Source organism: Ammospiza caudacuta, chromosome 9 (genome assembly GCF_027887145.1).
Source record: "Ammospiza caudacuta isolate bAmmCau1 chromosome 9, bAmmCau1.pri, whole genome shotgun sequence".
NCBI lineage: Eukaryota > Metazoa > Chordata > Aves > Passeriformes > Passerellidae > Ammospiza > Ammospiza caudacuta.
This window is the reverse complement of record NC_080601.1, coordinates 23,869,050-24,013,228: the sequence shown is the minus strand read 5'-3', so window position 1 is coordinate 24,013,228 and position 144,179 is coordinate 23,869,050. Positions and strand designations below refer to the sequence as shown.

Below are 144,179 nucleotides of genomic sequence, written 5' to 3'. Positions count from 1 at the left end.
TAATAAAGGCCAGTGACATTACATCCTTCAAAAGCCTGAGTAGTTTTAACAAATTGTAATAGGAACACTAAATCAATTCAATTCAATTTATTTAAACAAGATGAAAACCCTGAGGAGACCTTCATGCATTCATTCAAACGACAACCTCCAATGTTAGGACCTAAAAATAAGCAGTAGAAAAAAACCCACACCCAAAACCAACAACAAATGAAAGTAGTTTAAAAATATCTTCAGATGTGTTTTATGTCCATTGTGGTATATCTAGGACTTTATAAAAATGATAAGTCAAATGCAGGACACTGAATATCAGTAAGCTGCTAGTTAAATAAATTATAATTAGGACCATATCTCAGAAACTTGCAGTCTTACTTACATGCAAGCATGCAAGCATCTTTCTATAAATGAGTCTATGAGTTAATGTACAGTAACACAGGTAAAATCCTCATATCAGCATTATCAGTTCCGTCTATTCATGAGTCCTTGTGGAAATCAGAAAGGTAAAAACAAAATAAATCAAACAGAAATGGGACATATTGTTTGAATCTTAAGTAAAATGACAAAGGTTACACTGCATACATTATCACTGAAATGAATCTGCAGCAATGAAAAACAGGAAAGTAATCCTGAATGTCTTTCATATGAACATCATCTCTTACTAACAGAGAGAAATAATCATGCCTTACTCAAAAGTAATTGATAAAGTAATTCAATAAATGCATTAAAAGCTAAAAAATTCTGTCTATAAAAACAAGTAAGCAAAAATCCCTAAGCCCTTAAAACACCCCCAACATGTAAATAACATATTTTACAAAACATACTTCAGAATTCTAATTCCAGATGAAATAGGAACAACTTGCTTAAATCCGTTTTTTAGGCAATCAATTGCACAAGGTTCAAAATACATTTTACTTCAACTGGAAGCTGTGTGACAGATGGTCCACTCATGCAGATTGCAAAGTCATCTGCATAAAAACAACTCAGGAACCTACAAGGGATCACAAGGGCCACTAATGTTTCTGAAGAGAGAAGAGTATCACAACACACAAAACCCTCTGGGGCACCTTGTTAATTATTACAGGGTCACATTTCTGTGTAATATTTTGTTCTTTGCTCTGGAGCTAATTTACATTCAGTTTGGTGTATGGTTCTGAAAGCCCAAGGCCAAAAGAGAAATTAGATTAAAACTTGTGAAGGATGATTTGAGAGTTGTCATTAGTGGAAATTAGTTTGCCATAATTGGTGGATAACTAGAGACCAAGAGCTAGTTCCAATCAAGAAACAGCAGATCATGTGAACCTGAGGGCTAAGTTCCAGCCTACAAAAAAAGGAAAAAAAAATCCCATTCATTTTGAAGGCAGTTGTGCCATTCATTCCTAGCCTAATTTTGGTTTGTGGATTAAAATATGAAATTTAAATCATATTACATTATTCAAATCTTTAATTTTAGGTCATGTGTTCTATGCTTTCAGTCCACTTTTTTTTTTCTTTTAATTTAAAACACGTGGCAGTTTGATCACCTGGAGAATGGCTGGAGTTTTCCACTTTGAGAACAGGCAGTATCTGTTAATATCCTAATGACAAGGGGATGAGAGGGAAAAACAAGATTCAAAGGTACTCCAAACATTCTTTGGGAGCGTCAGAGCTCTGTTGCTGATTTCACATTGTATTGTAACCATTGAAAACAGTGCTCCTGTGCAAATAATGTGCATTCTCATACCTTCAAACTACCATACAGAAGTATATAGGACCTCCTATTTATGCTGTTTACTATAACAAAATAAAGAAAACATGTGCACAGGATGAAAGAAGGGAAATGTTTAGAATTTCAAGGAGGGACCTAAAAGGAAGAGGAAACTGACATTAAAAACAAATACCAACTGCATACTATCCTAGGAATGAGCAATAAAAGGCACTTTGCCCCTGTGCACAAGAGAACTGCATTTTTAGCACCCAGCTGGGACCTTCACTGAAGATTCTTTCTTTTCCAGCCTCATTGAGACAGGCAATAATTTTATTGTCAAAGTTCAGAGAAGCCACATCAATGTGGAATTTAATCATAATTTGCAAATAAAATCTTTCTGAATATCAGATATGAGGCCAAACCTTCCTTATTAAACTGAATTGAATGGATCCTCATCACTTACTTCACTAGGAGCAGTATCAGTCATGTAAATCTGTTTTACTTACACGTAACTTAATTTTTCATCCAATTAGGTCACACAGTCCAACATGTAAGACATGAAAAGATAGATGTGGTCCTCTTTTAACCCCCTTCTACTTACTCAATTTCCTGACTTTCAGCCCGGAATGATTTTTCAAAAACAAGGTTGCTGCACACCAGATACAATACTCAACAGAGGGTTATTCTTGATTTACAGCTGTCTTTCACTAAAACTCAGATCATTTAGCCTGCTTCTTTTATTCCCATATTGTCAAAATCAAACTGCACAAACCTGGATTTTTGTAAAATAGAAAACAGAGGACTTGAATTTAGTTGTTAAATGATGATCATCACTCATGCACTTCACTGATATTCACTGAGCTTTCTTTCTCAGTTATTATTTCTGGATTAGTGTCTGCAGATAGCACTGGACTAATAACCTAAGAAGAATCATTCATACAGTTCTGAATGCAAAAGAGGGACCTTGGAATATTTTTCTTTTCATACATAAGCTGAGTTAGAAGTGATATTGTGTCAAGTTGCTTTGAACCAGTTGAATGTGACCCCCTCTGTTGTCAAGATGACATTTGAATTGATGAAACTGCACTTTAAAGTGGAATGCGAGCCAAACTGGAAGGCTGTCAACTGAAAAGTATGGAGAATATTAGTTACTCATATTAAAGATTAAATTAACTCTAAGTAATAAAATGAGTTAGACTGTTCTTTTTACCATGATCAAGAAAAACATTTAAGAGTATGCCTATCTAGTCTATTATTGCACTTCAGAAAACACTATAAAAATAGAAAGAAAAAGGGAACAATTTATTCTTTACTGCTCTTCCCTGACAAAAATAAAGAGCTAATGCCTTTTAGAAGCAACTTATTCTGTGTGAGTTCTCCTGAATTTTGAGAGCCATTAATACCAGCTATTTCTTCATTTTTCTCAAAGGTTTTGGCAAAACCTGGAGTTCCTGCATAGTAATACCGTTTGCAGCTTATGGCTTGACAGATTAAGAGCTTTGAAAAAGGCCAAAGTTATCTTTTATGTTATTTATAATATTATTAGGTGTATTTTTAGCCAGGCAGTTTTTGCTTAGGTTTTTATTTCCTGCAGGATTAGAAGCAGAGACTAAAAGGTACCATGATGAGAACATTTAAAGGTCATTGCTAAACACAATCTACTGCATCTAAAGAAAGCCGTAACTCTCACGTTATGGATAATTTAAGAAGAACTAGTAAACTATAATCAAATACTTTCTCCCTTATTAATTCTTTTAAAAGTGAGTATCTGAACAGTTTCAAGAGTTACCAAGTGTACCCCCTGATAAATGTTTTAATCAGGAAGATGAATCCAGAAAATACAATGTGACACTTAAGTGTGGCCAAAGCCATAACTCCCCACACCTATATAAAGCAGTTTGTTTTTCATACTGGAGAAAGGAAAATAATTTGATCTCTCTTCTACTTTTTTAATAATATGCATTGTGCATGTGTTATGGAGGTGGAAAATAACAGGGTACTTGCTTGACAGAAGTTTCCAGTGAAAGACTGTATATGGTTTAGAAAGTGAGATGCTGTCTATATGAAAAAGTTATGCACAGATTTCCAGGTAATAATAGTAATCACTGTTCAAATATAAAGATGGCTGCTAAGAATGAAGAAATTCACAATTCTAATTGGTAGCTGGGGGCGAAAAAGAAGTGCTTTTAAAAGAGTTAACCCGCTTTTGAAATAATTTAGCTGTCCCTTAAGAAATTGCTGAAAAAGAAAGTTTGAAAAGCTTGTAGGTTTATTTATAAATCTCAGAATAAACTCAGGATGTGGCTGGCTTACACCGGAGAGACTTCATGTCTACAAATTATTGCTTTCTAAAATAGTAGCAAACATGAAGGGTTAAACAGAAGAAAAATTTTCTATTTAAATCCCTAAAACAGGGATCTAACCTAGATGGAAAATGTGGGCATTCCCTCTGGGCTCCTTCCATGCCTTTGGGATGCCAAGCCAATAACACCCCAAGACCAAATATGCCATATCCGCAGAGCTGGAGCACAGTACAAAAGCATATTCACACAGACCCAAATCTCAAAAAACCTCTCTTCTTCCCTCCCTTTGGTCCATGAACATAGGAAAGCCTATATTGCATAGCCTGTGACCTCCAAACCTGTGAGGATTATTGCCTGGTACCCATTAGTGTTACCTCAACATCATTCTGCTGTATTGGCTTACAAATTCATAAAACAGTTTGAGATTCAGTCTTTGCACAATACTTACTCTTACTAAGCAACTTTTCTGCCCTTGTGAATACTGAGGGAACCTCAGACATTAACACAGCCATTAGCTCCTTGCTGTAAATGAGGAGCAGCAAAGGAGCCCCAAGCAGTGAGGCGATTGTGCTCCAGGGCTCCTGCCCCCAGCCTGGCTCCCTGTCCCCAGCAGGCACAGCCAGACAGCCCCAAAGGAGCCTGGGGACAGCCAGGCCCTGCCCTTCCCCTGCAGCCCAGGCAGAGAGGCGAGGGCGAGCAGGGGATCCCTGCTCTGCCCTGCAGCACATCTGCCTGCGCCACCTCTGCACAGCCCAGCTGCTGCACAGCCACCTTTGGCGCTGGAGTCCTGCAGCAACTCTGCTGCAAACCCTCCTCTCCACACAGCTCCTCTATACCCAACAAAGCCTTTCTTTCCAATCTCCCTCTGTAAAGCACAGCTACATGAAATAACACTCCGTTCAACCTGGCCCAGAAGTAGGGTCCCCAAACACAGCAGCAAAAACAGTATTTCAGCTGAGAACAGGATGGATAGAGGACAGATCTCAAGAAATATCAGTAAGTATACAAGTAAATACACCCTCTCCTTAAGAAACTGAAAGAAAACAAAACGAAACTGGTTTGTTGAGATACAGTTAGGAAGCTCCATTTAAACAAAAAATTTACTGTACTATTTAACAAAGCAGTCATCTGCCAAATCTAATTAAGGATGTATTCAAAATGTAATACTAAAGAAGCACATCTGGCAATTTTTAAAGTCAACTGATATAACTTACAAATAGGATTTAAGATATGGCAAACATGTGAGATAGGGCAGATTAATTTTTTCACATCTAAAATTCTTGGAGTTATGTTTGAGATGTTTTTAAGTGTGACTGTTGACAGATGTGATCCAGGGGATGAAGTATAATTTTAAAAAAGCATGCAGAGCTCCTTCAACCATACTGGGGTTTTGCTGAAGTGCTTCAAACAATTTTTCATAGTTCCAAAAAGAGAGAAGTAGATAAATGACTATACTGATGACTCTGCAAAGAGAATCTGCTATTTACAAAGGTGTAGTACATTACCTTTGTGCTTCTCTCCAAAGGATGTCCATGAAATAATTATAACAGAGGTAGGTTTTATTGTTAAAATAATGCAGATGAACTTTTGTAGATATTGAAAGCTCAGTGTATTTCAACAAGGTCCAAATTTTTCCTCTCAGCTCATGATCACTATATGGTCTTAATATCTCTATAACCAGAGATGTGTAGCCCTTGAAAGTTGTGTCTCTTCTAAAAGTGAGAGATTGCAGGATCACCTTGCAGGACCGCCTTGCAACCTCATGTACCTTCAAGTCAACAAAAGAAATTACAGCAGGAGTGATAACATCTTTTCTATTCATGGCAATCATTCTCTATTTTCCTGCCTCTGCAGATCATCACATGCATTTTTCTGCTAGCACTAAAAGCATACTACAGCCATTCCTACAGACACCACACCCACTGTACACACAAAGTATGTGCAGCCCAGTGATTCCCAGCACCTCTTTTAATGATTGCATTAAGATCAAGCCACTCTCCCATGCCAAGTTCCAAACTGATTCCTGTCTTTGTCTGAAAGGCCAGGCAGGGATGTGGCCACATAAAGGCCACGCAAACTCTTACAGCTGAAGGTCTTTGCTCCTGACTGACATTTATCCCCACCAAACCATTATTGGCTCATACAGCAAAGGTCACTCATTGCTGATCTTTTCATTAATTTTACTGTCTTCTTCACTTTTTCTTTGCAGGAGAAATTTGTGACAGGTAAAGCATATAGAATTCTGGTCTCACTGAAAGTTTATCCAAACAGCACTAGATCTAGTCAAGACACAAAGGACATCTCCTGGAAGAACCTCTGCATCTTGCAGGAAAAGCTGATGGCTGTCCAAAAGATGCCAGAAACCATAACAAAGTATTAATCAATCAAAAAGGGGCCAGTGTGCTACTGGGCTTGTTTTATAAAAACAGAATAAAAATCAATTCAAAACTTAATCAGTTATTCTGTGTGCCATTTGAGTATTATAGATTGTGATAAAGGTAATTAAACCTACATTACATCCTAGTTTCAGGTAGATATCTATTTAGTTAGTTCTTTCTATTCTGTCTGCTTTAAAGGATTGTTGATATCCATTAAAATTTTGTAAAGAGGCTAATAATTTCTATTGCAAAGGAAGTGAGAAAAGCTTATAAGCAGTCTGAAATGTAGTGGGTGCTTTACACATTGCAGAGAAAGGGTTTCAATCCAGGTTGTTAAATTCACTAACAACCTGAATGTTTTAGTAGTTCACTGAATATTTTTCTTCAAGTTCATTGTACAAGCTCTGTCTGCACTTCCTTCTCTTCTGTGCTTAGTATAAATTTTTAATAGTTCCAGTAAAACATCCAGAATACAATTAGGCACCCTTCTGCTTCACCATCTAATCTGACAATTTTCAGAGCAGCTCTTAACCCAGGTACTACATTGGCATGCCTGAAGTTATACAGTGTGAACACACACTTCAGCATTTGCTTTTTGTGGTGTATATTGGAAGCAATGCTTTTAAATAAGCACACAGAATGTGCTATTTGTTCTCAGTTGCCTCCCTGTTAAAGAAAAAAAATATTAATGGGGTAAAAAAGCAGTGTGTAAGTCAGCCAAAATATACTATAAACATTCAAAGTTGCCACCCAACGACTGTCCAATACCTGTTCAACCCTACTGCTCCTGTTTCCTGAACAGACCTTCTACCAGACCACAGCCACTCACAAAATTACAATAAAACAATACTTAATCGAGAAAAAGGAGTACTTTTACAAGATTTATTACATACATAAATAAATTTTATTTGCCCAGTTACTCTGACTGGGCAATCAGTACCTGGAGGCAGTTCATGTTACCTGGGAAATAAAGTTATTTTGCAACTGAATTGTGCATTGCTTAATTTCACATGAAGTATGAAATAAATTTTTTATGATATTGGGAAGTAATTATTTAGTACCTGTGCAATGCGAAATGAAAAAATATCCCCAAACACCATACAATGGTATACATACATTTACAGGTGTAAAGTGTGTTTAAAATGTAGTAGCACACAGAATATAACAAAATATGAAGAGAAAAAAATTCAAATAAATCTGCCATACCAATCACATCTCTATTAAAACATACTTCTCACTGAGGATGTTGAAATTGTGAATTATTAAAAGCTACCCAAAACACATTCACCAAATGCACAGTATGACTGAGATGATTACTCAAAGTCAAAGCACAAAAAATCTTAGAAATAAATACATTCAGACACTACACTTGAAGAAACCAACCCTACCCACGTAGATTGCTGACATGAGTGAGCCATGCAACAACATTTTAAAGAATTAAAAATAGCATTAAATTGCTTTTATCCAAGCATGTTGTTAAAAATAATATTGAATGAAAGAGCAAAACACAGGAATATAAAATCTAGAAACAGATTAATTGGGACATTTGATGAATTACACATTGCTTTTAGCCACGTAAGACTCCTGCACCACCTCAAAACTGGTTTTCACCCAAGCAATCTGTGTCCAGGTCAAATAAAAGAGAAGACAGAAGTATCTGCTAAAGAAGGAAAGCACTATTCAAAAAAGAAACCACACACCACAAAAAACACTTTGACATTGTGGTGGAACAGGAAAGAAAACACTCAGTAAGCTCAGGAATATCTAATGTGACCATGAATAGAACAACAGGAAAAAAACAGATGCCAACTGTTCTGTCAAGCTTTGACTGTTTTTCTAGATTAGACAAGTAGGTATCTTAAAAACTGAATGAAAAATCAATAAATAAATAGTGAAAGCTCATGCAGTTCACATCCCTTTGCACGGGTCTTGTTTCTGTCAGGAAAATTCAGTGAAGTATCATTAACAGCATTATCTGAACAGTGTAAACAAGGAAAGGTGCTTCTTTATTAAAAAAAGAAAAAGACTTAGAAATTTGTTGTGGTGCTGGAGTATTCTTCTGATCTCCTGGGATCCCAAGCAGACCTCCAGAATTTTAGAATTGTCTGCACTAGATGAAACTATTTGCACAGCACATCAGGTAAATGCAGTGCTTTAAAACATCTTCTTAATATTTAAATGTACACTAGTGCCCTTTATCTCCTTGCCTTGAATAATTTTCCCATTTATAGATTATTTCCTGGATAGATTGAAATTAGGCATTTTTAAGATTATTTTTCTTACTTACTTCTCTGAAAATGTAGGACTTTCCAATACATAAAGTTACTGTCAGAGAAACTGACATACATCTTTATGAGCACAGGCTCATTCTCAAAAAATATCATGTTATCAATTCAAAAATTATTAAGAGTCAGGCACTTGGATTTAATTTGACTAACTACACCTTTAAATGTGTTTTTTGCTCCTTAATGTCTACTGAATTGCTGATTTAAGAAGCCTGGAAGGGAAATAACCTCACCAGGATTCAGCCCCATCTGCAGGTACTGGCTCTGAACTGGAAACCAATAATGTCAAGCTTTGCAGTAATGTAGGGTGGAAAATCACAAGAGAGAGGTATAATATTCTCCACCTTACAAACATCAAGGTTGTTAGAGCTATATAGAGTTCAGGTTTTCAGAAATAATACATGATTTTATGCTAGAGCAAAGAAGATAAACAGTTCATTATTTTAGAAGATACAGAATAACTTCAGGATATATTTCCTACATCCACCAGATGGGAAATACGTCACTTGTATTCTAATAATACTGGATTTATTTAGTATGTTTCTATTGTGATTTTGGTAACTCATATAACTATTTTAAAGTCATTTCACAGCAAATATTTTTAGCTTAGAATAATAATATTCTGCAAATATTTTTTAAATGTTTGGGTTTTGTTTGCTTGCTGGTGTTCTTATTTCTTGCAGTTTACAAGAAAAAGTTATTAGCTGTTAAAGAAATTACTACAGTTCCTTCTGAAAGGTACATGGCATATTATCCTCTTTCATCTTAGGTTATTGACCATTTATCTGCTCTTTAGTCCTCATATTTGTGCTTTGTTGAACTGAATTTAAGTGTAATTTAGTCATTTTGATTTCTGATTGGCACTGGTGGAGAAAATTATAGGTTTCAAAACATAAGGAGAACAGTTACCCACACAGTTCTCTGCAAATTACTGCAGGAAAGGCTGGTGTTTCTATTTGCCTACTTTTCATAAAAGCTTTGGGAAAAAACAACCTCCTAACAAAGATTTTTTGATGTTGTTGCATTTACACACATCTAATTACATAATTGCTTGGGGTTTCTAAATGAAATGCTAATTTAGTAGTGTAGAAATAATAAATGTATTAAGCCACAAGATGGTGAGAAGGAAATTTATAGAATTGTACAAATGTACCTAAATCCGTGCTTCAGCTGGAGAGAATTTGCAAAGATTGCTGCTGAGGAGCAGAATAAATTTTCCAAGATAGAAAGTTTGTTCTGTCTGAAAAAGTCATGGAATTATTGCCATTTTATGAAAGAAAGCACCGTAAGGTGATAGAGGAGCAGAAGCAGAGTGTGAAACACTATTTAGCTGAGACATTCATCCACACCTTCTCCAAGTTGCTGCACATTAATGACTCACAAATACAGGCTGGGAAATCAGAATCAATATGTTTCTTTACAATTAAAAATGAACATGACCGAGAAGTAAAATTAACATCAAAACATCCCCTTGCTAATTATAGGGTTCTTCTGATCTACATTTTCCTTTCTGGTTTTCCTTTAAGTTTCACTTTGGGTAAAACCAATGATGGAATAATAAGGTAATCACATCCTGAGAATAAAATAAAGTCTGACCGATGAAGTCAGCTCTGAGGTAAATGCTTCAAATCAACATCACCATGTGAGCTAACAGGTAACAGTAACCAGTGCAAAAAAAGAAAATGTTTTGAGTGGCTTATGAATCTTGAGGACAGAATGCAAGTTTTCTAAAGATTTATTTTAGAGTTGTTCTTGGCTAGTGCAACTTTACAAGACTGAGGATCAAAGCAATGCATGGAAAGTAGCAAATAAGTATAAAATAGATCATAGCAGTCTAACAATGGTGTGCAGTAATAGGTGTAGTGACTGCCTTACTGAAACTTGAGTTTCAAGTGTTCTCAGCTTCCAAGGGTTCAGTGTGGCAACTTGGCTCCTCTCTCTCCAGAACACATTATTTCTTCCTTTTCCAGTCCTTCACCTTTACTGGAATTGTCCATTTTCAAAAACTCAACTTTCCCATAAACTAAGGTGTTTTAAAATAAGGTGGTTTTCTTCTTTTAGATCAAGAATAGATCTTCCATTTCAGCATATCCTTTCCATAATACTTGTCAAATGCTCAGCCACTTAAGGCACTGTATCTGTCATCTAGTGCAAGAGACAGATGGTATGAAAATGAAAGCACAGTAGAGGTGAAGAGCCATAATAACACCAGTTAGCCATGGCATAGCATAGCAAGTAGTTGAATTTTAACATTTATTCGACTTCTAACCTCTGCTAAACCTGCTTCAGGAATTATAAATGGGGCTGTGTGTTGCACACCATCTCCTGTACAAGAAATCAAGGCTTTTCTGTGTGGTCCTTACTCCACCCTGATAGAAAACACACTCCCTATTATAATTGCATTTGGCAGAAAATAAATTACACCATGTAATTTCACCTATAAATGTAGTTTCTATAAGGCCTTTACTTTTTTTTCACCTTCTTTCCACCAAAATGTTTATGCTTATTTTGTATATATTACAATGCCCTTTGTTTTCTTCAAAAGCAGAAATTTGCTACTATGGCAACAGTACTTTCAGTCATAACCTGAAAAGAACAAATTTGCAATCAGGAATGAAAGTAAAAAAGCCCTCAAATGCAAAAGATTTTGCCCAGATTCCACTAGCAGTTTTTCCATAAACATTAGATTGTCAATTGCATTTTCCCAGCTTTTAGGTGCTGCACAGGTGGGTGTGCAGTTCTCAGACCAGTCTGCAGGGAGCTGTACAGGAGGAAGGCAGCCGGCTGAAGTGGACCACAGGTGACTCCCTTTACACTCAGAGTAAGACAGGCGCCTCTAAATCCATTTCACCTGAGAAGTAGGTGGGATAGTTATCCCTGGGATGCCTATCTCTGCCTCTGGTAAAGAAGCATTAAGTATGTGACTTCTAAAAAGCCACAGTAAGGCAATCCCAGCATCCCTCAGAACCCATCCTCAATAATCCCTGTCATTCACAAAGGATTTCTGGTGCTGTCAGAAATAACAAAGTTAAATATTTATTCTGATGTCTCAGTATGCACAGTAGGTTTCCCCCTCATATTTCTAGTTAATTCTCCCTAAACTATTTTTACGAAGCGTTCTTAAAGCAATTTTGTGTCTGCTTAGAGCCAGTGAATTGGAATGCCAAATAAAAACTTTTGTTATGTATATCACAATTTGTCTTACTCCAAAAGAATCAAAATCCACATTAAACAGATTATCTTCATGCATTCTTCTAGTGAGTGATTAACATACATTTTAGAGATTATTAAGCTGAGATCCATCAAGATTGACATTACAGAAGTATAGATTTCAATGAAATATAATTTTTCCCCTCAGTATTCACAATCCAATACATGACTTTTCATGATCATGGCCTCTTAAATTTCAAGAAAACAAACTGCAAGAAATTACATAAATAAGAATTAAAACAATGGTCCAACAGAAAACTTTCTGGCTAAAAAGATACAGCATATACCTGAGAATCTGAGGGTAAGTGAAGGAGACAGGGCAAGGTCATCTGAGTTTACATAAAGTAGAATCTGATTTTAAAGTACTCATCATTCTTACAAAGTAACAATGAATATAGGGCACTTCCTTGGTACACAAAAATAATTATATGTAAAGACTGAAAAGTGTTTTAAACCGGTGAGTTGGTACTTTACCTAGAAGAGACAACATGAAGTATGCTTAATAATGAAAAATTAGTATCAAATTGCTGTAGATTTAAAATAAAACAGAACCGTTAACACTTAATGAATTTTCTGAGTAACACTGGCATATGATGTCTATGATAATCCTTGTGTCAATTCATCTCTCTCTCTCAAGGACAGTCCTGGCAAAGACATTCTGTGTGTAAGAATAGGACACTGTGTGTCTGTGTGCTCAAACATATACATGCATATAGGGAGGAATAAGGCAGCAAACCACCTTTTGCCTCTAAACTCATGCCTTATAAATTGTAGAAATATTCACTTTCAGGGTATTGTTCTCCTTCTACACACTCTGTACTATATACATTTACTGGATAGTGGGAGAGTGAAAAAGTCATATTTAAACAAGTGCAAACAGAAAGGTTCAAAAATGAAATTAAATTGACCAAGTACTTTAGTGGAGTGAAAGGGTTAAAGTGGAAGTTTGCACGTAAGAATAAAACTGAAAATAGTGAATCCTTTGAAGCAGAAACCATTGCTTAGTGAAACTGCTATGAGACACTAAAGTAAACACAACAGAGAAAAGAGCTCACATACATCACTCAACTGAAATTAAGATCTGATACAGGTGAGGTATCCCATCAGTCAAACACTTAATACTAACCAAAATGTATGAAAATGTGGAAAATATTCAGACAAATAGTGAGGAGGAAACCTCATGGGAAAATACTGTGTCAGATACGATGGTATCTAGGTCCTATATAATTTTTAGACCCTTTGAAGACCAATGATGCACAATTATAACCATGTTTGGATTACAGACAGGGAATTGTTCAGAATCTTCCTCAGGACAGAACTGGAGAACCATGAAAAACAAGACTAAGTCAGCAGTAGTAAAAGTACTTGCTTAGCTTGAAGACCAACTACAAGAAAGTCCTACAGTTACTGTCTTTTTCTTTTCAACAAATGATGTCTTTTTCTCTTTCTTAAAGGCAGAAACTTTGGCTACAGCACAGCCAGGAGGGTAGGATATGAGAGGTTCATCCTTTGCAGTCCTGAGACTCCTCAGCCCAGACACCCAAGGGTAAGAATGACATCCTACTTCCTCAATTTTAATGATAAATCCCTGCTGCAAAATTTAAAAAAAAATACAAGTCCACAAAATGGGTGACCTGGCATTAAAACTTGACATTAAAACCTAGACTCATAGTTTATCTGTCAGAAAACTTCAGTCAGTAGCCAGAAGACTAGAGTTTATCCCCAGGTAGGTCATGAGTAATTTCAGAGCTTTTCTACCTCACATACACTCAGAATCAGAAAAAAACCCCAATACATCAGAGTTGCATAACTCTCATCCTAGATCAAGCAAATACAGACTGATTCTGTTTAATTTTTCTGACTTCTCTTGATATGAGTGAATGCACAGAAGGAATCAAAAAGGGTTAGGGAGGAGAGGTTTGGAGAACTGAGGTTTTACAGTCTGAAGAAGAAAAGTCTAAAGGAAAATACAGTTGTTGCCTTCCAATATGTTAAGGAGAGCTGCAGGTGGGAGTGAAAGCAACTCCCCTCAGAGATGCACAGTGTGCACTATCTATCTATCTATCTATCTATCTATCTATCTATCTATCTATCTATCTATCTATCTATCTATCTATCTACCTACCTACCTACCTATCTACCTACCTATCTACCTATCTATCTTTAAGCACTGTGAAGTTTCCAAGAAAACCTGTAGATACCCAGTTCCCGGAGATATTCTAAACTCAACCAGATCAGTGGTTGTGCAGTGCAACCTGACTTGTAATTTAGCCCTGCTTTGTTCTGGGGTGGGTCTAGGTGACCTTCAATGTATGTCACAACCCAAGTTTTTGCATAATTCTAAGTTAAAGCATTTACTACTACTATCATCAAGTGTGAAAATACCCTCTAGGTGCTGAAGGGGTGACAGCATAAAAAGAGTAATCTGACTGAAAAATGTATTTTGAATATTTCTGCAACTTCATCCATTCTTAAAACAAATACCTTACTCTGAACTGTGTAATTTGTGGAATCTCTATCTAGATGATGGACTGCATTTTAAATGCAGTCTCATGACTAATTAAGGGAGCACACTGTAGTTCTACTGGCTCCCAAGAGGGACAATATGATTTCTGGAAGCTTCCCAGTAGGGCAGTTTCTAAGGAGATGAGGACTGCTTCTACTAGGTATTTGTGTCAGTGAAGGCTTTAGATCAGTGGGTGATAGCATCATTTATAATATCTGAAAAATTCCAGCTAGCACTGATCAGATGCTTTTTATGTTTTCTTCCCTGCTGTTTTTGATATAGGCAGTGAAAGTACCAGTACTACATAAGAGGAAAAAAGAACTGTAAAGTGAAAAGAGATTATTAGCCACTAGCACACAGAGTGGAAAAATAAATGAGCTGACTATAGTCCTGGGAAATGAGGAAAATGTGGTGGCCTGAATAAAATTCTACAGTAAATCCAAGACAACACTTGCTACCATAAGCTTGTAGGCCAAGTTCAGCAGCTCAGTGGTCAGTAGAAATTTACTGCACAACTCTTGTAAGTACTCTTGGACCATTAGATGTATTAGTCATCAGGTGAACAAGGAGCAGTTTCAGTTTACTTCTGGAAGTAATATATAGTAAATATCAATAGAAGATGGAAAAGAAAAAAAAGGGAAAAATGAAGAACACTGGTGGAGATGCAAGACATGGATGAAGCCATTGTATAAAACAAATTAGCAAGAGCTCTTTTTTGAATTTTGGAGAGTTGAAAGAAATTCCAGATTTATGAAAAGGTTGAGACATCGTTAAACAGAGCACTCAGAGCTAAATACAAAATGTTACAAAATCCAGGCCTCTTTAAAAAAATAATAAAAATTGGGTCTGTCAGCTTTAGTGGGACATAAGGAGCTTCAGAGCCCCATTCACAAGCACAGGCAGCAAGGCCATTTGTCATGGCCCAACCAGCCACTGCATCAGAGCAAGCAATAAAGGCAATTCTCAAAGACAAGTGAGCTAGTGCTGCTGGATTACCAAACTATTTGTTAGGAAAATGAGTTATTAAAACTGTGCAGCATCCCTGCAAATCTCTGAAAAAGTTCAGTAAGGTGCTGACAATTTTCTACAATTCTGGCAAATTAAAGAAAAATCTGACTTAATAATAATTCATAACTATTTATGTTTTTTCCTCATGTTCTTGAGAACCATGGTCCAAATTTGTATTTATACACTTCTCTTAATTTATAAACTTGTATACAAAGCAGTAGAATTCTAATCATTGGGCTGAACCTTTCAGGAGCATACAACCCAAACAGGTTTTTAATATCTTACATTTTATTTATGCTTACAGAGATTTCAACTTTAAAGAGATTAGTAATAGGTTTAAAGAAGCATTTTCCCTCTATTTACAATTATAGCCAATAATTGTAAATTATTTAAATTTAGATGTAAATTTTTAATGTTGCAAATGTTTATTTGTGTATTTCAAAATTACTTGGAAGCAGCTCTCACATCTCATCACAACTCCCAATTACCTGCACAGAGGGGAAAGAAGTAACAAAATTCACTCCTTTCACTCCCCAGGCCATGCTACAAGAGCTGCAGAGTGAATAACAAAAGCAGAAGGCTGAGACCATGCAGAGAAAAGTGCAATGAAACGCGGCCAGTGAAAGAACAAGGATGGCTTATCTCATTGCAGAGGGAGTGGAGGTGTCCTGCCACTCCCCCAGGTGTCCCCAGGTGATGCTGTCTGTCTGTCTGTCTGTCCTGCTGCCATTGCCTTCCTGAGGCAGCAGTGGCTGGTGCTTGAGGAGCACAAGCAGACAAAGAACCTCATGGTCTCAGCTGGTTCACAGCTCAGAATTCTGCAAAGCAGGGTCTATCAGCTCCTGTCCTGAGCAGAGTCAGGCACTTAGACCAAAGTGCTACTACAGGCATCACAAGATAACAGGTCTAAAAACTTGATTTCCTTCAGAGAAGAGACCAGACCAGCCTGGAACCCCCACCACAGTAAGCAAAAGGCAACATGCACTGAAGCAATTATTCTAAGAAAATACCATTACTCTGGTTTTGGAGCCATCCACACATTGTGGCATTCAGAACAATCCTTAAAATTGGAATTACCATTGTATTTCAGACAACGTGATCATCTGACTCATCCTTCCTATTTACAAATAAGATTAAAGGTAGCAGTCACATTGTGGCCAGTAGGACTAAAAACTCCAGAATTACTCTACTGTTCACTCACTCTAATGATGTCAGCAAGTGATCTTTAGGAAATTTTGGCTACATCTTTGCCCCTTCTGTTTTTTCTCTGCTGTGGTAATATTTTGGGGTTTCGATTTTTAAAAAAAATCACATTTTTAAGGTTAATAATTTGGCTTTCTTCCCAATCTAAATATCTGGAATATAATACACTTGATTTTCTTAGCTTTTCCTTCTCAAAGCTGAATGTACATTTGGTACTTCAGACAGAAGGACAACACAGTTAAATAGGGATGCAAGTTCATTGTTTTCCCTACTATTATTTGAGGACATTCATTATAAAGGTATGTCACATTAATGAACAGTGTGGTTCACACCACCTGCAAAGAAACATTATCAGCAACAGCAGCCCTGCAGGTCTCAAAATTTCTTGTCACTTTGGAATGTAGAATCAAATTAGCAAAGCTGTGCTCAAAGGATGAGTTTCTGTAAGCTTTTAAACATCTCAGACAGAAATTCGATTAAGATTAATTCAAGCCAAGCAAGCAATTTTAGAGGCGTTGGAAGCAATTTCCTTTCACATCATGGTTGTGTGCAGCTGACATGAATGCCTGGAGAAAAATGTGCTAAGTTACCAGAAACAAGATCTTACTATGGAGCAGCAACTATGTATGTCCTTGTAAGTTTAGCTTTAAAATATTAATACTAAAGGTAACAAAAATTGTAAAGAAACACAAAATATTCTTCATAAATCATAAATAAATTTACTCTAGTGACAGGGCGTTTCAAATACCACAATCACATTTTCAAGCTGGTTTGTGTCATCAGCTTCTAAAGGTGAGACTCTTCAAAAGAATTTGCTGGATGAATAAGATTTAATCTTATGCCATTTTAGAAAAATGATAGCAGTGCTCATCAAATTATTAGTGCACTGGTAAAGCATTTTGAATCTAAATCCTTCACCACTTCCATTTATTTTACGATGTTGAAAAGGTTATCCTTCAAAAATTGTCAACCAATTCATATAAAAGATTTAATGTTTTAAGGATAGATAAAACGACAACATGTCATTATATTTTTGAAAGAAGATTGATTCTAACAATGGTAAAATTATCATTTTTCAGAAGATGGAAAAAGAATACATGGTTTTCACTTCAGTCTCAATTCAACATAGGCAGCCTAAAGCTGTGTAATTACTTCCAAGACGTGAAAAAAAATCAAGGAAAAAGAGATTGATTTTTTTTCCTATTAAAATAATCTTGTGAATTTAAACCTAGGAATGCTTTTTAGACATTTTCATTTTGTACACACACACCCATCTCTTTGGGTTTTGTTTGGTTTCGGGTTTTTTTCAATAGAGAGGCAGAGTTCCACATGTCTAACTTAAAGGTACTGACAAGTTGTTCCATTTTCTTAGTCACCATTCAAAGAGCTTTTACAAGTAGTGGGTGGAACAAATTAAAGGATGAATAATAAAAACCCAGCCTAACAGCCTGACAGTGATTCCTGTATAGACATTCCCATTCTTATGCAAAAGGGAACTTACTTTCAAGCAAAGATAAGTGACCATGAAAAGAAGAAATGTACTGTTAGGAAATAAATCTAGAAAACTGAAAGACTGGAATGAATAAAAAATATGTACAAGATTCTAAGAAAATGTCGAAACGCATACAAGTAGTCTACAAGTTGGTTTCCATCTCTCCTTGCATAAGGATTAGCAAACATGAAATAGAGAAATGTTTTCTTTCACCTTCATACTGAAAGAATTCTAACAGTGTTTTCTAAGAGGCTACACAGGCAGGTAATGCAAGCTAAGTACACACTTAAAGGACAAACTGGGTCTTAAAGATTATTTGCTCCCTTTTGCAATGGTTAAAGAATTTCAAAACCATTTCTTAGCAAACTCAACTTACCATATTTGCCACAAGCAAAGGTTTATTACTGAGAGATGATGTCTCCATTCTTAATCAAGAGATCACACTCAGCTTCTTCATAGAAGCATAGAATTATTAGGTCGGAAACGTTCTCTTAATCATGAATCCCACACTTGATTCACAGCTAACCCAACACTGTCAAGTCCAACATCCAACAACAAACCATTGCTCTAAGTTCCACACCTACATGTATAATTCCCTCCAGGGATGGTGACTCAACCACTTCCCTGGGCGTACCATTCAAATGTCAATCCTTTTGGTGAAAAAATATTTTCTAACATCCAATCTAAATTTCCTCTGGCACAACTTCGGTCGTTTCCTCTTGTCCTATCTCTGATTAATTGGAGAGAGACTGATTCCTACCTCACTACAACCTTCTTTCAGGTAGTTGTGGAGGACAATAAAATCTTCCCTGAGCCTCCTTCTTGCCAGGTTAAATACCCCCAACCCCTTCATCTGCTCCAGACCCTTCACCATCTTTGTTGTCTTTCATGAACTATGATTAGACAAAGGAGCTGTATTGAAATTTGTGAATGACTAATCATGCTGTAATCATAATTTCCCAAAGACTGTCAGTACTATCTAAAAATCAGCCCAGTGCTTTACAACTTAATTTTAGTGATAAATTACTGTATATTGTCTACAATCCTTTGTCAGCATTTAGGAAACCAAATGCATTTTGAATTACCAGAGTTAACAGACAAATGTTCAAATGGCAAGCCTCATTCTTGGTGACATGTGTAATTCAGATCCAACATTATTCCTGCAATTAATGCTTTTTTCAAGCATGGGCATGGAACAATTTAGTTTTCAAAACACAGAAATCGATTAGTTCAAATTAGGAGGTTTAAAATAAGAATAAGTGGATAAAATGAAATGGCTTTGTGCTATATTGTACTAAATTACTCAATGAGTCCTCCTGGCTTCCATGGCATAGGAAGATTGTAGACAAAATGACCCTGAGCAGAAAACAAACAGTGTTTAGGCAGAGCCTGGAACATCATAGATTTACACACACACAAAATCGAACAGCCTCCTTCTATCAGGAGAGAAAAATTGAGAAGATGAGAGTAACAAGCTTTGGATGTGAACACAGCTGAAACAAAGAGGACATGAGTTATTGATTAGCTTCAAAAACAAGTTTAGGCAGTGGCCAAAATGGGCAATGTTACATACTGGTGGTCAACAAATTTATGGGCACAAGGAAAGCAGAAACAGAGGGATTGAGTATCAGGAAAAATTCAGAGCTAAAAACTCAAATGAATCAATTTGTTGTTTGTATTCCCTTGAATACAAACATCCATCTTTATTTGATAAATGCTATTTGGTTGAACCCAATTTTCTTTCTAATTTATGGGGGTTCTGAACACTGATTCAATATCCTTCTCTTCCACAATGTTACATCTTCTTAAGCAGTGGTTACCAACTCTACCTGTTCCAGGCTCTTTCCTGTAAGTATTTTCTCCTTTCATTTCTACAGAACAAAGTAAAACAATTAGGAAAAATATAAGCAGGAACAGGGAATGGAAGTAAAACCATTAAGTACACAGTCTTAACTAATAAGAACAAGAATGAACTATATCCTCCCTCAAACACTTGGAGGTTGTGAACAGCTAACAATGAAATCCAACCATGAGAGAAATAGTATTCCTGAGGAAGCTCTGATAACTTCTTGTGGTAATACTGATCAATACCATGGAAAATACATTTGCATTATACTAAGGAGAACAAGCTAAGTGTAAAGGAAAGTAAGTAGAGGATTTCCTGGTTCCAAATTTCTATGTGTACTCTTTCCTAAATTCTCTACATTTCCTTGTGTGGAAGCTATTCCATCATTTTGGTCATCCTGCCTGTCTCCCCTCAGGACCTTTTCCAGGTCTACTGAATTGCTTTTGAAATAGGAGCAGAACAGTCACATCATTACCAAGGTAAAAAATGGATGTAGAGTGCACTTTTTGTTCTTTGCTTTGTTCCTGCTCCTCCATTGATCTGACATATTCATGGACCTTCTACAATCCCCAGTTGTCCGTGTAGTAACGGCCTGTTCAGAGGCCATTATTTTGAATGTGATATTCGGACTTTTCACTTTCTGGCATGATTTTACATTTATCTGGGTTGGATTTCATCATTTTGCTTTTCAGTCTTGTGTTTTGTTATAATATTCTGAAACTTCTTAATAGATAACCTTTTATCTTTAATACCATGAATAACCAGTAAACCAAAAAAGCCAACAAAATTTTTCATAAAGCAATTTGTGAACACTTCAGATTTGATGTAAACCAAAACCTTAAAAATTAATATTATTTTCTGGTTTTATTTTTCCAAGGCCTTCATATAGACTCAGTAGTGTGGAATAGCTGAAACTGTTGATTGAAACTTAGAGCGTCATCTATAAGAAAAATGGTCTGTGATATGTGGCAGAAATCTGTTTCTATTTGAAAACATGATGAGAAATCAACATAAACATCATTTTTCTAATCATACAAAATTGCCAGGTTGATTTTCAAGTCATTATCCCTGTAATCAGATAAAAAGTTTTCAACACCAAATTGTTTTCATTTGTGGTCCCTTGATCATAGCATGTCTAGACTATTCTAACAATACATTCTGTTTAGAATAAATGCTTGTACCATCTGCACTGTAAATTAATAGGAAAAAATGGTTTTAGAACGCTACCCTTCACAAGCTTCAACTGGCTGCATTCCTCCAAGAGCTCAGCTTTGCTATGAACACAAAGAAGAATTCCTCAGAAGTCACTTTACTTACTTACTCATTTGTATTTGAGGCACAGACTTTGCTCACCACTGAGGTAAGCAGTTTCTACTTTAATACGGGGAAAATATGCTCTCCAACATAAAATTATTCAGACAAAGTGCACAAAGATGATTGCTTCATAGATCTTGAACTTGAAAATAAAATCTCCCTATTGCTCATGTTCCTGAATACTTTTGTTAAACAATGCCACCAGTAGATTCTAATCCTAGCTTGGATGAAGAAAATATTTATTCAGTGGCCTGTGTATTTTTGGGTTTTTTGCAAAAAATTAGAAAAGAGATAGTAGGAAAAATTCTTGGAATGATCAGGTTTGTTTATAAACAATATTTGACATTGTCAGTGAATATATTACTAATTACAGAGAGGGGTGCAGGGGGAAGCAAAAACATCCCAAGAAAACCTGATTCCCGTTTTGCTCTTGTTTCAGAGGCAGGAATGAATGGCTGTTTAACACAAACTACTAAATTTAAGCGCTGTGTAAGCATAAACTTCTCAATCCATAGTAGCTTTCATTGTAGTAACTGTTCTGAGTGAATAATACAGACAAAAGCTATCATTGAGTACATGAACAAAAAAAATAAATGCACCTTGCATCTAAACATATAAAAAATCAGATATAAAATGTATTAAATTGTAAACATATGTTTAAATATAGTTTTAAGAAGTCAAGTATTTTTATATACATTGCAGACTTTCACTACCAACTACTTATCTCGGTTACAAGAATGAGATGGTGGTAGAGGTGGTAACTGATGATCAAGCAGCAAAGACCTAGACTGGCCTGAGGAGCAAACTTTGGAAACTGCTTCAAATACTTTTTTCCCTGTCTTTGGTCAGGCAGAAGGAGTTTTGGCTAACGTGCCATTTTTATCTCAGCCTCTTTCCTGGGTACTAATAGTCTCTTATCCCTAAAAAAATTAGAATTTTCCAGGTCTGTTTAGTAAAATGGACCTCCTCCTGTAGATGTGTTCTAGAAACCATACTTGTGTGGCCTTTCTGGTTGTGGCCAACCAAAAGATAACCCAGTCTTGCAGCAAATAAGCAGCTCCCTACCACATCAAAGTAGCAGAAACCCCAATGTATACATCAGAACTGCTCTTGTTTACTTTCTTCATAACAGTCTGTAAACACAGATAAATTAAAAAAGAAAATGTGTAGCTGAGAGAAATGTATTGTGAATTGCAGACATCATGAAACAGAAACATATAAGAATTCTGTTCTGCAGATCAAAGCTCACTCCTATCCTTTGTTCTTTACAAGTCAAAAATAAAAATCTAACATTCAGCTTTATTTTGAGCATAGCCTAAGACTAGGTAACAACTGATCTGTGCCATTAGAAATGATACCTCATGAAAGCAAGAGGTCCTCCAGCAGTTAGGATGCTCAAATATGATTCTGAATTCAAATATGTTTTAACCCATTAGGTATTAAGTTGATCAGAGACTGTGAAGTATTATAACAATTACATTGCAAATCTTACTGTTCTAACTTTTTTAGAAGAGCCATGGGATTATACAGAAAAAAAGTCAAGAATCATATTTTGCAGATAATTTAATATACTGTGGTACAGAATGATATACCATATGCAGAGTATCCAATGATGGGCAGAATATGAAATATTCTGTGCAGCTATGTTCTTATATGTAGAAACACAACCACAACTGTTTAGGATTATGCTGCTTATGTTAAACTTAGAATATGGAATACCAACAAAAATATGTTAGAGGCACACATGAAGCACTTACAAAAACTGTAATGTGTGAAAATCTCTAGCCACATACAAACCATAAATGTGTTACAGAAAATTGCAGCATTTGTCTTTCCAACTTTCATTATCAAAGCTGTGATTTTCTCAGCATGTTCACTGGCAAACTGCACTGCTTTGAAATTAATAAAGTCAGTAACACTCTGCTATCCCTGGTATTACAGGAAGAATACCAAAAATACTAACAGAGTAAATTCACACACATCCATCCATGAACAAGGGATTTCTGCCATTATATTTGCCCTTTCCAGGGAGAAGGCTTAATCTCTGGTACCCATGAACAATATAGAGTTTATATATGCAAATTTCAAAAAGCAAAATATCTCTAATAAAACATGTTTAGAAATGTTCCCATCTACCTCAGCTGACAGCAGACATATTTACAGATTTTTAATATGAAATATTTACCAGGAATATAGAATATGTCATGTGTTGAGAAAATGAATAGTCTTCACTGTACCACAAATCAATTTACAGCCACACATATAACTGCAAAGGAGATTTCTTATAACTATTTTTCACATAAAATATTTCCAAATATTGAGAGAACCTGCTGATATAATTTTTGTGTGCTTTTACTTTTAGAATAAAATTTCTGTTTATGAATAAGAACATTATTTGAGTTTTCAAAGTTACAGACAAATACATTATATTTATTATTGCCCAAGCATTTCAATAACAAGCATGCATAAATCATGCCATACAACTTCCAAAATGCAACAAGTCTCTCCTACCTTCTCTTGAAAGGAAGAATAGTGTGTGTCTGTCATATCAAACATTCTCTTTACAACAACAATGGATTTCTCTCCCCCCATAAAACAGTACTTCTATTAATAACAGGACATGCAAGTCACCCCAGTGCACTAATTAACTAATTCCTGCAGCCTCTGTAAAATCCAGCTTAATCTCCAAACAGGAAAGAGAGCTGGACTAAAAAATTTACAAGAAAATATGTAAAACATTTCCAGAAGTTGACAAAGTCCATTATTTGAGTGTTCTGTGCAAACTTGCCTATCTCATTTCCTTTAATCTGATAAATGAACTATAATGCTTCCAAATACAGTGTTCTAATTCTCAAATTAATTCTAATAGAACCATAATTTTAATTCTAATATCACATAGTGGATTAGAGAAAAGTGACTAAAGAAATCAATCCATTAGACCATAAATCTCCATTGAAACCTTTGGTGTATTTCTGTATAAACACCTACAGAAACAATTCCTGAAATATTTTATTGATTGCTTGAAACTAGAAGAACATTTTAGGCAAATGCATAGGAGTGGCTGAGTGAGCTCATGAAGAGTTTCTATAAAGAACTAAATTCACTCAGAGTTATAGAATTGGGAAGTTCTCCTCACCCACCTGACATGATCCCAGCCCTGTGATGTCTGGAAGCTTCCAGAGGAGTTAGTTTAGCCAAATAGCTGTAGTTTGTCACTGTTCCAGCTGCTTTCCCCTCATCTCCTAGGCCCAGAGCCTTGCAGAGGGTCAGCCCTTGCCCTTCAGTGGTGAGTGGAACATTTACCTCAACACTCAGACCATGGTCCTGGCCCCACTGAGCAGCTTCAGCCCGACACACCCCACCATGGTTTGACAGCTGTGACCTCCCATGCTGTGCAGACGTGCTCAAGCACGAATGAAAATGTCATTGCTACACCAACAAAAACCACCTTTAAAGTTACTGTTGTTCGTAAGCCTTCAAGCCGCCATAGTATTTGTGCTCTTTGTAAGAGCACAAAGCACTTTGCTGGCCCAGCTGAGCCCATGACTGCAATGATGTAATTGTAAACTGGTGAGTTAAATTGAAAACCTAAACATCCTCCCTTCTCTTTGATAAGCAAAATACAGAGAAAAGAATGAATTCTGCTAAGAATAAAGTGAAGTATATTCTACAACAAACAGAAATTTCAAATTATGTTTGGTAGAGTGACTCTTCCAGCCCCTAAACCAGAAAGATTTTCTAAATATTTCTAGAGTCTTAAACAGAGGAACAGATGAAAACAGAGTCCCTGTTTAAGTTGTGAAAGACAACCTTAAATTATCTTAATGCAGGAGTTCTTTTACAAAATATCATCCTTTGTGTTAAAAAGTCCTAATAAATACTAAGCAGTGTTCCTAATTACGCAGCATGTGCAAAAAAGCAGAATACACAAAAATATAACATTTCCAGCTTAAAATATTCCAAGTCTAAACATAAACTGAGTCTAAAATACCAATTTTGTTGAAAGCAGATTAATGAAATGCAATGAAGAATGTTATTATGCCCTCTTTGTTCTTTTTTGTGACAATTTTATTGATGTTTTATTCAATCTGCATTTATAAATAAGGGTTATGAATCTTTTAAATGGCAGCATTTGACTAATACTTTTACATTGTCATGATAAGAAATAGTTATTATTCTTTTTTATTAGAAGAATTACAATGTATTGCTCATTAGTATTAGAATTCTCCTTAAAAAGAAACCTTACAATAGAAATTAACCTGTGAAAATACAGAAAAGGACAATCTTCAAGACTGCACATCTACACAGACTTCTCTAAATCTAATGGCTTTTTTGGAAAAAAGAAACAATGGCTTAATATAATTGTAAGAAAAAGAACAAAATAATATCTAAATAAGTGCAGAAAAATCACCTTCTCCAAGCATCCTACCCACTCAAGCCAGAACATTTTTAAAATTTTGAAAGCAAGCAGATATTTTGGAGTCATGTTTCTGATCTAGAGGTTCATGAACTCAATTTGTCATAAAGAAAAATTTTAAAAAGCATAATGAAACAGGTGCTCTTACTAATGTATTTGTTTAATCTTTTAGACTCATAACAGTTGAATACTGCAGTTATTTATAGTTTTTTATTATTCCAATTTCTGCTGAAGTTATCTTCACTGTAGGAATTGCTGCACACCCAGGTTTGCAGATTTCTATACATCTTTTTCTCTCTGAATGTTTATGTGAACCTTCTTCCTTTAATTCAATTACAGACACTGCCAAAATGTGTCTACTTACATGCCAAAAATCAAAATATTCATCACATAGTTTCTATTCTACTCTAAAGCTTATTATTTTTCACACACCAAATTTCAACCAGTACTATGTGTGCCAGACCTGTCTGCAGAAGGCAGGAAAACAACTGTATGACTGAAACCATTTGCCAAAAAAAGGCCAACTACTGTAAGCTTGCCAAATTCATTGTTTTTGTGTAACCTGAATGCTTCAACAGAAGGCTGTGGGAAAATCTATAGCCAGTCTCAACTGTAAAAAGAAATCACCATCTATTTTGTAATTTGTCTCCTGCATGCAACTTGAACTACAAAAGAGTTGTTCTGCAATCATAACTATTCACTGTAAAAAACAATTTAATTTCCTTTCTATTTACATGGGAGCAAAATCAATCCTCTAAAAATTGTTCTCTTTACAGTATGACTCCACAGATCCCAACTCGAAAGGAGTCCAACTCCCCTCTTCAGGTAGTTGGTAAATATAATTTCTGTGAGAAAAGAATATTTCCTAGTTTCTTTTGTTCTTTCTAAACATTCAATGGTAATAGTCAGCTCTCCTGCAATGATTATGCTCTCCCATATCATCAGCATGAAACATGCTACAGAGCCCCTAGAACTAAAACTTTCATTTATTGAGCTTCAAATAGAAGAAAAAAATGACACTTCACCTAAAAGTGGAAAACTCCTTTCAGACTAGCTCTTGTAAAGGTTACAGCTAGGAAATCAGACACCTGAAACCCTAAGATTTTTCTCCATTCAATTCTCCACAATTACTCTAAATCAGTTTTTCAAATGAAACCTTGCCCAGAAAATAATACCTTTGTCAGTTCAAATTGGTATGACATGATTCCTCGTCAAATTTTCAGTAAAAATAACTGGGTTTGCAGCTTCTCTCTGCTGCCTCTACTTTAACAATGATTCATTTTTCCTTTCCAGCCATGGAAGAACTGTTCAAGATTTCCGTGTGGGTTTTGTTTTTTAATATAGTATGCTGCTTTATACTGAATTTTCTTTATCTGAACAGCAGTGATAACAACATCTACTCAAATGTTACTCACTTACTAGGAAGATTTCAAGGCAGTGAAGTTCTGCTGGCCATGGATGTTGCTGATTCTGCCACTCATGGTAAGGGGAGGAACTTCTGGCCTCTCCTGCGGGGAAATGTCATGACTCCCAATCTGGAGAACCAGCAACAGCTGGAAATAGTCATTATGGAGAAAGCAAGATGGGTTTCCCATTACAAACTGTTTCCTTCTCATGGTTAACCAGCACTAGTAAAGAAACAAACATGTACAAGAATGAAGTCAGCCTGTCTTTAACAAAATGAGAAAACACCCGCTGAATTCATTGAAGTTGACATTTCACCCAGGACATGATTAGACACTGATGACCAAGAAATCAAAGCAGTGTTAAGTTATACAAGCTAAAAGTACAATGCCTCTTAAAATCTACCCAAAGCCCAGGTTTTAACCTGCCCAATTTCAGCTATGCAAAATGAAACCATCAGCATAATGTTTACCACCAAAACCCAGCTTTTTTCTTCTACCTTACTTTGACCATCAGGTTTCCCTCATGCTAATTTTCTAACTTTTTTTTTCCCTACCACATACATATTTCAAACTATTTTTTTCTTCTCTTTATTATGTTTCACATGTTTCAGACATTAGTTCTTTTTACAGAATAGTATGCATAAGTATACACAAGTTACAAAACTCCACAAGCATCTAAAATCCTGAATTGCAAAAACCTGTCTTTTTCTTCACATGTGAACTCTTTACACATAAGACTCATCAAAGCTGATTGATCTCAGCTTTGTTCACACAATTGACTCTAAATGCCCAAGTAGAGAAGAAAGTATTACCCCAAACAGTAACAGGAAGGAGAAGGAAACTACAGTTCCTTGAGTGGAATAAAATTAACTTGGGTGAAGAATGAAGAAATGATTTCTTGATAAATTCCCAATTATGTCTTTAATTTTAAAAGCCTTTTTACACATTTTTTCAAATAATTCTACTTTTATTTTCAGAGTTCTTCAGCCAACATCTCTTAAATATTTTTTTTCATAAAAGAAGTCAGAAACATAAAAGACAATGTATTACAAATGCCTTAAAATAAATGAAATAGTTTTCATAAAGTCTGCATTAAAAATGAGATCTAAGTAAGTTCTACATCATTGTATGGCATCACATGCAGCTCCTTTTGCCATTTGTTGGGTGCAACTGGTAATTCACATCTCATCTGGTAATTATATGTCACATAAATATTTCATTGCACAATAATTAAGCAAACTCTATCTGTCGGTTAGAGGCTGCCATGTATATAAGTACATTTTCCTGCTCTCTGTAGGGTAATTTGAACCAGTGTGCCTCGATCAGCATAACAAATACATGCATTTTGTATGTATCCATGGTATAATTCCTCTCAAAAATTAAATATTTGAATTATCGCTTTTTCTAGTCAGACTTCTGAACAAAGCAGAAATTCATGCCATTTTTTATATAAATGTACTCTCTGAGCAGTCAAACACTGCTCTTGAAAGTATATATTTGAATATTTTACAAGTTTTGCAGCTGGTACCTCACATGTGAAGTAAATGAATTCCCATGGAAAGACTTCATTATTTCCTTAATTTCTACTGGGAGTCACAGAGGTGCCCTTTTCTTTGTCTTTCACAAACAATTAACCTTTTGCCATGTATGCAATTGGCTGAGAGCATTCCTAAGTGGCTCAGAAAATAATTTACAGCAGAAACTGTACAAAGTTAATTAGTATTAGTCTAAGGTTACTCATATATTATCAGCCTGAGAAAATGGTCATCATGACCCTCACAGAACTTTAAGCAACAGCTGATTCTTCTCATCATCAGCTGCAGAGCATAAATGCTAATCATGTTCAAGTACAGACACAGGTCTTTTAACCTCGGCCATTTTAAGTCTTAATGTTAAAACTTCTCAAAGTACAGGTGTATACAAGCATGCAAATATGCCATACTCTATGCCATTGCTCACTTCCTTTGTTAAACAAAACAGAAACAAACAAACAACCAAACCAGAAGTACTCTCTTTTCATTTTACCTGAGAATGCTTTTCATCGTCCTCATTTTTGCAGGACAACCAATTGTTTCTGCCTAAAGATTAAGCCCCTTTAGAATTAGTTGTAAGCAGGATTACTTATAAAGACAGAATCAAGGCATAGAGAGCACAGTCTCAATTTGAATTTTGGTGAACCAGAAAGGGAGCTCTCAGTGTGCTTCTTCTACTACTTGAAGTGCACGTTATTTGATTTCCAAATGTCTGCACTGCCAGCCATGTGTGTGAAAGACTGGAGTGTTATGGATCAGTGACTCAAAACATTCCCCAGTTGTGAAGGTACCAGAGGGCTTTTTTGGAGATGGGTTGGGAGATGGAGGAGTTGAGCTTTTGGGTATTTATATCACTAATAATAACTAGTCCACACTTCCTTCTGGCACCTGTGACAAGTGTGTCCACCAGAAGCCCGTCTATTATACAGAATAACTTTCTACTACTGTATGCCTCAGGTACTCAGTTAAATTAAACTGACTGTCTCACTCATAAAGTAGACTTACATTCCCTAGTTAGGGACATAGCTGTGTGAGTTGCTGGCTAATTAAAGGTCACTCAGAAATCCTAAAATACAGTTACAGTGGCCAACAACCTTCCTGGGCTCCACCCAGACCACAATGTCCCCACAGGGCTATTTTATGGGAGCTCAGTTTCGTTGGCTCCTGCACATGGGCACAGTTTTGCTGCTGAGGACAGACAGCAGATGGCCTCCAAAGAAGAGCCATGGCAGGGCCAGGTCCAGACAGGGATTCAGCCATGGCCATGTCCACACCACCCACACTGCTGAATGTTGTAAAGGCACCAGCTTTGCCCTGCACTGCAATGCAGGAGGGACAACACTAAAATCCTTGTTTCTAAGGGCAGGGAGGAGCAGGGGAAGATGAACAACACCTTCTGCATAGACTGCTCCTTTCATGGCATGCAGGCATGAGTGGCAGCCCCAGAGCACAAGGAGCCACCTCCTTGTGGTGCCAAGCACCAGGGCCAGCCTGGCCCCCTGCACTGCCACTGCCATCAGGCCAGCACAGCCCACAAGGACAGGGACACAGCACAGGGCTGAGCAGAACCCTGAGAGCGGAATAGGTTTAGGGACTGGTTTTAGCTGGTATAAGGCTTCAGATCAGGAAGACATTTGAACAGGGTAGTTATGAAACACTGGGTCAATGGTACCTTGGCTTCAAGTCATCACCAGATTTTGACAGCAACAGTGGACACCTGACTGAAAATCCTTGGAATAGTGATTTATTCAGCAAAGGTCTCCAGCCCATTCTGGAGGTCAGTGGGAATGAACCAAATAGTCCCTTTTGGCTTTATAATCCATCAGTCTGCAAATCTAGTTAAATTTTAGCATGTGAAGGAGTAAATTGGGTAGCTGGTCAAAAGAGCTTCACTTTGCAGATGACTTGCAGTTATCTTGTGGAAAATTTTTCATTGCTGATCTGAGAGCCTCTTAGATTCTTTCTACAATTCACTTCATATCTCAAAACCATATTACAGCTTAAATAATCTCTACTATAAACATTGTCAGGCTGAGTCAGTATCTCTGTGGTTGCTGGAAAGGAAAAATGCCTGATCCCTGATTAAAGAAAAACTCAAAAGATCTGCCATATTAAATCATTGCTTTAGAGAAGAATTAATCTCTTTTTAAAAACAATGAACCCTCAGAGCTTTCCTTCTTGATTCTCCTGAGTTTTTAAAGATTAAGTATAATAAGGATTTTTTGTACTTTTCCCAGTTTTAAACTTAAGAGGACAGTGTGATTTTGAAAGTTAAACTTGGATTCTAGTAAAAATAATTGCATTCCACTAAAGTTCAAAAACCAAATTAACAAAAAAGACAATATAAAGGAATGAAAATCGAATATAAAATAAATCCTTTAAAAAATTGAGAGAAACTCAGTAGATCAGCAGAATACGGAGCATGTGAAACAATAATGGTGGTTTGAAAAGTTGGAAAAAGAAGATAAAATTAAATCTTGCTAATACTTGTGTAGACTATATTTGCATCTGGAATAATTCATTTTTTCCTTTTTTTTTTTCTCCTAGAAAACTTCTCATTTGTTATTGACTTCTACAAGAAGATGAACATTTTAAAAACAAATGTAGTGGTTTAACAATTTTACTCAGTTTAACACAACCCCAATATAGCAACCTGCTCTGAAATTGGTAAAATTAGTTATTTTTCTGGTTTCACACAGTAGATTCTTGTGTGAAGCTAAGTGAAAATGTGAAAACGTGCTGGTATAACAGAGGACTGGCTGATTGCAAAAGTTACATTCATAAGCAACAGGATAAACTAAGAAACAGCCATTCAGATTTCAGAATAAATAACTCAGGGAACAGTTAACAGTCTGTAAGTAAGTAAGGATAAGAAGTCCCAGTGATGAGGGTGGTTTTGGCTCTAGTCCTGCTGCTTTAATCCTATCATCTACACTCTGTGCCTGGGTCTCTGATCTCCTTGCATGTGCTGTAGCTCAGCTCTGTGAAAGAAACGAGATTTTGCATATGTCCATGTCCATACATCCTGAGATGAAGCATCGTCCATAGTTTATGGGGTTGATCAATTTATATAGATGCCAAGTTTGATATCTGTCTTTTTTGTCTGTTCTTATGAACAATACATCCTCAAAGATTATAAGTAACTGTGCTATTATCCATCTAGAAATTTAGTGGGGTTTTAAGCTTCTCTAAGTTTTCATGTTTGCTTTTAAGACTCCATCAAACATTTATTTTACCTCCGAGCAAACATATGTTAAGCGTAAATGTTTATTTTACATAGTAGTACAAGGGGAAAGCATTATTTATTGATAGTAAAAAAAAAATCTCTTGAGGAAACAACCACATATTATTTCCTGGCAAAATCATGGTAGTGCTCTGTCTGGATTACACAGCTAATACTCAGGAAATCCTTGTGAAGTCAATACAAATATTTTAAAATATTTATTAAAATACTCAAACACACTGCAGATTGCTTTGTTCCACCACATTCCATCTTTCAATCCATTCACATCCAGTTGAATCAGATGAAAGGAAGATATGTGGCAGGCTTTCTAAATTACCTGTCAGAATGAGGGAAGAAGACATTAGAGAAAGAGCAGAAGACATGACAAGACATGGCTGGGGAGTGTACTCTAGTCCTTAGAAGAAGATTGAGGCCAAACTACTGATGTAACAAACTGGATTAAATATCTCTTAATGTCACAAAAACTCTCTCTCCTTATTTGCTTAAGTCAGGAACAAAGATAACAACAGAGAAGAGCTTTTGGAGAGGAAGTCAGCTAAAATATAGTGAGAATCAGAATCTACAGCATGAATGGAATCACTGCTAAATGGATAAAATGTTAAAAGAAATGTAAAAATGACATTTTCTTCTGCTTAATTTTAAGCATCCTTCAAAACAGATATCATAATTACTATTTTCTTTCATCAAAGCAAATGCATTCTTGTGCAATGTGGTTTATGTATGCACTTAAGGGACACCATGTGTAGCAAAATGTACATAAAGTAGATTACTGTAGAAAACTTAGTGCAAAAACACTGAAAATTAAATGGAAGTGCAGATGGTACTAAGTACATCTTCAGACAGTGGACTCTGAAGGGAATCTATAGTTTTGCTAGTTTTGTAGAAGGAACTCAACTTGCCTAAGGAAACTTTCATCAAAATAGACTTTCTGCTGGGTTGTCAGCTCCCAACCAGAGTTTTCTATGGATTAATTAAAATCTGCTAATTTTAAGAATTCTAAAGTCTTAACTAAAATAAGTATTGTAAAACTACACTATTATTTAGGTTTTACTATTATTTGAAATCTGTGAACTCATAAATTTCCTATTAGTGGCAACAAATTACAAGTAATTTTTCTTTCTTTTTATGTAGCTCTTTCTTTTTTCCTAGCTGCTTTAACATACAGGCATTTTTTTACTCCCTAAGGCCATAGGCACCGTAATTTAATTTAGCATGTAATAGAAATGGAATTGTAACATTATATGAAAGTAATATAAACACCTGGATGACTAAGCAAAATAAAGCTCCAAGGTTTCCATTCATAACAATGCACACATCTAGGAGCATCATGCAAAAAGGTATACACAGAATGTCAGGAGCCATTTAAGCAAGCAATTTGTTCCTGGCTCTTTACTTAATATAAGACAGTTGCCAAAGAGGTCCCCATTTTCTGAAGTAATGTAAGAGAGCAAGCACGTTGGTCCAACTCCTTCAAAGAACTGGAGCATGAATACTTGATGTTTGACAGTATTTGTACCTCTCTGGTATTCTCTTTCCATCCATCATTATCATCAGGTCATTGCCTCCCCTCAAATATGAGAGTACATCCTTGTCTGTCTGCCAAGAAGAAGTCACTGTACAATGTATTCAAAGTGATTTATGAGCTGAAAGCAAAACAGAGGCACTGAATAACCAAACACAGATACATGCAGCAGTACCATTTAATCAATTACATTACCCACTTTTATGATACACTTGTGAATTATGTTCTTTTTGCATGTATAATTAGAAGGCAGAACAGATGGTGAAAGCTTAGTTTAAAGGCCTTAGATAAAGTTTTAAAATAACCATTGCTGCCAAGTGATCAGTCACTGTAACAGGATATATTTTTCGTTAAGCTATGTTTTTGCCATGGTCTAATACACTAGATGGTAATGAGACTGTAAAAACATTACTCTCCAGGGTCTTACTCCACCAGAGTTCATTGTAATGGAATGTGAACATGGAGTGGAAGATGTGGGGTGGCTCTAAGGTACATTGCCATCATTCATTTAAGTGTACTCTAAGGAATGATGACTGAACAATCATCTCTGAGAAAGCAGCACTACTGTGAGAGGAAGGAAAATGATATCCTAGTATGTAACTACTGATGCTTTAGGCATGTTCCAAGCTCATATATGGACATTTATCAGCATGGAGCAAAGGAAAGTACTGAAAAAGAGAATTGTGTGCAATTCATTAAGGGCTCTAATAACTAAGGAGAGAGGATAACATCAACCCGTCTTCCTATAACCCTGCTCATATTTTTTTTCTCTCAGTACTGTACATTGCAACCTACATTATTTATTGCATTCATGCTCCCTGAAGGTCTTAGTTTTATTATTTGTTTATATCAGAAAGCATTTTTAAAAGAGGTTTGGTGGTAGTTTAAAATATAACAGCTTTCTCCCTGGCCTCATTTGGAAGCAAACCTGTGCTTCCATATGCTCATCCTTTTGTGTTTGTGTGTAGTCTACTAAAAACAGGTTAATGAAAGATACATTCTTTCTAGGGAATAAGTAGTTTCAAGAACCCATGTAAAATATCTGTAAAATAGGTAATTTCCCATGTACAGAATGCCTAGGACAGCTCCTGACTGCTGTCATAGTCTAGCAGCATCACAGTGGAGACAGTCTTTGCACAACTTTTGGATTCCCACTGCACTGCAACACTGATGGACACACATCATATCTTGCTGGAGAAGGAAATAAAAAAAGGTAGTAAATTAGGCAGAGATTCAGCCACTGACTTGTCTCTGGGTCAGCCTGGTGATATGTGACCTTGTAAAAGATGTAACCACACCCTTGGAAAGTTCAGCCATCATTGCAGATGCTGAGTATTTGATCAAAGTTGTTGGTCAAAGAGAAAGGTGGCACTGGATATGAAATGTGTTGATTTTCAGGAAGAATTATTAGCTACCAAGTCAAAAAATGTACAGAAGTTTTCCTATGCTTACTTAAATTCCCATGGTATATCTGCAAAAGTGATACTTTTTCTTTCAAATATTTTTTAACATCTTACAAAACAATGAACACAAACACAAAGCACTTGGGTGAATCCTCTTTTAAAATAAAGCCTATTACATCTTTGCATTGATTATATAACTGAGAAAGCAGAACATTTGAAATCATACTTGCCAGTTTTTACTACTTACTGTACAAATCTAAGAAGGTTATTTTACTAGTTACTTAAATATTTACAAAGATATGTCCTCATATATTTATACACTTGGCAGTGATTTGCTTTTTCCTCTGTTTTGTACTGTAGAAAAGAAAAAACAAACAACAAAACAACCCAAGCAAAAAATAGCAGACACTGATCCTTTCATTTTGTTATTTTTAGGATTATACTGATGACACACATATTCCTTTTAATGATCTTCAGTATTAAAGCACAGTATATTAAAAGATCAATAAATAACATGTCCTACTATTTATTTGTTTCACTGGCAGTACAATGTAGTGGTTGTTATTTAACAGCCCAGATTCTTCATAGGTTATAATGAAGCAGGATCTTTCCAGCTGATAACCTTTCCTTTCCCTCTTATACAACCCAACTAGTGACCAAAGGCTAGCAGATAGCTTTATGCTGCACCCTCAACACCCTCAACATGCTTCTCACATTACTTCTCATTTCATATCAATGCTGAAATTACAGATGTACCAGATGTTCTTGAAAAATAATATTCTTTTTATAAAGGTTTTTAATAATATCAATCATTAAGTAGAAGGAAACAGAGAGAGTTGACGTGTAGAAATCTTCTGATACCTTTTGAATGCATGGGTACATTACACCACTGTTGCAGTCCAGATCTGGAATTATTTTTTGAAGCAAACTTTCTGATTATTCCTATTCACTGTATTTCAGCTTGCAGGAGATGCCCTCCAGAAAGATGACTAATAAATCCCACCTATTAATGCACATTGAGTCTGAGGGAGCCAAGCAGGCACAGGAATAATTTTCAAGTATATAAAGTATGGAAGAAAAGAAACAAAAACCAGCTGGAAGGTGCTTGTGGACTCCAAGTGAAAACAATAATTTACCATAGTGAGACATCTCTCTATGTTAGAAATACCATCTACCTCATTCTTAAAGCCAGAAGCCATGGTATTTCCTGGGACAACTAGAATGCCAAATAGCTCATAATAATTTAAATTTAACTACTGGTTATAATAAACACACAGTTTGTATATGTATGTAATACTCTCACCACAATAACACAGTTTCCCCAACATATCTTGGTAAACAGGAATTGATGTTCTGAGGTAACTGCTCTTCTGTTTCTTAACCAGCTGAAAATTATATACTGTATTACTTATGTTACATTCTTAGCTTTAAAAGTTGTACAAACAAAAAATAATCTTTCACATTTAAAATATCCAACACCTTATTAGTACCATGATCTTCTGAAAAAAAATAATATAAATCTTAAATAAAAATCAAGGGAGATAGCCAGCACTCATGACTTTACAGTTTGCTGTTGTTATGATACGAAGAAACAGAAACTGCTGCCACTTCTTTTTAGTAAAAAAACTCTTTGCAGACCTTGGAGAATGAAGTTTTATGCATACAATAAATAATGCAGCATTTTCAAGAGCAGAATGTAACTAATATGAAAGCTACAAAAAATCCTCCTTCATAACTAGAGGTAGATTGCATAAGGCTTATCAATTGCATAAGGCTTATCAATTCCTTTGATCCCATTTTAACTGCTGCATTTGTCTTTGCAATGGAGGTTCTCAGGAGTCTTAGATCTACTTCAACTTTGCAATGCGACATTTTTGTCTTGAAACAGATTGAGAAAATAGAAGGACTTTTGTGATCACATCAGAGTTGACATTGCAATCTGCACCATACCTAAATCTCATCCTACACTGGAAGAGAACTCCCACACTATCCTGCCTGTTGAAGCTGTGCAAAATAGACAGGTTGACTGCTTGGTTATTTGAGATCTGGAGAATGAAAGCCATTGCTTTTGACTATATAAGCCTCACTTCACACTTTCATTTGTATTTAGCTTTATAGCAACTTGCCTCTTCAGGTCTTATTTATTAAAGAATTACTTTAAAAACCTTTATTTCTCCAGCTCTCCTATGTCCACTTCCCACTCTTGTCAAACATATAAAGGCACCCCTTCATCTTGGCCTGTCAATTACCAGCACCTCCACTCTCTCCCCAGGAGAGGCAACTTTTGTGAATTCTATTATTGCCTCAGTACTCACATCCCTGTTGCTCCTTGCATTTGACTCCCTTGTCTGTTTTCTTATACTTTCCTCCTTCATTTTAAGGATTGTCAAACAAAATTTCTGACATCTTCTACAGATTCGCAGGGACCGAGTTGTATTTGGCATCTCCACAGCATCACCAACACCCACGATTCAACACACATTTCTGTGTCTCCTGCCAAGTGTAAAAACATAAGAAGGTCCCAGGTTTACAGAGTGCAACTTATATTAAGTAGTATTAAAAAAACCCCTGGTCATATAGCTACACTTTCGTTTCTGTTTCCTCAGGATGAAGAGTTGCCTGACTAATTTATAAACTTTATTGCTGATAAAATTTTTATACCTTTTACATTTTTGTCAAATGTGCTGAGTGCCATTTTGCTTTTATCTGCTGTTAGGACAATCACTCCATAAAACGTCTCCTGTATTTTATAAACTTTCAGTTAGTTGTCTCTTGTATCCAAAGGCTGCATTTCCTTTATATATACCTAGAGTTATTTCAGAATTATGTGACTCAGCAAACATATATATTTCAAAATATTTCCAATCTTTATGCATTTCTTTGTGCTGTTTCAGTCATCACTGCACCATGGGACTCTAATGAGGAGATGTAAAGTACTGGGTTTTTTCCTACACTGCCTATACTAGCCTTGTCTAGATGCAATTTGAAGACCAGTGATGAGTTTCTGATCTTAGGCTGTAATGGGATTTTAAATTTTTTACAAAGCATAAAGCTTAGCTCTGATGTCTCTCAGATCATTGCATTCTTGGCCCAGTACTGCTTCTAATCTTTATGCTGGCACTTAGAGGACAAAGTCTTTGGCAGTATTTGCATGTCTCTGCATGGATGCTGATACTTCACTTATCTTTCTTTAACACCTTCTATCCCTCAGGCACTTTTATTGTTCTTAGATCATTTGTCCAATCTCCACTACCAGACTTGTTGTAATATTTCCCATCTAAATTCAACCAAAAAGATGAAAGCAGGTTATTTTTACTGGCAAAGGTTGTTAAATGGTTATTTTTCTCTTTAGTACATAAGCAATCATGTATCTAACATTCAATCCAAATATGAAAAGAAGAAGAGAGCTGCCAGTATGGTTATTAATATTTAAAGCTTAGGTCCATTCAGTTAACTGATCTTTATTTCTGCTAAGATAGACTGCTCTTTTATTATCTTGATATTGATACCTTGGGCTGTGCTTTTATTTCTTGCAGCAAGATGGCTGTGAACCTGTCCATATTTTGAAATCCACTATTTTTGACAAATTGGAACTCATAAAAAAGTATTGTTGCCTGTGTGTTCTCTGGAATATTTTAAACTATTCATATTCAACAGTCGAGTTCATCTCTGGTTGTATAGAGACCTGAAAAAATAGCTGCACCCCAATTTTTAAAAACAGGGTACAGAATAGACCACAAGTCCTAGGAGATATTGACAGAAGCAAAACTTAAAGTTAGGTCTACCAAGGCAAAATTTATGGCTCACTTATGTCACCAGTAATGGGTAAAATAAGGTGCTCTTGGATAGGTAGTACAGCTGGACAAACCACATAGAGCTGTTTAGTGTCTGCATTGATCCCTTTTAGTGCTTTGAATATTGATACATGGAAATCTTTTTGCAATGTTGCACCAAGAGCTGCTACATCTACCCTTTTTTAGTGCTTCTTTTCGCAAAGATTTTTCACTTTGCATTGTGTCATTCAGTTCTGTTGCAGGTGACTAAATGTGTTAGCATGAATAAAAAGATTTGTGAGGTTTGTGTCAGCTACTATTCTTAGGGATAAAAAGCTCTCTGATAATGGATACATGGAGTGAAGGGTACCACAGGTTTTAGCACCACCACAAAGAACAGTAGACTGATGAGTTTGATCCAAAGAGTTAAAACGTGTTTTGTCTGCAGCATTTTCCATTGTTACCTGCAGCCTGAAAATGAGAACCAGTTTTCCAGGATGAGAACATGCTGGAAAACTGAAGAAAAGAACCAATGGCAAGCAAGGACAACACAGAGTAAAAAGCTAAAGCAAGGAAGAGACCAACAATGAATGTTCTTGAAGAGAAGAATTACAACAGAAGCCCAGATCTTCTTGAGTGAGGGTTCCCTTTACTTTGGACTACTCCACAATGGAGAAACATCAGTGCATCCTCCACCACAGGAGGGCTTATATTCCCTTGCAAATAAACACTGCATCTTAAGATATTTAAATAAACAGAACCTGCAAGCTATCACTAGCACAAATGTTATTTTGACTCATTTAACAACAGATTATGATAATTTCCTTCTCACAATGGGGATGAAAAGAAAAGGTTTAAACCGAAGTAGAAATCCTGACATTTTGAACAAGTTTTCTGACTTTATGAGTAAATGTCCAAACATGTATTTCTGCATGCTTAACACATTTCTTAAATATGTGAAAACCCCTTTGAGCTTTCCATGAGCTGACAAGGAATAAAAGGAGAGTTGTCAAGGAAATTTCTGCAGTACAGTAAATGTACTGTATGTACATATGGATGCATTTCCCAGCGCCATTCCCAGACTGCTTCAGCTCTGCTTCAGCTGTCACGCTCAGGGTAAAAAAAAAATAAAATTGCTTTGTCTAATTTCATAAAATGTATTGAACAAATGAATGTGAAAACAAGATACTCTAAACCAGGAAAAAAAAACTCATTAGCTTTTACAAGGACTTGATTTTATAAGTTTAGATTAGATCTTATAAGGGCTGTCATGGCCTTTAGAACTCAAAAACTAGTGCCTATTTTCCATTTTTATATCAGTGCAGCACATTAAAAATTAAAAATAGCATCAGCACAAGATTATAACTATATTTTTAAAGATGCAAAAGTCTTCTTTATCATTCATACATGTGAATATACATTTTTCATGCGCATGATTTTCATCCTACAAGCCAGAAAATACAGCCAATTCCAACAATGTCACAAATTGCAGTGTCATCACCATCATGAAAATTCAAGCACAGAAACCTCTACTGTAGAGAAGTTTATTCATCTATGCTCATGCTGGTTTAAAGCATCTCATAACTGTTGATGATGATTGCAGCAGCCTGTCAGTGACTGGCTTCAGCAAAAGCCATCTGGATGGGACATGGCACAATAATTTCCTCCACCATCTCAAAACATACTTGCAGCTGAGCTTTTCCTCTTTTCAAGATAAGAAAGTAGTTGAATGTTCCTAACATAATAGATTGTCAAAGTCCAATTTATTTATTCCATACAGTATCTGAACATATTGCATACCACATAAGCCCCACAGTTTACATTTACTAACAGATGTTTTTCTTTCTGGAGCAGATGGTATATTGAGTGTACTGTGATATAATTCACATTTGCATTATCAGTTGTGAATGCTAATGCATCCCATAAAGTGAGTTTTTTATTTTGATATGATATTTTTAATAACCATACCTTGTCTGTATTAATAAATTTGTTTGATAATACAATCAAAACCCCAAATTTCTCAGTTGCACAAAAAAGGAAAGATTTTTCTTATTCAAATGTAAGTTCTAGAAAGAAAATCACAAGAATAAAAAGAAAGGGGCCAGAAAGGTAACAATTTTTTATTACCCTTGTCTTATATGTGCATACTTATTCTGGTTTTGGTTGTTAAATATTAAACTTCAAAGTTGAATAATTTTTACTTTTGTAAGAATTCCAAATTTTCTAAGCTGTGAGCTAATATTGAGTAATACATTCTTATCAAAAAACTATATAAACTTGCTTTAATAAGTCCTCATAGGCACTAATAAAGTGAAATAGCTGTAAGTTGAATAACATGTTGCCAGATAATATTACTAACGTCACTATTACTCGGCACATTGATGATCCTGCTAAATTTACAAACAAAATCCAAATTATTTTGGATTTTATTCTCAACTTACATTAGTTTTCCCATTATTTTCTAGAATGTCACAAACAAGTATCTGGAAGGCCCTGATAAGTAACTTCCTAAAAGGAATAGAACAGATAATATGTGCAGGTGCCAACAATATTCTCTTTTTACAGTATCCAAGGCATATTTTCACATAAATGAGTACTCAATTTGTTTACTTTCTGTCTATGATTACAGGTTTATCTTGATTCAACTAAACATCCTATTGTCAGATTACTTCTTTTTTCCATGAGTTTTATCCCACACAGACACTGCAGGCACAAAACACTTCTGCCACTGGCACAAACAAGCCCGGCCTTCTTTAAGGGCACAAGTTCTCACCACTTTAAAATCAGTGTGGCTGAAATGGGTCTCCTGATTCAGGAGCCCAAAGTCTGGTTTGTGCTGGGTGAGAGCAAACACCTCCTTGTAAATGTAAATCAATCATTGCTGAGTACTGTGCTGCTGTTGGGTGTCTTAGTATTTCTTCTTACACAGTTTGCTTGGTTTTGCACAGAAATGCCTAAAATGTTTAATTGAACACATAGGGGCTAAGAAAGTGCTATCCAAATTATTTTTAAAAACCCAGATCAAAGAAAGGACATAGCACTGAAAAGATCTCTGGTTGGATGAAGCACTGCAATTTGTAAAAATCCTTTCTTAATTAGCTTTGTATAAGGATCAAAAGCTAAAATGTGACCTGTTTTACAAGCAGAAATCCATACAACAGCAAGAAAATGAATCACACATATAAAAACCTAAGAACTTTAGGCTTAAAATTCTGTTCCCTTAGAGAACCCTGTGGCATACTATGATTGATATATCAGCATAATTTGAGATTGTTGTCTCTGTCTGCTTTTAGATGAATTATTTGCAGTAAAATTCAACTAGCACTCAACATCATATGGCTGTTTCTGTGATCTTTTTGAAGAGCTAAAAAGGGAAAATGAACAGTTGTCCTGTTGCAATAAGAGTAACTGTCAATCCTCTTTGCTTCTTTTAAAAGGAATTGCTGAGATTACAGATTCTGCAAGCTGGATACTTTTGAAGATACTATTCCCCTTTCTCAACAGCAAGAAATCATTACCCATAATAATGGTTTTTCACAACTAGACCATTGAGAGAGATGTTTCTCATACTACAAGTCATTTGTTTTTCTTCAATTCTATTCATTTAATGTAATATACTTCAGCTCTCAGGCAAGCCTCCACTATTGTTTTATAAATGTTAGGACCTTATCTTAAAACTTGTAACTCATTAGAGTTCATAATTATTAATTTTTGTTATTATTTCCCATTTGTCTGTGGTTATTTTATTCTACCTTATGCACGTAAGTTTGTTTTTCAGGGATTTTTAGGTACTCACCTTATTTTGCATGACAAGTATTTTCCTCTCGAGGGATTTAATACAAGTCACTGAGGTTCTTCTTTTGACTTCTTAGGGACTGGAATAACTGCAATATTAAGTTCATCACTGGCAGCTCTGATAATCTTCATATCTGTTCATCCCTCCCTTACATTAGAAGAATGTTTATTCTCTGTTCAGCCCTTCTTTTTAAAATCTTGCAATTCTTGATTTGCTGGTAAATTTCTATGATCATTAAACTTCAGTTCAAATGCTTCTTGGAGTTTTTTTTTTTTTTTTTTGTCTTTTGAAAGCTTTAATGTATAGTGATTTGTCATCTAGTGTAGATTGTCTTAGCAACCATCTGTCACTAAATCTCAATGTGGAGTGGCCCACTCATTTACAGTTTCTTTCTCACTTGGGTGGTTTTGAAAATCCTTCCCTGTATACACACATGAAACAGTGGGGCTTGCAGCACATTTTAAAAATACATAGTTCATTAGGCTCCTTTATGTGCATCTGAGAGAAATTTGCTTAAAGCTGTTCAATGTCCAATTTCCTGGTCATACATGGTAAAAGAGAATCTCTGCGTCCTTCAGGTGAGTAAAAGAAAGGGGTTGTGAACCTCTCCAACAGGGAGGAGGAGAGCACTTGTTCTGTGGTTGACAGTGGACTCCCTCAGATGTGTGTCCTTGTCCCCTCATGAAATCAAATCTAACTGGGGGTAAGGGGTGAGATTAATGGGAGAAAAACACCCAAATTCCTTCTGTGACTGCGATAACCAGTCTGAAAGGACACTGATATGTATGGTATTTGGCTTCTTTTTTAGTGTTGGTATTGTGAAGGATTCAAATTAAATCATCAATCATTTGTCAAGAGCCCTGCAACAGCTCCAGCCCTGCAACCAGTCTGTCAGGGTTTCCAAAACAACAACTTCCCACTCGTACAACGCCAACACAAAGTATACTTTACAGTTTTTAACACATTTAAAAGCATACTGTAAAAGGACAAAAGGCAGAGAATTAAGACTCTGATATCTTAGTTTAGTTTAAAACACAGAAATGCAGTTCATGTATCAGAATACAGTTTACAGCAGAACCAAAGGATTTCAGGATCACCAGAAGCAGCAGATCCTATCTATCCTCTCAATATATCTTGATCTTATGCATGTCAGAGGAGCGCAAAGGCAAATTTTCCCCACCACTACATGTTGAAGTGTGGGATTTATAGAGTACACTCACGGAAGCCACAGGCCCAAGTGGTCTTTGAGCCCATCCTTAGGCTACTAAAAATGGAACACTTTCAGACTTGTATCATCAGCAACAGCTTCCAACTGCAGAAACACTCCTACCTAGTCACACAATTACATAACCTCCTCAAGCTCCATTTTTGAAGTTAGATCTACCCAGCTGTGAAGAAAATTCTAAATCATTTCTCTTTTACTGGTTACAAAAATACAAAGACCATTATTTTATTTTCAAAGTGCTGGGATATTACTTTTTATTATTTGGGGTTTTTTCCCCTAAATGTTGCAACCACAAATTTCTGGAATATAATCTGCCCTTCCCCAGCAGAGAAATCATCAAATAAAATAGAGCTCTTTCTTGCTATTTTCTATTGTATCTTTATGCATAGCTTCCTTAAGAGGAAAAGACATTGAAGCTTATAGAAAACTTAAAGTAATTTGGACATAGTATGTGTATATATAGCAGCAAACACATGAAATTATGCTATCCTGCTACAAAGGCTTTATTTATTGAATAATAAATGCATCTGAGTTATTTTTATATAAATATTGTTCACTTAACACCTCATAATGGTGGGAAAGGATCTGGGGAGCCTTGCCATTTCCAAAAATCCCTTTGAATGAGCATGTTGATTTTGGCAAGAATGAAACACAAAAGGAAATATACCATTTAGTATTATTTTTTGCTGCGCATTAATGAAGGAACTGGAATCAAGTATCTGCAACCATAAAAAAATTAGCTTGGTTTTCAGTAAGTGTGTTTAAAACTGGGAGATTCTGTACTTACCCTACACATGTTCTCTCTCCTTCTCTCCCCATGGTCAGTCACCATGTGCAGATAGGATTGGTTCTCACCAGCCAAGTGATTTCCCTGAGGCACCTGGGCTTTTGGGATGTGTATTCCAGCATCACCCCCCCACATGTGGAGTTTCTGTACCACCAGTAGTATTTGGGAATAGTATTTGTTTGGAGGCACCCACTCAAAAACAGTGTTAGATTTTATGGGTTGCCTATGATACACATTTATTGAAGGAGACATTAAACAGCTTTCTACGAGCTCTCTGTCTTCATTTGTTTATGTGACACTAACTAACCTGTTAGACCCAGGACCTGGTTAATTTAACTGCAGTTCCCAAAGAAAACTGTAAAATAGAAAGTAACAGCTGTTCAAAAAGTGAAATAATATATTTCATACCAAGGAATAAGATAGTCTCACCTGAGAAAGCCAAAAAAATCTGCCTATAAACTGTAGAAAAGACATTTCATTTGGGGATTATAACATTTGCAAATATTTGGGTTTGGGTTTTTTAACATTCTGGAGTTATTTATGCAAAGTAGCAGCAGTTCTCAGGTTTCCAGTTATTTGCAGAAAATCCATGTGGCTTCAGTTGTATGAGTGTTTAGGTTGCCCAGATTTGCAATTTTGTAGAGCTGTATAGATAGAATTAGGTTTTCCTTCAATACATCAGTCCTTTAGACATATTAACTACATTATTACCCACCAAACTAAATACATCTCATTGCCTTTGCCTTAAGAGTTTATTAAACAAATCATATAATACTTCAAACCATGAAACAAAAATAACAGTGGCTTTCCTTTTACTTTTCCTTTTTTTTTCCCAGAGACAGAATTACTTAGTAATTTTTAGAGCATTAGTTTGTAGATGCTTATTAAACCAGTGATCCTTCTCTACTCACTACTTGCCAAATTGCCTTGGTGCAAAAGCAAGGGAGGAGGGACAGACATTTTAAAAAACAGCCTCCAGGGACTTTACAACTGAATTAGTTTGACATGATTTGTTTCTGATGAACAAGTTACCAATAACTTATCACTTTATTTTCCTCTAGGTGCATTAAAAATACAGTCTATTAATCATTCGAGCAATTTAGGAGATATTACGTGCACTGATCTGAAATTCTCTCTTTCCTTCCTTCAATTACAAATGTTGGTCTGTTCTTGTTACAAGTGTTTGCCCTTTCCAGGCCCTGAGGCCCCACCTGTCCTTCATGAGCTCAGAAGCTTTGCTACCACTGACTCCAACAGTTCCATCACACCGGAGGAACTTTTCACTAGCACATGGATCCAGACATGCTCAGCTGATAAAGGCTTCATTTCCTTTAACCTGCTCCCTCCCAGCTCTCCTCTATGATTTTTATCTTTTCTAATTGCTGTCTCAGCTGACTGGTTTGGCAGCTGCTGTCAGGGATGGTCCTGCACACGGTACCTGCAATACTATTTGGGGTAGCAGCTGCTCCAGTGAGGGTGTGCACAAGAGAAGGCATCTTCTTCATGGTCAAACCATCCTGGTCATCTAGGCTGTTCCTCTCTTTAACACAATCCTTCATTTATCAGGTCCATATATTTTTTTAAATAGTTAATTCAGTGAGCAATCTGTATGATGTATTCTAAATAAACTTCAGAAAAATTGAGGGAAGTAAGAGAATAAAGTGATATGCTGATTTCTTCTAGTCTTGGAGGAGCTGACAGAACTTGTGCTGTTATCTTTTTCCTAACAGGTGGCATAATTATAAGTGATGCATAGGCACCCAAGATGTGAATTATTTATTTATGTGGAATTCAGAACTTTTGATACTTTGTGTGCGTCTTCAAGTTTGCAGAAACAGCACAACTGGCATGGATAATTGTTATAAATGTTAGCCAAGTAGAAAGAATATTCAGACAAGGTACCATAGCTTTTTTTTTCTTCGATTAGGACTGAAAAATGTCATTGCTACTTAAGTGTCAGCATCCTGATGCAAAACACAGAGAAGCTACTTCAAACATCAGCACAATAAAGCAGGAAGCAATGCAAGTGCTTCATAGTTAGAGCAGTTTAAGAAGTAGCATTGTATTTTCAGCTCAGTTAGCAAAACTGCAACTTAAATGGGGTGGTTTTATTGACACAGGCAAGAAGCAAATTCCTGCCATCAATGCATTTTTCTACAACTCTGACTGAGGTTTTGGAACAGTTTACAACACAGTCCTCTAAAAGTCTATTACCCAGTTGAAAGTAATGAGTAACAAAATAAGCACACTCTTTAAAATAACAGATACTGTTTGAATACGGGAGGGTTTACTGTCAGTAATAACTGTTGGGCACAGCCCTGTCATTGCCATTCTTTCCTCATCATGTCAAGAGCTGAAGCCAGCTTCAACAGAGGGAAAAAAAAATCCACATTTTTAAGGAGAAAATTAATTGACCAATCCTGGTGCTCTTAACCACCTTTATTCTCAAATGATGAATGATTAGTAAATAGCTACATTTCCTAAAGCACTGAATGCTCCTGTTTATTAAAGGATAAATGTATTAGGACTCCTTCATTGTCATTATGATCACAAGAGCTACCTAGACATTTTCTGGAAACAAAATATCTTGTAGGGCTTTTATCAGAAAGCTTCTCACATCCTACATGAATTTCTGACTAAAGACAGGGAATACCACTCCAGAGCAGTCAATAGCCCAACAGCTCACACTGACTAGTAAATAAAGTTCCACCTATCTAAATTGAGCACAGATAATTAAAATCTTTTGTCTTGGAGCAGTCACCAGCCTGACACTTTAAAACCATTTTTTTTTCATGCAGGTTATGATTCAAATTCCTGATTGAGGACCATACACCTCATAACCTGACTCCTCTTCAGTCCAAATCAGTACTATAAATTTATAGTATTTTTCTACACAATTGAAGATTGCTACTGAATGATTCCACTTTCCCTTTCAAAATCCCTTCCTGTGAAATGTTTTTTAACCCTCACTGAATAATCAGCTTGTTTATAGTATTTGTAGAATGGTGCCCTACCTGCAAAAATATTACAGCTGAAGCCTACAGTTGCTGAGACTGCAAAGCAGTTACTGCCTAGGTCATTAAGCCTTATACACAGAGCAATTTTATACATGGATTCAGCAAAATACATAAGAAATTCAGTTAAAGACCAGCATACATTTCAGTAATGTTTTGACTCAGCTCAAATGTTTTGAATTATTTACATATTGTTGTAGCTGACTATTTTAAAAAACACGTATTGTTCATACTAATGTTAAATTCCTACCAGAAGCAAAAATCTCACCAGTTCCAAGTTTTCCCCCCAAAACAAGCTCCGTCTTATCACTCCCACGTAGAAGCTTCAAAACTAGAAAGGACTGGAAACTATTTTGAAAAATTTAAACTCTTATCTTCTAGGAACATTAGCAAGTGCAAGTGGCTTCTAATACTTATGTAAATTTTTTTGTTGTCATAGAAATACTTATTATATATATGTTTATATAACTATACCAGACTGCAAGGTGGGCAGAAAGACCATTGCAGTCAACTGATAAATGTACGCTGGAAAATAATTTTAAGCATTCCTTTCCCATGGTTCGACATAATCCAAGCCAAGATGTGCAAAGATTTCTTCCTCACTTCCAGCTTTGAGAAAGATCCTCTGTGAAAAAAAATTAAAAGGAAAGTCAATAAGGGTGTTAGAAAGAAATTTCAACTGATGTTTTTTGCTGTTGAAAAGGAGTTAATATTTGACAGTTCTACCCATTGTATCCTCTATAGAATACACTGTCTTCATCAACGTGCCTACCCTGAAATGCAAAAGAAAGTTAAAAAAGAATTTTAATGCTGCTTGATGTTTTCACTTTTAATGACTAGCTTAAAACTTTGTTTTGGTTTACTTTTTCAAGACCCTCAAATCCAACTTACATTTCCCTTTCATAAGGGTCAATAGCAGGACTTCCTTCATGAAATCATAAATGTTTTTAAATTAATACCGTAATGTTCTCTATAAGTGTATTCAAACTGATTTGATGGTGACACAAATTGTCCATAGCCAAGCATTAAGAGCATCAATTAAAAGCCAAGCGTTTTTGTTCTTGACACACACTCCTGAATATTTTACAGTACAAGGCAGTTTTGTTTTTTATATCTGCACTTCTGATAATACAGGAGATCATTTTTACACAGGAACACTCACAAGCCTGCATGCTGTATGATGGCTGATACAATAAAGTACATAGCCTTATGCATTCCTTTCTTCACTAAAGTACAAAAATAATTTTAAAAGCTGCTGAGATAGGTGAATATTAAAACAGTAAAAGCCTCACAATTTAGAGTTTGGAAGCAAGAAAGATATTTCAATATTTCAGCAATTCCTGAATCATTTGAAGTCTAAATCAGTGTTCAACTCTGAATAATCTAACTCAAGTGTTGGGAAAACTTCAGGGTTGAGTTTCTAGGTTTACTCACTGCTGTGAAAGAGGAGATGCTGTCTGGAGAACCCACTGATAAATTCCTTTGAGTAAGGAGAATCTCTGACCACCCCAATGTTTGGGAAGCTGTGTGCCAGCAGCAGCACCTCTGCTCTGTCAGCTGCCGAGCAGTGCCTCCAGGAGGGCTGTGCTGTCCAGCACACCCATGGGAATGGCTCAGGAAGAGGAGCCCATGGCCACATCAGATAGAACCATGGCATGGTGGAACAACTGCTGGCATTCTGATGCCACAACCAAGAGCTGAGTGATTAAAGTTGTCTCTGCAATAGCAAAGATTGCTTATAAAGCATAGAGAAAGAATATCCCTCTTTTTCCTAGGAAGTTCAAATGTCAGATTCTGGAATGAAAGGAACCTACCAATAACACTGAACAGCAGAAATACTGAACTTTTTCACACAGACAGAACAAGGAAAAAATGGTAGAAAATATAAATTGAACAAGAGAAAAGAAAAGGAAACAAAACATCAACAACTGCCCATTGAATAACAATACTGAGATTTTGTTCCTCAAGTGTCTCCTGGGAGGACAGGATTTTAGGGATTTTTTTGCTAATTTTTTTTCTTTTAATATTTTTAAGAAAAAGAGGGCAATCCATACACCTACATTACTGCAAAAAAAAAAAAAAAAAGAACAAAAGAACAAAAGTAAAACAAGAAAAAAAAAATCTTACACTTGTAGACAGATGTTACAGACACTCTTTAATAGAAGCTCTTCATATCTCTGGGACCCCAAATTGCATTCCATTTCTTTTGTTCTGTCACTTTATGTTTTCCTGCAAGCTAAACTCATTTCATTTGCTTGACAGGGAAAATTTCTAATACAAAGTATTTGATGCTGAATACCATTCTCAGTAGCTACAAGCAATGTTTCTAAATGAATCTCTGGCTGATATCTGCCAACTGCTTTAGCAATGTAAGTGTTATTAATGTTAATCATAACCTATGATTTTCCTTCTATGTCAATCTATGCTTATACAGTGCTGCAAATTTGATTATTGCGTTCACTACCATTCTTTCTTGCTTTTTTCTTTTTCCTCAAGACAAGTAATGAACTGCTTGCCTAGTTGTGATTTTATTTCATCTTCTTACTAATATTCTGGAGATTCAGAACATGCCCCACCAACATCAATCAAATTTACAAAAAACAATGCTCTGGAGCTTCTGGTACACTCTTCTCTTGTCCCATTTAATCAATTCTGTCATTTCAATGCATGTAAATATTAAATTTGTGGTTGTAAACATGACCATTAACTACACCTAATGTAGAGCAATTGCTATCCAAATGTTTTCTGAGTTGCTACCACTTATTTTTCATTTTGGCATTAATGATCAATAATACTTTTGATGAAAGAGAAGCAGAGAGTGAAGGCACAGAGCTAGCACAGCTTTATGATATCCTAACCATCATTGCCAAAGTTCACATCACTTAGTTTGATATCACATTTTAATACGATGAATCCAGCAAAACAAAACCATTACTTGATAAAGCAGAATTCTAATTTTAGTTAACTAAATCAGCAATAGCCAAGAGCACAGCCTTCTTGAAAGACACAAATTTAATTGTATTCCAAGAAGACTGATACCCAACTGTTTATTACCAAATTGTTTAGCAATAACAGTGTGTTGCCAAGTATCAAAATAAATATTCTATTACACTTAAGTAATACTATGAATAAGTCTTAGCCTGTCACTAAAGCATTTCATTACTACTTAACCCATCTGAAGATGAACATAGAAAATTAGTTTGAAGCACCCAGAAATAGAAGTTAGTACCACATATTATCATTAATGAAATGGGATTTGATGGTTCTGAACCAACAGAATCTGCTGCAGAGTGAAGTACTCCAGGTTTGTACATGCATGTGAAATCCACTGTTCTGAAGATAAGACACATGGTGGAAATTTTATTAATTTATTTCTTTAAATCCTTATAATCCTTGGTATTAGCTGAAGAACAAGAATTAAGTATGAAGTTTCCTAATTGATTACTGGCATAACTCTGCTTTAAAAACTATTGGAAAATTTGTTCAAAGCCAAATTGCACTCTTAAAGATCAAGTAATTTCCTTCCATATCCCATTTTTTCTACCCTTTTTAGAGCCCTGACTTTTATATTCTTCACAGCTGTAATACAGAAAGAATGCAGTCATACTCTAGCAGATTTCATTATTCTTTTGAAAATTATAACGTTGTGTACAAGGCACATTATTTTGCAAACGATCCAGAAGGACCATGAACACTGAGGTCTATCTGGACTCCTTCTGCTGTACTAGTACATGAAATAAACTGGGGAGGGGAGGAAGGGCACAGAGATTATTGCCAACAGTACCTTTTTAGTAAATAACAAAACACTCTTTGATAAAACTGTGCTTCTAGACAAGCACCTGGAATGTCCTTAACATACACATTTATTCTAACCTTTACTTTGTGTCCAGGATTATGTTGCATGCTTTAAAATGGCAAAATCTTACACAAGATGTCTAGGGATTTTAAATTTAATTTTTGTCTTCTATCACTTATTTTCATATTGTTTAACATGTGGCACACATTCACATCAGTTTAATTACCTTAATATTTCCTTTTCTTTTTAAAATTAATAAAGTGGAGATATAATGACAATATCATCATACCTAACTGTGTAGTTCTACCAGTACATTGAATGATAAATCCCAAGCAGTCTAAACCCCCATCACTTTACATCTCAAATTATCACAGTGGCCGCAAGCAAGACTATGATAAATGAACAACAGAAAAGAAGAGGACAGACTGTCATTTGCAAACTTGGAACTTAATTGTTCATTGTGCTTGGACAGAGTCCATTCTAAAAATAAGATTTATGGGTAAAGTCAGTTGTAGAAGAATGATGATAGCAATAGCACTTGCTTAATCAGACATGGTCAAAGATACCACAATGCACCTTAAATTTCTTACACCTGCATTTGTCACTTTAGTGACATCTTCAGAAGTCCTTATGTCAAGTCAATTGAAGAGTTTTAATTAAAGTTAATTGGGACAAATGAAAAGACGATGCTGCTTACTTTCCTTGCAGCAGCTTCTTTAGATATGGAAGGCCATGGCATTCAGTGAAACAGTGCACCATAATGTCAGACCAACAATTGATAGAATATACCTCAATGGCATATCAGACTAAAAGTACAAAGCTATTAAATTGGTCACACTCACTTTTTCTCTGATCCCATTTGCTCAAACAGCATTTGCATTTGTGAAAAAATAATTTTAAAAAGGAGCATACAGAAAGAATTGTGAAGGCAGAAACTTAGGTAATGCATCATATCTGCCACATGACTGCCAGTGGGAATGTTCTGGGTGTTTACCTGACCCAAGTGCTACCCCACCTGTTCTCTGCCCCTGGGCCAGTTCTCCAGTTCAGGTATTGATGCACCACTGGGGCACATGGGTCACACCAGCACTGCAGAAACTTTAGGAAGAAGCTGTGTTTACTAAGTCAGCCTGACAGTATGGGTATACATTTCATTATTTTGTGACTTTTGGATTATTTTGAGCTAAACTCCTGCATACCAAGCTGAAAATATTCAGCTTGTGAGACAGTCTGAGCACTGCATCAAGGAAGTGTGTACAATCACATATCCACAAAACAACGCACTGAAGTATTTTTGTTTCAACATTTCCTGCAATTCTTAGATTGACTGCAGCTATCATCTGTCCTCAGTGGTCCTATTTCATCGAGTTCAGTGCAAGGTTCTGACAATAAATGGGAAGAGCATTAAATTTATTCTCATCTGTGAAAATGTTGAAATAACCATATACTGAAATATAACCAACAAGTTAGAAGAGGTGCAAACCCACACTTTTATGGGAGGATTTCTGTGAATGCCATAGGAACCATTGTTAAAATATTTTTTCTTGATATATGAATATTAAATGTAATACATTACAATAGCCCCAAGCAACTTCTTTTAATCCACAAAATACTAAGAAAAGAAATAAAAAGACATTTGGAAGCTTGAAGTAGTCACATTTTCATTTACTGTATGATCAGAATTGCAAGAAAATTTTGGCGTTTGTGCTACATTATTCTTTACAAACAGAAATGAAGCCTGCCTGAAAGGTAAGAAAAGAAAGAAAGAAAGAACAAAGAGACCAGAAAGCAATAAATATGTTGTTCCATCAACTGGTCAAATTTTGCAAAGGTAAATTGTGTAGGCACCCATCTAGTGCTTTCTACCTATATAATTGCATTTACTTGCTATTTTTGAGAGTTAAAGGTGCCTGTGACTGAAAGTACACAAATCCAGTGAGAAGAAAAGGAAGGTCTCAGTGCAAAATTAAAGGCATCCCAAAGACTTTTCCATTTTACTACAGTGAGCTGCCTGAATTTTTGGTGAACTTTAGCAAACAAGCCTTAAGAAATCATACAAGTTCAATGCTGTTTCCCACTGGGAAGCCTGAGCTGCCTCACGAGCCTCCATTAGCTCACAACAAAAAGTAAACTTGAAAACACAGAGGTCATAAAAAAGTCATCCCCTAGCAAGGGAAGCATAATTTTAAAACAGAAACTTGAGTTCCAAAGCCAACCATTGAATCTGAAGCTGAAGGCAGATGTCTAAGAATCCTTGGATGTGACAAGTACAAGGACCACTGTCAAAGCAACTGAGTCAGGAAAACCCAAGAGAAGACAAGACAGGCAGAGCATATGTTAGTTTTAGCTTCACACTTACATCTTCCCCCAGAAAGGTCAATCAGAAGAGAGGTAATCATATTATACAGACTGATTGATGAAAAATTATCCAAATTCACTCCATGGCACAACTAATTGGACGTTCTATTTATTGACAATTAAGTTATTGCGAGTCCCAGAATAAACACTTTGAGTTGTATATATCCTTGATCCCCATCAAATTTAATTAGGCTTATCCTGGAATCATAAATATGTAGATGCTACTAACATTTTCTAAAAATAAGTTAAAAAAAACCAAAAAAACAAAAAAACAAAAAAAAAAAAAAAAACAAAAAAAAAAAAAAAAAACCAAACAAAAAAAACAAACAAACAAACCAAACAAAAAAAAAAAAAACAAAAAACAAAAAACCACAGGAGAGGACAGAATGGAGGGTATCAGTAACAGAGTAGAAAAAGGCTAAAGCCAAACCTGGATGGCTGAGTTACTGAATGAGTGACTTGAATGACCTCCTCAAGGGCCTCCCCATGCTAACAGTTCTGACCATACTGAACATGCTGATGAGCTTCTGCAGTTCACAACTTCCACATGGAGAATGAGTCCAACACACATAATAAGAATAAGACAGGGGGGTAAAACTGAAGAAGGTAGTGAAGAGAAAATTTCAGTGGAATTTGAGTTCAGTCACTTCTGAATTCAGGCAGATGCAAGCTCAGACTAAAATATCTAATATAATGATTCACAACACTTTACTCAAGCCAAAATTTACAGAGCCACACAAATTTACTCCAACCACCAGTCAGTGAAAAAGCAAACAAGGACACCTAGAATAGAGCAATACTTTAGATAAACTTATTAGGGCCTTAGTTAAGACTTAGTTAGGGCCTTGCAGCAGGCTGAATAAAAATCTTAACCTGGTTTTGCTCCATCTGAATGGATAAGTGGGTTAGTGTGTTTCTGAGAGGAAGGTGCAGGAAAGTGCCTGGAAAGTGACGCAGCAAAAGGAGCAGCTGCAAGAAGGGGAGAAAAAGGATGTTGCAAACTTCGAGTGTTTCAATTATTGCCTGTCCAATAGTTGTTTACTTGCAAAAAGATATTCCCACCTTCCTCATTATCAGAAAGCAATCACTTTCTGAAGTGATTTTTTGCAGACTGTATTTGTTGGTATTTGGTGCAGATAGGAGCTCTAAAAAGTAAAAGCCACAAGGTCTGAGGAAATCTATCAGAAAATGCATGATAACTCTCCATAACAATAGCTAGGAACTGATTCCAAGGAAAATAAGCATTTTGCTGACCTAATTATCATGTGGTTTTGAGTATATTTGAGTTTACTAACCTAAACACAAGCATAATTACTTGGTTTATATTGATTTATTCTACAACTTATAATAATACAAATAATGTGAGTGAAAGATATCCACTCCCAAGCATATTTCTTTAAAATCTTCCCTAAATACCTAGCTCCAAGCTATTTTCTACCCTTACCATGTGGAACTTGAATCACTGAGCATCACCTTAAGCTGGAGAGTGGGCTGTGTTTTATATGCTATATGTCAAAAAGGAATACATATGGCAACAGAGAGAGATTTTTACTAAAATTACTAAGAGGAGCCCAGAGCCACCATCAACACTTCAGAATTATTGACATCAGTATCAGAATTTAGTGATACCAATGTTAAGCCACAGGGACTATGATTCCATTTCTTTTTAACAGATGAAGGTGCATCTCTTTGATCTCTCCATGAGCAGTTGCAGCCCATGCACCAGGATTTCCAGCTGTCATGCAGGTCTGTCATGCTCTGCCAGGCAGCCTTACCTTCAGCATCACAGCCCACTCCATTCCTCTCTGCTGACCTGCCATGAGCAAGGTGAAAGCAGGCTCTGCAAACACTGAGCACAAAGCCAGAATTTTCTCTTCCTTCTCTATGCTACTGTTAACTTTACAAGAATGAATGTGGTACATCTTTGGTGGAAAACATAAATCTGCTCTGAGCCTCAGCATAACAAAGAGCTTTGCAATTTTACACCACTTACAGACCCAGAATTTTGTAAAGCAACTGCAGAGAAAGCTTTATGGAAGACCCATAAATTCCTGCAGTGCACTGACTGACAGGAGGTTGAGTGCCTTCAATAGATAGTGAAAGTATGGGAATACAACAGAACGCTGGTCTGTAAAATAGTGGCTACTTCTCTAAAATCTTCAGCTGATCATCAGGTAGACAAAGTGCTAACAAGAGTCACTGTGTTCAGTAATCTTCACAGCAAGAAAAATTATTTTATGGAGAGGATGGGGAGAAAACAGAGGAAGAAAAAAAGGCTAAGTAAAGCAATTTCCATATAAAAATGCATACAATCCTGTCATTATGTAAGAGCTTTCAAATAATTGTACTCAATGATTGTCTTGCATAGTACGAACACTGCTGGAAAGTACCATGGAAAAATGAAACTTCTTCATGGTCCTGATATTCTGCTGAGAGGGACAGCAGCTCATTCCACCAGTACTCTGTCAGACAACATTCTCAACATGAAACATTGCTTGATGAAAAAAACATTACAGATCAAGCCCCAAGGAACTGTGCAGTAATTACCCATCAGAATTTGCCTTCATTATGGTCAGCACACATTGTTCATACTTTGTGGATAGTTACAACATCTGACAATTTGTCCTCTGGCACTTTCCTAAACAACATGACTAGCACCTTTCAAGTGTCTTTCCTTCTGTGCTTTTCCCAATCTTTTTCATTTGGTTTTTTTAAAGAGGTTTGTTTTTAAGACTGGCTATTGGTGATTTTTGCTTTACTTGTAATTAGACATTTTACTATTTAAGCTGTTTGTGAATGCAACTACCAACAGCACAAACAAATTTATAATTATAGAACATAAATTATGAAGTATTAATCATGCTAGAAATGTGAAGTACGTCTACAAATTCAATAATAATATCCCACAACATTTGTAGACACAGTGCATTTTTCATTTGACAGTGTCATAACAGTTTTCAGCAGCAATAACCTGAAGTTTCTCTGATAATATATTATCTCCATATGTAATTTTAAGGTTTAACTGGTATTTTCTGCAGTAATATTCACACCAGCATGCCTGCCTTAAAATAAAATCTAATCTGTTCCTAAGCCAGCTACAAACAAGATGATAAATAAATCAGAGGGGAGAAGAATTACTTTTTGAAATGACAGTATAACAAAGCATGATTGAAAAAGCAGTATTGCAAGCATTACCCATTAACTTGATACCCTCAGGCAAAATCATATGTAATGGTACTGATGCAAAATAATGCAGTGGAATTTATTCCAATAATTTTGGGCATGAATAATTTTTGAATGTAATAGAAGTCATAATCATAAGTTCTCATTTCATCTTACCACTGGACTTGTCCTGTGCTTTTAATCAGAAATACCAGACTGGAATGTTTCTCTTAAACTCATCTCTAGCTCTTGTTAGAGGTTTATTAATATTAAATTCTGAACAGTAACAAATAAATTAATCAAGTAAAATAGAATAATAGGGCTAATATTAGAATATTCTAGGCACTTACCCGGCTGTATCATAACACAGTGTAAAAAAATATCTTCATGTTTTCTATATGCAATCTACTCACTCCAAGTCATTTTGATGAAGGAGAAAGAAAAGGACCAGTGCTGAAGTACTGACAGTTTGAAAAATACAATATTAAAAACATTATCTGTTGACTTAACAGAACTTGCTAAAATTTCATTTGTAAACAAGACCATATTGTACATAAAATGGAACTACTGTCTGTTTAAAATGACAGATCTGTGGTTACTTTGTTGCAAAACACTACATTGTTATGCATTCCAATCTCCCATTACAATTTTAAAAATTAAAGACATTTCACAATATATTGCCATCCAGACTAAAATGTTTTTAGTTTGGGGCAGACAAAGTGAAAGAAAACTTGGAACTTCCTGTCTGACAGAACAGGCAAAAACTTTAACAAGTAGCACACAGTTTTATACAAAAACAGATCAAAAATTTATTGTCCTTGCAGTTCTCTGACAATCTCTGTACTACCACAGAGTCCTTAAAAATATTCTCAGGGATTATTTCCTTTTTCATTTTAGCTATACACATATTTCACTTTAAGTCTGTGCTATTTACAGCAGCTTTGTCAAATACTGTTGGGTTTTTTGTATTTTACCTTATAAAGCTTTGTAAGGCTGAATGAAATGAGAAAAAAGCAGAATCCTGGATTTAACAAAACTCAGTTGTGAGTAATTCATATGGGATTACTATAAACAAACCACTACAGAAGAACTTTATTGGGATTGCAAAATCAAAGACATGCAATTTAAGAAATCCCAGAATGTGGTGGATTGAATTTTGACCTTAATTCAATTTTCCTATGTTTATGCATAGAGACTTCATTTCTTCAAAGAAATGCTGCTTACTTGAAATCCTGTAAGATGCTTAGGCTTTGTTCACAAGGCAGGAAATGTACTGTGCTACAGGGCTAACAAATATTTGCTGACAGCACTGACACAATCTTGAGTTGCAGACCAATGTGGGATCAATCAGTCTTAGAAAACTGAGCTTTTATAATCTCTATCTGTTCTAGCTCCCTGTGTTTGCTACTCCCCTATGCTAAGTTGTTGATGCCTGCTCTCATATTTCTAATGTAGCTCTAGGCTGCTCTCACACCATATCCAGAGTTAAGTGAGACATGCATGGTTTATTCAGTTATTTGGGGCAGCAGAACATTTACCTACTTCTTGTTGCCAGCTTAGAGCATTAGCCTGATGAATTTAATTTATTTTTCAGTCCATCAAACTTCCACTTAATCTCTTCCCTGTCATTCTATTTTTGTGTTCCTTTTCGGTTGTCTCTTCAACCAACCTAGATTCCTTTCCACAATGGAGCTGCTAATTAAACCTACCCTTTCCATTCCCCATTGCTTTTTCCAGCCACTCTGCATGTACTTCAAATTTGTACATCCACCGTCCCTTCTGACTCCCACTTCCTATGCCATTTTCCTCTCTAGTCCTCAGCTGCTTCCTTTTCCAGCTTCCTCTCTACCTAGCTTCTTCTGAAATTAATTAGTTTTTTCTTTTGACAGAAAATATGAGACTCAGTAACCTACCCTCATTCAATAACTTACCCCAGCATACTGATTGAATAATTGAATTAACACAATTGAAAATTATTGGTTCTCTACTGCCCTAGAAATTAAAATGAGTAAAAAGCTATAGTCAAAATATTCAGGATCTGCACCTACTTATGCATTTTGAGAGATGTCTTTTCATTAGCAATATAGGTTTCACTGAACTGCTCAAAAAACACACCAAGCATAGGAAATGACAATTATGTACTTTTATCTTTGCGTTGGTATTGCAAAGAGATTAGGTTTAGCTAAATATATACATGAATTACATGCAAACTTTGTAAAAATGACCAATCATATGCTGTATGAGAAACATTTAAAATGCTAAGGAGAAGCACACTTAAGCACATAAGAAAATGCCTAATCATTTTTAACTTACCAAGAGGTAAGAAAAGTAGATTGTTTTAATTCTTAATTTTAAAAAATAGACCAGGTGCAAAAAAAAAAAAAAAAAACACCCAAATCACATATGCAATTTCCACTTTCCTGAGTGAAAGTGAGAAGAATTGAAACATAAATGAAAGTATGTGCATCTCTTTACAATCACTCAGGGTTTAACTGTAGTAATCTTCAAATCACAGAATCTATTAGGTTGGAAAAGACCTCTGAGACCATCAAATCTAATCCATGACCCAACACCACCTTGTCAGCCAGACCATGGCACATCCAGCCTTTCCTTAAACACCTCCAGGGAGGGTGATTCCATCACTTCCCTGTGCAGCTTATTCCAACGCCCAATCTCCCTTTCTGTGGAGAAATTCTTCCTGATGTCCAATCTAAACCTCCTCCGATGCAGCTTGAGACTGTGTCCTCTTGTCCTGTCACTGTTGCCTGGGAGAAGAGGCCAAGCCCCACAGAGCTACAACTTCCTTTCAGGTAGTTGTAGAGAGCACAGTGGAAATCAATATTATAAATTTTGGCTCTTTATATTTACTGTAGCTTTAATCCAGTCATTGTTGCAGATGTCTAAAGCAAACTCTGCAGCTGCAGCATGTTTAATTCATCAAGATGTTCTCAAGGCTGATTATATCACCATTATAACTTTATAATTTTAGAGCAGCATCTGCCAAAATAAGACTATAACTTCCAGTTTTACAGAATCATAAAAAAATGTGTCTTTAACTGTGCAAGTAAACTTCTGCAAGCAATTTTTTCAATGAAAGGTAGTATGGAGTAGATTTTCTCAGATGATACCACATAACTGACTTAGAGACTGCAACTAATGAATACACAATTAAACACCATGAATATTACACAACTTCATGTAATAAAATGAGGTTAAAAAAATCATAGACAGCTCTTCCTGATGATAAAATTTTTTGAGAAGTAATGTGTTGGGCAGTAAAAGGAAAAAATACCTGCTTGAAAAACAAAGCTGGCTTTTTATTAAGGAGACATATTTACAAAGTTCTGGCAGTGCAGGTAGCCGCCCAACCACCTGCAATCAGTCTGGCTTCCTCAGAGCAGTTTCTGTCCTCTGAGCCACCACAGGAACACATGAAAATGACTTTTTGCACCAGCAGGGTCACTGTCAGGTAAGCCATGTTTCAAAATAAAAGTCACAACGCAGATGCAGACTCAGCCACAGAAAAACTGGGATATTATGAGGGAGGCCAGAGGCTCAAGGATGTTGCCAGGCATGGCTGGAAGGGCTGCCTGCTGCAAACACAGAGGTTGGCTGTGAAGCAGCTACTTGGGCACACCATGGGCAGTAGCAGAACCCAGACACCCTGAAGCCAGCTCACCAGAGCATTGCTACCATAAAATAGCCATTTACTGGGGCTGTGATCACACCTTTATTTGGCTTTACAGATACCTGCTAAGGCAGGCAGGACAAGCCCTGCCTGAAGAGTCAGTCAGGGTTTCTGTAGATAGGAATTCACTCTGCGGGCAAATGGTAAAGGACACTACAATACTGATGGTGACTATTGAGGGCATGTGAGCTTCACAGTCAGAAAGAAATCCCAGGATAAATTTCCCCTTTCATGCTTATTATGGTTGCCCAAGAAAAAGTAAACTCTCTCTTAAAAAATCTGGGATCGCAGAATCTTACTATATTCAGCATAACTGCACAGCACTTAATGGCTTGAAAGGCTGGGTCCCATTATGAAGACTTCAGAGCATCTTGTGAGTTTGTTATTCAGAACAGTTATATAAACCACCTCTCTTGTTATTCAACAACTAAATAACATTTTGTGCCATTCAAATTCATACAAGGTTTTTTAAATGCAAAATTGTCATCAATCATCAATCAGTCATCTGAATAGTGTCATATTTTTTCCAATATTTCTCTAATAGAAAACATTAAGGGACCTATTTCCCATCTTAAATTTACATGGGACATAAAATTAATAACTGCTTTCTGCCTCAATGACTCTTCAAAATAACACTGAGCTCATGATCCTTCTCTTACAAAAAAAAAAATCAACCTACAATGTCAGTGCAAGAACATTCATATGCAAATAATTCAATTAATCTATTATACCCCAAAAACTCCATCTTTTCTTTCACAAAAATAAACAATGCTAATTATTTATATCACTTCTTTTTGCTGCCATGAGCTGCATGAAGTAATAATCGGACTTGAAAGGGATTTTCTGGAATACTGTGAAAATAAATGGGTTTATACAAGTTATAAATCAGAATTTACAAGACAAATTCAATCCTCCAATCTCACACTTGGTTTGATAATTTCCATTAGTGAGTGATGTGTAAAATGCAGGAGAGAGACACTTTCTACATGGCCACAATCCAGCTATGAAGCTGTTCCATATGCCATGCTGACATGAAACAGTTAGATCCACTAGATCTCTCTCTATTTCACCCAGGTAAAAAGCTGTCAGGATGTTGTCAAAACTTGCCAACAATGCCCTAGTATGCACACCACTAGTCCAGAGACAATGCACATTGCACACAAAAAAATTTATTGTGGGTTAAGGGATAATTGCCTCCTAATCCAACAAAGAGGAGTGTCAAAACAACTGTTGATGTCCTGGTTTCACACTAAGGACCTTAAGTTTTCCAAGAAAGAGCCTACTGTTCAGCTGACCTGACTTATGCTTCACACAGAAAAAATGGTTTGGTTTTTTTTTTGCAAAATCATTTCTATTTTTCTTAGAGAGCATATTGTTCACTCATTATTCAGGAAAGTTTTACAAAGAGAATTTTATTTGCCCATTCATAAAAATGTCGTGCCATTTGTAGCAGCAATAGTACCACACGACATGGTGAACGTACAACTTTTCTTTCGTCCTTGTGACTGATCAGTGAACCCTATTCTGTAAGAGTGGGGATGTTTGACCTCCAGCTGGTGTAAATCACAGGAACTACATACCTCAGGTTGGACTATACATGTGCTAATTTCCATACCTTTAGTACACAGTTCTACAGACACACAGATTTGGACATACACTCATCTTTTTATGTAAAAGAGGCTGACAGATAATTGGCCACAAATTTTCAATTTTTTTGTCACAATTTTCCTAAGAAAGGAAGATCTATAAAATGCCCTTCTTATTACAGAACTGAAAAAATCATTAGTTTTATAATTGCACACTGTCTTCCAAAACCAACAAATATATGAAAAAGATTCACACTAGATAGAAAAAAAAATAAATCAAGGCTGAGGAATAATTTCACAGTGTAACTTTGTAACAAGTCCCTGGAGAAAATTTCTCTTCCTTTTGTTCCCGTCCGCAAAGCTATGTAATTGATTCCTAACTGCTGTGTTAATGCTCCCAATTCCTGGCAGAATCCCTTTGGAAATACATTAAAGTAAGCAGGACTCTCTCCTGCTGCAGCCCTTTGAACAGTGGAATCTGGGATTCTGTGACATCCACCATGTTTCAACAGTGGGCCACCGTGCAAGCATCTGGGCCAAACAGCTGATAAATATTAATATAGAGTACAAAGTATACTGAATTATATATTGAAATGTAGAGCAAATCAGGAAATTGTTTTCTTTTGTAATGAATGACATTCTCTTACAAGTACAGTTACATTCCACCAAATAGAAATTAAATAAGAGCAAATAATATTTGCTATAGCACTGTTTATTAACTTCTTATAATGACTTGAAAAATTTTAAATGATGACAGACAAGTGTTTTTTAAGGAAAGGACTTCATCTTGCAGGATCAACGAATAGTTTGATTCTTCCTGATCTTCCTATAGCTTTTTCTGTACACACACACAGACTAACAAAAGAAAAAGAATGAAGCAAAAAGGATTTGGTCCAGCTCCCAAATTCTACCCCAGTCAATACCGCAGTGACTGTCAGAGCTGTGCATGAAGGTTTGTCTGCTTGGACAGAGCCAGTGACATAAGATGACCTCTCTTCAGCAGACCAGGAGAGAAATATGGAAAAGATGTATTTCAGTTTTCACATATGGTGCCTAATTAACCTTAATTAAGCTTGTGTTGAGGGATCTTGAGCAGCTTGCACAAGGGATATCTGCTTCCTGGTTTTTTTAGCTTTAAGAAAGGAAGATTTCATCTCAAAAAGAGAAATACACTTATGAAATACAAATCTTCATGTTCCAATCCAATTTTATGAGGCAGTACAGATAAAATACCCATGTTTTTATTGTTCCCTACAAGTCAAACTATTTTAAAAGAAAAGAACAAGGATTATAATAAAGTAGATTATCTGCTCTCCTCTCTCTCTTTAGTTTAATGTAAAAAATAACCAACAAACCAACCCTAAACATTTTACAATTTGGGCATATGTTCCCTTGTGTAAAATTAGATTATTTTTATCACTTATTTTAAGCTAACTACTCTGATGACCCTAAAAATGAATCAACCTTGGCAGCCACACAATTTACTGCAAACGTCTCCTCTTTGACTACGGGCCATCAAATTTCACAGACAGACACCACTGCTATATTCTGCACATTTCTGATCTTAGTACACACTGGGTGGCAGTATGGAAGGGTTTTGTTCAAACTGTCATTTGTGGGAGTAACCTAATACAAAATTGTAAAGTTAAAAATATTTTTAAATATATTTGAATTTAACACATTAGATTATAAATATTCGTATACTTGCCAGAGAGTTCTCTCCCTGCTTCTTGTTAGAATAACACTACTTGAAAAAAGAGTCTGTGTTAAGCAAATTCAGCGCTCCCTGATCTGAAATTTTTCATATTGCATATTGCCTGAGAAGTTTCTTTCTGTGTGGAAAAAGTCAGCTAATGTAATTTAGCTATTTCTGAGACTGCAGCAGAAACAAGAACAGAATTCTGCTGTGTCAACACATTAACACAACTTCTTGTGTTTGAAATCTGCAGTGCATCTGTGGTTTACAGCAAAAAAAAACAGAATCTGGAAGCAAGCTAGCTGTGTTTGCAATTAAATGAGAAATGGCAGACCTAGATATTGGGGGGCAAGGGGGGGATGATGACAGATTTGAAAGCAAAGTCCCTCCCTGAAAGGGACAGCTGACCAAACCATGTGCCTCAATTGACATATGGAAATCATAGATTAAGGACTTTGTGGTCAAGACAGTTGAAATTTTCCCTGAAGATTTGGTCTGGGTATTTTGGGTTTCATTCAGTATGGTTTTTGTTTTGCTGGTTTGTCTTCTTGGCCTTTGTAAAGAACTCCTGCCTTATGATATTTTCTGAATTCTGCTTCTCTTTAGGTCAATTTCTTCAGTTTTGGGCAGTACAGCTGAGGAACTGAGGAAATGTAAATTGAGACTCAGACATGTAGAAGGTCTGGAGACTAAATTACATTTACAGCTGATGGTTTGGGGAACCACAACATGGGTATACACATTTCTTTGTATTTTTCAAATTTCCAAGGCAGATACTCAACAGGAGAAATTTAAGGCAGGACACTGCAAATGCAGGGCCTTTGAAATCAATGAATGTTTAAGACTTTAAATCTTTCTCTGCCTCAGCTCTTTACTTGAAAATTTGGGATGACAAGAACATCTTCCTAGAGCATACTGTGAAGATAAACTCATCATTTATCTGTGAATCATCCTGGCTAATCCAGTCAAAAACACATGGAAGCTGACATTTTTTTTTCCCCAAAAAGTTTTTAATGATATATCAGTTATAAAGCCTAAACATAGTCAAGAAAAATTGATGTTGTTCATAAAAGATCTGTGTCCATTTTTCAACTCTGAAAGTCTCAGGGCTCTGAGTAAAAGCAGCAGATATAAGGATACAAACTCATACACCAAGCTGGCAAATTTTGTTGCATACAAAAAATAACACTGGCATTCCTCAAATTCTTTGGTTTTCCCTAGTGCTATTTTTTGTTACACTTAAAAAGCTATTGACAGAGCACACATCAATGTGCAGATAATAACACCAACCATATTACGTTAAGGAAATGAGTTTATATCTTGAATACTTTTAAAATATAAAAGGCAGGAATGCACTGACATCATCCCTGAGTTTGTGAAGAAACATCTTCTTTAGACACATGATAGCATATTTACCTATTATTGATTTTATATTTTCTTCTGAAGCATCTAGTATTGACAATTGCTGGTGACAGGATATCAGATTAAATAGATAATTAGCCTGATAATTTGCCCAGGTTTCCATGTGAACTGAGGATGCTATAGCATCTGGACCTGATGAGCACATATGGAGACAGCTGAAATGGAGAGATGGCTTAGCTCACTCCTTAGAAAGAAGCAATGAGACAATAGTGCATGTAAGCAGGGGTGCTGAAAGCAGTCTCCATTCTATAAGGAATACATAGGAAAGATTAATGTAAAATCTTGACGTGGTTCTTTGCCTTTCCCTAAATTGACATCAATAAGCATATTCAGTATTGATTTTTGCTTATTATTTAAATGGCCTCGTACAAATACAGACATTAAGCCAGATAAATGCAGAGACCAGTATAACTGCAGCCAAGAGCCTTCATACCAGAAATTACACCAATTACTCCCCAGGCTGCCAAGCCTGACTAAACAGAACTCCACCCAGACTTCTGAATGCAGGGCTTTAAAAGCAGGATGATCCCTAATCTCTACTTAGTGTCATACCATGCAAAAACTTCCTCAAGCCTTCTAACTGAGCCTGTAGCACTCAATATCCCCTCTTCCTTTGCAATGTCAGATCAATATGAGTTGAAAGTGTGCTGGGGACACAGAAATTACCTCTCCCTTCTGAGACAGAGGGGTAGTGAAGTGCCTTTTTCAAATACTTGCAGATGGTTTGTTCTCAGTTCTGTGAAGGCTGCACAGTTCCTATCAAACACAAATGTCTAATTCATGTTTCTTGTTACATTTCAGGAATTACCTTACAATTGCCAAAAAAAAAAAAAGGATTTCAGGATTTCCAGACTTACTTGTTCAGATTTAATCAGACTGTTCCAGTGAAACTAAATCATGTGAAGGTGGAACTGTTTTACCACCAAATGGATAATCAAGCTAAAATATTCTATGTACTTGAATATAAAAAACTAACTGGAAATAAAAGCACATTAGCTTTATTTCTGAGAATAAACAGTACCTTTCTCCTGTCATATAATCCATGGTTATCCAGTATCATCTTCCTCTCATGTGCAGCATACCTCCGCAAGTCACGTCCAAATTGCTGTCAAAGATAGAGCAAGTATCAAACACATGCACAAACCAAAATTCTTATCCTTTGCACCTTCTAACACCAAACCAAATAATAAACTAAGGACCAAAAATTACTTCTATTAAAGAATATAGTCTGATAAAATCAATCCTCTGAAGAGATAAGGAATCCAAACATTTGCATCTGTCCGTCATTGCAGTCGGTTACTGTGACAGCAGTTGGGCTCTGTATAAAAAAGCAAACCTGTGATGGGCTCCCACAGTCTGGTTGTGGATTAGCCCAACAGGGAGTAGGAGCTCAGTGAGGCAGAGAAAAACGAAGTCATTTCCTACTCATCCAAAGGGCCTCACACTGTGTGTTTTTAGTGTAGACTCCTGTCGACAGAGTTGAGAGAAGGGCTTTTAAGTTGCCAAACACTTCCAGGATAAGAAAAGACCCCAAAGTCTGCAGAACTTAATCCAAAGTCCAAATAAATACATTTTGTTATCTCAGAAAAGTGACTGAAGTAACTCAAACTCAGCAGGAGAACACATCAATTTCAACATTTTGCCTGGTCTAAGCCATCCTGCTTCCAATTAACCTGAGCAGAACAGAGTGGCAAGGCACCAGTACTGCTTCCAGCACATCAAAAAGATAATTCCGAGCAGGCTCAGAAGCTCTCCATTGTACCATGCAAACATTACCTAAAAAATGAACATCAGAAGGCAAATATGTAGAACAGATTAAAAAATAATTCTATCTGGAGAAAGATTAATAATTTTAGTTTTGAGTTTGCATTAGGTAGAATTTTTTTATTTTGAAAATAGTGTACTATTTTATATTATGCCAGCTAACTAGTGTCTATTGTGAAAGTAGCTATCATTTCAAGTTTTCTTATTAAAACATAAATCAAAATATATTTTATTCTGGTTCAAAACTAATGTCTGATTTTAAATTTTTTCCAGTTTTTTACAATTTAAAGGAGTCAATTTAAATGCAACTGAAACAAAACATTTGATCTAATCAAAAAAGAAAGATATCAAATTGTTTTCAATTTCCTACAAAACAAATTAAGTTCCAATTCAGAATATCTCTTCCTCAAATGTTTAATTTCCTGTAATTATGTGACGCTTTCCAAATCATCTCTACCCAGTAACCATTTAAATTGCTTGTTAACAGCATCATGATGTAAAAGACAACACAACTGACCAAAAACCTAGCTCTCCAGTTCATAAACCTAAACACTAAGCTTCAAGGAAAATAGAGCTTAACTCTCCTAGAGAGACATCCATAAATGTTAGTGATGAGTTCATCAGCTCCAATCCATGACCAGGGGTGGATGACAGTATGAGATGGGATGTGTGGACATCAGGAATATTATCTTTAAATCCATGAACTCTGAATAGTTCTGAAACAACAAAAATGTGTTTGCAATGCTAAGAAAACATACAGTGCTGTGGTTACTTACCCTGGAGCCTGTCCAGCCTAACAGAGCATATGGATACTGCTCAAAGGGGGTTATGACCAGATCCACACGGATTGCCTTCCAGTCTTTGACTTCTGCCATTTCCAATTGTTTTGATGTGTCGCAAGTGCTGTTATCTACTCTTGGCTGATATAATTTTAAAATTGCAAAACACTTCTGAAAATTATCCATGGCATCAACTTTTCTGCTTGGCAGCTGTTCCTTTACAAATGTTGATTCAATGATATCACAGTAAAGGAGTAAGCCCTAAAAAGAAGATATTGTTCACATTGAATTGCTGAACTGGTTTTACTGTCATTCCAGAGTTTCTAGACAGTTGACTTAAAAATTCATGTTAAATGTAATTTCAGTAAACAAGGAACTGTGCCAGGGCAAATCTGGGCTAAGGAGAGACATGAAACAGCTTCAGACTTTGGAAAAATATTTGAGGGAAATCTGCACTGGTAGATATCTGACAGTAGTGAGGTCCTGCCCTCTACTAAAGAGATAGAATTTGCAAATCTTCCCCTCCCTCCTTTTCTCCTAAGCCTTTTTCTAGTTAATGTCAACAGAAATTTATGAGTAAAGACTGATGTGTTCCTATGTAGCACACATCTAGAAAAATATTATTAGTCTTGCTGAGGGATTCCAGAGTGGAAGATTCCATTTGGACCATATCTATTGCACAAGATTTCCTTGTGACAAGGTCTGGAATCTCCATGTCTTTTGCTCAGAGGGAATGCCCATTTCTTTAGGTCCTTGGACCACTTTTTTGTTTCTGTTTTAAAATCACTCCAAAGTTTACACATTCTCTTCCTCTGGATTAGGGGTGTTTTTAAATTGCAATATTGAACTGAGAGTGCCTATAAGTGGTTTTATTTGATGGCTGTCAGTTGGTAACTACAATGGTGTTGTAGTTTAGGAATGGTATTCTCCCATTTAGTAGCCCAGCAAAAATCATTCTTCTTGCTTTCCCCTCCCCCACCTCAACTGAAAACACAAAAGGCAAAGATCATGGGCTGAGATAAGAACAATTTCCTGGAAACAGCAATGAGGTAAGACAACAAACAGTAACAGCAGCACTATTAACAAAAGAAGGCATAAGACAAAGAAACAATTTACATGTAAAATACCAGACTATTTCAACCACCATACTTTCTCCCATTGGAAGAAAAATCCTTCTTCTAGGAGGAGAGAAAGTCCCTTTCTCCCATCCCTGGCAATGATGGAAAGTGGTATTGAATAACATTAGGGTCTGGCCATGCCCCTTCCCTCTGATCTGGACCAAAACCAGGACAAAGGGTCTCCAGATAAGACTCTTAATGTCCCAGGTAATAAAGAAATGATTTTTGGAAGAATACCTCAATACTAAAAACCAGACTTTTGTTATTTCTTTTATTTAGTGCAGGTGTGGTAACTTTACATGCCAATATCTTAAATGCCTTAGAGAATATTTTACAGTAATAAAATTATCACTCAGAAGTATAATTCTGCCCCCCCCAAAGAAAAGGCATATCGAAACCACTTAACAAGATATGATTTCCATGAAGAGACTCTGATATGTATTATTACATTCTTAGCCTCCAGCTTTTTGTTGACGATAGCTCCAAATTAACAATCCCATTATTCTACTGGAAATCAGTTATAGGCTCTTCATGGGTCAATGAGCCAGCCTTTTTAATGATAACTATTTTATTTGAATTGGCATTCTTTCACTTGCTTGGAATTTTTCTTGATTATGAAATTTTATTATAAATTGATATGAGAAAACTCCTTATGTAGCTTCTGCTCTTGGATTATTAGTTTCACAGTCTGCTGATTTGAAAATGCTTAAATTTAGCAGGTGCTCTGTAACATCTATCTTTAAAACAGCAATTTTTTCTTAATATTACCCCAATGTCACAAGGCACTGATGCTTGATCTTTCCAAATATAGACTCAAAACAGCTGTTGCGTGTTAATGCATAACTGCTTATTTTCCTGCTTTTTTTGATTAAACTATACTCCCTTCAAGTTAATTTTCTTGCTTTTAATGCTAATAAAAACAATTTTAATATCATTCATCATTGACCATTAATTGATGAATTCATGCTTTGATTAAGCACCAATATTCTGCCCATTTTTTGTAAAAATCTGTCAGCTACTTAGCAGTATTTTCTCTTTTTTTGCTTCATTTTTCTTTTTTGCCCTTGGAGATCTGGGACACTATCACAGTATATACCAGAAGTCAGGGTATTACCATTAATAGGAGCCAAAACCTAGGTCATATGCATTGGGATAGCATTTCTAATTAACCTAGTATAATTAGACACTGGACATCACCATCATCCCACAAAGCAAAGGTGAAATGCACTTAGGTACACTTGGAAAAGGCACAGCCTGAAGGGGCAGTCAGCTTTGGAGATTGTGTGAAGTTCTGGCCACTGCTGGCTGCAGAGCTGCATCCTTCCCATTACTCTGAGTCAGGGAATCCGCAGTTCCTTGCACATTTCAGATTGATCTGTACACCATAAAGTGCTGTAGGTCTTGTTTACACAATCAAGTTTTAGTGTGGGCATTTTAATTTCTCAAATTGACAACACCATCAAAACTACATGTATTTTTTAGAACAGTTATGTGAAGACTCTCAACAATTTTCCATTTTTAGAATGACTGCACACTTTTACTTTAATATGCTGAGTGCTGGCACATCAATAGCATTGATATTGGAGTAAATCCATGTTCAAATCGAGGAAAAGTACGACTTTTTAGAAAAATATTAAATCAATCACCGAAAAATCAATCAAATATGGTCACTAGCATTCTCAGTCCTTTTTAATTAAATGGAATTCTATTCCATATTTAGTGTTACATGCTGTCATTATTCATAATTGTTGCTAGCTGGATTAATTTTCTAAAGCTAAGTAGGATCATTTTATATCATCTGAAAATGAAATCCAATATTCTTCTGAATATGTATACATTGTTCTTCTGAAATGTATACATTGTTGCTCTAAATTTCCTTCTGAGATAGTTTAATAAAGTGAAACTGCATTTCTTTTTTTTTTTCAGTGAAATTCCTATATCTAATCCAAAATAGCATGTTAATTTGGAAAAATCTCAATCTTGATGAGACGGATGGAATTCTATAAAGTAGAAGAGCTAAAGGAACTGATGCTTGGGAGAAGTCAGGCCTTTTAGGATAAGAAGTCACTAGAAAATGGCATCAAAGGTTTGATCAGCAGTGTAAAACTCAGCAGCTGCTGCATAATCCTGCAGCTGCCTTGGTCACTTTTTATCTTGAAGTTCCCAGTGTATGGGAATGATCTGTTTCTGAGCATGTCTGGAGCAGCCTGGCTTTGACAGCAATGGACAGATCAGCACTGGATCCATCAATGAAGGTGTTTACCTCTCTATGCCATGGGCATTTGCACTTCTGAACAAGATAAAGAGACAGACAGACAGAGAGTTACCTGTACCTACTCACCCACACACAACTATACAATACACCCCAGAAAGATCACATGTCTTAGTAAATGCCAGATCTTCACTTAGAACACAGCAGGAAATTGAACACTTCTGCTTTCTTTATACAATAACCTCACAAGTAGGATAATCAGGTTCAGCCCTGTGCTCTCTCTAAAGAAATTTAAGCCAAGATTTCTCATGTTCAAGGCTCTAACCACCTTGCAATAATCTCTTTTAGGTAAGAATTTCCTCATCTGAGTCAGAATGAACCAAAAAAATTAATAATGAATTTCGAAGAAAAATGAGACAGTATGTGTTCCCAAAGGAGCTCCACATCCTTATGCACTCTTTCATCTGAAACAAAAGGTTCTTTCCTCTGGTTTCTTAATTATTTCTATATCTTGTCTTAGAAACAGGTTTTGTTGCTGGCAAAATCCAGCTGTCACTTAATAATGAATGTGTGGCTTTCCTGTGAACCCTGTTTCCAAAAATCTGTTTCCAGCAAAAGAAGAAATATTACTTGCTCCTCACCATCCTTCTTTAATGGGACATCAAACCTTCCCCTTCCTGATCCCCTCATCAAGGGTGAATACTAGAGTTTAAACCAGGCCAGTAATACATTAAAATAGGTAAGCACAGGCAGGCATCTCCATCACTCATTGTCCTAAAGCCAAAAGAAAAACAACATCATATTTACATGAATATAAAGGGAAAAACTGAAGAGTGCAGGAGTGCCTGTAGTAACAGTATTTCTTCCATTGTTGAAAGTATGTATATAACAGGAACAGTGCTAAATATAGCTATACAGGTTTTCAGCAAAAATGAAAGCATTTATTCACAGTATGTGAATGAAGCTACATCGACACAGATGGCTCAGCCTGTTTGCCCACAGACTTCCAAGCTCTAACCCACAAAAGTAATTTCTTACTTTCTTTATGAGGCTTTTTGGAGCCATTAAGACCATAACCTGTGTACTGCATCACAGCTTTTCCATTTTGCCACTCTACTTTGAAGACTTTGTGTTCTCTGTTCCCCAGCCTGTTTATCCCTGGTGATGCTGCATCAAAGACCATAATGGTGCTGATTTAGCCACTTCATTTTCAGCAGCTTTTAATGGAAGCATCTTGTAACACTAAACTTTTAAGATAAGAAAAAGGCCTTTTAAACTATTTAAAGCTGTGGTCCATAATTTAGAAGTTAAATATTGTGGAATCCTTCACTCAGAGCTGTCAAAAGGAAGCCAACATCACAACTGCCGTGATGTACATTGATTAACTTGGGCTTAGAAGGAGCAGCACAAAAGTGGCAAGCTGTGATGCAGACTACTGCAAAAAGTTACAAAGTGCTTTATTTGGTGTTTTCTTTGTGTCCTCCCCTCTCCCTTATAAATCAAAGATAATAAAAAGGCAAGAGGTGTATAAATCCATTCTTTCTTTTTTGCATTTTGATTTTGCGGGCAGTTTGTTTTTCAGTAGTGCCAGTAAAAGCCTGTACATTACAAATGCCACAGTAGAGAGGTAGCATAACTAGTATAAACCATGAAATGTCTGGAAGACAAACAGAACACAGGAAATAATTGTCCATAGGTTTAAAATATACCCAGCTTCTTTGGGTTTGGTTTCCATGACCATTGTTGTGCTGATATGCTCTACATGCTGGGATTTCTAGAGGAATCCTAATCTTTTTATCTAAGTCCTGGCCACCCTTGGCCTCCCATACTCTGCCTGCTCTCCTTTCTGCCAAATAGCCCCCTTAACAAGAAAACCAGTAAGAACAATTTACTTTCATTTTCTTTTTTTTTTCAATTCCTTTTAATGAAAACAGCCCAAAGCGAACTGAAAAACTTTAGTACTTGTCAGACTTCTCAGATCACAGCCATTTTTCTCAGTAATGTAAGTGGAAAAGAAGGAATGAAAGGCTGCACTCAGGGCAGGCTCTAGCCTTGGTCTGTTGTCACTTTTCCATTCTGCTCTATTATAACAAGCATGATTTTTGGAGGACCCATACCTGGTTTCCTAGAGATTCAAGTGTGTATAAGAAGGGGAAAAACCCATTCCAAGAAGAAAGGCAATGTTTCTCATAGTAAAGGGAATATAATAACTGTGAAAGGACCTATACTTAATAATAAAATGATTGATAAAAATAGAGTACTTCCTCAGCACTCATTAATTGCCATGGCTTCATTGCTTTTGAGTAGTCTAAATAGTACCTGCTATCAATCTACTCCAACACATACAGCTTCCACAGAGGAATGAGAAAAAACTAAAAAATTAATAATAGTTTTTTAACACTTTAAAGACCAAAATTCAACTGGAAGAAGAGGAATTCAGCTAACGTTGCATTTTACCAGGAAAAAACCAAGTTTGAGGCCCTTCCAGCAAAGCCAGCTGAAAGGCTCTAACAACCTTGAAACAGATATCCTCCTACAGTCACATAAGCTTCTGTGTAGTTGGGTGTTTTTAATCTTTCATGTGTTAACCCACTATATATTAATTGAAGTATACAGCTCAAGAATCAATTCAAAAGCATCCTCTCCAGCCTGTCAGCACTGAAAGCTGACTTGACTTAGCAGTGAGGCACTTGATGATTCACCTCAGGGTGCTGGCCTTTTACTTGTTGAGAAGTAGTCTATTTCTTTGAATAGTGTTGGGTAGTAAATGTTGAAAAATATCTCAGCTGGCTAGAAAAGTAGAAGAAAAACAAAAGTTCATTTTCCCCAACATACTGTATTTTTCTGACCCAGGAATATTTTAGCTACCTGCACCTGTTTTAAATGAGACACCTCCAACTTTAAAGCTGCTGGAAACTGAAGAGCTGAACAGAAAGGAAAAAAAGAGCAAAAAAACCCTCAACAAAACAACCAAAAATCCATCCCTTAGATGAGCAACTCCTCTAAGAAATGACAGAATTGTCTACCACTTTGGACTGGAAGGGACCTTGAAGATGTGTGCATTTTTCCAAACACAGACATCATGGAAAACTGTGTCAATTTTTCTGTATTTCTACACTTAAAGTTGGATCTCCCTGGAGCAGCTTCCCCTGGGAAAACCTACTCCCACCTCAAGGAGAAATTAAACAAATAGACAGTTTTTTTGAAGGAAAAGAACAATTTTCTCTGACACTCAAAACTCTACCTAGCTTGATTTCTCACCTCTGACCAGCTGCATATTCTTAGGGTAGGATATTAGAGAATGTGTGTGCAATTCTGATATACCCTTCAACCTTAGCATTCAGAGCTACAGGATGCACCTAGATCATCATGGTTAGTAATCAAATAGAGCAATATCCTGCTCCAAAATACTGCAGTCAGTTGTAACAAGGCATATGACATTCTTTAAGAGCTATATAAGCTTAATTCAGTTAGAGCATGTCTTTTTGGTCAAGTGCTCTTTAGTTCATACCTGCTTTTTCCATAAGTCAATAACTTTATGCAGAAGTTCATCATCCTCTCTTGGTCCTGGATTGGTGATCAAAAAGTCTATGTCATGTCCAATATTCTTACCCCTAGAAGGAATAAATAACAAGGACATTAAAAGAGTTAAGTTCCTGTTCAATTTTGCTGTTTTCAAAGACAGCATTTTTGCTGCATTATAAGAAAAGTTGTTTGCAGAATAAAGTGATAGCAATGTTGCTTCAAACATAAACAAAATGGAATATTTTATTTTTATTATGATGTCTATTAGTGTTCTTTATAAAATAATAATTACAATTTTTTTATCTATGTCCTCTGTTTTTCAACTAAATACTACAGGTCCATTTGCAGATGTTAAATCTCTTTCTTTCTTCCCCTTAAATCCCCAAAAGGAAGATTTTAGTCATCTTTGGATTAAAAAAAAAAAGCATAATCAAAATACAATGTTACATATTATGAATGCAGTGCAGTAACAACAGATAAACTTGTCAATCAAACTATCACAGATATTCAATATTCTTCTTTGCTTTTGATGCACATTTTAATGTACAAAACTGTGATTATGAACATTTATTGTTTCTTTTACCAGCAGATATAAATCCTTTGACTATTTTGCAGTTCTTTTAAATGTAAGAATGCTTTTTACAGATATGGAGATTAATTTTTTTTTTTTGAGGGCAGTTCATCCTTAATGTGACTAAAGCTTGTTCATTACATGCACTAAGGATTTCATAATTAAATCTGTGTGCACAAATTTAATTGCAAATGTTGTTAATGAAAAATTATGCCATAACCTCTTGTTTTCCTCTTTTAAGTCTAAGCATTCAGCTCGTCTTTCATCTACTTTCCAAAGGTGTTAAACTGAAATATGATTAAGACTTGGCTATCGTTGGAAAACAGGCAAAAGCATGTTATTGAATGTTTCCCTTTAGAATTATAAAATGCTTGAGAACACATGAAAATTTATCTCACAGTGCAATTCATGTGAGTATTGCAGAACCAATACAAGATTTTAATTTTGGACTTGGTAGTACAACAGAAACTGCACACACATCTACTGAGTGCAATCACTCCAGCCTAAGGAGAAATGAGCAGAGGAGAGGAGAGATTTCTGCAATGAGAATAACTCTTCTTTATGGAGTTGGTGGAGTAAGCACCCAAAATCTGGAGTAGTGAATCTTATGTGTAGGACACCTCCAAATGTTTTTTATGTGTTTATGGGAAAAGTCAGCTCTTGCTGATGCTCACAAGGGTACCTGATGATATTATTCAGGAGGGCATTAGTCAACACTGTGTCAAGAATTCAGAGAACTTGTGAACTGCTATTCAAACAATGAAAATAAAACTGTGCAACCCAAAAAATCTTTTTTTAAAAAAATTAATTAAATTATTCATCCTCCTAAAATAATGCCTAAAACTGAACCTGGTTTCCTAAACTTGGAAATTTGTAGGAACAGAACGGATAGGCACACTTGTCAACTGCCATTTGTGTGACAGGAAGTCATCTAACTGATGGATAGTTGAACAGCATTAGCACAAAGTTGTAAGGAGATGAAAGTCTGGGGTTTGCATTTGACAAGCAGTCATACTCGCTATAATGCAACTATTGTGCTGTGTCTGCAGCAAAATTGAAATTGCTTAAACAGGTAGAAATTATTTCAAAGAGGTTTCAAACAAAGCATCAGTCTAGGCTTAGAAACTGAACAGCAATTCAAAGTCAAGAAGTTAGAAAATATTTAGTATTCCATGTAACACTGAGTTATTTTGTAGGATGCCATTCATTATCTCTAAAATTACAATAATAATGCAAAGCTCTTACATAGCACTTTTTGCTAACATGTCTCAAAATATTTTTCAAAGGTAAGGAATTCACTATTCATATCTTAGAGATGAAGAGTGGCATAAGAATATTTGCTTAAAATTATTTTTAAAGAAATCAAAGGAAGAAATTGGAAGCTGATGGAATTGGGAGCTGACTCCCCATGCTTCCTCAACATCCACATATTTTAGGTTAACAACATCTACAAAATCCTGCATCAATCAAACCATAAAATCACAGGAAATCCAAGGTGCTTCATTGGCCCTCTATTTCTCAAGACAGAGAGTATTTGTTGAAATGCCCTCAGTGGCTTTTTTTTTTTTTTTTTTGTGAATTCAGTTTTCTGAAGCTTTGAGCAGGAAAATATTAAAATTTTGAATTTCCTATTCAGAATCCACTTACATATTTTTCTTCTGTTCAAATTTAAACCTAAATTTTCACTGGGCTGAAGCTATAAGAATCCAGCACCTAAAAGAATGGAAATTGCAGCTTACCTTTTGTTCTAATAATTTATTCAAGCCTGAAGACAATAAAAGACAGTGCACTAATAATTAACTGCATTCAATTCTTGGCTGACTAAACTTGTATAAAGCTGGTAAATGTTTCTTAGTAGTCAATGAATTACCTTTAAGGTTGTTGGAACTATCTTTCTTGATGTTATTAGATTCCAAGTCACCAACTATAACTTTGAAAATATGTGAGGACATTTGAAGACTTTCTTGAATATAGATGAGTAATATGCATAAACATAAGAAGAACAAATGTAATTGCTGAAGTGATGATTGTGTGGCAATGGAAAAGGAATTAGGAATTAGAAGGTTGCACATAGCTGAAGAAATACAGAGCAATGATCTTTTGTTTGAGCAGTGAAGAGAACACTTGAATAAGTAGCAGAATCACTTATTTTAGAAACAGCAAACAAATAATTTATAAGTACCATAAAATGCATGTTCTTGAGGGGGAACCCCAGTAACCTTAGTGTGCATGCCCAGTAAAACATGTAATTACAGCTCTAGTGGAACATGCACACATATGTACACCTAGTGCAAACATTTCTTTCTCTCTGTTCTGATATCAATGCCATACTTTTACTCTATCCTCTGTGCTGGGTCTTATTTAACTCCCACTGTAACAGCAGCATAGAATTATTGTTTGACATCAGTTGAATTTGACCAAATAGAAGTGGCTCAGGAATTCTGTCTAATAACTGCAGTCCTGATTAATTTTCTTCTACAACCTATCTCCAACCAACATGTGCCTTTCAGGAAAAGGAACATACATTTATATTCCAAATCCCAGGTAGTCTGCACGCCTGTGGATTTGCTTATTAAGCAGTCTTTGCTGAGACGTTGAACAGGGGACAGACAATTTCTTACAGCCGGATATTAAAATAATTCAATGTTACTGTCAGTCAAACTATGAAGAACTACATATTTTCTTTGTATAAACCTCTTATAAAGAGAAAAACCATTCTTTAGGCTTGAAGTACTGGAGTGTGACAGTGCTGCAACTATTACATAGAAAGTAAAATCCTGGATGTTTGACAGAAGAAGAATTCTACCCATTTCAAAATAGTTACAGAATAATTCCTGACTCTGACTCTGATACCACAGATTTTCAAAACCTTGTTACATAGTGTCCCATCTCCACATATAAATTACTAGAGTTTTAACAAAACAGAAAAGCAGTGGTCTACAAAGTAGATCAATAAGTACAATTCCCTGAATATTTTGCCTAAAGAGAATTTACTGAATTCAGAATTTAATCACAAGTTTATTGCTCCAGAACATTTTCTCCTCTAACCTTTTTTCAGGTCTGAAATCTAGGCCCAGAGTGAATGGCTTTATTGACTCAGAAGGACATTAACCTTTGCTACATATACAATTAGTACACTGACAAGAAATTAGCAGAGTCAGATCTGCAAGGGTTTCTGAAACACTGATTTCATGCTGAAGGAGTTTGTTAAATGGAAGAAATTATTATGTTTGCAACATGGTTGTTTCATTTGCAACAGGAACTAGGTAATAGTTAAAAGAAGTCGGAAAGTTATTTTGTTTGTGGCAGAAGGTGTCTTCCAAGACAAGAAAATGCTGTAACATTTATTTGAAGTTATTTCCTCAGCAACTCTCAATTACATATTCTGACAAATAGAAGTTCTGACAAATTCTAACTGTAGAGGGTATTAACAGCCTAAGTAGCAGCCTAATACTGCACCAGCCCATTGCAAGCATAAATGACCAGCTAAGCTCTGTACACCACATGTAAAGCTGTTCTTCAAATCACTTCCAGCTTTATCTCAGGAGCTTTCCTTAATATTCAGGTCAGCTCCACATTTCCAAAACAACATTTAGATTCAACAGTGTCAATGCCATGGTGGTTCACATACATAGACTAGGTAGAAAGAAAATAAATGCTCACTGAAGGGCAAAAGCAGCTCAACCAAAGTTAACAATCAAAACCAGACACACAGAAAGCAGAGACAGCAGAATACAAAATGTAAGCACTGGTGAGCCTGACTCACATTGTGCAGTGCCCACTTTGGCAGCCAAGGGAGAGGGGAAGAGGGAACATTCAGTCAGAATAAAGCAGGGGCTCTCAAACATGCCAAACTCCAGCACCAGCTTCATTTGTCCTCTCAGTGCTTCATCTCCACCTTAAACATGACACTGACGTAAAATCAATGAGGATGCCTAAAGCAAGATGCCATTTTAGAGTTCATCAAATTAGACAGAAGGCTCAGCTATACTATTTATCACATGAAGCCATACTATGCTTCCCTAAGTTTGCAGTTTTAAGAGTCATAGATCACTCTGATTCCAGAATTAAAACTCAGGAAAGCCTTCCAGTGCAGGACAGGGTAGTAAATAGGAAGGAAAAGCTGTAGAGATGACCATGTTACTTTATGCAACTAATGATGAGTACTAGATAACAATTTCGAGCAGAGTTACTAAAAATAATAACCAAGATTCCTCCCCATCTTAACACTGCAAGTATCTATACCCTGATTTCAGTGAATGCCAACAGTCAGAACCTGCTTTTCAGAAATAATAACATTCCTGAAGTAATGAGGAAAACAGTAAACCAAGACCTGATCAGGGCTCTGTAGAAGACAGATGTGGGTTGGGCTTCTTCAGATAAGTTCTGCTCTCCTGGTAGTTATTTGAATTAGACCCTAATTGCCTTTGAAAGCAGTTTGACACCAGTGGTTGCCAGTCGATGTCAAAATTAATTCTCTTCTTTCTAATGCTACATAGGTGGTAAGGTACAAAAAAATCTCAGGTGGAGATGAAAAGTGCTAGTGTGGGAAGATACCTGTGCTAACATTTTATAGCTGGACTCTGAGTTCAAGGCCCAGCCTTTCAGTCACCCTATTGCACTTTGTTTGCACCAGCTGATAAAAACTTGGGGTTGAATATTTCCAGAATTCTAAATCCAAACTGACTGAGAGTTTTTATTCTATATCAAAGGAAATTCTGGAATTCCTACCCCTGGAGGGTTAATAGTTCCCTGAGTGTACATTACAGTGCTCTTCTGGGGTATAGTTAATATCTATAAGATGGTTTAATAGGATGCTGAATAATGTCTAAAATAGCAATATATAATTAAATCAACTGAAATAAATTCTGCCACTAGCAAAGACAATTAAAATTAAAACTGATATAATTATATATTTAACTGAAAAATACCATACAGTTATGAGAACTACCCTGATTCATTTTGAGGGAATGTGTGGGTAAAAAAAATTGCTGTCATAGCTTTGTCTGCAGAATTACTTTTCCCACTAATTTAAGAATAGAATTATTTAGGTTATACTGTCTCTGAAAGAAAAACATAGAGAAAACTGCAAACTGTTCCCCTGGGCAGCTATAAATCAGACTTCTACAAAGGTTTGAATTGCCAAAGGTAGCATACAGCAGCTTCTTCACCCAGCCAAGTAATTCAACATAAACCCAGCTGAACTATGTAAGCATTTGGCAAAGATTCACAGGTATCTTCTCTGGAAAAAGTGCTTGAGGGTGGACACTTCATTAAAATGCTATTTTTCTTGCCCAGTGTAACAGTAATTCTAATTCACTGGAGGCAGAATCTATTTTCCATGACTGTGGAATGTATTTATTTTATTTCTGAAGTTAATCCAACTCTGCAATGAAGCAGCATTGGGAAAAATCCTTTCCCTTTAGGATCAGAAACCTTACTAGACAGCAAAGGGGAATACAGCTTTAATAAAGGATACAAAAAAGAAGCATTTTTGGCTTCTCATTTATTCAGCAGGATATTGCTGGTATTGTGCATCAGTAGCTTCTGTTCAAGAAATCTTTTAGGGAATGACCAAACAATGCAGACAAGTAATTACTTAAAAGATCTTCTTGTATCAAGTCAGAAGAAAGGAGCATTACCCACTGCAGCAGAAGGGATCACATCACTGGTTATTTCTACAAGTTTTGTTCTGAGGGTAAAAATCACTGAAGTGAAGAGAACCAGTGAAAAACCTGTGCAACAGCACTTAAATTTACTTGAAACATAATTTCACCCTCAGTGGCTGCATTGCCTCAAAAAAGGCAGTAATGCATGGCACTCACCTCATGTCATTAAATGCACTTTCAAAGATCAAAGTATGTCATGCGATGCTTGACTGTATCTTTTATAACCCAAAAGAAATTAGACATTTCTCAGAGTACAAGACACTCAGGTACTCCTCTTCATGTCATGATGCTAAGTTTTGCTTTAACAGGTATTTAATTTAATGCAATGAAAGGAAAACAGTTTTTTTTATTCAGTTGAGGAACTTAAGTGAATAGTGTAGCTAAACTTAGAGCTATTCACTGATCTTCGAAATCTCTCTTAGAATATTTGCATTTTAGTTATTTAATTATTTCAATTACTTAAATTATTTAATGTGTTAAACATATTCTGTGCAAAGCCCTGAAAATATTTCTCTGCCCTGTGAAAACAACAAATGGTGAATTATGTATTGTGTTATATATTGGTGTGTTTATATGTTGCCTTCTATGTACCTTTAGCCAAATGGCTATTTCAAAGAATATTTGGTTTAAAATAAGACTGTGTAAGGATTCTCTTATACACTAGCATCTAATTCATGGAACAACATGAAAATCTGAATGGAATTCAAAATCTGAAGAACTGAAAAAAAACTGATCACAAACAAAAATATTAAACAAAGTGATTTACCTATTTTTGAAAGTATTACCCTGAGGAGGACCACCTGCTGTTCACATGCTGAAACTACTTCTCTCCAACCTTAACTTCAGATTTGTTAAAAACAGAAAAGCAATTTCCGTGAAAAACATTTGCAAAATTGTTTTTCAACCAAATCTATTATACACTATTAAAATAATTCATAAAGCTGTCTTCCCGCAGTCTGGTTCCTACTAAGACAACACAATAGGAGAATGGCCAATGTAAGAATTTAGTCACCTGCTTGTTCTTTAGAAAGTGTGGCTCTCTCTAGTGATTGTAATTGAAATAACCTGGGTGGTGCTGTTGTGCTCTGGCATTCACAGAGTGGGTCAGGTTGGAGGGGACCCCCTTGGATCATCTGGTCCAACCTCCCTGCTCGAGCAGGGTCATCCCAGAGCAATTTGCACAGAATTGCATCCAGACTGCTCTTGAATACCTCCTGTGAGGGAGACTCCACAGCCTCTCTGGGCAATCTGTTCCAGTGCACAGTCACTCACACAAGCAAGAAGTTCTTCCTCTATGGGAAAAACGTATTTGTCTTCCTTCCATGACATTGATGCCTGAACGTGGCTGTCACCAATTATACCCTGATGCTGAATATTTATCACTTTTGGCTTGCACACAAGATTACTTTTTTGTTGCTAACAGCTTTAGCCTCTCTGAATCCTCTACTTGGAGTAAATTCACTATTCCACCAAGCAAAACAAAACTATGCTTAAGCTTTGAATCACTGCAAGTGCTGTCTCAATTTCATATAAATAGCACAACTGTACCTGGAAGCTGGCCATGTAATTTCAAGCTTTAAAGCTTATGAAATGTACCATACCAATCTGTCGCAGTTTTATTTAAAGTCATGGAATACATTGCTGAAGTTTTGCTTTTGCTGTCTTGGCAAATTCTTTAAATTACACTTAATTTCAATCAAGCATTTCAAATGACATGATAGAAACTTCCTGCATAAACAGATTTTGCCCAGTGCCAATCAATGACAAAAAAAACCAAGAAATACTTCAACAATGTTTGAAAGAGACAAGCAGTCCAATAAGTATTGATGTGGATTTGGGATCTCATATATCCAGCTGAAATGCAAGGCATGCAGACGAATTTAGTCTCAAAACATCAATGTAGTTTTGCACATGTGAACTCTTCTGTCAGCACATTCTATGGAAACAAGCTTTCTCACTCTTAAGAAACAGCCTGTAAGACAGTGGTACAGCATCGTTAGTTACTGGTAATTTTACAGATTTTAATTATTCTGAAACCTGCAGGAAAAAACAACATATTCCACTATGTAATAAGTACTGAGAAATCAGACCTGACTGGAGAGAAGATATATTTTTTATTATTTATAAGAGGAGGTATCTCAGACTAGACCTGCTCAGACATCCTGAAGTACCTAGTTTCTTTTGGCCTAATTAAAATCCTTAAAGACAGCTTTAGAATTATGCAAACTGGGTGACAAGGAAGTTCAACTACCTCCAGTTTTGAAGAATACAAATCAGTGTACTCAGATGCTAGATATTTTGGTGAATTATCAGAAAGTATGATGCACTTTAGGAAAAAAAACCAAACAAACAAAAAATAACCAAAAACAAACAAACCCCAACCAAATAAACAAAACAACAACAACCACTAAGAAAGGAAGGTAAAGAAAATTACCTCTACCTCTATCCAAGAATAAATTAATATGAGAGGATGCAAGAGAAGGTTAAGGTTTTTTGAACTTCTTTCTTTGGAGGTAATTGGTGACTGGCACTTTCCAAGACAGACTCCTACAAACTGAGAGAACACTGAATCCTTCCACATCTGGGTTATCCATTATGTATAGCTATTAATTTTTTTCAAGACCAATTCAGGTGCATTGTCCACACTCTGCTGGTGTTCTGCCAGAGAAGAAATTTGGCCAGAGCAGGTTATAGATTATATATGTACTCCAAGTACCTAAAGGTAGGATGGAATCCTTATAATGCATCAAAATTTGAGATTTAAAAGTCAGAAAGCTTTCCAGTTTTTTGCTTCCATCTCAGCTGGTGCAAACCATAACCTCAGCTAAGTGAGACACATATTGCTAAAACAGTAACCTAGTGATCTCTTCAACATCATTAATAATGCAGCAGAAAAAACAGAAAGGTCAGCTGCATTCAAATTATTTACTGAAATAAGTAAACAAAAGTCTGCATTATTAATTATGAAAGAAGCACATTTAAAAAATGCTTTCATTAAACTACTTGTTACACCTTGTTTTTTTTGCAACCAGTAAAAAAATTCTTTTGCAACTAAGGTGGTTTCCATTTACTAGTTTAGATTTTTTTATGTCCAAGACAAAATTGCTTGGTTCAGAATTGTTTCTATTTTACGTACTCAGAATTCCATAAATATATATAAACTTACATTTAAGATACAGTATTTTATTTTAAAGAAGGTAAAAGTTATTTTTCTATACTGCTACCTTAACAAAATTAACAATCAGCTTTATAGCAACAATTTGTCCTAAAGTTTTCTGGCAGTAGATTGAAAACATGAATACAAACCCCATCCATTTTAATTCTCTCTAACTAATTCTCTTGAGTGTTTCAAAAGGCTTGTTCCTTTAACATATCCCTTTGTCACAGAAGCTTTCATCAAAACGTTCTTTTTCATGCGTGTCTACTTTAGCATTTCTAAAAATCAAAACGTTCTCTTTACACAATTTCAAAGACTATATTAATGTTTGTGTGAGGAAGGAATCATGCTTTTTCAGAATGCCTGAATGATATTCAATGTTCAGCCTGGGTTTCACTTACTTGGCAGAGATGGGACAATCCGTAGAATCAACCTACCATAAAAATAAAGGCTTCTATTTGCTTCCTGCTCAGCTGTACTGGAAGTTATATAAACATGACAGTTTTTCTATTAAAATTCCTTGAACTGAGAAATAGATTGCTGGCATCCAGAGGGTGGAGGGGGAGGGGAGAACAACCAGAAACAAGATATCTCTCAGAAATTCTAACATGAAATAGGATTAACACTTCTGTTTGAGCTGATGGTGTAATGGCCAAGGACTGTAGGTAATTGTTCAAACATCTGGGATACTGACAAAGACATGAGAAGCCAAATTTTGAATTCTGGCATTTTGGGGCAATATGTCTAATTCTACCTTAGTTGTGATTACTTTAGGATATTTTATCAATCTATTCCATCAAAGGAGATATAATACAACTTAAACATTTGTGTAGTTGCCAGCAGACAGCTGCAACATGGTGAGTTAGAGTCTAGCCTTTCTACCAAGTTTTACTCAAGTACTTCTGAAAAAAATATGCACAGTTTAAACTTCAAGCACATGTACAATCTGGTTAGATTTAAGAAAATTGCTCACTCAAATTTTTAGAGTGAACTGTGGAATTTTTCCAGGATTGAGCTGACATACATATTTTCAATAACTGCACTTGCAGTAGTAGTTTCCCCAGTAGGCAAGTAAGGTAGGTAGGGAATTTTACAGAAGCACAACGCAGAGAAAATGAGACCGTTCCCTTCCAATACCTAATTTGGATTGTGTCATCTACTAATTTTGTCTAAGGGAAGAGGACTTTACCCCTAATCTATGCGATATACTCAGAACACCAGCCTTTTACAGAGAAAGAAACTGAAATTCAAAACTTGTCTACTTGGTTTACATGAGTGGTTTGCCAAGATAGCTGTGTGGTGTGGATGTACACTGTGTGCCAGCAGTTCCCTGCAGCTGAAATAGTTACACCCTTTGGGCCAAAATAGGTTATTCCATTTGAGAAAATCATTTAAACTATACTATCAAAGGAACACTGCATGCCCACTGAGAAAGGCTGCCAATATATTCTACAAGTACAGGCATACCAGAAAAGCCTTTTAAAGCGTGGACAAGCCTGTCATTAAATTTAACTTCTAACTTGAGTAAATCCCTCCATTGTGAAATCTTGTTACCCATCTTTACAAAGTTACCTTGCTCTGCTCCAAGATGCGATTCTCCATCAGCCTAAGGAGCTCATGAAGTTGACTTAGTCGATTTATTCTAGATTGAAAACTTCCCTGATTATTACTGACCAACTTCCTTAATTCCCAAACCATGACAAGGAAATACTCTGTTTGAGAATGTAGCTTCTTAGAGTTCTCTCTGTGCCTTTCTTCCTGATCCAGATATCATAAAGCTCTAGCCATGTATTTTCAGAGACTTGTCCTGACTTCTTTCTGAAAACAATCCTGACTTTTGCAACCTTCACCTGTTTTGTTTTCAACCTTCACCTGAGGTTTTGGGACCTCAGATAATGAGTCATTTCAAGGGTCTCTTCAATATAGGTATATATTTTAATATTTAGGTGAAATGTGAAGATGTATTCCCTGTGTCACCATTTCTTGCTAGTTCAATTTTTCAAACAATCAGTTGAAAGTGACCCCCTATTTTGTCATGATTCAACTGAAATCAATGTCCAAACTCCCACCAACCTTTCAGTGAGAACACAAGAACACGCTGTTCTCATTTCATTTATAAGATAAGAATGGTGAGGGTCAAATCTACATTGGCTAAGTGTGGGTGTAGTACCATCTATTCTAGTGATACAAATACATACTATAACAGCATCAAGACATTTCATAAATGAAATAAAGATATTATAGCAAATATAGAACATTGGATATCATATCCAAAGATGATGCTATCACATAGATAAACAAATTAGGTGCAATTGGACACATTAACCGCTGTAAAAGGACCAAATAAACAGGTGTTTTTCTTGTGTTTATCCACTAGACCTGTCTCTAGCTGTAAGATATGTCAAGATAAAAGGAAAATATTCTGCCATCCTTGATCAGTAGCACCAGATAAAGCATGTAAGGTTATTACTTTATGGACAAGCATGAGTTTGTAAGAACGTATTTGAGAAGAAGCAATCCACAAGGCTTTAATGGGTTTGGGTTTTTGTTTCCAAGACAAGCCTTAGTGGTATGATAGAACAGTTATCATAGCGGATGATTATAACCAAATCCATCATATTAGATTTTGCTGCTATTTAATGCTGATTTTCCATTCTTCAAAAAGACTGCCTAAAACATTTCCATCTACTTCTCCCACTGTACAGCAACAACCCATTATATATTCCACCACTTCCAAACTAAAAGGACTATTTCTGACCATATCTTTTAATTTATGTCTTTCATACATGATTTATTGCAAACCTTTTTAGTCTTTTCCCATTATCTGACATGTAGAAAATAGCCTGACTCATATTGTAACAAAAAAAGAAAAAAATTAACCAGCAGCTACTTCCTTGTTATTATGTCACCACACCACTAGCAATAGCACATCACACTTAATTAAAATGTTGTGGCTACTCTTGCTCACAGGGATCTGCAAAATGTATCCCCTAGCTGCAAGGTCACTGATGTTTGCAGCTTTTCTCATGATTATCTGACAGGAAACATCAGTCTTAACTTGTGCTGTCAACCATCCTTACAGCAACTAACCATTCTACGATAAACTTGGACTGCTGCTAAAGAGCCTATCAGCAATAAGTAAACTCTGCTATGAATGTCCTGTTTTCAAGCCAGGTTCCTGGGCATAAAATCATGAAAAAAATTACAAAGTGCAATACATAGCACAATTAAAACTGATTTTCGATCTCTCAAGTCTAAATATCAGGTATTTGCTTCTGCAATCTCTGAACCATGTGGCATCTGACCTGAAGAACACTTTTGCACATGGTGAACCACAGAACACTATTGTTTGTCACAGTGACTGCTCACTAAGACAATGCAAAATTCTCACAACTTCATCTCTGACACAGATGCCCTGAGACATTTATGTGTGAAGAATATTAATAGTAAGAAATACACTCAAAAACACTGAGGCATCAGAAACTTCTCAGAGAAAACAACTTACATCCAAGAAAAACTGCACACAAGACAAAATGTATTAAATAATTTCTGTTTCTGTCCTGAATCACTTAGGCACTGCAGTTCAGAGGTAAGAGATGCTGAAGTACCATTGCACACAACAAAACAAGAAATAGACACTTCTTTCCTGGTGCACCAAGGTATGTCTAACAGAAAGCTGGCTAAGCATCATTAGCACTATTCTGTCTTAATTAACATTAATTAAGCCTCTTAATCATAGCCAAGCCCTATCCTTGGCCTATTAATGCTACCTTAGAGCTGACTCTACTGCTGGGAACTTAGTCTAAGACTACTGCCAGAGTTTTGTTCCAACTACCCTTTATGCAGAGTTCTGATGATTTTCCTTTAGAGAGTCACTTTCTTCTGCATGTCTCTTACTGTTACAAAGACAATTGTTCTGTCTCTCTTCATTCCATTCCCACCTTGAGCGGCCTCAACTTTGTAAGGCATACTCTACTTAGCAGGTGGACCCCAATGAAACGATTTTATAGATAACATGTAAGGAAAAGAACTATCTATCAAACTAGGCATCTCCACCTCATCAAAGCCATGTATAGCTTTGATTTGACCTCTTGTGCTTTGTGTTTCTCTTTTATCTTACTACTTTATCTGAAATCTCCTGTCTTTTTTTAATTTTGCTTCCTCATCTTTCCCTTAGTATATTCCACTATCTTAAAAGTCCTCCTTGTACCCAATGCTCTATAACTTTTAGAAGATTTTTTACTTACCAGTTTTATGTAATATCATGAATATATTTTATTTTAGAGCTATTTATTTGTGAGACAACTTGTAAGATACTTAGATGTTCATCCATATATGGAAAATAATTTTCAAGTAGTATATTTTAAAAATTATACTTGAACACGCTTCTTGGCCTAAGTATTAAAATTGATCCATTTAAATTCATTGGCTGAGCATTTCAGAAAACTCTGCATGGTATTAACTGAATTCATGTCAAATGTCTATAAGAGACTCTCCAATTATTGTGACTCTTGAGAGAAGTACTTCAAAATATGATGCCTCCCCATAATATCCATGCAAAAGGCAAAAAATGCAAACATTTTTTTAAAACCCCTCACTAACAACTTGAAACATTTGGTTTTGCTACAAATTCTGAGTGATAATTTTAGTTGATTGTGTATTCTCTGTCTAATCACTCAATCTATTATTCACAGAGAGGATTTAGCAAAGCTGGCCAAGAAAATGAGAAAAAGCAAAAGGATTTAGGTGGACAGTTGAAAATAAATGAGACAGAAATGTTTTAATACAAGTTGTCAATTCAATTTCTTGTCTAAATACTCAATCAAAATATTTCAGTCATCTTGCAAAGGCATTGTGACACTTCACAGAGGTTTCTGTACCTCTGACTATCTCTTCCAGATGCATATACCCTTGTCTTTAGATGAAATGACACCACATGAATATGAAATTTCAATAACTGAGGCTAATCATGAGAGAGAAATTCTAACTAGAAAATTCATTTTGCTAAAGAAAAAAAGAAAACATTTGAATTATAGCCCCTACCAGGAAAATAATTACATTTCATTAAGAACTGAAAATTTTCACAGAAAACAAACAATAGTCATAGATATTTTGGTAGATATGTTAGAAGTAACCCTAAACATAAATGTATGATTCACTTCATTCACTAATTTCATTTCTGGGCAGACAGCTGCTCCATAATCCTGTTGGTATGTTTTAGCCTGCAATACCTATTCCCCAACAGCAATATACAAATTCTCCTATCCTCTAGAACTAAAAAGAAAATCCAAACCAAACAAACAAGAAACCAAACATCACTGAAATGCCACTAAAATTCCAAAAAGAATGAATCAAATCTTCACAGAATTTAGACTGTCTTATGCATTATGAAGCACACAATAAAATTAAAAACTTAGTGGCAATTACTTATTCATATTCTCCCTTTATCATATTCCCTATGTAATATACCTAATATCAGTAGCACAATAAAGAACAAATCTGGCAAACTGCTGGAGCCCTATCTTATACACCTCAAATTCATTGCAACTCATATAACACAACTCTACTACAGAAAGTCCTACCAGCTACCATCTCTGATCGTGCACAATTTTTTATCATAAAGAACTGCTTGTCCTTCTTTTTACAGAGTTTGAAAATGAAGCTCTTTCAGTGTGTGAATGCATCTCTGGACATGTTAATGTTAGGTACCAATTATTTGTATAGCTTCCCTTTTAATCATAAGAGCTTTTATTCCCCCATGCCTTATCACACTAATCTACTCCCAAACTACCAGAACATTCAAAGAGTAACAGTTCAACCCTAATGCAGGAAGCAGGTTTTCCAGTTTATTAAATTATACTGATAAATCAATTTTAGTACATGCTCTGTATCATGCAATCTGCCTCTCTGCCTCAGCCCCAGATTATGTGTTATAATAATACCTGGGGCAGTCAGACTTGATGTGACTTTTTTTTCATGATGTGGTCCTATTCAGACTGTCTCAGCAACAGTGTCTGGGTCCTGTGAAAAAGACCTTTTCTGAATTTTATTTAATACATGTTTTATACTCATTGAAAATTATATATTTGGACATTGAAGGAATGTACAAATTCAATGTTCAAGGAAGGGCAAAGCATTTCCCCTTTCAGAGCACCAGAGCAGCGGTTTTAAGGTAAGTCATACCAGAACTTAGCAATTCCATGTTTAATTTCCATAATGCAAATAGTAACCACCACTGCATATGCTAATTGTTCTAAAATGATGAATTAATACTTTTCAGTTTACCTAGCATAATAAAAAACACAATTTTTACTGCTAACCTTTTAAAGTGGGAATGGTGAGTAGAATATGCATTATTAAGTATATTCATTGATAAAGCAGGACTATAAATAATTGTATCATACTCCTTTTATAACTTTTCAAAACATTCACTTTGGCAAAACTTGTCCAGAAAATTGTGTAAATAATGCAAAATCAGTTTTACATTTTTGGAATTCTAATGGTATATTATCTTTAGGAGTGGCACTGCAGAAGGCATTGCAGTTTGGAGCTGGTGGTGCTGTAATTGGTACTGACAGCTGTCACTGCTCCTTTCCACTTAGGTGGGTCTAATGAGGCAGCCGTCATGAGAGATCGGTGTTTGTTTCAGAGCTGGGACTTCACATCAGGAGAAAGCAACTTAGCTGTAAGTTATCATCTGACACACACAAGCTACCAAAATGGCAAAACTGAACTCAGCGCTGAAACCTACTGTAGCTAATGGCAGCAGCACTCTCTTGCATTTCGATAAGCAAAGCCACTGGGAAGGAAACCCAGGCAGTGCAAATCACTCAGCCCAGCTTCCTGCCCCAGATGGCTTTTCTTGGGTCCCATGCTGAGCAGTAAACACAGAGTCCCTTGCCCATGCCTGCCCTCATACACAGAGAAGGATTCATCACAGTGAATCATCTCTGTTACATAGTGAAGGTCTTGAGACACTCAGCCAAAAATGAGAACAAACATCAAACAGAATTATGGAAACATCAAAGATGCTTTTGAACAAACTATGGTAGATTTCTAACAATTTCTATCACTTTTTGTGTGTGTAAAAGGCATACTATGTTGTAAACACTAAATCCATGAAAAGAATTAAACATTTTACATTAGTACAGACTGAACCAATTTTAAAAACATTGGACATCTACTGTTTAGGTTTAAGATTATTTGTAAGATGTCAGAATAAATTTCTGAGGAGAATGTGCATTGTTAACTGACTATCCTTCACACCATTTCATAAAATGCTTTTAATGTGTGACTCCTTTTCAAAAAAATTTCATCACTTCTCAGTCATGCATCTTTCTTAAAGTTTTAAATAGATCTTTTTGAATTACTCTTCCTTAATTTCCATTCACTGACAAAACAAAGATGTGAATTTTTTGTCTCATCTCTGCACATTGTCACTAGCATTGCACAAAAAAAAGGTTCTCCTTTTGACATTGTATCTCTATAAATGGATTAAATGAGCTGTGAATATCAGGATTTAACCAATAAAAAGAGATCTTTATTTATTTAGAATGTATCAGATCTGCTTCATCTAAAAGTCTAATTGAAAAGGCTATTCAGGTCAGCTGTGATATTAGAAGACAACTGAATCACATTTAATGCTGCTTAAAGGATGTGAATGGGCGGAAAGAAAAATTAAACCATGGCCATTAAAATTTGATTTGACTTAGTGAAGCCATTAACATTTTGGTTTTATGCAGTGGCAAGCGTTCTACAAACATTTCCATATAGTTTAGAAACCTAGAAGTGCCAAATGGCTGACCCTTACATAGCAAAAATGATTGAAAGTGACCTTACAGGGCAAATCAGAAAAAAAAAAAGCAAAAAGGAGAAAAAATGCTTAAATAACATTATTAGCTGTCATTCTGTTCGTCCTTCAGATATAAACAGTCTTCTAGTAATTGTTCACTTTGCTTTTCATTTAACATTCAATTCATTTGGATATCAATGAACATGACATGAAGATGTGGAAAGAAAAAACCTATTTTTGAGATAATTCTGTCTTCTTCTAGTAGTGTACCTGCAGCATGCTGCTTTGTCACCACAAGTTTGCCTTTGCAGTTTGAAAATTCCACTCTAATATTCCCTATACACTGTAATGACAAATATTGTTAATAGCACAAAGCATCCATCAACACAGCAACTTTAAAAACTTTCATCAGTTTCAAATGAAAATTTTGTCTAGATTAAAATGGTAACAAATCTGATCATATATCATAACTAAAATTTTAGACTGACTGCCTGGAAATTATATAGAAATCCTTAGTTTTGGTTTTTAATCTCATTTTTTCCAATTAAGCTTAAAAAGAAAAGAAAACACCAATACAAGAGACTTTGTATCATTTTGGGACTGTTAAAGTCTGAGATTTCATATCTTGCTTTATAACATTATTTGTATTGCTCTGGCTTACTAGCAATCACCATCAGACTTGATAGGAAACAGAAAGCATTAAACACTGTAAAGGCTCTTACAAATGCATTCCAGAAGGTAAAGGATGATCATAGAAACTGTAAGACTAAGGCAGGGAATTTTCTGGCTCTACATACAGAGTGTAAAACTTCTGGATTTGCAGAAATCAGCCACCTCCATTTCCAGCTCTATGCTTGACCCACCACTTGAACTAGTTTTAGAGATAAGAGAGGCAAATAGCAAAACAGCATCCTTCTAATGAGCTAAAAAGTCTGTAAAAGTAGGAAAGGGTCATGTAATGTAGGGCATGTAAAAAGCTTTGAATCAACAAGTTTTTGAAAGACTTTCAAAGTATATGCCTTGCTGAATGCTCAATTTTTATTAAGTTTCATGGATTCTTACAAAGTTCTTTTTGTCAGTGACTCCCAAATACCTTATTCATCAGTTTCTACTTCATGATTCATTGTGGCTAATAATAGATGAAATGACTGGAAAAATAATCAAAGCTCTAATGACAAAAGGAAGTATCTGAATTACTTCAATAGATTATCTTTTAAATTGACTTGGCTAGCCATTAATTTGATTTTCTCCTTTCTCAACTTAAATATTAATGGATTACAGAAAATTAAAAGCAGAAACTTGTGATGATCCTAGTTCTTTGACAGTTGCAGTGCTTCTAACTCCTGCCAGAGAATATTTTTACTTGCAGTATATCAATACCTCAAGTTCAACCATTTCTAATCCTAGGGAGTTTGGGAAGGCAAAGCTGTTTTACTAAGCTTTAAAACCACCCAGATCAGATTAGAACATCTCCAGGTTAAAACTCTCGTCCAAAGCTGGCTATAGTTTATCAGAGGAAAGGCTGTTCTCATGAATGATAGCCAAGCAGTCTCTCCAGTCTTTTGCTGGAATGATTGCTGGATTATTCCAGGATCTGCTTAAATTTGAGTGTGTGCAAACTACCATATCAGCCTGAATGTTCAGCGAGCAGCTTGCCTCACAACTCCTTTATAGCAGATTTCTCCCTGGAAAATATTAAATACCAGCATATAAAAAAATCTAATTCTTTCAACAGCAGTAGAAAAAAAGTGAGCAGAAATTACTATATTTGGACTTGAGCACCTGGATATAGTTTGTATCTTCTCCTACCTTGTGTTGCAGAGTGAAAAAAACCAAAGTATAAGTAGAATAAGCAATCTCTGCTTTGGAGTTTGCCTAAAATCTTACTGCAAGAATCTTTTGCAAAATTAATTATATTAATTTAGCAAGTTAGTCCTTACACTATTTTAATCCTAGACCTGAGGAGAAAGAAAATAATTTGTATAACAACACTTCGAATACATTTACTTCAAGAACCTGAAAAAATTTGGTGTTATGTCAGGAATTCTAACCTCATTGCAGAACATTTACAGCCTCCAAAAGTTATTAGGAATATCCAATATCAAAAGGTCAAATGGAGCTTTTGTCAGGATCAGAACTTGTGATCAGATGTTCTATGAGTTATCAAGAACTTCAGCCAGAATTCACACGACAAGCTTGATTAAATAAAGCACAAAGTCTTGTGTATATTCCAAAGCCTGGAAAGTGTAATATTCTTCAGACATTCAATCTCACAGTCTCTCCTTTATGAGCATGTGCCAGCACAGTTAGATAAATGTGATTCCTCATGCCATATAGAAGTCTTATTTCTGAAACAAAGGTGCCACAATAACCTTGGTTATTTATCACTGCATGAACCTGTAAAATAATCTCTCAAAGTCTTTCTTTGTCTCAGCTATTTCATCTTATCTCCAAGATTGAAAGAAGAGATATCTTTAAATTATTTTCTTGGTACAGAACAGGAAAGAGCAGAATCCTGTCCCATGTCATTACTTTATGCATTCCTTTGCCTTGTAGGAAATGTCACTGCACACAGGAAAGAATTTTTTGCATTGTAATATCCAAAAGTATGGCTGTGGTGCCTGACAAACACAGTCACCATGTCCTTTGCTCTCTTCATTGCTTTTCTATTAATAATTCTTATCTACAAATGTTACAGTGTATCAAATCCTCATTTCTAAAAGATAATAAAAAATTCAAGCAAGGAGATAGTGATCTACACTCAGGTTCATGTTAGGACAGAATTAACAATAAGAGAGACTGGCAATAAAACTTCCTTAAAGACTGATACAGCATGGAAAAATTAACCTCCCCTAAAGATAAAACAAGACAAGATACACTAGTTATTCTTCAGGATGCAATGCCCAAGACAATTGAACAGCTTCTTCAGAACTGCAATATGAAAAATTACCCAAAACAAAACCTCTCCTTAGTCTACTTCACTTTCTCTAAAGGCTAAGGTTGGAGAAGCCAACAAGAGTGTGTCTAAGTAAATGTTTGAGAAAGGGACAAGTGAAATCATAATACTAAGAGGATCTCTAAATAATTTTTTAAAAAATAAGTGCCTATAGATGATATGGCACCCATGCCCTCACACAGAGAAAGAACTCAACTGCTGCAGAGCTAACCACAACTGTTACATCCAGCACAATAAAACTGAACCCTAATTTGTAAATAATTTGTGAATCAGATGGACAGGGCACACAGAAAACCATTCTGAAAACACAGTTCTTATATATGTATATATATAATATTCTTATTATGGTACGTAATTCTTATTCCAGATCCTTTTCTGAACTTCTCTAGCCAAATTTGGAGGCTGTGGGTATCAGTACTGAGATATGAGCAACCAGTAAAGAGACTGAAACCATAAACTACATATAGGATACAGTGTTTCCTCCAAGCTCTTATGAAACCTACAATTTAGATCACATATTGGGGCAAAACCAAGTATCAGCAGCTAAATCAAGTTAGCTAAAAACCAGGATCTTACAGAATACCATAATGCTCCAGTGCCTTGTCACTACTAATGACCCTACAACAATGCTAGTATTACTATTAAAGGCATTAACATACTGCTAATAGGAATAAAATATTCTGTAACATGCAGTGATATCCACAAAATGAATTAATGCTGTTACTACAGAAATCTCCTTAATTCTCTTCATGGAATAAAATTACTCTTTTAATATCCACAGGAAAAAGCAGTTGTCAGGTCCACAATTTAACTCATTTAAAAGTGATAACACACATTAGCCTAAACTACACTCCTGTCTTGGATATAGCTGGGACAAGTGCATTATTTATCAGGGATGTTGCTGATTAGAATAAGGTGTTTCTTCTCCCCATCCCAATGCCCCTGTTTATGTGGGAAGGGATACTTCACCCTCGGGGAATTGTGTAACCTATGAAGTGCTATTCTCCACCTCAGAATTTGTCTCATTAGCTTAAATCACAAAATAAGAAAGGCTGAGCACTGAAAATAATACTATGCCAATTCAAACAGACTTTGCAAATTCAGTCTTTCTAATAACGTTGTCCATGGCATGATTTATATTGCACTATCAGCATCTTTGATTCTTCCTCTGCAGTCACCCTCCCTGACACCTTACCTGAATAGAAAATTAAATACCTTCCACACCATGTGGGTGTGATTTATTTTATAACTACAGTTCCTCTATTTCTGTATTTCCATGCATTACAATGTTGCAATTTCTGTTTCAAAATGACCCAGATAAGTGTTGGAAATGTTGACAGAAAAACAAAAAGAAAAAGAAAAACTCTCCCAACATCTCAATTGAAACTATACTCACTGAAACTCAAGGAATGTTTTACAGCAGTTCCTATAGGAAAGTAATGAGGGATAAACTTACCTAGACTTCATTAATTTATTAATTTCTGCTCCTGAATTATTTCAAATTAGAAAGATATGAAGGGTTGCCATCATGATTCTTTTATTTTTTACCAGACTAGGAAAATAAGCCATACAAAAGGTGAAAGATTAATCAATCCAAAGAAAAGTCCATTAACAAGTTTGCTGGGATTTAAAATAAAACAGAACAAAACCTAACAGTTACTTTACCTTTTGTACTATGCTTCTTAATTTTGATTTGAAGAATCTCTGCATCATCTGATTTCTTGACATTTAAAGGAAAATATTTAGTAACACAACAAATATATGCACCCATGTGTGTACATAATAGATTTGGGGAAAAGAATGTAACTTTCATCTCTACTTTCATATTTCACTTCTATTGAATCTCCATAGCTGCAGATCTCTATGGAAGTTCTGCTTGTTTTGATCCATCCAGTTCTCCTGCATAGTAAGGTTTATGAGACTCATGACTTTGAACTCTCCAATCAAAAATCTGGAGGAAAACAATCAACTGTTAATTTCTTCCCAAGCTATGAAACAGGACTACAAAGCAAGGCAAATCTGGGTCCTGGGTAGATCATTCAGAGCAATCATGAGCTACTTTTCCTCTTATAACAGCAGTGTACAGGGTGTAGAATGAGGGAACTGTTTAAATGATATGGCTTGCCTATTTATGAAAATATTTATATAAAGATGAAAGGAACAAAAAATAATTTGGTAATTGAAAACGGTGAGCTACTAAGCTTATACAAACTTCTTGCTGAAGAGCATTTCCACTACAGGAGACAGGCAAAAAAGAACAGATGTAGTCAACCCTATTGCAACTCAGCAATTAAAATACAGGGGCCTGAAAGAGGCATCTCAATCCATCAAGTTATCTGCAAATCCTGCACTGCAGCATTTCTTTTCCATGGGCTGGTAAAATACCATTAGGACTGACATATTGAAACCTATTGTTCAATATATTCTTGTACAGTTAAAGGCATGTAATTAGTAACAGAATTACCCACTAGTAGGCATCAGTAGGTACTTAAATAATTTCTCTTCTGCCTTGCTACACCCATTTAGAGATACAAAAGCTTATTATTAATAAAAAAGAGAATGACTATCATATCTCCCCACGACAATAAGCAAGACTAAAGGCTTTAATTTGATTTGTGAGAGTCAAACTTTGCAAACTATGCTACCAACAAAGCTCACAAATACACTACATTAGATGAAACTGGGACTTTTCAGTAAATAACCCATAAAGCTCTGACCCATCTAGATGTGTTAATCAATTGCATCCAAGTTACCAATAACACAAGGTCTCTGACTGATTTGCATCAGTGGGGAGAGTCTCCTGAATAAAGATTCCCTTAAACAGAGACTCTCTTGAGAGACACCACGTGTCCCTGAAACAAAGACTCACAGAATGATGACATTTGAGGTTTTGAACATAAAATTTCACCTTGTTCCTAAACCTCTGGTCAGGGTTCCTACTTAGCCTAATGCTTCTTATTGACCACACAGTTTTACTGAAATTATGTAGCTGGAGACTACTAACATTCCCACAATAAATATGGGATATCCAAGGAATAATTATAAATATCATGAAAAGGGACAAATATGATAAAAATATTCAACACAATCGCTGAACTGTAGAAATTATAAATTATAAAAGGCCTTAATTTAGTACTGGATTGAGTCTGACCTATCTAGGTTTACAATATTAAAACACACAGGTGATATATTAATTATTAATATTCTTCTGTCTTTTGCTCTCATATCAGTTTTAGATGCATGAGAGTCACAGAATTGTATATTTTGAGTTTTATGAGAATAAGTATCTTTCAAAGATACTTTTATATTTAAAATATATTCAAAGTCTTACAATGTATGAAATTCAGCAGCAAGAGGTAGAACTGACTACATTTTTTTGTTTAAGAGCATAACATGTAGCACAAGGAGGACATAATGGGGGACTGGGAATAGAGCAAGGAAAGCAGAACTCCTGAAGACCATTTCCAGTCTCAGTACTCTGTTGTGTGACTGTAAGAAAGCTCTCAAATAAGTGGTGAAAGAATAGATTTTCTGAAAAACAGCTTTGGGTTTGGTTTTGCAGAGCAAGATCAAAATTATTTGTAATAAAAATCAACCAGGAAAGGAATTCTGAGATCATCCTATTTATACAGATGTTAGTATATATTTAATTTAGTCAGTGCTTTATAGTAATTTTAGTAGCTGTTTATTCCAAGTATAGTTCTAACAGTACAAACCAAGACTGCCTTAAGCCTGCCTTCAAGCATGGCCTTACAATAGTCTTAGCCTTGGGAATTCAGATGCAGTAAAACTAACCATCTACAGCAACAAAAAACAGGAACCTGGGACTGTCATAGAACTGCTCTCCTGTTCAAAAAAAAAAAAAAAAAAAACAACCAAACCAACAAACAAACCCACAAAAATGTTGAAAACAAACTCTGATACTTTCCCACAAAGCTTCTTTGATTTTTCCAAGACACAAACATCCTTTTTTATGCACCTGCATAAAACAGCCAAGTGACCTCATTTTTTTTCACTCACCTCCTGAAACCACCAGTTATGGTGACTAAAGCATCTGGTAGAAATGTACACACAGTATTCTTGACAATCAAGCTCACTGCATCTGCCTCTGCCTTAGACACACAGCTAACAAGGTCCTCGTAGTAGAGAAGCCCTGGAAATCAAAGGGGAAAAGTGCTGATCACTCCACAGAAATAATAAAATATACACAGCATTATTCAAGGCCCAAATCACAGGTGGTGTGGGTACAAGGGAACACAGGGCAAAGACAGCCTCTTTCTTCCCTCATCTTTGTCCATAGAGTTTATGTGTATTTTTGTCATTACAATTTGTCATGTAATTTGTCAACACAGCAATAACAATAATTCTCCACTTTCTTAGGACCTGAATATTTATAAATTACTCTGACTTCCCTATCATCTCCCATCAATGGCATTTTTGTATGAACTGTTTCAAAAGGCAGTCTTCCCAAAATAATGGTCTTCTACACAAGTATAGAGCCCAGAAGTATGTGAAATATCCCAGCTATCTTATTTCTGATCATAGAGCTTGGGTTGAAAGTACCCAGTATGGCAGCTTGCTTCACATTTGAATATGACATGTAAAATGACATGTAAAAGAGGGACAAAGAAGCACAAATACAAGAAATTCGATCCAAGGGAGCCTGAGGTAACAAATTTAATGTAAAATAAAGTTACATTATTTTAATGTCATATTATAGAATATGTTTTCCTTAATGTAACTCATTTCTTTGTTTAAATTAGTTCATTTATTTAGGGAAACAGTGCATACACACAAAATCTATGGGGAAGGAATATTACTCGTGATCAAGTTAACATTTTAAAGCTAAGATGTACTAGGATTGTAGAAAAAAATTTATAAGTACTTTATTACAAGTCTAGATTTATCAGTAAATTAGGGCTGCCTTGAGGGAGACAGATCTCCTCTGAAAAGTAGTTCTGGGCTTTCCCAATTTTGTCATTTTTTCACAACCTGTGCAATAATGAATCATTAATAGTTTTGTGTATAAGAGATTTCATTTGGTATCTGTGCAAGCAATTTAAAAATATGCATATTCCTATGTTTTGAATGACATAATTTTGAATTAGAAGCTCAGCTGGTCCAAATATTTCCACCTAATAACTCAGTATTCCAAGACTGCAGCAAGAGAACAGAAATGAGCTTTTCCTTCCCCTGTGACTCTGTTATCAAGTTCTTAGAGCACTGAGATACAAGTTTTTATGACACTCTCACCTTACCTGCTTTCTGCATTTTTGACAGCTTCAGGGTCTTGTCAGCTTTTACCTCTTCCACAGTTCGCAGACCCATTCTGTACCATTTCTCAGATGTCTTCACTCCCACTCCAAAGACTGAAGTGAATTGCTAAGGTCAGTAGAAAAGCATTTCAGTGCTGCTTTCTAAAGCAGCAGTGAATTAATAATAAGTAGGCAACAACAAGGTTTCTCAGGGAAAGCAATGGCAGAGTTAAGCCTACACTGAAGACAAATAGTGTGATACAAACCTACAGGTTCAGCTTCCCTTCCCTTGTAGCATGACTACATTCAACAGAACTGGTTTTATACATGGGCAGTTCTCATTAACATGAAATCCAAACAAAAATACAGCAGTAGTCCCAGTACCTTTGTATAATTTACTAAAATGTACACTTTTAACTAAGGTTTGAAATAAGGGTAGTATTCTTTATTTTTACTCCATTTCTTAATAGAAATCAAACAGTGACATTAGATAGCTCGATTCCCTGACACTGATGGGATAGAACAAGAGATGTCACAACTTTATCTTCAGAATTTGACTGACATTATGGCTGTGTGCTATATGCGCTACCAGCTCTCAAAACAAAAAAAAAAGGCCAAAAAAAACCCAACCAAAAAATCAAAGAAAAAAAGCCAAAAAAAACCAAAACATCAAAATAAACAAACAAACAAAACAAAACAAAATAAAAACCAAAAACCCACACATTCCTGAACAAACCAAAAAAGTGACAAACAAAACATGCCAAAATCTTCCAGTCCACCAGAAATTTTTGTGTGGTCATGTTCCATCTATAACAAAGTCATATTGTTCACTAAGTTATTACCCACAAAAGGATGTAAAGCAGAAGCTGTAAGCATGATTCACTGGATTGCTATCTCATATGGAAGAAGAGGGAAAACTTTCACGTTTGCCTAAAAGCACGTTCTTTATGTTCACTTTGTCAATGCTGTAGCTCTCCACCTTGCATTGTACTTCTATGGAATTCAATGAGTAACTGTGTAAGACATGAACAACTGCTCTTTTCCATTGAATCTACAACCTCTGAATCCCAAACATCCTGGCTTTATTTTGTGGTTTTGTGAAGATATTCATTCCTTTGAAATAATTAAGATTTTAAAATTGAAAAATTAAAATAATTGATAATATTAAATAGGAATTGCCCTACATTTTGTATATAATGTGTGAAATTACCTACTCTTTGTCTGAATCATGGGTGCTTATAAAAGGATATAATTTTTTTAATACTTTGATTTTCACCTCTTAATGTTTTTGTGAGTGCTGAAATATTTTCGAAAGGGTCTATTACTGGGTTTTAAATTATTCTAGGAGACTTAATTAATGCTGAGAGAAAGAACTAAAGAAAAAGGATTCTATACACCCAAAGTTTTAGGGGAAAAAATAAAATTGTGGCTTTTTCTTTCTATACTTAGATCCATTATTATTTAGCATGTTTTTAGATGCTAGAGATGCTGCCAGCCATGCAGCACAAGTAACAGGGAGCCCATTTCTTTTCAGCTGGTGAAACCCATCACACAAACTCACTCTCTGCAGCACCCACTTCTGTCAGTTCATGTCCCTGCATCTAAAACATTGGCTATAATTTAATTCAGTCATTTGATAACCATGGTCCTGGGGCCAGCAGTGATCTTTCGAGCTGTGATAAATGAAGCAGCAGGTACCAGACTATGCTAAACAGGAAAATCTAAGAATTCACTAATATGAGATTCTTCTCAGAATCTCATAAAAAAATCAGTGGAAACAACTGGTCACAACTAATTTAAACAAAATGTTGAGATGTATGCTCAGCTAAGAAGTAGAGCCACCTAAGTTTGTTGTAATTTTGCATGTGAAACAAGGTATAAAGCATATTTGAGATAATTTGTTTCCTAATAGGTTTTTTTCTAATCTCCAAGAGATTTTCTTAAACCCTGGAGATTTAATAGCTGTTCCTCAATCATGCTGTAATGCAATCATGCATTAATAAGAAAGACTGCTTCTTGAATCCTACTATACATGTGAATGTACACCTCTTTTTGAATATCACTAGAGATGACATCAACAGCTGTCACTGAACACCCTTCCATTGCAGGTCAGAGAGAATGGAAGAGCCTTTGGATAGCTGAAGCAAAAGTGAGTGATAACAGGGAGAATTAAACAATCCTTACTCTGTTTTAATTTTTCTGAAGACTGAGTATAGAGATCAAAAATTTTGATCTCTATAAAATTTTTAAAAATGTTTGTTCATCCTGCATGCTTCCAATGGAGAATTCAATATATATTTCAGTAATGGGAACTGCGGTATTTATGTGGTTTAGATTCCCTGCAACTATGAAGTTGTGTGAATAAGGCTCTACAACATGCCTAAGGAAAAAACAGCTCCAGTCCTCCTGCCTCACACAAAAGAGAATTACAACAGATCTGAGTCATCTTCTTCATCTGTTTTTTTCTTAATTCCAGAATAAAATGAAGTAATTTTAAAAGTATAAACAGCTGAGGCAAAAATGAAACTAACATCACATTAAACTTACAGCAAAGTGTAAGTTGCATTATATTACTTAACAGTAACTATGTATACACCACATTAATTAAAAATAGAAAGATATTTCACATTATTCCTTGTCACTGTTTCTCGATATCCCTTTCTTTTTATTCAAGACCTATCCTTCTTTGTACTAGATATTGGTTTTCCCTTTATAATAACATGGATGGCCTTGTCCAAGTTCTACTAAAGGGAGAAAAATTTTTAAACAGCAGCAACAAAACTCAAAGGATTTACCTTAAATGCCTTGTACCGCTCATCATTTAACACTTCTTTAACTCTAGAACTCTCTCCTTCTTCAATAATCTCCTAAACAAAGAAAAATATTATTTATTAAAAATAATTAAAAATCCATTTTAAGACCTTACTACAATTACAAGATTTAGTGAAATAATCTAAAATCAAGTTTTATCAATATTTATTAATCAATAAAGAACCCCTAGCAAGCATATTGTTTTATTCCCTTAGGATCAAATTCTGCAACCCTTCTAAAGAAAGAAAATTGCTGAAGGATGAAGGAGAAACTGGAACCACAGAATAAATTTCACAGTCCTTACTTACTCATAAATTTACTCAAGGATGAAGTAGAAACTGGGACCATGGAATATATTTCACAGTACTTATTTACTCATAAAGTCGCAGCCAGAAAGCAGTTATTTATCACAAGCTATCAATGACTTGTCCTAAAAATTAGATTTCATTATTTGGTTACGTTTTCTACTCTCAAAAGTAAGACCATTGCAAGAACAAATACCTTTTTTCTGGAGTGTCCATTTCTTTTAGTCTTTCTGATAAAAATTAAAAATAAAACTAACAAAGAAAACCACCAATAGCACCCCTAAAAACCATCCTATTTTTGTGGAATCTCCATTGCAATCCCAGCCCCCACACAGGAAGTACTGAAAGCACTTCAGAGGGTGCATTCTTAACTGGTGGAATGGGGAAATGAGGACCCAGAGCAAAGCACAGCACTCAGCAATGACCCCTGAGCAGCTACCTGCTGGAACAGCAGCACTCAGATGCGGGTCCTGAAAAGGCTAAGAACTGAAGAAAAATGCAGGGAATACTCCAAGTTCCAGTAGGAATGTAGAGTTCATCCATCACCGGGCTAAAAGGCTCTGCTACAACTATATATAACTTGCTATAACCTAGCAAGGTAAGATTTAGCATTAAAGTACTAAAATATTTACCACTTCCACAAAAAATATATTTCTAATAAAGCATTCAGGTGAGTGAAGTGATGTTGCCAAGGGCAGAAGTCACATGAACAAAACTATTAACAGTTTAACTGTTGCATCGAAATCAGAGTGAGCCCTTAGAAATTCCATGCAAAGCTCATACTGCTTTATTTATTCCCTTGTATTTATTCACTTGTTACCCTCATTCCTAAGAGTGGGGGTTCCATGACTGACCCTTGTGTTATCACAAAAGGTTTCCAAAAATCATTTCATTCTTAGAAGCATAGAAAACACACTGTTATTACAGGAAATGCAGGAGGTTTGTACACACACAGAGATGTGCAGTGCTCCTCCCTGTGACCTGTAAATGCTGACCTGTAAAAGAATCCATTGGCAGATAATTCAGAAGTACATTACCTCAATGATATCTCTGACTTGGTCTCCCATGCAGGGCAACCCTTGGATATCTTTCATTCTGGTTACTGAAAATGGAAGAGATTTCAGCAAAGAAGCTGCCCTTAAAAATTCCAGGCAGAATATTTCATTTTCTTTGAACTCATAATTTTCTGCCATTACCTCAAAGGCATCCTGGGACAGGGTGAGGTAGAGAAAAAAAAAAAGTTAAAGTTTAATAAAAGCTTAAAATACTCAGTATGCTCCTTAGAAAGGTTACTTTGTATGCTAATTCAAGAATTACTCCTTTTCACTACATAGAAAATATAGAGTTCATTAAAAAAAAAAAGCAGACCAATTTTCTACCAACTTGAAGTTTTCCAGGTGTCATTAAAACAGTATTTTAGAGCCAAACTTGAAAACATTTTGTGAGGTTTGCCTTCTATATTCTATGTGGATCTTATAAATCGGTGTCAAATAGAGCCATAATTTTTAGAATTATGCCCAACCATAAGGTAATCCAGCAGATCACCATGTAACGTTTGCATTTTCAGACACAACCAAATAGGAATCTGTGGCAGTACTGGAAACCACCTGCATCTTTTTGAGCCATTCTTCTACTTGGTAATTTAGGGAACAAATTCTCCTTTTCTTCATTTTTCAAATAGAAACACATTTTCTTTATGGCTCTTTATGGTTTGGTTTATTTAACATTGCACTCAAAAATACCTGAGGAATGTCCATATAGCTGTTTTTTTCCTAAATGATCCAAATGAGGTCTATCTCCCTCACAGAATATATGAAAAAATATTTATATTAACAGCAGAGAATTTTAGAAATTAAATGCAGGGAACAGACCACACAAAGGTGTAGAGGAATTTTTTTGTTGTTTGCCACTGTAGAGTATCAGCTTTTGAGAGGGAACCAATGCTGCAAAACCATCTTCTTGATTAGAGTGCTCAAAAAGTCCTGGAATGTTTTTTCTCACTGCCAAAAGGCAGCTTCTCACATGCACATCTGAAGTGTCCTACACTGAATAATCATGAAGTGTTCTACACTGAATAATCAGCCCTTGTGATAATTGTGTCTGCACATCCCAGCACCAGCCCTGCTGCACAGAGGTGTCAGCCCCTTCCCACTGCCAGGAGGGCAGCTCTCAGAAAAGCTGTGTCACCATCACTACTGAAAAACACAACCACATGAAGCATTTCACTCAGAGGCTGTTGATAGTCAGCGAGAAAATATAATCAAAGCATTTTTATGATTCTAGCTTACATTTTTCAGTGTTTTCCTGCCTTTGTGAAGCTCATTAAGCTGTTTAAAATAAACAATTAAAGAGTATTGAATATTCATTATTCTCTGTGCAAAAAAACCACAGTGCCTGCAAATGCTGCAACTAATTACAGGTGGCTTTTAACGTAAAACTGCTTTTACAATTCTTTTTATTAAAACATTTATTTATTAAAAAAAGACAGCAACTGGACTTGCTGTCTATTAAACAGTATAGCTCATATTGAGTAATATTCTAGAGGGGAAAAGCATACAAAAACCTAATATTATTTAATAAAATCTACAATCTAATGGATGTCTGGTGAAGTCAACTTATGGTGATATAAAAAGGAAAGTTATTGACCATTTATTCTAAACTATTATAAGTCTTACATGAAGCACCTCACCTTCACTTTATCAATCAGATCAATATTCAGATTACCTATTTAAAAAGTACAGTTTAAAAGGAAAGTAAATTTCCAGAGATTTCCAGCGCATTAGAATTTCATTAGCTTCAGAGTACTCTGCAAGGTCTGCTCTAATTAAATATGTAACAGAGCTGGGCTACATTTCAGTTCTTTGGTTATTGAAAATTTTACTTCTGTCTCTGAAATTGTGGAATGTTTGTTGGTGAGACTTGGATTAGGCAAAAATGTGGGGTTTAAATGCACTTCCAGGTTCCAGTGGATCAGATCCAAGACCCAAGATTTTGCGGAATTGTGTTAAAAATAAGAAAGGTGACAGATATAGACAGGAATTCTGATTCTCATTTAATATCTGGTATTTAAGAACTAATAAGATAAAATATCATTCATTTCATCATCAAAGTTACCAGTAATCATCTTATATATGCAAAAAATGCAAACTCAAATACTATGAATACTAAAAATCACTCCTGTGAAACCAAGAAAAAGTGCAAGATTCTCAAATAATATATGAGAATGATTCTCAGAAAAAAATAATCAGTAAGACCATGCTACTTTCTGGCTGCTGAACAGCTGACCCAGTAACATTCAGCCTGATTATCAGAGTACAAGTCATGCAGAAAAGCAAAACAAATTAGTGGTCCCATGTGCTATTTCATACTATTCTCAACAACAATGTCAGAGCTGGTCCATTGCTACTTGCAAAACAGTCTTTAATAAACTCAGTTTAAGACTCTGCTAGAACAGAAATTATAAATATTACACCAAAAAACCCCCATATTTTAAATCTAAAACCCCCATATTTTAAATCTAATCTGTTTTGTAAAGAATTTATTACAGCTTTATGGAGAGGGCACTTGTCTTACAGCTATGTAAGACACTTGTCTTACACTCACAACTTTGCTGCCAGCTTGGAAAACTGCTCCACACCTCCCTACCATTCACTCTCTATTAGGACTGCGAACACTCCAGGGCTTGAATGCTTTCACAATGTGCTTGTACAGCATCTCTCATAAAAAAGGCTCCTACCTTACTTGAGTCTGCAAACATTACTGCAGCACAAATTAGCTAAAAGAGCCAAAGAGCTTAATAGCAAATTGTGACTAAAATCCCCAAAAATCTTACATGGTATGTGTTTGAGAACCTGTTATACTCAGAACAGCAATTTGAGTTAAATTGTTTTCCCTCTCAGTCACTCTTTTCTACTTGTTTATTTAGTAGGTTGCAAATCCAAAGGACAGGTCCCACTACTCATTACACCAGCATCATCAGTGTTTGATGATCATTCAAAAGCAACCAAAGTTTTAGAATGCAGCTTTCATTCAAATGATTTTCCTCTCTCTTCCACCTCTGTAAGTCTCAATTTTGTATGTTGGTAGGAGGAGATATCTGGCATGTGAGTGACCTTTGTATAGGCTGAGAGAGAGAAAAATACTTCAGGTGCTTATTTCAAGAAGAATTAAGCAATTTAGGCCAACCTGCATTATTGACAAAAGTTACTTCCAAATAAATGAAATTACTCCTTTTTGTTCAGTCTGATTTTTTTGGTTTTGTATCTGGACTGAAAAGCCCAACACTTTCCCAGATCCTAAGATTTTATCATGTTATTTTACATCAGCTAGAAAAACAAAGGAGCTGAGAAAGTAACAATAAAAGCATAATGTGCATGATCTCAGGGTCTCTGCATAAACACCATTACAAGAAATAAACACATTAGTTCCAGTTGCTCCTCATATTAAGAAACAATAACAAGTTCATTTCTTGAAACATAGAGGAATTCTGAGAAGTTTTAATATTATTCCACATTATAAAAGAAAACAATACAACTTTGAAAAAATGTCTGCTGACACAGCACAGAAATGCAGTTAGAGTGTTAATCACAAAACAATGACCTGCATGATAGATACACTGAGTAATAAGAAATATAAAATACATATATATTACATACATTAATATGGTCAAAGAAAGCAACATAGATTGATGTATCACACAAATTTAAACTGCTGAAAAGTAAAGATGCCATTGTGGTCTCTATTTTACAAAGCACCTTCCCATTTATCTTAAAAATCTGAATACATATTTACTCCTTAGACCAAACAATCAATTATTTTTGAATAGGCATACACTTTGCACACATTCACATCATAATTCATAGGTGCAGTCTGCAGATTTTTGCTGAAGGAAGCTGTGTCAGTGGGACACTACATGTTATTAAGAGTGTCCATTCAGTTAGTGGCTTTCTACTACACAGCTCCAAAGTTGATTATAAAACTGAAAATGAGGACCTTCTGAGGTATGTTTTAAAACATAATAATAATAACATAATAATAAGTGCTTGAGCCATTGGCATAATTGATACATTCTTTGGAAGATACAAAAGAAGAAAGAAATATTTCTTTTTTATTTTTCTCTAACGTAGTGGAAAGGAAACCAGGCATCTTTCCTGTGCTAAACATCCACATTCTCATTACCATGAGTAACAGCCAAAGCAAAGTAACATCCAGTAGCATTAGCAAGAAGCCTTAGAATCACAGAACCATTTGCCTCTGACTTAATTAGTTTCTTCTGTAAGAATTAAATTGTATTTTCCTCACAGAAGAATGTCTTTCTGAATTTTATTGCAGTCTGATATTAGTATTCAAATCCAACATCCCCTCCTGGGCACAGCAGAATGACTCCTTTTATTTTAGCACAAGAAAACACAATGCAGCCTCCAAGTGTATATTTTCAGTGGGAGAGAGAAGATAGCTACAAATAAGCCAGAGAACAATACTGGAATATTATATTCCATAATAACGTTCATATTTAAGACAAACATAAAGGAAACTTGCTAAGGTACAGACACTACTCAGAGGATCTGCTCTTTTGTTCTGCAGCTTTGCCCATGTGAGCAGCCACAGCTCACCTGTGAGTAGGGTGATGTGTTCAGGGGCATTCCTGGACCAGCCAGGTCAGCAAAACCCCAGCAGGGGTTCCCAGCCTGCCTGCCCCCAGGCCAGGGGACACTGGGACCCAAAGACCGCACAGAGACTGAGCCTGAAGCAGTTGCCTCTCTACCCCATCAACTGAACCATGGTTCCACTGTCTACTCCTTGGCATCGGACATTCTTAGTGTGTTCTTCACACCACAAGCCTTACTACACAACAGCTCATAAATTATTTGACTAGGACTTGCCCCATACTGAATGCACTAACAAAACCTTGACATCTGCAATTTATGTCAACTCTTCGGTAGCTTCTTCCATGTGTAAAACTGGTTTGTTGTAACTTTCTGCAAGTTTTTTTCTGATTATTACAACAGACAGGAAACATGAGACATTTGAACATTGAAATTGTACCTAGTATATTAAACCACCAGCTTTTCTTCATGAGCTGTCACCAAATATCTGTTATTTTTTTTAATGAGACTTTCATGATGAAATATATGCAGAACAGGACTCAAGATTAAAAAGGGTCACTAATTATCAATTTCTTCAGAAATCAAGACCCCTAAAGTACCTCTCCCAAGAAACCAGGATGTATAAATCCTGCTGCACCCTCACTGCTGCCTATTAGTGTCTGTTCCAATGTAATTACTACACTTTCTCAAATGTAACTCCTACTTATTTGAAAGGGGAACTGGATACAACATCTCAAGGCAAAGTCCAGTAAAAGGAAGAATCCAGGAATTCATTGAAGGATGCATTAGCAAATAATAGGTTTGTACCGCTGTTATGGGCATGATCAGAAAACAAGCTAACCAAAGAAAACAGAAAATCTGCAAGAAAAGGGAACAAGCCTGGCCCATGTTATAACAAAATGCTACCATCAACACATAACTCAAGATGGTTTGGACCCAATTTTCAGGATGTATGGTATTGACCCAAGGAAAATCTGTCATTTAATGGTTGGCTGCTCACAGCATGCACAAGTGAATTACACCAATGCTTCAGTGCATTTGCTAAGTGCCTGCACTGAGAAATCTGTTGGAATGCTTTTATTTGAGAATGTGAATTACAGGATTAATACAAGGCCAACAAAACAACAGCAAATCTAAAAATCAGGCTCCTGTGACATTAGGCAGACTAACTGGCAGTTCTCCAAGGCATGGGCCCGTTCTGGCAGCCCAAAAACACCCAACCCTTCTGCTGTCATTGCCAGCTTTGGCTGTGAGGAATAAGGACAACAGCCCTGAGGAGTTCCATTACAGCTGTCAAGATGCTGATTCTAGACAGATTCATAAACTTACTCAGTTCCACCTCCAGAAACAAAACACAGCATGAACTCTGAGAAGTTACTCTCAAAATATGTTGAAGACGAAAAACTGACACTTTTGTCACCACAAAATCCAGTGTCTACCCAGAAATGTTTAATAAATAGGGTAACAGAAGGGAATCTCCATACTCCCATCATCAAACTGCCCCACTTCTAATGTGTTCAGCTAAATTCACTCAACAAATACAAGCTGTACTTTGACATTAAGACTGCTGCATTGATAAAGCTGGAAGTAATTTAGGGACTGCCTCTGTGAAACACAGGTATAACAGAAACCACTCTAAAAATGTGGTCTAAATGCTAATGACAATTAAATCAACAACTTTGTGCCTTCTGGGAGCAAACATTTTCCTTTGCCATTATCCGTCACATTCCTTTTAATTCTTTACCTTTAGAATGTCTGACAAAATGTTGTGATATAGAAAATTCAGCAAAGAGCCAGATTCCACATTCTACTCTTTTCAGGAAGTGTAGAACTAAGACACTTACTTCCTATTTCTCCAAGAAGTTTGGTATTTTACATAATGTTTCAGTCGTACTATGTTTGGTGTGACATTTTCCCCTACAGCAGCTTGTATTTGATATTTATAAACAGTGAAAAAGAACTGCTGCTTTCAAGAGGTTAAATGGTTGCAATCACAGCCCTTTTTTCTAGCAGGAGGTAGGGAAATGCAGCCATTTCAAAAGCAGCAGTTTTGGGAATACTGGTAACACTGGGGTTGGAAGGGACCTAAGAAGGTCTCTAGCCCAACCTCAGGCTCAAAACAGGGTCAAAACTCAATTCCCATCATGTTGCTCAAAGGGGGCTTTTTGTAAATAAGCAAACAGTTTAACCTACTTGGCTACCATAAACAGTAGCATATATTTGCTGTAATTTCTGATTATTTCAAAGCATAACTACAAGCCAAATTTTAGTTTGTTTAATTTTTAACTGTGCATTCCCAGATCAAGACATGTTTGAGTTCCTTGTAGGTTTATCTTTAGTTCTGAATACCCCAAACGTTTTAGTATTTACCTGGCAAAGGGTTTATATTCACCAATAACTGGTATCTGTTGCTATTCTTTTTATATGAATCTTACAAATAATATTTTCTTGCAGTATTTGTATGTATTTACAGGAACACACAAGTAGAATCATGAAAATTATAAATAATAACAAAACACATAATAAAGCTTTAGGAAAATGAGGAAGTGTTTGATGTTATAGTTGAAACATATGCATGTAACTATGCCAGATATATTTAGACTGCACTACATTAGAGTCTCTGAGAAATGTTTCCTTTTGAGTAGTGGTCACTGAGTATTTAGAGCCAGGAGGAGCCATTAAGCACAAGAACTCCAGAGGAATTTAGACACAAGGACTCAGACCCTTCATACCCTCTGAAATGTGCAATGTTATGGGCATTAACTAGGATATATGACAGTCTCCAAGATTTCTATTTAAGTAGACAATTCAAAGGGGGTTTTGTGATGCTAAAGTAATTATATGCAGTCTGTTTTCATAATTGCTCAGTTGTGAAAATCTGAAGTTTAGTACCATACTTTGAAGAACTGAACTTGGGCAAACCAAAAGGCAGCACAGCAACTGTGAAGAACCTTGGACTCACCTAAACCCAACTTTGTTTATCATTCTTCCAGTTTGTCAAATAAGACTGTGATGAAAGGCTAAAAGACATTTTTGGAATGTTATTCTATCATTTGTTTTAAAAATTCATGTGTTTACAAGCTGTTAATGTATTTAAAGATCCACTGTGTTAAGCTTTCAGCAACACTTAGAGGATGCAAGTAAGCTTGCACTCAATTTTAATTTAAGTATGGCAGATTTATAACTTTTTAAATTGTTATTATGCTGCCTGTTTACTCATGAATTTGCTGAGGGTGCCACAGAAAATACTGAGGCAAGTATTATAGTAATTATTCTAATTATACCAGCTTTTATTTTATAGACAGAATAAATATTACCGTGAATTTCTTGTTGTAGTTATTTAAAGTTGTCTTTCTCTGGCATGAATACTGAGATACTTTTGTTCCAATAAATGCTGGCATTTCCAATGCAGGTGTATTCAGAGGAGGAGATTGAGATTGCTCCTAACAAGGGTAAAAAAAAGAAGAGTTAGTGACACACATGGCAAATAGCTTAAAAATAAAAAAAAAAAGTACATTTCATGAGCCCAAAATACAAACCTTTGAAGAGCAGGCAAGAAAATAATAATGCTCCTGTCATCCTGCTATGAAAAACAGGTGATTTCACATTGGCTGGACTGACAGTACAGTCTATCTGGTGATTACTGGGATTTTTGCTTTTCTGCAGTAAGTTCTTACAGGGAGTTTTCAATGGCACTGTCATTTTTTTAAAAATGGTCTTTCTAAATGATGTGTGTCTCTACTACTCTCACTACTGCAGTAAGTTTGAAAAACTACAAAACTTTAAGAGCAGATAAGCTCTAAAACACAGAGTTTTCACAGAAAACATTAGATTATTCAATACAAGATTAGGGATATTAGACAATGGGAAATGTTCTATTGACTTTTTCTGTCTGTAGCTAAATTCAGTAGGGGGGGGGGAAATTTTTGTATGAATTAGAAATCAAGTTTTCTCCCCTCTTGCAGGTAAAATTATAGAAAACTTTTTCTTTTGGATTTAATTCATCCAGCTAAGTGTTTAATTTTGGAGTCATTTTAGAGTGAAGAAAACATTTATAAACAGCTACAGAAGAGTAATCACCATCCTTTATTCACTCAACAGCCAGCTGGTGATGTGGTTGCTCCCTTAGCCAATTCCCATAGATGCTGATCCAATCCAGACATAATTTTGACATGTTCACCAAAGCAGGGAAACTGAGACAAATGCCAAGACTTGAATGGGCATTTCCCAATCTCCAGGCTGCCTCCATGCTCATTCACTTTTCACCTAATTTTGCTCCATGCAAAATAGATCAAGGTCGTACAGGTCTGTGGGCAATCCATCCCTCAAAGACAGGAATTCTCCTGAAAGGCAGGATTCAGAGTCATATCCCCACTGGCAATAGAGAATCCTGAGCACAAGTCCTCAACATGTGGATGTCCTGACTAGGAAGCACCTAGAAAAAGGCAAACTCACACTGGTTTTCTGCTGCTTTATATATCCAGTCCTTCAATTCTTTCACTTTCTTTGATGTGCCAAATCTGAAATACTTCAGAACATGAAGTACCTCTAACAGTTCCCTGTATTTTTTGGTCTTGGTCCTTCTGCTTGAAAATTTTTGGCAGATGTGTCAAAAACTTATTCCATTGCACTATCCAAAAGCCACAGGGAAAGAGTTCAACAATTACAATAAAAAATGTCATGAAAATACATAAAAGAATTTTCACACCAAAAATGGAATGATAAGCCCTTTTTTCCCTGTATCCAATCACACAAAGGCTAGCAAACCTACAAGCATGTGTGTATCTTCATAACCACATCCCTAATTATCATTTCATGCTACATTGCCTTTGTATTTGATACAAAGTAGTTCAAGAACAGTATTCACACACACAAAGGTATTTGCTTGCACAACTGAAGGAGCAGTGAATTATATGGTGGTTTTCATAGCATGCCCTGAAAAGAAGAAAGCAATTTTATGTGTAAGACCAGTCTTGGGAATAACCAAAATGGGTTTCAGTCAGGACAGCAACACAACTCATCCACTTCTGCACACATTCATGAATTATATTTTAAAATTGATTTTAAATCATATAAACTATGATTGATTAGTGCTAATATACTGCTTGAAATGATAGTGCCAGCTGCAAAAAACTGTGAACAAACAGAATGTTACTGAACAGAATACATAACAAGCTGTTACCTTCTCTAGGACAGACACAAAAGAACAAGAGCCCTACATGCAGCATCAGCTGCTACTGTGGAGGAGGGCAAAATTAATGCAGAAAATCTGTGCATTTAAGAGTGTGATAGACTGGACAGAAACATCCTATTCCGGCCTTAGTCGAGATATTTGAGCATTTTCCTTAATCAGTAAGAGTGATGCATTTAGTTACCTGGCCTTGATTATATATAAGAACAGAAGAAATTCTGGATAGAAATTAACAGGAAAAACATCTGGCAAACAATGATTGCTACAGTCTGATTTGCAGGGACTATTATAATGCCTGCATGTGAACTATAGAAATGATCTATCAGCAGCAGAACATGAGCTGAATTGATACTGCTCAAATTGATATTTGGTGGGAAAACTAGATGAGAAAAAAATTGTTTGTACAGATTACAGGACAAAGCTAAACTTCCATCAATAGCAATTACAGTGTAGAACAAGGAATCCTGGAAATTCATTAGACCAAAAATAATTTCTAGTACTGGGACAAAACAACTAAAGATAAGAGAAAAATGGAAAAATATAAGCATTAAAAATTCCTTTTTTTTTTTAGATAACTCTACATTTAAATGAATTTGCAGTACACTGCACAGGGGCAACCAATGGAAAATACCTAAATGTGTAGGCTACTTAATCACTAGAGCTAGTCAGAGTTTCTACCCCACATCCAGGCTGCAGTGAATGTCACTTGCTACTCTTTCACACTGACATTTTCCACATGGCATAAGCAGGGGAAACAGCCTTTACCACTAGCATCAATTTGTAAAGCAGACAGACTTGGTTGCAGAATTAATATTGCGGGGGACTACTTTGCTCTTTGTCAAATTATTTTTAAACACACCAAGAAGTTTAATGACACAGGGAAATAACAGGGAGAAAATGAAGCAGCAGTGAATGAAGTGCACAGAGACAAGCAGCCAGCAGCTCTCTAAAACCCTGGCAGCATTGACCAAATAATAAAGTCCTCTGATATCCAGAATTTTATGAAGAGAAGGCAGACAGTTTATAGGTTTCATTTTTATTTCCTGAGAAACTCAGACTGTCAGGATGAAGGATTTCTTCCATTACTTATGGCCTCTCTCTTTCACAATGAAACAGAGCGAGATGCTCCAGAAAATGTTAAATATGTTTCCTGACACATGATAAGACAAAAGATCAAAAGATGGTACTTTCTTTCCCTAATGTGGAGAAAAATCCTTTCTTCAAATAAATAAATCTCTTTTCCTTTCTAGGAAAAAACAAACTAACAAAAACAAACAAACAAAAACTAATTAGCTAACAATTTCTGGGTTCTGACTGAGGAAAAGGCAGAAGAGATGCAATCACAGCACTATTCTTAAGGCTGCTGAGTGTGCAGCAACCCTTAAGGATCTCTTCCTCTCGTTTTACCTCTCTGAACACCTCCCCTCTGCCTATTTCTCTTCCACAACCCAGGAAGCATCAGTAGTTTCTGGCATGTGGGGATGCCGGTGTGTATCCATCAATGTCCATGTCCTGCTATTGTCAAGGATACCCTCCTGCTTGTGCTAGGAAAGGTGTCTCTGCACAAGGGCTGACCTTGGCCACAGAAATATTCTGCTTCCCTCTCAAAGCAGATATTTGGCTACCACATTTCCAAAGCTTAAAATTAAACTAAATGATGGCTACTAACCCTAAAAGTCAAGTGTGACTGAATTAATCAATAATAATTCTGTCCATCTTAAATCTGGTCAACCAACCTTTCATTCTCTATAAATCACTGACATCAGAGCATCTCTTGGATCATCACTACCACAGAAAAATGTACTTTAATGACAATTGTAATTAGGATGTTAGCTAATGGTCTGTAACTCTGACTTTATTCCCCTTGTTTTGCATGAAGAAGGGCATTTCTTTTTACTAATGCAGTAAAACAAATGTCCTGAATGAGGAATAACCTTCCAAATAGGCTACTGCAGGAGCTGAGAGATTAAATCTTGCTGCTATTGATATTAATGGAAATTTGACCACAAAACTAAATGGCGACAAGATTTCACCCAAAACATTCCCCCACTGCAATCCATTCCTTTTACTTCAAAAGCTTAATGATCTAGCTTGAGTTCAAGGTTTGTTAATTCACTTTCATTTCACATTTTACAAGTCTGACATAACGAACCAAATTTGTCTTCAGTGAAATTCCAATTAAATTACATTATGTATGAGTTCGGTCTAGTACTTAAAAAGAAAATTAACCTTTACTTCAATCTTTCCTCATTTCTCAAGGCAGAAAAAAGAATTAGCATGGTGACACTGCAACAATAAAATTATCTACAAAATTTGCTACACTCCTAGAATTCTTCTTTTCTCCTTGTTTTCTTTACAAAATGTTTTTTACTTCAGAGCAACTATATAATTAAGATTGGTTTTATAAGCTTTAAAAATACCAGTATAGCTGTCACTGGCTTACTTATTGTGCTCTGCATTTATTAGCATGAAATCTTTATGTTTCAATAAAAACATAAGCTTTTACTTGCAGAGCCAGTCTCACAGTATAATTATGATCTCCTGACAGTGCTGATACCTTATTCAGAAGTTTATGCTACACCAATATTCCAAAAGGAATTTTATATAAAACTAAGGCAGTTTCATAGACTTAAAAAAACTTCTCATTGATTTAAAAGAAAATTGGAGGAATTTTGGAGAAAAACAAAGGTGTTTCTAGCATTGAAAAGAAAAAAAAAATTATGAAATCACATTTTCTGAGCTATCTGAATCTATAGGTGTGTTCATATTGCCGAAATTAAGAATGCACATAAAAGGTAATTTGCTTTACTTTTAATGCTGATGTGAAACTCTCAGGAAGGCTCACAGGATTTTGTTTGTGGTTTTGATGCATTACTTGTTTAGAGAACTTCTCTGCATTCCCTGTATTTATATTTTTATGGCCTGTAACAAAATAAAGCAGTAGTTACAAGACTTCCTTATTTATTTTTTTTCTTTTTGTATTAATTTCCTTTGTCTATTCTCCCTCCAGCAGATTCACTGAAAAATGTTATAAATTTATTGCAAAAATATATCCTTGGAAGGATTTCAAATATAAACACACATTCTGTCATGGAATCATGCTGAGCCTGAGAGCGACAGCTCCATCTGGTGTATTCACTTCTCCCTCCCCCCAACCCAAACTGTTATTAAACAGTAATTCTTGTATGTAAAAACCTGGAAAATATTTTCTGACAAGGAAAATGCAATATGACTGGGAAAAAAAATAATCAGCTACAGTTTTTTTCTTGGGAAAGGATGGTATTTATGCATCACCCTTCATAATCTAAATACCAAAATGATGAAGCAGCAAACAGAGCAATGTTGCTGTTAAATATTCAGGCATTCTGCGCCTCAGAGGAGGGCACATGCTGCACATCCTACCCTGGTCCCAGTGTGGTCACACAGAGCCTAATCCAGACCCTCAGGAATCAGCAGGAATCCTTCGCTTTACTTTAGAGAGCTTTAGATCAGACTTGTAGCTCTCTTCACAAATGAATAAATTTCTTTGCTGGTGCACATGAAACCCTTCACCATGAGGCTCGGACGGGTGCAGAAGGAGGGGACAGCTTCATTCCAGCTGCACTGCTGGGCCTATTTCATGGCTCAGCGGCACAAGCTGGGCACAGCACGCCTGGCATCCCCACCAAACCCCCACCACTCTAGAGTCTGTGCCAAGATATTGAGTACCACTGCTCCTCACTACGCTCCAATCTGAGAAACTAGCAGGTAATTTATCAGATATAGATCAGAGGAAAACATAATCATCCATTGCTTCAAGGTCAAACACCCTGCATCAAATCATCAACCTGCCATTTTCAATATCCTCTGACTTACAGCTTCCATTGAGAGACAACAGAGTATAATGAAACTTATCACAATTACTTGATGGTGCCAAGTCTGTAAACACATGTCCACAGACTACATCAGTCTTCTTTTCATAGGTGCTTCAAGGGCCCAGCTGTTGCCTGATCGCCCTCCAACAGCAAAAGTTGTAATATTTTTGCATTGTTTTGAGGAGGCCAAGAATGCCATCAACAGCACATTGAAGTGCCCTCCTTTCCCTGGGATATTTACCATGATATTGATGTATTTGAGCAAATACCACAAGCACCAGAACAGCAACAAGTGCCTCACTAATGGATATTGCAGAGGAGCTGGGGCTGTTCAGCCCCTTAAGGCTCCAGGAAGACCTAACAGCAGCCTTCCAGTAATTTAAGGGGCTGCTAGAGAGCTGGAGAGAGAACTTCTTACCAAGGGACAGTGACAAGACAGGGTGTAACGGCTTTACACTGGCAGAGGAGAAATTTGAATCAGATATACAGAAGAAATTCTTTTCTGTGAGGGTGTTGAGGCACATGAACAGGTTGTCCAGAGAAGCTGTGGCTGGCCTGGAAGTGTTCAAGGCCAGGTTGAATGGGAGTTTGAGCAACCTGACCTAGTGGAAGGTATTCCTGTCCATGGCAAGGAAGTGGGAGCTGGATTATCTCTAAGGTCCCTTCCAGCCCAAAACATTCTGTAATTCTCTATGTGCCAGTTTGTACCCTGTGATGAAACAGTAACTCAGCATTACCAGACACTGATAAAGAAGGCAAAGAAGGTGTTTCTACTCTATTGAATCTGTGTGAATTACTCATAAATTTCACAGAAAAAAAAATAATAACACAACACAATTATATCTATATTCATTTAAAAAAATAAATAAAATCACAGCCATTCATTCTGGCTATCACTGCATTCACACTGCAGGATCTATCTTACCATGAGACGATACTTCACTTCTGAATCAACTGGTCTTCCTGCCTCCATGCAGGCTGTGAACCAGGAGATGTCCAGTAGCTCAAACCTAGAGCTGTCACTCACAGCCTGTCGCTTCAGCCAGTCCAGCACCTCCAGGTAAGAGTTGTTCTCAGCCACAATATGAGTGACAGAATCACTGTCAAGAAGTATACAAAAAGTTTTCTTTTTTTTTCACTGAATCCAACTGTACACAGATACAAAGCTGTTATTTCTGTATTTACTTACCATACACTTCCTGACAATTGTAGTGTATATTGTACTTTAGGATGTGGGAGCACTGGAGTTTTCATATCACCATATATTTATTCTAGTCACTGACTCTGCCTTGAGGAAAGACTGTAGTCTGATAGCTCCTGTAAGTGCAGCATTTTCTTTCTTGAAGGATCATTTACCTTCCATAGACACTAACCTAATACACATTCTTTGCAATTCTCAAAATATTTTGCTTACACAAGCAGTACTATAATTAAAAAGCTGCTTGACAACACCTGACAGTCTCTTCCCAATATTCCTCATCCACGAGTTAAAGCTTTGCAACATTAAGAAGTCAGTTAACAATAATTATTTAAAACTTTCCAGCTAGTAATATCTATTAGGATACTTAAGTTTTCTGTACTTGTATGAAGCCGTTTATTACACATGGCATTGCCAAATATTCATGAATTAAATCTTATGAACTACATGCTCCATATAAAGACCATTTCCTTGCTGCTAAGCCAGTATAACAAAACTGATGGTTTAGTGAATACAAAATTTACAGCTTGAATTGTTATTCAATACATTATATGGTGTACATTGCCTAAAAATACAATAGCCCAAAATGCTATTGCAGTAAATGTCAGTTGTTGTACAAGAACAACATTAGAAAGGATCACCTGATTAAAAGGCGATCCTTTTAAAAAGAGACACTTCTGTACACATCACAGAAAAATAATGGACAGGGACAAAGCTGTGTTTCAAGAAAAGATTACCTGCATACTTAGGATGATCTGTAAGTTTCTGTCTGGCCTGCTGATGTTTCTCAGCAAGTTTGGAAAAAATACAGATTTGGTAGGAAATTTTGAATGATTCTGAGTGCTCCTGCTCCCTATGCATCCCACAAGGATGCTGTCACCCCCACAACAAAACATGAGAGAAAGAAGAAAATTCTTAATTTCCATCAACTTGTAGAATTAAGTATCTAGATAATATTCATTTCTATCAGGCAACAGATTCCTAAACTCCTTGCAGGTAAGGCACAGACAGGCAGTGTCACTATTTGACACTATTTTTACAAAAGGAAGCTAGAGCTGGAACATAAATTGTCTTAATAGCAGCCAAATCCATTTGAAAGTCTGTGACTTTCTGGTAGCCTGTGATGGTGACAGCCATATACAGTAAATTTCCAATGAAGGACCTGACAGATTGCTCTGCAAGCCCTGTGCAAGAGCTGGAGAAGTGGAGCCATCAGCCTGTCAAAGCAGAGAGGACACCACCACTGGTGGCAATCACTGGTTAGCATGGACTTCAAAACATGTTCCTGCTGTTAAAGGCAGACTGCACACTTCAAAGCAAATTACCTTCCAGAAAACCAAGAAAATCCCTTGGCATATCTCTGTGATCCTTATTCAAATGAGTGATCACCAATTTCATTAAGTCATGAAATCACAATGACAAATACTGGAATTGTTCCATAGAAAATTGTTATCAAATAACTCTCCAATGCAAAATACATACTGTATTTTGGAACTACAAGAAAGGTACTGAAAGGACTGTACTTCAGAAATGTGTGTCATGCTATAGCACAATTTTTTTCTCTCCATATGGCAGAACTTGTAGAGCAGAGTCCATTGAAAAAGAATAAATCCCAATTTATTTTTTTCTAAAAGATTACAAACACATATTAAGTGAATCCCCATGAAACACTGTTGAGTTTATTATTATTTAACCCTGCTAGGTCCTACTTTAATTAAACTGTCACATCTTTATACCCAAGTTAAAAAAACCCAAACAGTTAGAGACATAGAACTTCTGTTTCCTGTGGTTTATTTCACTTCATATAAAATATTCATATGTCATGTATTTGTAGCAAGCTGCAGAGCTGGGAACTTTGCCATAACTATGCACACAGCAGCAGTTTAGCTGCTGTGCTCCAGTTTCCTCTCATACCTGTACAGCTGTGCTATTTTCTTGGCACAGAACATAACAAATTTAACGTTTCCTCTGTCATTTTCAAAAGCAAAAATCAACAGTTAAATAGTTTTGTTTTATCCAGTAGCAGCTAAGCTGAAATTAAACATAACACCTGCCTCATAAAACTTACGGAAAGTCTAAAATACTGGCAATAAATACCCATGTGTCATAGAAGCCCAGATAAAGCATTTACTCTACAGATTATTAACGTAGGATCCAGAACAGCACTCTTTATTTCTTTTTTCCCCAAGAACTCAATTAATTTTGTATCAGATCCTAATTGCTTACTTCTGTTCAATACCTGCTTTAATCTTGCTTTATAAATTATTTTACCCTCCCTTCTTCCTCAGACTTTCAAAGTTGATGGGATTGAAAAGAAATCTGTAGAAATACACTTTTGTAGGGTTGTACACTCCAGAGACAGATCCAGAGACGAGATCAATGCTTGGCTTTCCTCCAGCTTTTCAGAGAACCTATATAATGATGCAGCTTTTGGAAAACTGCATAATGACATAACCAGCACTTACGTAAAGCCCTGTTTGGAGGAAGGCTTCCCTCTGAATGAGCTGGTTTGCTGAAACCAGACAAACCTGAATCTGGAGTGTGTTTCCACTCTCAAACGCCACATCTGTGGTATTTTACACCTAAGATTTTTCTCCAGTGCTCTTCCAGATTGTACCAAAGCAGAAGCCATAACTTTGAGACTCACATTAGGGTAAAAAAGTTAAATACTATAATACCAGAGATGATGTAGACAAATGTCCCCCTCAACCCATCACATTTCCATTCCTGTACATTTAACTCTTTTCGTTTTCAAAATTGGCCACTAAATTTAGCTTAATCTTAACCTGACTTCAAAGAGGAAATAAACAATGAGTGATTCAGATGAGCTAAAGACACAATTTATATGCAGACCCATGAAAATTGACAGATCTAAGATAAATTAGAAATGCACATTTTAAAAGTGAAAAATTAGAAATTTTGCTAAGTTTTGTCCTTTCTCTGCTCTCTGTCCAGAAGATAATTGAAATAAACCACATAATAGGAACACCCACTGAACCCTTGAAACATATTTATAATGGAAAAAGTCAAGTATAACTACCAAAAACTTAGGCAAAAACTTCAATCAGTCACTTGTATTTACTATATTGAATTAAAATGCTTCAAACAGCATTACTACATGTTATTTCAAAACATATAAATATTTTCCTACCTTAGCTCATTTTCTACTCTGAAACCTTTTCTTCTTCCCAGTTCCATCAAAAACATCCTTCTGGTCAGCCCCATCTTCCTCTGCATAATAAAAATGACAAAGTTACTGAACTTTATTTCATAACTGCAGGGAAGTTTTGGGGAATGCAACCCTTTCTGTCTCTTTCTCTGGGAGATGACAGCTGGAGCTTTGAACCTATCCATGATGCAAGGTAGAAATGCTCTCACTTGGGTAAAATAGAGCTAACATGCTTTCTGCCAGGCAACAGCTGTATTTAATGTCACCACCCATTGAAGTAATTTTCTTGTTTCCCCTCTGAAATCAAAACCAGGTGCTACACAAGCAGAAACATCACTGGCTCTCTGCCAGCTGGGACTTCTTCAATAGAAATACTCCAGACAGGTGCAAAAATTATTTCATTCCTTAAAACAGCCATTGCCTACAAAGATTATCCAGATAAAATTGATCAGCCAAATCATCTCAACATTTTAACCAGGTCTTCAGCTGATTGAATGGCTCAGTTCCACCTTTTTGCATTTAAGCACCCAGTGACCTCCAAACAGCTACAGAGGACAGTATGGAGGCCATTTACATTCCTCCTCTGGAGGAGAGAGTACTGCTCATTGCAGAACTACACCAAAGCTTTTGCCAGTGTCACATTGGATGCAGTTCTGTATCTCCCTGGATTTCTATTAGAGCAAGGTGAGCACAATGAACCAGTTTACAGCCTCTGCATCTACTTCAGCACAAACCTACTTCAGTGGTGAATACCCCTACTCCCATGTCAAGCTGGATTTTTATTTTTAACGTAGCAGAGAATTTGGATTGTACCAGTCCTTCACAACACATCAGAAATGTTATGTTACAGTTCTCATTGCTCATGTTCTCATGGGCAAGCAAGGTGGAAAATTCCTAAGTCAGATCCATCAATTATATTTTCAGTTCTTTTATCACAGGTGGATATACAAGTTGAATTTCAGGAAAATTAGTAAAAACCCGCTTCCTGCAATTATGGCCATGAGTTTAAAATTAAATAGTAAAAGTATTGCAGACATCTTCTGAGCCCTATAGCTCTTGCGGCTTCAACAGTATTATTGCAGATATAAAGAAATATTTTTCATCCAAATAGAAACTAACCATCTAAAAATTAATATAGAGCTTTCAGCTCTGGGGTCTTCCTGAGGCCATGAAAAAATATATACATAGTGCAGTATATAGATTAGATTGGATTAATTTCTTCCCTTGCCTAGGGATAACCCAGAAGCCAAAATATCTATTCCTCTTTTGGATTTATAACATCAAAATTGTCAAAATAAATCATTTGAAGGTTATTTTGAAATTATACGAGATATTTTCATAGGACCTGAAAAATGGACAAGCTGACTTCAAGAGGCTTAAGCAAAAGAATAGCAGCATGGAAGCAAAAAAAAAAAAAAAAAAAAAAATAGGAATGGATCTGGAATTAAGGCTGAGCAATCTGTTTTTGGTTGTTCCATGTCTTTTTTCCAGACTACTAATCAACCATTGAATATTGGTCACTTCCCTGTTTACATTGGTCACTTCCCTGTTTATAGCTTTCCTAGACTTGATAAAACACTTTATCTCAATCCCTACAAGGAATAATGTATTGGAGAACAGATTCTTTACATATGTTAAACAAAGTTTTATTTTATGTTATAATTAATTCAGTGCCCTAAAACATGTAAATATAATTTCCCCCAGTGTAACATCAATATGCTCAGTGCCAGTAAAATACTTCTGGCTTGAATAACGAGTTTTTATTCCTTTGTGTTACTGTTATAACTCTTAAGCCAGATTTTCAAGGGTATTTATGTGCCAAAAAGCTGCAAACAGAGACCTAGTGGGATTTTCAAAATATCTAAGCAACCTAAGCATTCAGCTCCTTTGGAAATCAATTTCTGGCTTAGAACCTAACGCAAAGAGATTTTCTCTGATCAACACAGTATAATATGAAAGTCTCTGCCAATGATGCAATTTTATTAAATGCACCTTCTAAAATTAACAGGATTTCCATATCCCAGATGAGTGAATTACTTACTCTCCTACAATATTATATCATAATATTTTTGACAGTACCACAGAAAGTAGAACATGCATTGGAGAGAAAGCAAATACAACAGAGAAAAGGCATGTCTCCTATTTATGACAAAGGAAAAGTATACTTCTACCTGAACCATGGCACCACATATGATTCATGGCCTAAAACCACTGAAACTTGCAGACATTTTCCATCTCATTACAGCCTCATGGAGTTCAGATATTTCACATTCCTTGAGGGAAATCTGAACGAACTTCTATGTTCTTGCTATGGACCACTGTTGAACACTATCAAAGGCAAAGATTAAGAATTCGACACAAATACTGATGGCCATTTAAGCAAAGATTTTTCATCACTTGTGATGTGGGTGCCAACAACAGCATCCCAAACTCCTCTGAGGAGAAGAGTACTGATCAACTTCAAAGGGAGGTTCTTTGAGAGGAAGAGTGCTGCAAAGTACAGCTCCTCTGAATTTCACTATTCACGTTTTCATTGCACATTCTTGATTATTGTCAGTCTTTCAGTGCCCTGATATCATGTGAGCTGCATTGTAAATATTTTATAAAATAGTACTTGTCCATTCTTGTCACTTTCATGAGGAGAATTGTGAAATTTTCTTTTAACACATAGCTACAATTTGCTAACCTTCAGAGAAAACATCTCTCAAATACCAACAGTAAAAATAAGAGAAGTGATTGGATGTTTTCTTATTTCACATAGGCTTAACTGCATCTCACGCAGTATTGTTACACAATGATTAATTTTCCCTAGCTTTTTAATTTAGTAATTTTTCTTCAGTAATTCAGTATTTTCCAATTAACCAATTCATGGAAATTTTTTAATACTTCTCACATTTGTTTTTGTCTAGATATTCCCATTACTGTTATTCTGTTTGAATTCTGGCTTTCTTGGTTGCTAAGCATTTCCTTTGTCATTTACACCCATTATACGAATCTTTCAGTGCCTAAAAACCATACAGCAGGTGTTTTTCCTGTTTTAAAAATTGATTCTCCCACATTCCTTTTTATAGCCTCAAGCTGCAGCTGGGGAGATTCAGGTTAGACATTAGGAGGAATTTCTTCACAGAAAGGGTGATTAGGCATAGGAATGAGAGCACAGGGAGGTGGTAGAGTCACCATCCCTGGAGGTGTTTAAGGAAACACTGGATGTGGCACTTGGTTGACAAGGTGGTGCTCAGTCAAAGGTGGGACTCAACGTTAGAGGTATTTTCCAGCCTAACTGATTCTGTGATGTTTTTATTCTTTGAACCACTGGAATATTTTTAGGGGGCAGTTCTGAGCTATACATGCTTGAATTATTCCCATCAAAGGTGATAAACTCCATAAGAAGCCATATGACAAAGAATTTCAAGAAAACTTATTAAATGATGACATGCTTTGAATGTGCTTGCTTGGCTGTATGATGCTATTTGGCATATAAAGTAAAGTAGACTTAGAGAGGACACAAAATTCTGCAGCTGTTGTCACCAAATGTACGATATTACTGATATATGTGGTCAATATATGGTCAAAAGAGCTGGTTGTCTTTTTTTTTGCTACCTAATTAAAATGAAAATCTGAATAAAAAGAATTTCTTTGACAACATCTCTCAAATCATATCAAGAGGTAACAGCTTGTTTAATTTACTGCATACATAGGTATTCTAGAAAGGTTGAAGTTTTTTTCTGAGCCCTTTCTGAAGAAACTAGGGAACAGCAATATCATAGCTCTGAATAATTAAATAGAGCAATAGGGTTCTCCCTTACAGCAGAGAGAAAATGTAATTGGTGACAAATCCTGGCAGGAGCTGTTTCCTACTCACATCAATATTCCTATATTCCCTGGAAACCATTATTTTCACTCATCCTTCAGTCTCTCTGTTCAGTAACAAGGTTTACAATTGTTCTCTTTAGTTACTCTGCCTATTGTAGTTGCTTCTCCTTGTTGTGATTGTTATTGGACTATTCTTTGATTTTTGTGCTGGTACATCAATGGTTTTCTTTATACTTTAGTCTCATGAGAGCCTTGTGAACCTTTAGCAACAAGCAAAAACATATCTGCATAATCCCATCCCTATACATGGCCAGGCATATCCTTTGACAGTTACACATCTCTTCCAAGCATAGTTTACAAAGGTAAATCTGCATGGATTTTGAGCAGGATTTAGCTGGTCCCATTTATCTCACTGCTAGTGTTAAAGATATTTCCATTAGCTAAGAAATACCAAGCAACCTTCCAGAGATGAGGAGCTTCACAAACAGGGTTAACCAGTCTAAATTTAGGCAGCTGTAAATATTACTTACCTCAGCAATGTGGACATTTCAGAAACCATGTAAGACTAGAAATAAACATTGTTAAATTATAATAAAATGATAACGCTGTTATAATAACAACTCCTATCATTTTTTATCTATAAAGAATATTTATGTCCTCTAGTAGGACACTGCAAAACACCTAAATTGTTAATTTATCTTCTTTTAATTAGTTGTTGTAACAGTTACCAGGTGGTAGAATTGATGCACCTTGCAGTGACACTGCAGCATTTCCAGACCTACTTACATTACAGAACATACAAACAGCAGTATGTGTGAGATTTATGCCTTCTATATTTACAGGTAATAAAGTATGATGCATTTAATAAAGATAGATGTACCTAAGCCAAAGTAATGAAAACTGGGAAAAGGCTATTGCCGTGATTCACAGAAATCTTTCAACTACATGTTCAATTTTTAGTAGTACAGGAAAGCTCCCACACCATCAAGCTGAGGAGATAATGTGATCAATTAATATAAAAGAGAGAATAAAGTAAGAATAAGTACCATAGGGAAAGGGAAGAAAAACTTATTAATAATATTATACAAAATGCCCCTCTCTTAAGAGTTTATGCAAGTCAAACCAAGATAAAATTTGGCTCTTGAGCAAAAGCAACAGGTACCACCTAACAGCACAGTGAGTCCTGACAGGGCTCCTCCTGCACACTCCACTGAAATTAGCTGCAGGAAAAAGAGCCAGCATCAGAGAAGCTGAAGGAATTGCTGATGAGGATTACACACATCTTTGTGTTATCTACAGAGAGAAAACAAAGCAGATATTCATCCAAGTGATGTGTTGTGAATTTTGCAGGTGAAGGAAAAAATCAATTAGAAGCCTTTTTTTTTAATCCTAGAAATCTGAACTGAAGGAAGCTGAAAAGCAGGGTGGAATGGAACAGAATTCTCACCTTTTTCATTTATTTAGGTGCAGCATTCCACTAATGCAGAACTAATTACAGCAGAAGTGACCTAGCTGAGTAATTAATTCATAGCAGAAAATTTTAGAATCAGGCAGCAGGAATTTTTTAACACAAAATAGATTTTGACAGTTTCCACATAAAAGCATACTTTCCATTTCTTACTGACTTCACCTAATAATTTGGCAGCTGCCGGGAGTATCACAAAATATTTACACAGTTTTTATTTTGCAATGTGGATTTAATGGCTCTACCTTTAACTACAAAGAAGGTTAATTTATTTCCAACTGCATAAAAAAATATTTCTCCAAGCTATGAGCCATTTTTCTTCCAGGCTATCTCAAGGTTTGCTTCCATTGTTTCATCTTGCAGAAAACTCAATATTACTGTCATTTTAAAGTTGCAGTAGCCCTTAGAAACTGTGTCCCCGTGTAGCACTCCATGTTTATTTAGCAGTGAACATGTGCTGGTCAATCTTTATTAAGAAAGCACTATTTGTAGAACATTTTTGAAAAGGCAGCCCTTAGAGTCATCTTTAAATGGCAGGTACAAGTCTCTTGCCATTATTTTATGATGCACACCTGCTTATTAGAAAATTCCATCACAAGCTATGACACATTTTTTATACTTTTCAAAGACACAGTACAATTGCACCTAACTGACATAGTTACATTATGAGCTTTACTCCTCTTTCCTGTGTTTTCTGCTGCAGAGTGGATTCAGTTCTAAGAAACTGAAATTAATTTTCTTCCACATAAAAAGTCAGACTCAATATACTATCACTTCACTATTAATCAAGCTTGTAATTCAATATTTAAGTGACAAATCAAAAGAACACAACATAATAAAGAATTTCACCAGAAAACTTCCATATCATTCTTCCCATAAGGTTTCATATATCCTTCTGCTTTTTCTGCTCCGGTGCTAAACCAATTATTGTTATGTATTATGAAGTAGGACAGCAGGAAGGATATAAAGCAGGTAAGCATATTTGCAAATGCTGCTCTGTTACAATTTACTCAAATTTTACTAAAAGTACATGCTATTTTTAGTCACCTTGTACTTCGTGATGTTATTAAGGACACAATTCAATATCATAGTCCTCTTTTGCTGTTGGCAGATCATTATGAGGTTTGCAATGCACTAGAATTCAAAATGTCATCCATTTCAACATGAAAAACAAAATAGAGGCTAAATTTGTCTGCACAACAAAGATGTAAAATCAGGACAAGTTAGAGGAGAGAAAGGCCTAAATCCTGAGACTGTGCTGTGGTTATAGACAGCAGGTACCAGTAGATCCCAAAATTATTATGTAGCCAAGAAATAATATTTTAACAAGTACATTCATGTTTTCAAAAAACAGCCCGCTCATTTCCTGATACTCTGGGCTGCTCTTCTGCAAGCTTGAGTCAAACACCAGAGCAATCACACCAACCTACCACTCAAGCTTTCCCTCTCCAAAGCAAATGAGTAAAATAGGAGAATTTTGAAATAATCTCCTGTATATATTTAGGGCAAACAACCAAGTAACTTACATGAGGCACTGAGGAAAATACTGCTTTTTTCTCTCTTATGGTCTTACCCAACAATCTGTGCTCTACAGACTCATTACACAGAACACCTGAATATCTCAGCATAATATTCACAGCTACAATGACCTTCAAAGAACAAGGAAGCCAGAACAACATACACAGACTACACAGAGTGAATGTATATCAAAATCATGTCAAGAAGTCTGCAGAGGAAGATACTCAATACTACTGAACTACTAAAATAATAAAATGTAGTCATGATTTTTAATGTATGGGAAAGTAATCCAAGATGTCTCTTCTGAGTAATGAAATGTTATGTAAACAAAATGGGACATGATAAAGAAACTGTATAGCAAGTTTAATTAAAGAACTGTAAAGGGGGGGATGGGTGTATGCATGTAAATATCATAATCTGAACCATGCAGTTAACATCAATAAAATTATATTTTGCTCAGAGTATGGGTTTGAATCTACAGAAAATCTGACCATTCCATTATCTTGTGTAGGCATCTAATAAAGTACAAAATGTGCCATATTGCACAACCTGCAAAGGGAAAAATCCATGCATATTTTCTTACTTCAATAAATCCAGAAAGTTCTTTGTCACAAGTAATTCTATGTATGCTATATCTTTCCTTGTATGCTGACTCAGTGGCTTCCTGGGTCCTTGTTTCACTTGTCTACAGGTTATGGAGTTAAAATGTCCTCTTGATCCCTTCCTACACATGGTACAAGTGTTAAAAACAAGGAGAGAGGGTCAGATATGGGACAACCAGGTGACAGGGGACAGAGAAGGCACACGATTGTGGGCAATTATGCTCAGCTTAGATAGCTGGGGAAAAAAGTTCAGATCAACTTTTCAAGAGCTGTTACTGCTCTGGTTTTCAACAGTGTGGTGAAAGGAACCAGACACAAACATTTTTTGATGAATAAGGACAAAGGGATGTTAAAGAAACTACCTAAGTAAGACTGTAAGAGTGGATGTCTCTGAGAGGGAATAAAAATAAACTCACATTTCAGGGAGAAAATATTACAGGAAGTAATATTCTTCAGTTTTAGCAACGATTTAAGACATATTCTCATCACTGCTCACTGGTCAAAATCATGAGACAACAAAACACAAACCCAGCAGCCTTTGTGGTATGATAGGAAGCCATCACACATGCTCCCTCTGCTTCACAGCAAACCACATCAGGATCACCTCACATCACCTCCACAGCTGCACTACCCACAAGCAGGTTACAGCACAAACACCAGTGCAAACAAGCAGCAGCACAACACAGAAGGATAAAGGTGAGGGGCAGAAATTAAGGAAGACTCTTTCACAGGACTAAGCAGTAGACAATTGGCAATACTTCTTTAGACCAGTTCTACTTTATGTATTTGCATTCACAATGTGTTCTCAAAGCTATGTTAAACAGCTTGGCACAGGAATATAACACATTCATTAGGTAAAATCATTAGGAAAATAATGGAAAAGAAACTTGTAAAATAAAACTACTAAATACACAGTACACAACAGGTGGAGTTACAATTTATTACTACCTTTTCAGTCATGGTATTGTACATTTGACATCAAAACTTGCAACTCAGCCCCTCTCCAAAATGTCTGAGCCAAAAGAAGTAAACTGATGCACCCGACTCTTTAAATCACCCAGGAAAATTTGAAAAACTTGCCCTTGCAAAGCCTGAGCAACCTGAGGTTAGGAGATCCAGCTGAGAAGACATTTCATATATAGTAGAGGCAGTCAATTTATTATTCACTTTTAAGAAAGGCTGTAGAGTCTCCTCAATTAACTCCAGAGCAAGCAAGAAAGATTTTCGCAATACATCAAAATAATGATCACTTAGGTTCTCTTCTTGTCAAGTTTGAGAGTGTTTTTTCCTTACAGCAATGACCAAAGCTTTGTCCATTGCTGTATTTCCCAAGAAGCCACATTTGACATCTATTTGAATGGATACATTAAAAACAGTCAACTTTGTTAAGATTGCTTCAGTACCACAAATAAACAAGACATACCTGAACAGTTATATATCACTTTGCACCCTTACTCATGCTGAACATGCCTGAAAAGCAGTCAATACCATTCCCTTCCCCCACATTTCAAAATAGGCACATGTGTAAGCTTAAGCAGTGTACTTGGTGCTCTTCAGGCTTTTTATTTTCATAAGTGACTAGAAGCTCCAAACTTATTCACCTTCCATTTAGATCACTGCTTTTCAATCTTCTGCTGTGCGACACAAGATATCCATATTAACAATTAGACTAGGATAATCATTAGGGTCAAAGGAAACAAAGCTCATTTGTGTGTCTTTTATACTAAGGCTAGGAATGAGAAAATTCATTGAGCACAGATGTGAGGAAGGGTCTGAAAACTGTGCTTAGATTTTGGCTAAAAGGAATCATTTTTGAACATTAATGAACGAGATAAATCTTTAGAGCTCCAAGTTCACTAGTGCTAAGCACTGAATTCAATAGGATCCCATGGCCTAAAAGTAATACAGGGCCAGCAATTTCAGGCCAATGGACAATGTCAGGGTAGCAGGGGTCAGGATTGCTGGGATTATAGATCCACATTACCCGATGGGTTTATGGTCAATTAATTCCTGGGCAAGAAAAGAAACTTCCCTGTTCATAGAAGGGTGTTAGGTGTGAGGAGGCAACAGCTGGGTTTGGGCTGACAGTATTCAACAGACTGGAGTCAGACCTGATTCAGAGAAGCCACCTGGCCTGGGTTTGTGGTTGTACAGGAAATAATTTCCCTCTGCAGAACTCTAAGCCCAGCTTTTGCACCTTTTTTTCCACTTAATCTTCTCTCTATCCTATAAAGTGATCATACAAGGACCCTAATTGAATATAGTTCCTGGGCAATTTAGTGAACTCATGTGGACAAGTGCTTCATACTGAATGCAGAGAAGCACATGGAGTAGGAGTGTGAGCAGGTAAACAAAGTGGACTTGGTTCATTTGCTGAACAATTGTTGAAAGGAATACTTGTTTGATTGGAAAAGGGAGGACACTGACAATAAAATGAAACCAAAATGTTTCTCTATGATTAAAAGTGTTCATTCAACCAAAAGTGAAACTCCTTGTATCAATTATCCAAAAATAGCCCACATTCAATTTAGGTTGAATAATGTGTTTCACTTGATGTGAAGTCAGGCAACATAAAACAATTTCAAAATACTTGTCGTCTTAATTCCTTATTTTATTTTTAAATTTAGGGCTATTTTTATTTTAAATATCATTTTTGAATGAGAAGTGGAAGAAAAAAAAGCCACCTTATTCTGCTGGTGACATTTACTGGTTTATCTAAGTTCTGTAAACACTGAGTCCTGTTTGAGCATAAGCAAAATGAATCCCAGAGCAATCAGTTTAATATCTTATGTGTTGGATCTCTAGCTTTTGTTAGATTTTGGTAACAGCACTGAACAATGTTTGGGGTGGGGGTTGACTATGGTTTGGGTTTTTTAAAATATATGCTCTTCTTTAAATAAGTTGCAGACATTCCTTTAACTATGATCTTGGTTTTTAATAGTCATATTTTGACACATCAGGACAAGCCTAATGAGATATACTCAGACTTAGATATATTTAGACTGATATGATGCAACATGCAGCTATCTTGATATATTCAGGCTCTCACCAGAAACACATGGCAAATGTGATCCATTCACCTTCATCTATTTCTGTGCAGATACATTGGTGGCAAATTTTCGAACACCAGAAACTCCTTATCAAAACTGAATATTTTTATGAAGTATATTCTTTACTGCAATCACAGTCACAGGATATAAAACAGGCAGGTTTTCTTTCTCAATTTCTGTTAAGCTAAAGGTCACACTCTCTAAAGACTGTTAGTAATTTCCAACCTTAACACCTATGAATTTACAAATTTGTTTGAAGACTTCACAAAAAAGAAGACCAAAATGAGTGCTGTGATTTCTACACTGAGAAATAATTTCATTTTCATTCCCAGTTTAAGGCCAACTTCTGGATATTATTTCTGCTTCAGCTAGTATGACTGAAACCTGAATAGATGGCAAGAAAGAACTTGTGTTTCAATAACAGACTCTTCTGAGGTGTTCAGAAGCCTAAATAAGTAAACAAGTGTTCAGTAGGATCTAGGGAAGAGTGGTGCACTTTACAACTGGTGCAGAAGAAATGTGCTTATAACTTGCATACTGGTGCATTCACACATACACACTTTTCACTTCTATGAATGTTAAAAACATTTTTTCTGTGTTGGGTAGGTCAAATGTTCAAAGTTGAAAACATTTATCATTCAGTTGGTACGACTCCATTGGGGACAGCAGTCATATATCAACAAAGATTCAGGACAGTGACTTTTCCTGAGGGATTCAGGGAGTGAGGGAATACATTAACCACAGGCACATTTTCTTGCTATTCAAATGCTTATTACTGTGCTATCCAGGAGAGCACATTATATCATAATATTTTGCATAATGGCTAAATATGATACAAGCCTTTTTAAGACATGACAAGTCCAGTCTCACTGCACATATGACCCTTATGACCCCTCACAAACTTTGGTTCTATCCATAGAGGTTTAATTTCTTTCTTCATGTGATTTGTTCCAAATATAAATTCTTCTAACCTAATCTCATAAATTTAATTGAAACTTGTAAGCGGATAATACTGTCCATAAAATGGAAATTAATCATTTTTAAAGCCAGATTCCAGTGTTACATCCAGGAATATTTTATCCAGAAATATTTGAACAGGAAAGTAAAATGGAGAAAGTATACCTTAAGTTTTAGCTTTCATATTTTCCAGATTCTGTACTGCTATAGTATATAACTCTGTTCAAGTTCCCTTCACAGTTTAGTTAGACAAAGCTATCCTTTTCCAGCCAGAAAATCAAGGACACCATTGCAGCTTCAGGCCCAAAAATGTAAACAACAGCAAATTGAGGAGAGCAATCTGGGAGGATGGGACTTCATAACCTGGAGCTGTAATTGGACAGTTAACCCCAATATGCAAATGGACCAAAACTTATGAAAATGTTAAAAACTTGTGACCAATTGTCCATCTTGGGTGGAGCCACAGTTGGGCTCTGCCAAGGTGTATCCTTTGAAAGCCTTTTTAATAAAAACCTACCTTATTCCTTTAACACTATCTTGCCTCTGTTCTAGGTAGCCTCAAAGGGCATCAGAAAGAATTGTTCAGTGAACAATTTAGATTAATTTCTTCAAAACAAAGGGATGATATTGCTACATGAGGACAATTCTATGCTGAGAACAGCTCAGCTAAAATTCCTTTTCCTGTGATCACTGTTTTTGCTGGGGAAAGGAAGGAACATCAAATACTCAAATAGTTCACCTGAAAAAGGAGCAGTAACTACTGCTCCAGAGTGAGAACACATTCCTTGTTTCCTCTAAACACAAACTTATTTCAAGTAAAAGTAATCCTTTCAAAAAATGAAACCATTATCTCTGGCTCATTAAGACAAATTTCAGTATTTTTGTCCATTTTCAGAGATGGTTTGATAAAGGTATTGTTTCCAATTACTGTTGACACATTACTTGAACTTGGCTTACTAAAGCATAAAGGCATATGTGAAATGTCTGTGTTCAATATCACTTATTCCCATATGCCTAACTCAGAAATCACTGTTTAATCAATCCACAAGTGGAGACAAAATCCATTAGGCTTACAATCAATGACTGTAGATCATCTTCAAATAAAGTCTTCACTAAAGAGCTCTTTTCAAACTGAGCAAACATTAAGTCCTGAAGTTATATAATCAGCAAACATCTACTCACCAGAAATTGTATCAAAGTCAGAACTTGGCATATCATAACACAGCTTTGATTTACAAGGTGATGTATGTTCATGGCAGACAAAAAAGAATCAGCCCTGGCAGACAAAAAAGAAGGTGAAACTTTAACACTTATCTCCTTTTCATATGCTAGTCACAATAAAAATGAATTTGAAAATGTTTTCTGGAGTTAGAACAATATTTTGCTTATGAAGGTTCAGTGAGAGGCTGTTGCACACTCGTACAGTGCAAAATTCTGTATTCATTGTATTTTCACTGCTGACAAATAAGGAAACATTAAGAATTCTGTCTAACTTTGGTAATTATGAATTACTTAGACTGTGTAAATAGCATTTAACAAGAACATAGAGATTCGCAAACAAAAGGCAAAGTATAACATTTTCTTTCCAACGCATGGCTTTACTCTATTGCCTTGTGCACAAAATTTTCCAGGATAAATTAATAGTCAACTGTCATGTTAAGCCCCCTTGATACCAAGTGTCAGTTATCAAAAGAAAAAATATATATCCTATATCTTGTCATTAATCTGCACTGGGTTTTATCCACAGATCTCAAAACAAGCCAACGAGCTGTCAACCCTGACAGCTGCAAATGTCTCCTGCATGAACGTGTACTGTGGGCTAGATTCCTATCTCAGTTACAGCAGTAACAATAAAAGCTCCTTTTGTAAGCAACATCAACATGAAAGAAGTACATCAATTATCTATGGTAAAATTACAGGTAGAACCTGCATGAATATGGGAAAGAAAATGAAACAGTAATTTTGTATGTATAAATATTACAAATTTAACTCTTAATAAATTAACCATTCGGTCAAATAAATGAGGAAACTACTCCAAGCAACAAAAAACCTCCCACCCCTCCATTTTTGAAAATTGATTATACTGGTTCTGCACCAGTAAGACATTTGCTATTTGATTTTATGCTTACATGGGGTGAAAACTATTTCAAGTCTAAAGAACTGACAAACTCTTTTAGGATATTATTTTTTATTGTCAAGAGGAGATCAACCACCTTGCATTAGATCCCCCTCTTTCTCTGCTCCTGAACTCTAAGGATTCAATGCAGTTGAATGCTCCCCCTTATGGGCTGCTACAACATGACATTATCGTGCTCTGTGTTTCTCTGAACTAAATGCCACCACCTCCAACAGAGTTAAGATAGGTCTAGAGTGATACAGCCCATAGGAACTCTTTCATTTCACGACGTCCCTGAAAGCAGATTTTTGCAACTGCAAATTGTCATTCTTTGTTTTGCTTTTAAATGTGGTTTTGCTCATCATTATTAAATTTCAGAATAAATATATAGGAAGAGAATTGATTAAGTCAGGCTCTGCTGACTAGTGTTTTGTTCTTATTGGAATTTACCCTGGACAATAAATACAGCTAAGCATTGTTGTTAGGAGATTTGCCACTCCAGTGACTTGTTTGAAACCACATTTATTAATCCGGTAGGAACCAAATGTAGAATAGTGAAACAAAATCTAATTAAAATGGTATTTACTATATTTTCCTGAAGAAGTGGAAAAAACTACAGTATATGCATGTAGCCACTAGCATCTACTGTCTGTGTAGATTTGGTGAGAATAACTTCCACCTCCAAGTTCACTACTTGTTCTTCAAATCAAGCAGTCTATTTCAAAATGGATTTGCAATTTCATTGTGCTAATCCTTTAGAAGAAAACTTTACTAGTTAGATCTTATATAAGATCTGCTGTCCTAGATTATAATTCACTCAACTTGAAATGCCTTAAAATTCAGAAAGTCTTTCCTGGGTTCTGTTTTCACCCTATTACTGACTGAAAACACACAGGGTCTCTCACCTGCTATATCTGACTGTAATAGCTCATTCCTCAGGGCAGTTTGTGTCGGTACACGTTCCCTGTTCTATTATGTCCTCACATGCTTGAGGAGGGGAAAAGGGAAATATCTTTAAAAATAAAGATATTTTTAACCTGAAATGTTATTCAAACAGTAAAACACATAACTACATTGATCCTCTTCACTTCTTTTTAACACCAATTCATCTCCTCAAAATGTGCTGAAAAACATTCATTAACAGTGATATAATTTCACCTCCTTTGTGCTGTGTCAGTCCAGCAAAGTGCTCTGTTCTCTTGCAAAGTCTTCAAAATTCAGCTGGTAACTTCAAAGAACAGCAAGCCCTAACTTCCCCCAGCAGATCCTGTAACATAAAGCAAAGCACATTAAGGATTAAGATCCTCTCTGGAAATAAACAGAACTTCATTTGATTCAAGTTCTTCTCCCTGAACTTTAACTGAGTGGTTTTGGGGTCATTCTAATAAAACAGTTCACTAAAAGGCATCCTTTCTGAAAGTGCTTTTATCTTTGCTTGTTCCGCTCATAAAAATAAAAATGATTGGGTTTATCTGCAATGGATTTGCAATTTAGATATCTAAACAAAATAATCAGATTAACAATTTTCTGCAGCATATTAATTCTGTGGGAGTTAATATTTTTAAAAAATTGTTTAGAACATTTATTAGAACACTCAAAGTGTACAAACAATACAAAGGATAAAAGCAACAACAGAACTTGACAAAAACCTCCTAAAATCCTTCTAAAAAAACAGCTTCAATACTGGAACTCCATATAACATTTGACAAATAGTTCCCAGCACTATTTCATCTCCTCCTCTGTGAACAGCGGGGGTGGTGTCATCTCCATTCAAGAAGTTCACTTGATTCTGCTTTTCAAGTTTCCAAATAATATTAAATTCAAAAACCAAAATTCCTCTATTAGGCAAAAATTTTACAAGTCTTAAAGTCTTACCTTCTGAAACAGGGAAAGTATTCAACATTTCTCCTAAATTCTATTATGAAACTATCAAAAAGCACTGAAATTTTACATGAAATGTTAAATTTCAACTTTGCTCTTTCTGAGATTGATTGTATTTGAATAGAATCTTCTTTTGGCTTTAGGATTCTTCTATATGCAGTTGCACAAAAAAGTTTTGAGATTTTAAAACTGGAGTTCATAGTGGGAACTAATTGTAAATGTATTTTCTTACTAGTCATAGGTAGTACAGGTAAGGATATTTTTCTTAGAAAACTAAACATCATAAATATGAAAGGTCTGTCTTTCAGACAGAGTGAAAAGATACAGAAAGCTGCTTTTCCAAAACAGAATCACCTTGATTTTGAGATGTTTCTAATCTTTCAAGAAGGGGGGAAACACCCCACTCCCACAGGCAGTTTGTAATCTAAAAGTACACACATTGACAGAAACTCATGGGGGAAAAAATAGGAGGCAGGAAGGAAATCCTTATGAATTAATAGATTGGCTCCCATCAAACAGAGGGGTCTGGTCTCCTCTTCAGTCTGATTTGAATCAGTAGCAGGGTGAAAGCCAGACCTTCAGACACACAAAGTTGGCCACCATGTCCTTCCCAGCACCTTCTTAGAGATTCTTAACCACACTTCTGCAGGAGAGGAGTTTCAGCTTATTTAGTTTGACAAGCAAGTATCTTGTTTGTCACCAAAGGAGCTCTCAGGTTTCCTGAGATACAGATAAAAAATCTGAAGGAGATTGATAGAAGAAAACCCTCACAAAAATATTGCATTCTTTCTGGCCTTTTTCTCCTGCTGTTCTGCTCTTACACAAGGTGTTGACTCACAGGGCTTTGCATGCTGTGAGAAACAGCAAGAGTTAAGAGAGCTGAGTGCAATTCATCTGTTATAAGAACAAAAAGGAAAATGAAGATAATTATTTAGAGTATCATGAAGTTCCTGAGTTCAGTCCATCCAGGGCAGAATCTCAGTTCTTAAGACACTGAAATCATTCAATACCTCAATTCAAGCTTCCTTTTGGATCTGCAATTATTTATGAAGTCTTGATAGATAATTATGGAGTAAAGAGGTGAGCAAGATTCTCAGTAAAAAAATTCATTATTTAATGAGTCAGTGATTGTGAGGCTTTCCGGGTGCAACATGAAAATTACTTGATGGTTACTGTCCCTCACATGTTATTGATCTTACTTTAACATCAGAAACAAAGACATGGCTGAGGCTGATGTAAGCACCCTGCAAACTGGCAGTAGAAATCCAAAAGCTGGACTGGCCAGTGGAGCAACACTGATGGCCTCATGTCAGTGATGTGACAGGGACACTGGATCAGAGTGCACGCAGCACACACTGTGACAAAATATTAACTCTAAACAATACAATTATTTCTGTGCCTGAAATTCCAGCTACAGGTCAGCCACCCAAGTCAACAGGAAAGAGTGGAGATGAATACAGTTAAAAGCAACTTTTTTTTTTAATAACTTCTAATCTGTTATAAGCTATGGGCCATTCCAAATCATTCTGATACAGATGTACCAGGGCCAGTGTCTGTTCTCACAGCTTTTGCACTCATATGTGCCAATCACAGATACAGCACAGTGTATGAAGTGTTATGAACTGGGGCACAGCTGACCAAAAGGAGAGAATTGCCAGGGAATTCAATGGTCTGCTGTAGTCTGCCAACAATGGAGAGATGCAAAATTACAAGCAGAAATAATAGATCATGCTCTGGACAGTGGAGAAGAGGTGACAAATGAGGCATGGGATGTTATGCAGAACATGTACGTTCCAGAGGATGAAAGTCATCACTGCATCATCTGATTTCTAACTTCTGGCCTCAGCATAACCATAGCATAGTCAAATCTCATTGCTTTGAAGGTCACTGCTGAGGTTTTTATCAGCCTGACATTTGTTGTCAACTTTTTTATTCTAAGTTCTCATTTCATTTTAATAACAAAGGAATGAGGACATGAAGGTTATGCGTAAAAAAACTCCCACTGATTTTTCATAAAATACTTGAATCTAAACAGACTTCAATTTGTCAGGAATGTAGGTAACATTACCAAGTCTTTATTCACATTATACCTCCAATCAGCTTTTGAAAACAGGCATGGAATTCTAAGGTAGGACTGCTTTTGAGGTGTTCAAAAACCTAAAAGAAGCATAAAGAAAAACACCATACAGAGTTAACTTAATGTTTGAGTTAACTTAATCTCTTTCTAACTTCCTATGGTTTATGGTTCACTTCTCTAGAAGTGCAGTTAATATTCACTGGTTCTAAAGAAAAGAATATTTCTAGAGAAGTGCAGCATTCATCACTGAGGGAAAACAGGAAGCTTCTATTTCTACTACTGTTCAGTTTATTGTCTGGCAAATGCAGGTTTGCCCAATGCAGTGCAAGACAAAACAAAAGCAAGGGGAAATCTGCTTAACACCATAATTAAGACACTTCTTATCCCCCCAAACAGTAGCCTATTCTCCTTTACACTATCTAATAAAACAGCAGCGTTAAATACATCAACATTAGGTAAATAATTTACACTGTACACTGAAGTGGGAATTTTAAAATAAAAATTCTTCTTGCAAATGCAGTTTAGCCAGTGGGTTTATTCCCCACATTGCTTCAAAGTATATTCATCATTTGAGATATATCATTCCCATGACAATGGGATCACAAGGAATCGTGGTATAACAATGCTAGACCAAACAGACAGAATGCCAGCAGTGTCAAACTGGCAAATACATCATTTAACCAGAGATCAAAAGAGAAAATCTGAAGGTCAGAAATGCAATATTTATAATGCTGTCAACAGATGGATGCATACCAAACACCTCATATCCAGACCCCTAAAAAGCTTAGCAGAGGAATGTTCACAACACACAAGAGAAGTGCTACTGGAGTGTCCTCCATTCGTTTCCAATATGAATGAACTCTGAGGCAAACATTTCCTAATATGCTCCTCAGGAACAGCAAAAAATCTTGAGATACACTTTCATGCCACCAACATAAGCAGCAGCCAACTACTACCCTCATTCCCACTAATTCCACCTGGTACAACAAAACCCGCCCAGCATTTTTCCAATAGGCAACACATTTCCTTGGAAAGAAACCAACATGATTAGGATGGCTGCTGGCTTTAGAAAAGAGGAGAGAATAAACAGAACCAACTCTGTATTGTCACTGATTCATACAAAGCACTTTGAACAGTGCAAAGAAAATACCTGTGAGAAAATTCATGGTTTGTCTTGAGTATCTCTGTGGCAATGGAACTGGAGATGCTAAAGCTATGGGAGGAAGGTTGACAAAAGCAAGCTCACAAAAAAAAATGGAAAGGGAATTGACATAAGCTCACCAAACTCTGGCTTTATTCAGCGTATAACAATACAAGACTGCTCCACATTTGGTGTGGGAAAAAATCTATCACTGTTTTTTCCTTTCATACCTCTCCTGTAATCATGAGAGCATTTTACTCAGATGTAATTTCACTTAATACCATGGTGATAGATGTTCAACAACATTACCATTACCCAATGATAACCAAAATCAAGCTAATAAAAAGGATCCAGAATAAAAAGTTATGAAATTACTGAGTTTAAGTTTGTGAGTCAAATGAGAAAAAATCAAAAGCAGTTTGTCATTTTCTTCTTGATAGCTTTTTCATTTACAATTTATTATCATAAACACAGTATCTCTTGAAATATCTTTTTGATATCTCCTCAAATACAGTCAGAATTCTAAAAAAATTAGATCTCTCAGTTTTCACGGTCCTTCTTATTGAGATTTTATCATATTCTCTGTGGACTGTCAAATAAACTCTGCTCATTAAATTTTATCTATGTCAGCAAGCTAAGGACATAAGAAATGTAAAAGCCCTATTTATGAATCCAAAAACCTTGAGAAACATTCTCTATTTATACAGCTTGTCTCTTCTTTCCTTTTCTTTACTTTTTGTACCCTTCCACTTCTAAAACCCTCTCCCTTTTTCAGTCTCTTCAATTTCTCTATCTTCTATTTCTCAATCTATCCTCAAGCTCTTTGGAATTCCTCCTTTTGTCTGCCTTTATTTAAGAGGCTTAGAAGTTCATTTTCCCAACTTCATTTTCAGGGATCTGCTGAGTGGAAGTAGAGAGGAGGTTTGCTTGTTTTTGGTCCAAACAATATCTGGATGCTGGCCAGCTGACATGGACGCTCCACCCCGTCCCTCTTGAATAGTGAATAGCATGCTTCCCTGAACCCTTTGGTCCTCCCAAAACAATCACTCTTGCTCCTTTCCTTCCTTCCTTCCACATGCTGTCTTTGTGACAATAAGCAATAAATACCTTGCCCAAACAACTTTATATTGCAGTTTCTGTTGTCAGACTCTCCCTTCTCTCTCTAATATTTAGCCAGTTTCCCTCAGAACTCCTTCTCTCCTACAGAAAGGTCTTGGATTTTGAAGTGCCCTGTTCCCCTCACCCTGTTATTTATCCTTTCCAGTTTTATCTCAGTTGTTCTAAATAAGTAGAGGAACTGAAGTTCTGACCTTCAGAATTCACCTGGTACAAGTTTTTGAAGGAAACCTCCATGTCAGAATCACAGACACACTATAATGCAGTACCATAACATCCCATGGCACTGGATGCACCAACAGGGTCAACTTTGCTGAGATCTTCCACTGTAAAATATCATGTGATGCCCACTGAGAGCTGAGATATTACTTTAACATTTTTCCATTTATTTCATAGCAAGAGTCATGAGCATGGTAAAATACTTTCTACATATATCAGTGCTCAAGCCTCAAAAAAGATCAATAGTGGTTGAAGAAGAATTCATTACACTAACAAAACCCATCTGAGAACATTTAAAAAAAATTAAAGCAAGCATCAGCCACAGCATTTCAAATTTAAGTTGCCTTATTTAAATAAAATTTCTAGGCAAGACACTGAAATAATACTGAATTTCTGTTTTTAAATTTACTCACTTGGTTTTAGTGCATAAAAACGTTGCCAGATGGAAAGCTGTTTGTACACATTTTTCCATATTTTATCAGAAGACTCAACACAGATGAATTTCAAAAGAGAGGTTTTATAAAGAAACTATATGAAGTCTAAGCACAAACTATACAAGGCAGCACATAAATCTAGAGAAACAGACAGCAAGTTTTACCAACGTGTTCAAAAGAATAATAATCAAAAAAGTGGCTCAGTTAAACAGCAAAGAATACTGAGTACTGGCAAAGGATATCACAACCAAGCACTACAGCATCAATTCCAGCCTTCAAAAAAATCAAAGAGAATTTTTAATGAACATTGTCATTTTTGTAGCAGGTTGTGATTTTATTACTGATATGTTTTATTGTACTAGTTGAACACATGATTTTTTGAAAAGATAAAGAAAACTAGGTGCAAAATCCAGGCCACAAAGAAATACCTATGAGAATAAGTACATTTTTAATGCATGGTTCATTGTAGTGAAGCTCTCTAGAATAACAGCTGAATGTATTGCTAGATCCAAAGAGAAGGTCAAACTAACAAAGAAAAGCCATATCAAAAGACTTCAGAAGGTTGAGTGAGAACACAAAGAGCAATTGTCCTTGAGACAATGGGTTTTATGTCATGTATTCAGCCTCTCTGACAAAACTTGCAAACAAAATCCCCCAGCATTCGGCAGTAATTAACATTCAGTTGAAACTACATGCCCCAGAAATGGATTAAAGAATTACTGAAATAAAGAAAAAGGGCATATTTATGCAGCAAATTGTATGTAGTGAAAGTGATTTAAAGGTGACAGGTTTCAAATCAGTGAATAGCCTTGAATGGTACTACCATTCTCAGCAAATTTTTGGGGATCTGAGGTTTGTCTTCATATTTTTTCCATTTGAGGCTTCTTTGGCTCTCCATCTTTTGTGATCCCAAGAAAAGTCATACACCAAAACTAGAACAACAGACATGGAAAAAACCCAGGTGCCCATTTCATAACATGAAGATTTTCATAACTTTTGGACAAACATGGATATATTATGTCCTGTGATTCTCCTTGCTACAGCACTGAATGCTCTCACAGAAACAAGGATGGAGGAAAACACTGTGACAGCAAACAAGGAGATTGGCAAAGATCCATGAAGTTCTTAGGCAGGTGTAGGTCTCTTTGGCCTCTGAAAAACTCCTTAATTGACTTATCAAAATCATTAAAAACAATCTACTTCAGTCACAAAGGAAACTCGAGACTCTGGAATGGGGTTTTCATATCTCCTATATCTACAGGGCAAATATCTCGCCTTGAACATCACGAGGGAAGGAGGAGAGCAAACTAGAGAGCAGTCAGCCCAACTTCAAATCTCACAAATATACAATGCAAATGTTGGGCCTCAATATAGCTATAAATTGTTTCTGCAGTAAAAACTGACTTTTCAGGAACAAACTGTGTCAAACCAGTCTCATTTCCTTCCCCATTATGATAGCTACCTAGATAAGGGGCACAAAGCTCATATTAAAACTGATGCTTTTTATTAGGGTCCCACATAAAAATCATCACATACAAACTAGAGAAACATTATTAAAGCACTGGTTTTTGTAAGACAAACAGTGTCTGTCTGACTCTCATTGAGAATATATCCTGTGAATCACTACCAGACTCAAGGAGTATTTCAAGTAGAGTTACACAGGGGTTTGTCCTGGTCTTAACTGTACTCAGGATTTTATTAATTCCATGGGTGCTGCACAGTAAGCATTCCTAAAGTCTATCAGGATATTACTGAGCCAGAAGTGGTTTCCATGAGCTAAAGAGTATACTGGGACCAGTTTAGAC

The 144,179-nt window shown here is 36.0% G+C and overlaps 1 protein-coding gene across 1 annotated transcript; it reads right to left on the bottom strand.

Annotated features, from left to right (window-relative positions):
- Window positions 1-47,883: 47,883 nt before the first annotated feature.
- Window positions 47,884-134,633, bottom strand: DNTT (DNA nucleotidylexotransferase). The gene is given in 13 exon segments (XM_058810760.1): window positions 47,884-47,970; window positions 66,075-66,158; window positions 67,594-67,857; window positions 74,438-74,540; window positions 98,617-98,749; window positions 99,855-99,978; window positions 102,647-102,718; window positions 104,005-104,175; window positions 111,891-111,967; window positions 112,251-112,270; window positions 118,500-118,718; window positions 121,968-122,047; window positions 134,573-134,633. Coding segments are annotated over 13 exon segments (1,470 nt in total). The 5' UTR covers window positions 134,609-134,633.
- Window positions 134,634-144,179: the final 9,546 nt, after the last annotated feature.